We start from the raw sequence: 144,179 nt of genomic DNA, 5'->3' as shown, positions 1-144,179 counted from the left end.
TCTTTTCTACCAGCCAAACTGAAATTTCACCAGCATTTGGCTGGTTGGCTGGTGTTCATTTAGAGTCCTGTTTGTGTCAAAGAGAGGTGGGAAGAATCATATTTATTTCCTACATAATTCAATACGAATCCGAGAGACAATGGGACTTTTGTCTCGGCACAAGGAAGTCTATTGCAGGCCATGGCCATGACACAGAGTCAGGGGCGGTTTAGTGTTTGTTTCCCTAACAAATAGGCCCTTAAGGAAGCTACCAGGCTGGTACTTGATACTCATATGATGCACACACATACACACCACACAGCAGGCGTCATAGTCAACAGGGCTATTAATATGCCAGCTGTGTTTTCAAACAAATGTGAATGTGGTAACTACTTGAATATTTAAGCTGAGAAACACATGCATTACTACAGTTAATGTATTCAAAAGTTCCTGCACAAGGCAGCATGGGTATGGGGTAAACAGTACTGGTGCTTTTGTGGACTTTCTTAGGCGAGAAGCAATTTCGAAGGGTGATAGTTATAGTCACAAAACGATTAGATTTTTAAAAATCAGTGTCCAGTCTGAATTCCAGTTTGACAAAATATTATACTGTACATACTCGGTAACTGAACTTTGGGTTTTATGTGTGATGTTGAGGCTGTGTTTTTGCCACTCTAAAGAGAAAAGAACTGTTTTCTGAAAATGTTTTTTGGCGTTTCTATTTCTTTATTTTTAGGTGATCATTAAGAAGTTTGAGATCCCCTGCCCGCTGACCGCTGACATCCTCAATGCCACCATCAATGCCACTGCTAGCACACTAGCTCAGATCAACACGACTGTCACGGACTATAGCGAGGACACATGCACACCCAAGTACTTTGTCTTCAACTCTCAGGTAAGCACAGACTGCACAGACACACTGTTTTCTTGCATCGATTTCATAGTATCAGTGTCAATGCTGTTGCTGTAACTTGAGACTGAAAGTTGAATAGATTGAAAGAGAACGACGCTAATCGTTGTGTTGAATGTTATTCCTTCACCTTAACAGACTGTGTACGCCGTGCCCATCCTGACTTTCGCTTTCGTCTGCCATCCGGCAATCCTGCCCATGTATGAGGAGCTGAAAGAGTAAGTATTTGAGAGAGAGAGAAAGAGAGAGAGGGAGAGAGAGAGAGAGAGAGAGAGAGAGAAAATGACATACATTTTGGCAGCCATTTTGTTTGTATTCAAAACATTCCACAGCTCTGCTCTCATAGGTTTCTCATAGGTTGTCTCATTTCAGCGTGTACAGTAGCTGTTTATCATTCTTACCATCTCTCTCTCTCTCTCTCTCTCTCTCTCTCTCTTTCTCTCTCTCTCTTGCAGTCGTTCCCGTAAAAGGATGCAGGGTGTGGCCAACGTATCCTTCATGGGAATGTTCATCATGTATTTCCTGGCTGCTCTCTTCGGCTACTTGACCTTTAACGGTGAGTTTATATTCACTTATCCGACACGTGCGCACGTGAGCACACACACACACACACACACACATTCCTGATTCTTGCTGGTGTACTCCCATATGATAGAAATAATTGTAAACTATATGGTTACACTGTTAAATTAGTAAGGACCATCATTTTGTTCTCCTCAAATAACCTTTTTTTCCGTTGGGGACACTTGTATCTCACACGTGTGGCTTTATGTGGTAAACACATACATTCTAAAAGAAAAACGTACACGACAGCAAGTCCTCGGTAAAAGGTCCTTGGACACACAGTTACGTGTTTCACTGATCTGATAATTATAGGGTAGGTGACAAGGAGGGAGGCAAGAGGGAACCCTTTCCCAGCCCTCCCCCAAACAAACAAAAAGCCAATACACGGAGGAGGGCTGGTGGAAAACCAGTGACGTAGTCCCAGGGAGAGAGAGAGAGAGAGAGAGAGCTGCTCTAGAGTAACACCAGTCGCCCAGACACTCTTTCAAGCCCTCACCTGGGCCGGTCTCCAAGCCGTTTCCCCTCTCTCTCTCTTACATAAGCGCTTGGGAAGAACAGGGCCAGTACACATCTGTCCCCGCTGGGTCAATAACGGACGCTGTGTGTGCATGCCAAGGACATAACACGGTGTGTTTTTCGGATGTTCTCTGATTCACTGGCGGGGAGGACAAATTTAAAGAGGCATTATTATGCAAGCCAGGAAAGGCTTTCCCGTAGTTGGTGGAAACACTGTGTTTATCAACGTGGTTTTTTATGCGTATTTGAACTCCTAAAATTACTTGGAGGTGCTTTAAAGGTCACGAATAGCAAACATGAAGTGCATTACCAAACACACACTGACCATAGCATTTTGCAGACATTCAAGTGCTTTGGGACCGATACAAATTTCGCAAACCAGATCTATTTATGTATCGATCAAAGGGCTTCGTCAGCCTAGAGTGCTTGGAATGTTTTGATGTCAGTAAATATAGAATGCCTTTTAATATCACTATGATGCACATACAAACGCACAGTGCACACACACACACACACACACACACACACACAAATAATACGCTTACATAACATAAAACACAATATACAGTATATGTACAATGTGAACTACAGTCTATGGACAGTGTACATACAAAACTCACTGTATGTATGTATGTATGTACTGTACAGTCGAAATTAAGATCTGCTGCGTCCTCAGATGTCCCTGGCCCAGTGTTGTAACACTCTGCTATCTGTCCTCTCTCTCTCTTTAGCCCACGTGGAGCCTGAGCTGCTGCATACCTACTCCAAGGTCTACAAGTTCGACGTGGTGCTGCTCATCGTGCGACTGGCTGTCCTGACCGCCGTCACTCTCACCGTCCCCGTTGTGCTCTTCCCCGTAAGTCCCACTGCAGAGCTTAGACCACCTTATGGCTATTTATGGTAACACAGACACACACGCAGACAGGACATTGTTTTACCCCATACACTGGTGGACAGACAGAATTGTGTCAGCCTAGCTTGCCTTACGCCGTATTACACTTTTTGACTATTTAAAAAAAAAAAAATCAATGCCCAAACGTTCTACTTTGTTCCCAGTCTATTTCCACATTGCACATTGTTGGTAAATCATGTGGCCACTCCACAGCTATGGAGCTGCACATACATAGGCAGCTATGGAGTGCTGTTGAGGTTGTTGTGGACTGCATAACTAAAGGTCCCCCTCCTGTCACCTCTCTTCACAGATCCGCACCTCTATCAATGCTCTGCTGGGCTTCTCCAAGGAGAACTTCAGCTGGGTTCGCCACATCATCATCACCATGGGACTGCTGGCCGGAACCAACATCCTGGTCATCTTCGTCCCCACCATCCGTGACATCTTTGGATTCATTGGTGAGTTTGGGGGCAAGAGAGACCTTCACTGTATATAATATAATATAATATAATATAATATAATATAATATAATATAATATAATGTAAAAGCAGATTTTTAAAAAAAATCAAATTTGAACCGATGTCTATTTTCTGTGTGTTTTCAGGGGGAGATACGTTATGGGTGGCTGCCTGGGCTGCATTTCTGGAAAGCGTAGTAGCTACTTTGTTGGTTGCAATGCAATTTCCCATTGGCAACTACCGAAGTTGCTAACTGCTAACAACTACACTTTCCAGAAATGCACCCTGAATGGCTAACTCCAAAGCTCTGGGCAACAGAGCAATTGTGGGCATTTTGTAGATGGTCGTATGGAGCTCCAAGTCCACCCGTGTCTGACCTAGATGTTCTTCTATATCTTCTTCTTCCTCCTCAGGTGCCTCTGCGGCTGCCATGCTGATCTTCATCCTGCCCTCTGCTTTCTACCTGAAACTGGTCAAGAAGGAGCCTCTGAAGTCCATGCAGAAGATCGGGGTAAGAAAACACCACCAGTCCACTTCTGTACTCCACACAGCCATATTTCACTATAGAATATTCCCACCACTACTGTATACTTCAAGCCTTTTCCAACATGTTGACTGTGTTGGAAGCCATGGATGTCAGATCTTGGATATTCTCCACCACAACTGTATATTCCATGGATGTCAGATCTTGGATATTCTCCACCACAACTGTATATTCCATGGATGTCAGATCTTGAATATTCTGCATCACTACTCTACATTCCATGCTGCCATATTTCAAATCTATATTTCACCTTATTTTTTCAACTACTACTACTATATTGCATATCTTTTCCCAACTTTTGACTGTGTTAGAAGACATGAATGCAGCATCTGGGATCTTCTGTGGGTGACTAATGTCCTGTATGCTCTCCCTTCTCCTCAGGCCTCCATATTCCTGGTCAGCGGCTTCATCGTGATGATCGGCTGCATGACCCTCATCATCGTCGACTGGATCCACACGGCCGGCATGGAGCCCGAGGCACACGATAACGGCCACCACTAGGGGGTGCTTTTCTGCAGAAGGGTTGAATGAAAGCACCTGGAGAAATACCACCACCCTGCTTTTGGTAGCAAGAGGCCTGCAGTGCCTCTTCACCCAGCTTCCCTTCAGATGAAACGAATGATGATTATGAAACGAAAAACGATCCGAACCGCTTTACAAACTGCTAGCAAAGATGCTGGAGGAGGAGGAGGAGGAGGAGGAGGAAGTGATGAAGATTTAGTGTTGTTGCTCTTGTATGACAGCACAGAGCAGAAAAACTTTACCATTCTGAGAGAATGTCCTGGACTTTGTACAGTATGCTGTTAGGCCACAAAGTTGGTATTGATGTTTTTTCTTACATATATGTGCTTTGTTTTGTTACTCTTTTATTTTTTTGTTTCATCGTTTTTTTGTGTTTGACTTATTTTTTTGTTTGTTTGTTTTGGCTTTGTTTATTTTTTGTAAAAATAGTTCTGGTACGGTTTTATCTTCTGATGGTGCCTCACTCAAAGATTGTAGTCAACTTTTTTAAGACATTTACAGCTCGCATTCGGGTGATTATCTGGATGCGGGCGTTTTGTTTTTGTCTTTTTCGTCAGTGTTCTGGGTTGGCTAAGAGTCGGGTAACGTTAACCCAAAGCCAGGTGTGAGCCGGACACTCAGTCAAGGCAACAGCAGCATTTGAATGCAGACTGCACACTCTCTAACTATACTCAAGGCAAAACAAGTGAATTGTTGTCATCATAATTTTTTTTACGGTTGCCAAAAAATATTTCTTACTGGTGTTTGTACCTGTAAAAGCACTTAGTATTCAGCACACGTGAACGTTTTTTTTGTCGGCGCACATGGTTGCTAGACAAGAAGACGAACTGTATTTAAATGACAAGGTTGGCCTTTCCCCCCCCTTGTTGACCGACTCGATCTGTAAATTACTCCAATGATGAAGTGAACAAAAAACCTGCTTATTCATAGTCGCTCACTGTAAGCTGGGGTGAGAAAACCAGTGATTTTTTTCTTTGATTAATAACTGTATCTCACTATATAACCTTATTCATGAATTAGGCAGAAAAAAAAATATGTTGAGGAAAAAAAACTTAGTCGCTCAAAAATGTTAGGACTGGACATGTTTGTTGCTGTCAGAACTCCCACCAAGTGTGGAGCACTACTATTGTTTTTCTTTAAAAAGAAAACTGTCTCTTTAAAGAAAAAATATACATTTTTTTATTGTTAAAACCACATATCGTGGTTGTAATGTTACCTGTATAACTTGCAAAGAAAAGAAAAAAAGAAGAAACTCTTTCTTAACTGTAAAAAAAACGCACATAACCAAAAAAGAGGGTATGCTATTGCTGGCCTCCATGCAGCTTCATTGACTGTATAAATGAGCCTTCATCCGCAAGTTTGTCACCATTGCAGTGTTAACTGTTGGCAGCTGCTCATTTTGGTAAAAAGAAAAAAACACGAACAGAAAGAGAGAGGGAAAAAAAGGAGCTTAATGAAACAACACGTCATGTCTGCTTGTCACTTTGTTGTCTGCCGTTCGTGCCCTGAAATGTCATTTTGTTTGCAGGCACATTGGGGGTGACATTTCACTGTGCTTCCAGTCGCTAACCTCAAACGAAGAAAAAAAAAGAAGAAATGTCATCCAAAAGTTTTATTGTCCAGGATTATTTATGAAAGAACATCATTGTAATTTAATCTATTTTACTATATTTATATACTGTACATATGTGTATATATGCTTCATTTTATGTTTTGAGCTTGTTTTTTTCCCTTTTTTTGTTTTTCGTTTTTAGTGGCAGTCTCTCAAGCCTTTTGAGAGACTGTCAGCCAGATCATGTCACTGTAGAGTTTTGTTTCTAAGAAGTCCTCTTTTACTGGTACAAAACCATCGCTAAGGCTGCCCTTCACCCACTCTCTCTCGCACCAGCTTCACACCGCTAGCTAATTGTGCTACTGTAACTCCACACTGAATCCTACCTACAAACAAAATCTTAAAAACATCACAAAAAATTATAGAGGAAATGGTTTACATGATCGGACAGCTGGCCGATATTGTCAGCGCCCTTCTAATGGAGTTGGGTTGGGCCGGCACACACTTTATTCACCCGTTGAAAATGCTGTACGACTCCCTTACGGGCCCTGGGAGAGGGGAGAGGGCATCCCTATAAGTGCTACACTCTTGTTTCAATGAAACACTATGTATATCCTGTAAGAATTGTCAAAAATTAAAAAATCCAAGATAACCAAAAAAAGTATCTGTGTGTGTTTGTTTAATTTGTGTTTGTCGAGTTTGATAAGAAAGGAAATAGCGGAACTGGGTTTGTGTATAAAAGGTGTTAGATAGTTGGTAGTATTTACTTAAAGTTGTGTTTGCAGCGCTTACACACCTGGCCCGGGCTCAGGAATTAAATATTTGCACAGCAAATTAAGGTGTGGATTTGTGGTGCCTGACTTCAGGATAAAATAAGACCTACAGTAGATATCTAGGGGCTCATTACTGGGAATTCATCACACTACAATGTGGTTTCAGTGTCATGTTCAATGAGACACTGCATAAAAAGCAATATTATGAAGGACGTGGGGATAAAAGTAGGCAGTTCTGTGTGTAACACTGACAATTTATTATAAAACACTGTGTTGTCCATTCACAAAATTATCATTTGTCTTCATTACACTAAACAAATACACATGTACTAAATCAATACACATTTACTGTATTTCCAAGCATTATTGGGATAAAATGTTACGTTACAAAAGGGGAGGGGGTGGTTAAGGGTGGGGGTCCTCCTACATAGTACTTAATTGGCCCTCTTCATGAATACAGTATTTATCCACACCATACTATCAGTAAATATACTATTATTATTATTATTATTATCATTGGTATATAGTATTACTGGTATTGTTGGTAAATGTTACATTTGAAAGTACATAGGCTATACAGTGTATACAATACCTAGGTGCATGCACATTAGGTTACACGGTTCTGAATTCATCTATTGCCTTGAGCATGAAAGTGTGCGTTTACAATAGTAATGGGCATTGTGTTGAAGGGAGGGGAAATATTACACAATAGATTGTTTAGAAACAAAATGAATTCTACGATTTAACCAAGTCCTATCTGATTGTCAATGAAAATGCGGTATATGATAGACATCATTTAATCTGAGAGCTGTAGAAGTCCTGCACCCTGACTAGATGCCTGTCTACTGTAAATTTTATTACATGGCTATTGTGAAGGAGAAAAGAACAAATTGTTCTGAAAGCTTTGAGCTAGATTGTTGAAGGTTGCTTTCTTAAAATAGGACTGCAGCGCACCCTACTGGTGAATGGAGCACATTACTGCACAAAACACCTCTACAGCACGCCCCTAGTTGACCTCCCTGTTTGCATCAGTTTCAAAATAAAAAACGTTGATTGTCATCTCTAAAGCTATTTAACAATGTAGAGACCAGGGACAGTTGCAGGTTTTCTCCCATCAGATACAAGGCATAGTGATTATACTCACACTGTACAAAGATCCAACTAAGCATTTAGTATTATCACTCCATTTAGTATTACCACTCCAGCTATCTGATAGGCGGAAAAATATACACTACCGTATAATTTGGGTGACAAACCACACTTTTCCAACTACAAGACCCTTACGAAAATCGACCATGGTAAACCATGATTTCATGTTTGTTTGTTTTTTTTAGCATGATTCGGCATGGTTTTTGGTTTGACTATTATATTGTTTAACTACAAAATGAACCATGCTTTTACTCTGGAAACCATCCATGGTTTTACCACAGCTTATAAATATTGTTTAAATTACACTTAGCTTCCGTTTTTAATCAAATGCACATGTAGCAGTAGACAATCTCTGCCAGCTGTATTTCGCTGTGCTACTCTCAGATGACTCTCCTAACAAGATGGGCGGAGCAGTTTGTACAATTAACCTATTTGGCCTTTGGTGGCAGCTTTTAAAAATCCCCTGGACTGACCGCGTAGGCTTGCTGCTGGTATGCTTGTAGAGTGGGCACACGCCTGTGAGGCCACTTTGGCCACACATGTCTGTGCCACAGGCTAAGCTTTGGCCTTGACGTAGCCATGGCCGTACCTTCAGGTATCATGGCCTTTCCATTGCTGCTACCACTGGAGTATGTTGTGCTGCTGTCTTGTCTTACCGTTTGTTTCCTTTTGTTTGTTTGTTTTGTTTGTCTTGTCTTGTAGTTAAGTTATCCTGTATTTTATTTTAACTAAGTTCAAGTGGTCTGTGAGCTTTGTGTGGCAGGAAAATGGAACTACTGTAAAAGGATGGCTAGTCACTATTAGTGTGGTGCAACTGCACATTTTTGCTGTGAAATTCAAAGGGTTTGCAATGGACACTTTCAGTCATGGATTGCTGTGTGTTTTTGTGCACTCTTTGTTAGGATGCCTCCTTAACTCAGTCCTGACCTAGCCAATGTAAACACTGCCTGCATTTTCAGAAAAATCAACCAAAAAGAATAAATATCTTGAACCATTGTTTTGTTTCTTAGGCCTATGTTTAATAAAACTGCCATGGTGTCTGGAATTCATGTCTTCCTCATGTCTATCGGAACATGTGTTGCCTGGTTTTAGGTATGGTAATTTCCTGGGTGTTAAACTAGCAAAATAACTTCCCAGGATGGTGTAGTCGTTGCACCTTAAATTTCTAGTCTTGTAACTTGGCACATATTGGTGACAGTCCTTGGAGCAATGTGGGGTTAGGTGCCTTGCTCAAGGGCACGTCAGTCATGGATGGAGGTGTAGGGAGAGGTAAGGGTGGGATTCGAACCTGCAACTCTGTGATCTTCAGTTCAACTCCCTAACCTTTAGGGGCCTACACCATGGCTGCGAACAAGTTTTCATGTTTTTTGGGGGGGTGACCATGAAACCCACAATTAACCATGTTTTTTTGAGCATGGTTTGTGACTATGGTTAAACCATAGACACAAACCATGCTGAAAAAAACATGAAAACCATGAATAACCATGATCCATGGTTAGTCAGGAACCACGGTTTTCATGGTTACCCAAAAAAACATGGATAAGCCATAGTAATACTATGGTTGGTTCAGAGTACTTAGAGAAACCATGGTTACTACAGTAAAACCATGGTTACTACAGTAAAACAATTTCAGGTCTGGTTTACAATCAATTTATTGTGTCATTGCTCTCTGAAATGAATGCATACAACAAATAAGCTATTTGACATTGTAAAAAATATTGTGTATGCCTAATTAATGTATAGACCATACTTTACAATAAATTACATTCAGCATTATTCAAAACTATTCAAAGAATATACTACAATGTATCCTTATCTTTTTTCTTGTGACTACAGTAATCAAAGTGATTCTCCCACCACCCGTAATGAACTATGAATCCCATACACGCAAAAGTGGATGTCTGCTTCTGTCGAACCATACATTGCTAGATGTTATACATCTCATTTGAAAGAGGACACCTAAGCTTTCCAACATGGAACTTGCTTAGACAATGAATTGAGAATTCATAATAATGGGTCCAATTAGGTTCCTTCTGATGGCAAGAAGTTCATTCAACTGCTTTGACTTAAATTTGACTTGAATTTTCATACACTTACCATTGGAAAAGGCAGAAACAGAGCTTCATGGTTCGACGCATTCTGTAATGAAACAGAGATGTCGGAAAAATGTATTTAAACACGTATTGCCTATGTAATAAATGTGAGAAACAGGTCGGTTATATCACTCTTCTGTCCAGTTGAACTAATTTGATGGGTAATCTTTTTTTTCACCTTGGCTGTTTAGCACTAACTGTATCTTTGCACCATTTCAATCAATAGATTAAACTTCAATTGCAAAAAAATAACTGAAAAAATTATATGGTGACCCAATTTTTTTTCAATGGTATTGCAATGATCCCCTGTTGCGACATTCCCCGGTCTCCACTACAAACTTTGAATGTCACAGGTTTGAGTTTATTGGATTTCTTTAATCAAAATAACAGGCACCCTCTGGTTTATGAAATTTTTGTGAACATAACTACAGGATTTGGCTAGAAAGCTGAAAAATTCCATGATTGCGGAATGCCATGACAGTTCAAGGAAATGTGAGTAAAAACAACTGGCCAACTGTAATTTTTATTAATTATTTTTTAATTAAAGTGTAACTTTAATATTCTCAGTCAGGAAAGCCGAAAGGGTAGGAGAAATGGTCAGTTCTCCTCTCCCTGGTCCAGGAAGAGAAGAGGTCAATAAATTGGGCCCCCATTGCATGAATTGACTGGGGGGCCTTCCAGATCACTTTGTCCCAGGCCCGGCTAATGCCGTCAGTGCCTGTTCTCAGTCACAATTTGGCTTACGTGACAATTGAAGCAGGTTTGTTAGCTGGTGTCACAAGGCAAACCTAGTGTGTCTCACTGTGGTTGTGCCACAGAGCCAGATATGGTGATGTATTCTAAGCATGGGACACACTATTTACATTAGCTGGCTGGCTTTGGTGTTGTATGCTGAATATGAATACACTATTTACTTAACAGACTTGACATTTTCCTTTGAAGACGTAGGGAGCAGAGTTTGAAAGGAACGAGCTAATAAAAGCTTGTGAAAATACAGGAACAAATTCACAAGACCAGTGGCAGATGACGAAGGCTTTGTAGCTCATTAAAGTCATACACATTATTTTTCATGATGTTTTGTTTGTTTTGTTTCGAAAGCCAGCACACACACAAAGCTAAGTATGACTGGTGTGACGCCATTTTAAAAAATAATTAATGTAAAACGGAACAACCAAAAAATGCCGGTTTGCCGCATGCATCCCAACTTGTATAATAATATAATAATAAATGTTTGATTACCTTGAAATACATCTTATTCCTCTTCTACACAGGAACGGACTGGTAATCTGGCATACAGTGCATTTTCCCGGTGGACCGACAGTCATCAGGGGCCCATGCTTTTGTTTTTGTTTTTTTTGGGTGTTTTAATTTTTCAGTCAAAGACCAACCCACAATTAAGATTGAGTGACTCATCGTTGCATCTTTAACCCTCTGAGGTCTAAGGCCTTTCAGAGGCTTTTAGGCTGCTTGCACCACCCTGACATTTTCAAGTATTTTCATTTTCGTTTCGTTTCAATGACAAAAACTCACAGAGTTACAGATTTGTTTTTGGAGACAAGTTGCCCTCTGAAGGGCACTCGGACCTCAGAGGGTTAATATATAGACAGTAGAATGGGGTGGGGATGAGGGGCTGGTCTGCGCCAAAAATGCCCAGACCCGGTTGTGATGCCAGTCCAACCCTGCTTCTACGTCATAATGCTATATCATAGATGTATCCGTCAACACTCATTTCTGGTCATGTTGATCTTGTCTACCTCAACTCACAGAGTATGTTTTTTATTTTGCACATTTGTCTACACCAACTCACAGAATATGTTTTTGCACAATTGTCTTTTTATTTTTTCTTTAGTTTTTATTTTTTCCCCTCCCTGACATATTACCTGTGTTATATGTGTCTTGAAATGTCCAATTGTCCATGTGTGCATTATGTGTATTTATGTAAACTACTTGACACCTGAATTCCCCCCCGGGATCACTAAAATTACTCTACTCAACTCTACTCTACTCTATATAGTCCAGGGGCCGCATCTGAGCGCCCAATTTCAGTGTGACTATCTATGACTTATGCTAGACCCAGCCACTATGGACCTTACGCATCTAAGAATCCTGGTCCTAACCTACGTTGACCTTATGACTCTACAATCTCTTTCTATCTCTTCTTCCTCTGCCTTCCTGCTATCTCTGCCTCTCCTCTCTTCCTCTCCTTTTAAATCCATCTCTAACAATTATGTTTTTTTTCTCATTTCTTAAGCACTTTGAGTTGCATCCCTTGTATGATACGGTGCTATACAAATACAATTATTATTATTATTATTATTATAGTCCATCTGAAAAAAATAATCCTTGTGACACATGATATTTGTTCAAGGTTGGTTGGACACTTATGAGGCATATCATATTTGTATCTGAGGACAGAGGAAATAATACTAGCTTAAGGAATTGATTTGCACATACAATACGGGGTATTCCAAAAATGCATAGGCCTACACACTTTAAATTAGTTTGATCTTTATGATTGTTCCTATAACTTACATTGTGTAATGGATTTAAAGGTGCACTGTGTAATATTTTTAGTAGTTCATTTCCAGAATCCATGCTGCCCATTCACAAATGTTACCTTTTCAACAAATACTTACCACCACCATCAAATTCTAAGTATTCAATATGACTGGGAAAATTGCACTTGTAATACATGAAAAGGGGGATCTTCATGGTTCGCCATTTTGAATGTCCAGAAATATACTTTTTTTTAGCTGCAAAACGTACTTGTACTGTGGTCATACTAGTAAATACTAGTTTATTACTTCATAAGTATTCATGAAAAGATCAAATTTGGCAATAAACAGCACAATGTCAATGAGAAGCATAGTTGCAATACCTATTCTGGCCACAATCTTACACAGTGCAACTTTATTATACAAAATGTTATTGTTTTGTCAGTGCATATTGTCAAACTGATTTCTAAAGTCAACTATATAAGATCTGCAATAGTCACTGAATGTAAACACAGCCACTGAAAGTGTATGCAGAAAAAACACCAAGATAATTCTGTGATTGGTGTTGTCAGCAATGTATACACGGGTTTTACATTTTTGTTTCCCCCTGACTGCGAGAAACTAGCTGCGCACAACTCATCCTCTGACTGCTGAAAACCGTTGTCGGTCAAAAAATTTGCTCACGTGGTTGGCTGCCAGTGTCTTGCCCCTCCTCATAACATCGTGTTTACAAACACAGCGAACCCATGTATAGACAAGCCTGGGAAATCCCATGCTGCTTTGCTCAATCGTTCGAACTAGGCAATGACTAGACCAGAAAAGATGCCAGTATAAGAACATGGTGACAAAACAATAAAATGATGTCTGTAAATCTTGTAAGACTTTGAAGGTTATACGAATGTTATTAAACATTATTTACAATGCTTATATACACATATTTTTGGACACCCTGTATTGACCCGTTCAGAATCAATGTCTTCACTGAATGCGTGCACATCGTTGACTCAAACACACCAGAGAGTTTTTAAGGGTATTACGAGAGATTCCACTCTTCCGGGTGGTACTGCACTCTCGGGGCACCAACGGAGGAGTGCATACTCCATTCAGAATGAATGGGCTGCGCTCTGTCGACAGCGGCCGATAGGGGAACTGCAGGCATTAGTAAAATTGGGAGTGGGGAGGCTGTATGTAAAACTGGCTGTGAACACACACACACGGAACAGACAATGCAGACCCTAAAGAGAAGACCTGCTGTCCTGAAGCATGTACGTTGGTTAAAAAAATAAAGATTCTGAAAAGTATACTTGTTATGCTATTTTGAGAGGGAAGAGGATGTTCCAAAAGCTTATGAGATGCGTGTTGTTACAAGAGATTAAACTGACTGGACTGAGGACATCATCAGGAATGCCCTTGTCTGTGGTACCCACTGCATATCTGAAGTTACCGTGACCATCCATTTTCTTATTCCGGAAAAAAACACCTGGCTAGTTTCTGTACAAATGAACGGTGCATGGAAGATTCTGCTCCAATGATGCGCACGCAGCCAAATTACATCATATCTGTTTACAAATACTAAATGGGTCAATATGAAACTCTACATTCATTGCCCTGTCATATCTCAGGAGTAAGGGAGACCGAAAAATACTTTCTTCTGTCCAAATTGGCATTTCTGTTATAAGAGGCAGGTTTTAGAAAGCCCACATACTGGTTTACATGCAAACAGCTTATTTGCATGGGGAATAGGAAGAATAGAAACACATCCAAGGTCTCTTTTTTCACACAAGTTGTTAAAGTGGGTGGCACAACATCTAACCCCCTTACCATCAGTAGGCTACCGGCTCACCTCAAGGATGTGTGTTGAGCTCCCTACTCTACAATATCAGTCATACATCCATCATCAAGTTTGCTGACAACACTGTGGTGGTGGGCCTGATCTGTAACATCCGTTCCATCTGCAAACAACCTGTTGAGAGGGTAGAAAGCTTTTAATTAGGGCTGGGACATTAATGCATTAATTTTGATTAATTAATCACACAAAAACTAATGTGATTTAAAAAATTAACTTTTTTAAATCGCACAATAATATATCTATGATAGTTCTGGATTAGACTAGAGGATGGCAATATTATGCCTGATGGTAACGGAGAAGAATTCTCTCTTCTTTTAAAAATAAACAACATTTTTAGATTAAGCTTATTTGTTGTCATTATTCAAAATCCATGTGAAAAAATAATACTTTTTACTGTTCTCAAGTCAGATATTTAATTGTGATTAATTCATTTCAAAGCATAGCTTAATTCGATTAAACATTTTAATCGAGTCCCAGCCCTACTTTTAATACATTGGGGTACACATCTCAAATGATTTAGCATGGACAGAAAACAGTAACACACAATACATTATAATGAAATCCAGGCAGCGACTATACTTTTTGCGCCTGTGAGTTTCACCACCTATCCTTATAAATTTATTTATTTATTTTTTGATATTTTTAGGGGCTTTTGTTAGGCTACGCGAAAGCCACTTTGGGTGGAGTACATAGGATGGCGTTGCCAGGCTAGGCTTTTGTGCCTTTATTGATAGGAGGGTGGAGATTATGACAGGGAGTGATTATGGGGAGAGACATGGGGAAGCATCTGCAAATGACCCAGGCTGGAATCGAACCCAGGTCGCCGGCGTAGTAACCCAGTGCTCTACCGTTAGGCCATGGCAGGGCCTTCGCCTATCCTAAGGGCATTCTATTCTTCAGAGGTGGAGAGCATCTTGACAGGGTCCATCATCACCTGGTAGTAGCCTACGAAAAACACCCCAGTGCATGAAGACAATTAACACTACAAAGAGTGCGTTCTACTGAGCCCTATATTCATCATGCACCTTTGGCTGTAGGGAAGGTCATCCGTGCAAAGAGAGTAAAATCTAGGACCCAGAAAAATCTCAAAGACCAATCACACCCACGATATGGAATCTTCAGAAAATTTCAATCGGGCAGTGACCATGCTGTCATAGGGCAAGACCAGAGAGACTAAGGAGTTTCTTTTCCCAAGTCATTAAACTTATTAAAGTCCTCCTATGTGACACGAAAGTGTCTCTGATGAACAAACATCGTTGTATCTTTCAGGCCAGCCAAACATGTTACTGACGGTCTCTGTATGCCAATTTGTGGCCCAACACACAAAATCCACGCTTATGAAACTAAAAAGTGCATCACTTTGTGGCCCATGGCCCAGGACCTGCTTGTCATCCCCTGTTCCAGGCTACGGACTTTTGGTGACAAAGCCTTCTGTGTTGCTGCCCCCACCCTTTGGAACAGTCTACTTCTCCATATCCGCCAAGGAGCCCCCATACTTGCTAAGTTCAAAAAGCACCTAAAATCACATTTATTCACTGAGGCCTACTATGGCCCTGCCCCCCCAACCCCACTTCTCTCTTCTCCCTCTATTCCCCTGCCCATCTGCTTTTGCAAAGTGACCTTGGGTTACTTGAAAGAAGCTATATAAAACCAAGTTATTATTTTTATTATTATTACTTGAATAGAATTAAGAGATGAAAGACCATTTTGGAGGTCAAGTTCCTACAGCTAGACCTAGGCCTTCTCTTCAGGACAGGCAGAAAACATTATGAAACTTACCACAACCACACTCAATCACTAACAGCTCCAAGGACCAAGAACAATAAATACATATAGTTACAACTCAAAAACAGATGTCAGTCCCCTTCCCAGCAACACAGTGCGCTTAAACGGGACAGCTCAGGCAGTGAGCATCGGCAACCAATCTCGGCCCAAACTGTAGCTCATCCGACGCACTTCCGTCATCCAATACCCAGCAGCAGCTAGCTCTAATGTTGAACTTACAGCAGCGACACCGAGCGGCGCTGCTCACCCCTACATGAGCTGTAGTAAGCAGGCTCTGGAGCCGACATGTGGCCAGGATACTTTCTTATTCAGGCCGATTATACATTGAATCACACCTGGATACATCTAGTTCCAATTTTCGCAAAGTAGAGGAATATGCCTATTGGGATACATTGAAGGTTTGGATTCGGAACAACTCGCTGGCTCGTAAGCTGGCATTTCCCTAAATAGGTAAGTCTGGAAATCAGTTCAGTTAGCTGGCTAGCTGGTGGCATACAAGCCGCGTTTTGTCATTAAAACAACTTTTAAACTTAGCAGGATGGCTAGCTCTACTTTCAAGCAGTCGCAATAACCTGCCGACGTAGAGCTAACTAGCTCGCTAGCTTCGATAAGCAAACGAAACGGCTCCTAGCTGCAAACAGTTGTTTCCCTTGTTTAGTTTAAACATTGGCGCTACATTTAAGTTACTACTCCTGACCACCACAAAAGCACGGCAATGATACTGCCACTGTTAGTTTTGAAAACTGTGAATGACCCATGAATTTTAACTTCGAATCGAGTTTTATAACAAGTAACAGTATGCTAATGGATTTAGCAAGCTAGTCGATGCTACTTCGGCCTGTGGAACGGAGTTGAAAGGTCACGTTAGTTTACATGTGGCATAATGTTGCTACCAAGCTAGTTCATGGAATATATACGATATCACAGTTAGTCTGACATTGCAATCTTTTTATCCAAGTAATCAAAAGAGGAAATGCATTTTGCATTCAATTAATAAAGCAAATTGTATACGTAGTCAAACTGGACTAGCAGTTGGCTTGAACAAGCTAACTTACTGACAAGTAGCAGTTGTTAGCATAACAAATGTTTCAGCAACTGTTGACTACATATCAGGTTCACGTCAACACTTAATAAACGTTGGCGAGAATGATCTATGTCAATCTTGGTTGTTGGCGGACTAGTAAAACACCATACAAAATTATCTTATCGTAGAAAAATATGCTAATCGCAATCGCCTTGTGTCGGTCTGTGCTTTCTCGCCAGCTCACGGCAACACCAACGTCACGAAGGTTGTCTAAATATCACTGAAGTAGCAAGCTCTGCAATAAAGCAGACGCATTCACATGAATGGTTATAGATGAGTTTAAGTGTAGCAACTAACGGTATAGCACCAAGTCGTCAACAATATCTAAACGACCAATCTTACAAATAACTGGCTAAGCTATGTGCAGAACAGCTTAGAGAAGCAGATGGGAGCTCAAAATGTTGCCGCAATTGTTAAAGTAGCAGTCAAAGGAATTGTCTGTCTTCAAGCAGTGATTTTGCCTCTCAGAATCTGAAAACATTAGCGAGATGAGGTTGTTGTCCTCTTCAACTTGACTTTGGACTCTGGTTCCAGCAGCCAAATATGTTTGTGGATGTGACGTTAATTGGAAGGTCGATCTGATTAGGAACATCTGCAGCTGGGGTCTTAATGGCTGCTTAATTGATTACTTGTTGAAGTGTTCAGATGCTCTCAGTTTTTGAAGATGCAAAGGAAGTTCGCCGTTCATTGCCTTTTTTTAGCTTGCACATGTCCAAACATCACTGAGTGTAGGCTAGAACTAAGCTTACATGCCATATTGCCACGTTGTTCCACATGCGTGGCAAGTTAATTCTAACACCTAAAAGAGATGCACCAGCAGTATGCCTACCCTATAAGCTGGAGACTTTTTATTAACTCAAAATCTGGGGCAAATCTGTCAGTCTTTGGTGTGACTTTGTTTCCTCTCTTTACTCTGTAATGAATGTCAACGTTTGATCATGACTAAAAGAAAGTAGATTCACTTCATAATTTCATTAACACCAGCCAGCATACTTAATGTGTGAATGTTTTTTTTGTCCTCACAGAGAGCCACTACACGGCAAAAGGAAGGCCCATATCCAAGATGACTGGTGTGTACGGCATTATAATTTCCACATTCTTATCAATGTCATTGTCATGGCCTTCTTGTCATGAAAAGTTGCAATGGGGCCTAGTGAGTCTGAGAGTTTGCATAACTTGCTATCCACTGGCATAATGACTTGTATGGTTCCTTCCTTCCTACATTTATACTGTTGTTTAAGTTCCAAATGAACTAAGGCTTTTTGAAGATGGGATTATGGGAAAAAAAATACATTGTGATTATTTGCATCAAAATTTTGTGCAGAATGTTGTTGTAGTGAAATGAAATATAACCAAGAATGTGTTGTATGTATTGTATTGTACAAAAATGAAACTGAATTGTAAGAATTATGTAAAAGGCATTAGCATGAACCTTGGGCGGGCCTACAGACAAGTTCTCAAGAAACTCAGGGAAAGTGGTCCCCAATCATGACTGAACGTTTTAAAACTGTGCTCACTTGTACTGGAATGAGTGACTATTCAAGGCTACAATTTTGTGCCAATATTTTTTTGGATTAATACATAAAAACTGATAGTTCTACTCCAGTGTTATGTCATGTGAACTTTAATCTGCAATGCCCCTAATTTAAACCTTCGTCTATCAACAACTGCTGTTTTTGACAATTTCTGTAATCTGTTTTTTTTTTTTTTACACGTTTCAGTACGAATAATTTCACTGTTTTCTTCCAGCCATGTCTGTGTGTCGAGTCCCTAGTTTGTGGATATAACCCTGTCAACCATTAACCGTGTTGCTGTGAAATGTGTGTCATCATCATGCATTATTGTGCACTGCAGGTGGGCAGAGTCCAGAGGAGCGTGCCCGGGGAGATCGGGACCCGGAGCCAGGCCAGCGCTGCCCCATCTGCCTGCATCCTCTGGGTCAGTCGGAGGTGGGCATCCCCGAGGGCTGCGGCCACGTCTTCTGCCTCGGCTGCATCATGCGTTGGGCCCAGGTGAGAGTCGTGCTATGGGAACCCATATAATGTTGAGCTGTAGAGGCCCCATTGAGAAACGCTGCATTGTATGAATACTAATTGCTGTGTTTAGCTTTTTGTTGTTGCCCAACCCTGGATGCCACCGTTTTGGTCCAGTATCCTATGTTTTTCATAGTCATGAGACACTATAGACCTATTCGGAGGTTGGCAGGACTGTGATTTAATCTCAAAATGCCAGTAATAGAAATGGTGGATTCAGACTGTATTGAAATATCTCAGTAAATGAACAGAAAGTGGGAGGGATAAATCTTCACGCACTGTGGTGACTGTCTTGTCGGCACGTGCATGCCATCGCCACAATTTATTATTGATTTTTGACAATATTATTGTGAATCCATGGAGGCGCTTGGTCCCGTTGAGCAATTGTAATAATTACCAGTTGGTTTTCTAAACCATCAGAATCCACAGCCTGATCTCCAAAAATTCAGTGCTCCTGGACACGGATGTTAAGGACACGAAATCCGTGTCCGGGAGCACGGATTTTGCCAAAATTCCGTGCTCCTGGACACGGAATTGTTTTCCATGCTCCTGGACACGGAATTGTTTTCCATGCTCCTGGACACGGAATTGTTTTCCGTGCTCCTGGACACGGAATTGTTTTCCGTGCTCCTGGACACGGAATTGTTTTCCATGCTCCTGGACACGGAATTGTTTTCCATGCTCCTGGACACGGAATTGTTTTCCGTGCTCCTGGACACGGAATTGTTTTCCGTGATGGGCACACGGAAGTGTTTTCTATAGGCTATTACCACAGCACTGTGTAACTCTATAATTAGAAAATACATACCAAATGCTAATCCTAAACAAAATAATGCTACAGCAATTTAGGTTGTGCCCTGACCAAAACATTCCCTAACCTTAACCTGTCATTAAAGACATATTTTTGAGAAATACCTTTTCCAGTAACTGTTGTAAAAGTTGGTTGCTAGGCTATCAAATTCATATAATGAATGAAAGAAAAGTAGATGTGCCCAGACCAAAACAATCCCTAACCCTAAACTGTCAGTAGGAAATGTTTTTTTTTTTGAGAAAAAATATTTGAAATTAGAAAAATTCTGAGAAAATACAAGACTGTGGAAACATAGAGATGTGTCCATCACGGAAAAAAATTCCGTATCCAGGAGCACAGAATTTTGGCAAAATCCGTGCTCCTGGACACGGATTTTGTGCCCTTAACATGCGTGTCCAGGAGTACGGAATTTTTGGAGATCATGTTGCAATCCAATGTATGCGTCTGAATGCCTGTCCTTGCATTTGAAGAGTGTGTTTCACCTGGCTTCCTGATTTTGGCCACGAATCAGTTTGGAACTCCCTAATACATGGGTTCTAAATTTTGTTTATAGCCTGACTGCGTGAACCTAGCTGCGCACAACTCAACCTTTGATTGTTGGAAACCGCTGTCGGTCAAAAAATTAGCTCACGTGGTTGGCTGCCAGTGTCTTGCCCCTCCTCATAACATCGTGTTGATAAACACTGAGAACCCATGTATAGTCTGGAGGGAAAATCGTGCACTTCTTGACAAGTTTCTGATTTTTGGCCGGGTGTGAGGTATGGATCTAAGGTTTAAAAAAAATAAATGGACGGTAGCCAGAGAACTCAATTTTGCCTTATTCTCTCCCTTTTTAAGTCTGAAATTGATTTTTTTTTTTCTCATTTCATTTACCGGTAATTAAGTTGTTGTGTCAATACCATATTACTATTTGAAAGTCATTCTCATGTCAAGTGTGTGGTCATGGTCATTTTTTTCTTGGAAAATCTTATATATCTACAGTACTTTACTGTAATGTTTAAACTGCAGAACCACACTGTACAGTGAATTACTGTATACGAATATGAATACTCTATTGTACACAATGTGGAAATTTGTCTTCAGTTTCACCACAAACATATAAACAATAATAGAAAGCAGAGGCTGGAGCACACTGCAGCTTAGTTTTCAAGACTTTATTTTGTGCACACACCTGAAGAAGGTGTAGCAACACCGAAATGTTAGTCGGTTGTGTGCACAAAAATAAGTCTTGAAAGCTAAGCTGCAGTGTGCTCCAGCCTCTCCTTTCCAGTGATGTCCGTCCCACTGTGATGCACCTGCAAGCTGAGTTGAGGGATAATGCGTAGAGTCCCAATTCTATACACAAATCAAGCATTCAAGCACTGCATTTCTATAAAGTAGAAGAGGAGAACACACATTATAATAATAAAAATGCATTTAGAATACTAAGTTAATATAAAGTACGTTCGCACTCTAGTGGAGTGTTTAAAAGAATAAAATAGCAGTAATGCATACATATGATGACTACAATAATACAATAATACATGGATAAGTAATTAGACTAATACTATGATTATTGTAAAAGTAAAAAGTTTACTGCACACTTGTTTGACTTTATGCTCTTTTATTCAGAGCGAACAACACGTTTTGACTGTGCGTCATGACGCATAGAGGTGAAGCGTGTTGTGCGAAATGCGTGCGTTACCGGCATCTACAGAATAGTGTGTGTGTATCGTGTCACAGATTGATGGCAGCGGTATACTGGCTTAACATGACTGTGATCTGACTTGAGCCATTTGTTTGAGTACAGGGGAGTGGTCAACGTGGCATTTAGTGTTCATATATGATGGGGAGTCATGCTTACATGGCTGTCTGAGGACTATCGTGGTTGTTGGCAGTAGTGAGTTTGTGTGTTGGCGTGCTGAACTGACTGGTTTCTCATATAGCAGTTAGGGGTATAAATAATTGATTTGTATCGATGCATCGATCCTACAACCGGTGATTAAATTAATCGATTCGTCCACAAGAGAATCAATAAATCAATTTTGTTATTACTTCACTGATTTTGTGAGGCATTCTATTTTGCTCATGCAGTAATAATAATACTGACTGTAATAATGATGTTCCTCAAATGAAATTCATGCAGATATTTTAGATTTTGTTAATTCATTGAACATTTCACACATGAGCCAAGCCTGTAAAGTAAAAAAAAATGAACCATTGATCTGAATCGAGGAGCATTCTTAAGTATCGAAAATAATCGAATCGCTGGCCTAAGAACTCGTGTACACACACACAGTTGCCATCTTTCACTGTACTTGTGTACATTATGCTTGATAGAGGTGAAGCTAATCTTGCCTGATGTTCCCAATGATTGTAGGTGGTGTGCTCTTGCCCAGTTGACAGAAGACCTTTCAATGCCATCTATACATGGAATTCCCAGCAAGGTTTAGTTAAAGTAAGTATTGTTTTCTGATCTGATAACTCTAACCGTATTTATGTTGTTGAACAGCAGATGTGTAGGAAATGCTACATGCTACATTCCCTTTTTCACGAATAAACCAAATGGATGACATGGTTTGGCTCTCTAACAAACCCCTTTTCTTTTTCTTAATAGATATCCGTCAAGTCGCCAGTGCAGATAGAAATCAGTGGTGACTGTAGTGAAGTCGTAAAATGGGAAGAGTAAGTATCCAACTAATTACCGTGTTCAGTAATATTTTGCACGTTTTATCAAATGCACCTTTTTATAACAAGATTTCCCATTGGCTCCCTCCACAGGAAAGAAAAGAAAGGGAGAACAGACAACGCCAAAGTGAAATGCCTCATCAGAAAGGGTATGTTTCTCATAACTTTATTAAAAACAAAAATCAAGTACTATACATGCTGAATACTGACGGCTGATGTGTTTACCTCTTAGCGGAGACTGACAGGACTCCTGCTGTGAGACAGAAAAAGGTTTGTGCTCTTAATGCATTCCAGTTTATGTATGATGTGTTCAGTTTGTGGCCACACAGCATCCCATCGTTTCTAGTGCATGGAGAACATGGATTATGGTTGTGTTTAGGGCTGCACAATATATTGAAAATGTATCGAAGTGGCAATCTGCGTATCGCGAAAATGACTTGATTATCGCTAACAAGTAAATCATTTCTGTGTAGTCCAATCACTTGCTGAATATCACCAAATATGCAAGAAGCCTGCCATGACCGAAGCCACGACCCCACACAGACCGACAAATTAGTGACAAGAAAAAACATTGCTATATTTTTCTAAATATCGTTGAAATATTGCATTCATTGCATGCTGTTATTGTGCATCATATTTGTTTCTGATATCGTGCAGCCCTAGTTGTGTTTGTACCGTCCGGAATAAATGTAACACTGACCTAATTATTCACTGAGCACTTTATGAAGGCATTGAGCTGTTGGTTTGTACTCAGCTGCTGCAACCAGACTGGAGCCCAGGAACACAGTTGATTGATGTTGCCAGCCTTTAGTTCTCAAAGTTATTTGGATCAGGGACCCCCTAATAAAGCAGAGCATTTTGCAAGCACCTCCTCATACATAATCGCACAACAACAAAATCATATACAGTTGTTTTAATTAGTCATGTTGTTGCAAATAATTCAATTAAACTACTAAATTGTTCTGGTTGTAGCGTTTACAGCTATCGACCTCTGTGGGGAGAGCCAGTGATGTGACAGATCTTTAATGTAAGCCAACAGTTTCGTGGCTAATATTAAAGTCTTAGAACATTTTACAGGGACCCCCTGACAACATGCTGCAGAGTGCAGACCCCAAGGGGTCCCCGGACCGCACTTTGAGAACCACTGCTCTAGGCAGACAGCGGAGAGAGGGAGCGAGAGCGAGAGACAGAGAGAGTACATGACCAGAGTTTGAGGTGGCTGGCTACGTAAGAGGGGTCACTTGAGGTCAGGATCAGTCAGACTGACCCAGCCAAGGACACATACTCCCAGGTACACCATTATGCTAGCACCCCAAAAAGCGCAGGAGTTAATTTTAGGTGGGATATCTGTTAGTCATTTTTAAGTGAAGTCTCTTGGATTATTAAAATTGGAATATTTTTTTATAGGTCAGGCAAGAATTCTGCTGCTCCCGGACAATTTCCACCCACCCCTCCTCTTCCTCCCCTTCACCCTCCCAGACAGGGACCTCCATCGCTGCACTATCCCCTGTAATGTGAGTATCTCGCCTATGGTTCCACATTTTAAAAATGCATTCACTACAATATTTAATTTGTTTGTTGGCAGATTAGTATGAATATTGACAGATTGTTTTTTTGCTAAGCTTTCAGTCAAAGACCCTCCTCAGGGCACAGATTAAAAGAAAACAGAACTAAAAATAGGGACCTTCAGCTATGAACGATTACATTTCATTAGTTTTTAACATCTTTGCCCTTGTCAGTGCTGGAAATTTTGTGGTGTCTGAAGAGGAATCTATTGAGGAGGTTCCAGAACTTTGTCAGATGGATATTCTAGAGTCTCCGTGGCTGTCTACCTCTGTACCCATTGCCTCCAAAGGACTTTTGCGGTAAGGATTTCACAAGATTTCAGTCTTTTGAAGCAGTAAGATACCTTTTTTGAGAATTATCAAATTATATGATTTTTGTTAAATTATATTTATGGGTGGTACTAACTCCACAGGCATTGTCCTCATCCCCAAATGTGGAGTGGGAAGTTGTTCTCTGAGCGGTCTGTCTCTGTGATGTCTACCTCTCACGTACCTCTGGCTTCAGGACAGTTGGGTAAGACGCTAGTGTTGAAAAGTTTCAGAAAATAAAAAAAAATGAAACTTGAAACTTTTTTTTTGACATTTCTTGTCAATGATGTTTTATGGCTAGTGTAACAAATAAAGTGGAACATTTCCAAAATGATGTACACTTTTAAAAATGTACCCGGAAAACAAGTTCCTCTAGTTGAAGAATCACCCATTTGGTATGATGAGTCATATGTAGAGGTGCTCCGATCACCATTTTTTGGCCCGATCACCGATAACGATCACCAAAAATCTTTATCTGCCGATCACCGATCATTGCCGATCACAGAAATTATTTCCTATTTTTTTAATAGCCTATTAATTATCCTTATTGAATATTTCTGCCCATAAACCAATCAATCTTAATTTGCACATGTCGCTTTCACAATGTAGGCCTATTATTAGGCTATTACTATTATGATTATTATTATTATTGTTATTATTATTATTATTATTATTATTATTATTATTATTATTATTATTATTAGGCTATTATTATTATTATTATCTTTCAGCTCTTTCAGACTAGTGTTGGTAATATAGCCTACAAGTAAGTCTACAGTATTAATCAATTTATAAGTTATTGCATATAATTACTAAACTATTTAAGATTGAATTGAAACTGAAACATTACATCAATTTATAAGTTATTGCATATAATTACTTAACTATTTGAGATTGAATTGAAGCTCAGACACCTGGATCTCAGTCTCTCGTCTTCTGCATACGAGAAAAAACCCTGTCGCTTTAAATGAGCAGCCTCGTGAGGAGAGCCCCTCCCCTCTCTGTCACTCACTGTCCACAGCTGCAGTGCTCCGCGACCGTTCTGCTCTCTCCCTCTCACTTCTGTCGCCGTTTGGCGTTTCAGCGACTATCAAACTAATCGACTGACTGTCAATTACAACTTTGAAAACAATAACGTTGGCATGCTTGTGCGGACAACGTGAACTTGTCGCGTGCTGACCGAGGCAACTACACAGGTTATAACGTAAAATGGCTAACGGGCGAGAAGTAGTCTATCGCAAATTACATTGTGACTGAAACACTTGAGATTCTACATACACAAAACAAGAAAAAAAAACTTCACTTGAAAAAACAGGGAACACGCACAACACAGCGTGTCTGCGAGGAAAGCTCTTTCTCTGTAACACTGTCATAGAATGTAGAATTCCCTGCACAGACTCATTGAGTTTCACCGTCCATTCTCCCTAGTTGCTGTTTGGTGTTGCAGCGACTACAAAACTAATGACCTGGCTGTCCATTAGGCTACAACTTTAAAAACAATACAGTTGATGATTGTTTTGGAAACGTTTAGTTGTTGCGTGCTGACAGGCTGTAACTCAAAATAGTGAACATGGCGAGACTGACACGTCATTCACAAATTACAAGCGTCATGTAAACTGCGCATGGATCGGAAAATCAGATCATTGTTGATGCAGATATGATTATAAATGGTGAAAATGAAGGAGGGAATTCCAAAAAGTTAAAGACAAGTGAAGATGCCTTATTTTGGTGCAGCAGCTGTGCAGAGCCAGCACCTAGGCTACATGCAGGCAGCGCCAGGTGTAAAGGCGAAATGGTTGCGTGAGGAATTTAATATCTCTGGATCGGTTTTTTGATCGGCATGTTTTTCCGATCACCGATCAGGCTATTTTTGGCCATTATCGGCCGAGCATGATCGGCTGCCGAGCAATCGGAGCACCTCTAGTCATATGACTACCCATCACAATAATATTAAGTATTTGGACTACAAGGAGAAGTTGTGAAGTTTTAGCAGATGCCAATGAACCTTTCCCTTTGCTGTGCAGTGTTTCAGGGAAGAGAGTGTGCAGTGACTTGTGCGAGAGGCGAGGACAGGAAAGGCGGCAAGGCTGCTCCCAAAGCCACGGCAAGAAAGCAGCAGGCCAGGAGATCCACACGTGGCAGCAAGACGGAGGATTCTTCGGAAGCCTCTCAGGCAACACAGTCCGATTCAGGGGCCTCCTCCCCGGAAGACGGCTCGGGAAAGCCCGGGAAAATTTCTGGGTCGAGCGAGACGCCCCCTGCGACGAGCAAGTCAAAAAAGGCCGCCAAACAAAAGCCTCGATCGAAGCGGAAAGGAGCAGAAGGAGGAGGTCGGGGGAGGGGTAGAGGGAGGGGAAGAGGGCGTCGGCAAGTGGTAGAGAGTGAAGAGTCAGATGAGGAAGAGGAGCAGCAGAAGGATGAAGAACCGATAGCAGGTCCTTCAGATGCAGAGGATGCATCCGAGTCAGAGCAGAAGCCGGATGCACCTAGTCCATGTCCGAGTCCAACTCGGGACTCGAGTGATCACGTCGCTTCTGATCAAGATGAGAATGACCGCGTTGCTTCCGATCACGACTCAAATGATCACGCTGCCTCTGACCACGCAGAATCGGAGACTGAGGAAAAAGAAGTAGATCACTGTCCCAGTCCTGGAGGAGACGGTGAGGGATCACCAGACGCCAAGCGAAGCCCAGAGGCGGATATGGAGGAATCGGCTAACGAGTCAGACGTTGAGGCTGTCCCCTCTCCCCAGTCACCCCCGGTCTCTGCAAACCAGAGCCCGAGTGTGACCAGCCACCATAGTGACGCATCCAGCCACCATAGTGACGCATCCAGCCACCATAGTGACGCATCTGACGGAGAAGGAGAAGGAGAAGGCGTGGGTTCACACAAGGAGACTGACAAGATGGTGGAAGGCCTGGCTTCACCCAGTTCTGTTGAAGGAGCTTCAGGAATGGCAGAGAAGGCAGAGGCCCAAACCACGGATGAGTCTCAAGATGATGCAGATATGGCTGACGAAGAACAGCAGAAGACTGACGGCAAAGCAGAGGCTGCTTCTCCTGAAGCCGTTCCTTCTGAGGAGAAAATGGAGACAAGTCCAAAAGCTGACGCCACTTGTGGAAACAGTAGTGCCCCAGATACGGAGAAGTCGGAGAAGGACAAAGAGCAGTCGAAAACTGAGGCCTCCAAGGAAGACTTCCACCAGGACAACACTGACGCCGTACCCATGGACTGTGATTCGTCCCGATCAGACTTTGGTGACACCGTGACTGAGGACAAGAAGGCTGACGATGAACCCAACTCTTCTTCGTCTGCCCCCGAGAAAGAAGAGACGACAGCGTCCAGCCAAGTTAAGAAATCTCCCACGAAGGATCGTCAGAAGAGCCCAGAGAAGTCTGGGCAGGACAGCCGGCAACGCAGATCCCGGTTTCATTCACCTACCACCACCTGGTCTCCTAAAAGAGAATCCCGACGGGATTCGTCTCGGAGGTCACGTTCAAGGGATCGCCAGCGCGGCACCGGCTCCCCTTCGAGGAATCGTAGTCGCGAGCGGGACGGCGATCGCGGCAGCTCCAGGCGGCGTCGTAGCCAGGAACGCAGCAAGGACCGCAGCCGAGACAGGAGCAGGGAGCGAAGCAGGGAGCGGAGTCGTGACAGAGGCAGGAGAGGAAGGCGTAGCAGAAGTCGCTCAAGAAGCCGATCGAGGTCGAGATCCAGAACTAGGCGTGGTGGTGGCGGTCACAGGGGTTCTCCGGAACGTTCCGAGCAGGGTGGACAATCCCCGAAGAAGAGGGAGCAAAGGGACAGTTGGCGAGGCGGACGAGACTTTCGAGAAAACAGCTGGAGGGGTGGTGGATCGGACAGAGGGAGCCATTTCCCCGGTCGGGACAACAACGCCTCAGACAACGGCAACTTTCCAGAGGGGTCGCCAGGCAGGGGTCGGTCGGAGAACCCAGACTGGGTGAAGGAACGGATGAGGCCAGAACCCGAGCCCAGAGGTCGCTGGGAAGACCAGGGAGGGGATTCAGCCTCGAACAGCTGGGCCCAGGGTGATCGGAATCAAGGCGGCAGTTGGCATTCAGATCGAAACAGCGGTGGCGGTGGCGGCGGTGGTGGTGGTGGTATGGGTCGTGGAAATTTCTGGTCCCAAAACCAGCAAGGCGGCGGCGACGCGTCTGACAACCGAAGACCACCCCGGAGTTTTCCAGGACCGGCTAACAACAACTCAGGGAACGACGCGTACAGCCGCTTCAACGAGAACCGATTAGGCGGAGGAGGTCGGAGGAAAATGGAGTCCGATTCCGGTGACCAACTCGACCGCTCCGGATGGTCCTCCGCCTCCAACTGGGCGGTGCGCAGGACGCTGCCAGCTGACGTGCAGAACTACTACTCGAGGAAGGAGCGCGGGCCAGCCAATGCCAGCGTGTGGGGCAGACAGGACGAGGACCAGCCAGCTGCAGGTACGTCTGGAAATGATTACTACTTTAAGCATTTTTGGGGGAGTATTCCAGGAACATGGTTACGTGATGATGAACCTGGTTATGTTAACGTTGGAAACATGGTTTATTGATAGCCCACAGCTGTGATCTCTAGTTAAGAATATGAGGACTCCAGGCTCTCCTATCAAGTCATTTACCTGTACCTCAGGCTTAATTTAGCTTGGTCAACTACTGAGCCAGATTCTTGGAATTAGTCCTTGGAATAAGTTTTGCATGCGGATCACATATGGAATACTTTGCCTAATGTACGTACCTCCTTTTTTGTTTAATCTCATAACCAATATCCATGGAATTTTATCTTGACAAAAATTCAAACTGAGATTTGTGATTTTGACCCAGGTTTGCATTGGTTTTGGTGATAGGGTTTTTTTTTTCATAAATACAGCTGTAGCTCATTTGATGACTTGTTTTCAGGCTGTATTCGAAACTGAGATGCAGTGTCCAACTTAATTTTCCTGTATTCCAGATCCCCCGAAGAGTGAGCCAGCGGCCCAGCCTCCCCCCGAGGCCCCCTCTGCCCCTGCCCCTCTTCTACCTACTCCCCAGCTCAACGCCATGGGCTACCCACCGCGCTATCCAGTCGGCCAGATGCCTCCGCGCGGCCCCCCGGTCAGCCTCCAGCCCCACCCTCCCTTCGGTGTGCCGGGCCACGTCCCCGTGCACATGCACCCCGCTGGGCCCGGACTGCTCCAGGTGCCTGCCATGGCTGTGCAGGGTCTACCCCCTCCTCCGCCACCTCCTCCCCCTGTCCAGCAGGCCAGCCTGACGGGGATGCAGATGGACAAAATGCAGCCGCAGGTATGTGAACCGATCACTACAGTGCCTTTGTGGTAGAAGTTGGGGTGTAAATATTATTAATAGAGTAACTGTATGTTTGAAATGTAAAAGGAATTGTCAGTAAGTACACATCTTAAGTACAAGTTTTAAATACATTGCAGCTTGTTTTTGTTTGTTTTGCCAAGTCTCATTTATTATAGTACAACTTCGATAAGCTTTCATTAATACAGGTGGTTAAAAAGAAGAGCTTTTGATTCTTAGGCCAGATCCACACTAGAGCGTGGCGGGACGACAGCGAGAAGACGGCAGTCTTTCAGCCGAGTATCGGTCGGTGTGTTGTGTTCAACTCGGCCTTTCACACCGACGGCGTTGGCGTGCGCGGCCAATCCTGTTCAAAATCCTCCCGCAGCCAACGCTAGTTTGCTACTTTGCCATTCATTACAACGGGACACCGCCGGCCGCTGCCGTCCAAATTCCACTCAAGTTCTATTTTCCAAATGCAGCGCGGAGTGAAGCCGTCTCCCCTGCCGCCCGACTACCGTATTTTTGCCATGTTTTTTTGCCACTGCCGGTAAAAATCGCTTCCGTCCCGCCCCGCTTTCCCGCTCTGGTCCGAAATAGTCCTGATGGTGGTAAAACCCCAACACGCCTGTGTCCTGTTCCATTTCCCCCAATGCCAGGCCATAAGTATGATGCCAGGAGCTGCTAAGGTCCCCTTTCCTTTCGGCCCCACCAAGGTGGCGGGTGTCGCAGGGCAGCCCCTGGGCCAGGCAGTACACAGCATGGCCCAGCCCTCATCCACCACCCAGCCCTTCTCACACAGCAAGGCCCAGCCCGACAGCTCCAAGAAGGAGAAGGCAAGAGCACGTTTTCAGTCTCGATTTGATCATTGGTGTGAATGAGTGATTTTCGGATTCAGGAGTGCGTTTCTCGAAAGCGTCGTTGCTAAACTAAGTTAACAACTTACTTGGTTGCAATGCAATTTTCCATTGGCAACTTCCTGAGTTGCGAACTGGTTAGCAACGATGCTTTTGAGAAATGGGTCCCTACGTTAGACCCTGTTTACACGTAGCCTGGCAACGCCATCCTATGTACTCCACACCTAGTCTGGCGAAACCCTCTTAGCTCGGTTCGCTCACTGTTCAGCCAATCAGTAAACGGTTGAGAGTGGTGACTCAGAACTCACCCACGAAGTCCGTTACTGATTGGTGGTGAAGGTAACACTATTCACACTTCTGTTTTGTTGTATGCTTTTGCGACACTATATCCTAACAGTCATGCTAATAAAGCACAATAAGGGTTTAATTTGAATTCGGAACTCCAATGTATGTAAATGGCAGAGTAAGATCAGACCATCTCCCACCCTCCATGGAGATGGATTCTACTTAGCTTTCGCCAGATTGTTCAACAGTCTGCTTTCGCCCAGGCTAGTTTACACGTGGATGGTTTGAAAAAAACATTTGTTTTGTTTTAGTGCCCTAAAACTGATGCTTGGTAGGCTATTTTGTCTTTTTAAAAATTGGTCAATAATGCCGACCATCAGCACAAAAGGCACTTTCATTGACAACTCTTTCCTTGGCCAAGGACTGAGTCACTTTACATGACATACTTGCTTCGTCAATTTCCGTTTATCTAGCCTACTTGTAAAAACTGGCTGTAGAAAAGCCATGGTGATTTTTAGTGTGTAGATGAGGAATTTAAAATGATTGCGTATGACGGCTAATCAGTTACAGGGAGGGCGACAACATGTCACAGTTAGAACTAGGATTTGCACGCTAGGAACCATGTCTGAGGCAGTTCCAAGAATCGTCCCTGTTGGAACTGAAAAGGGGCGGAGCAAAGCAACAAAAAAAAGTGGAGCCACGCCTCGATGAACGTCTGACCGTTCCTCCCGTTCTAGTATCAACAGAGAGAGTAGAGCAAGAGGATTCAAGCCAGTGCATTTCCTGGATCCATGTGATGTCATGTGAGCCCCTTTAGGAGACCTGCGGTTAGGAGACCTTTTGGAGGCTGAAGGAAGTTCCCTTGGCACTGAGAGTTCTGGGAAGCAGTTCTTGACTGTGGCCCAATTCGAAACGGGAGGTAGTGACTCGATGACTCTCCTCCTACATAAACATGTCACTGATCAGATAGGTCAAGTTAGCTGATGAGGCAGCCGTTACGAACGGCACTAACGAGTGCGCCGCCTTGCGCATTTGATGTTACGGCGATTCTATGGCGGGAGTTACGTTCATCACGTTAGCGCTTAGCTTACGCATGCTATTTGAACGGTGAATGATCGTCAGACGGCGGAATCGTAAAATAGGCTATAAATAGATCTAGCGACAGCATATTTAGATAGTACAATGTTGATTTATCCATTCGATTTTCAATATCTACATACATAAGTGTCAGAATAAAGAGTATGATAAGGTAGTAGCTTGGGTAGTAGCCATGTTTGTTTTTCAGGTTTCCGGTTGAGAGGGAGGTGGCGCACAGCATGTTGGGTACCAAGGCAGTGAAGTCAGCATCTGATGTATCCTCGAAATATCCTCGTTACGCCCATAAATGCAGTCAACTGCCGAGAGAGGAAATAAAGCAATTTTTCGTTTCGATCCACACTTCATGACTCGATGTCCAGTTAGCTCACTGGAAGGACAGCTGCCTTCCCTGTTTCGAATTGGGCCTGTGTGTGCCCGGTCCTTGACCTGTACTCGAGGTGTTAAGAGTTCGGGGAAGCAGTTCTTCACTGTGTGTGTCCGTCTCCATTTTCAGAAGCTTCAGATACAGGAACGAGCCGTAAACGAGGTGAAGGCGGCGATCAAGCCATACTACCAGAAGAAGGACATCACCAAGGAAGAGTACAAAGAGATTGTGCGCAAAGCTGTTGAAAAGGTAGGCTTGCTTGCTTGCTCGCTCTCTTTTTGGCATGGGGTTCGTAAGTAATTAAGTATAGTAGTTAGCCTAGTTTGGCGGTCCCAGGGGTACAGAGCCCAAGGCTGTGTTATTCCCCTCTTTTTTTTTATCCCGCTAGATGGGTCTGTCTAGTTCACCAGGTTATCATGTAGTTGTTGACTTGAGTGAATTATCACTACGGTTGTGCTGACTGACCACAAATGATGTGTGTACAGAAAATGAAATTCACCCTCCTGTTTCTGTCTCTCTGTCTGTGTCTGCTCAGGTCTGCCATAGTAAGAGCGGAGAGGTGAACGCCGACAAAGTGGCCAATCTGGTCAAGGCCTACGTGGACAAATACAAGCACAGCCGCAGCAAAACAGACAAATGATGAATAAAAAAGACAGAGAGGGGGAGGGGTCGGTTCCTCCACCACCACCACCACCATCCCCACTCTGGGCTGCAAAGTGCAGTTTTTTTTCCGTCTCCCAGCAAAAAGGCCTCCTCTCTCACCATCTCCTCTCTTCAAGCCCAGTCAACTGGATATCCTGTTTTTTTGCCTCTCTCTCTCTCTCTCTCTCTCGCTCTATCTCTGAATGAATTGAGAATTTTTTTCTATAGATTGAAATATTTTTGTTTAAAAAAGAAAAAAAAAGTGGATTTGATATAGCGCTGAAGCCCTTTATTTGAAATAAGACGCAATGGGGTGTTGTCTACTACTGTATGTCCATTTGCCGTAACAAAACAAACAAAAAGTCTTGTCCCGTGGGGGAAGTTGGGGGGTGGGATGGGGGTGTATCTGGAGAAGGGAATAGTGTTGGATGTGGAGGTCGGGTGGGGAAGGTTGGGGTGGGGAAGACTGTTTTCCACGCCAAGGTCTCGTATGGAGCGGAGGAGAACAGCGGCTTCAACAAGACTCCAAGAGAAACTGTAACGCCCCCTCCTCCATCGCGTCCCCCCTCCCAAGCTGCAGTTGACTGGTACGAGTTGGCCTTACCTAACAGCCGTGGCCCAAGGACCTTTATCAAACAAAAAAAACAAGTAACAAAAACAAAAAACTCTGCGGCTCGACTCTTTATTTTTGTTTTTCTTTTTATATATAAATATATATTAATTAATTAATAATTTTGACGAAAATCCTAAAGAAAAAAAACAAACAACAAATGTGCATTGCCTTTATTCTGTGACCGTAGCTGCAGAGCAGTGTGCTGGTTATCATGTCTTAGTGCAGCTGTGTCTGGGGCTGTGATCACTTTTTGATTGGTTGCCATGTCAGTGGGTATTATTGGGGGCCTGATTAGTCGCCTGGGGTGCGTTTTCTGAAAGCGTAGTTGTTCGCCAGTCAGCAACTTGGGTAGTTGTCAATGGGAAATTGCATTGCGAACAACAAAGTAGCTAACGTAGTTAGCAAATATGGTTTTGAGAAATGCACCCCCAGGTTTGGACGGTATATCAGGTAACCACACCAGCTGATAGATCTGTATGAGGAGGGAGGGGGGAGGCGGGTCAGGATTAGCTAAGGTGGTTGCCTTGGCCTTGTTGTCGACTGTGCTGTAATGACCACTGTTCATGTGTCACCCCTCCCCTCTCCCCCACCCACCCAAAACAAAAAAAGCAATGGAATAAATTGGCTGCTTCTATGATGTCAATCGACTTTTGGTGTGTTTCTCTCTTTTTTCCCCCCTTTTCCTGTCTTCTGTATATCTTTCCTTTGAAGTGGCAGATTGATGAAGGCCTCCAGCTCTTCTCCCTATCTATCTCATTTGCTGTTCGGTGAGGAGGGGAGACCTTCTGGTGCTCAGTGACTGGTTTTGATAGTCGCAAAATAATGATCATACTGGTGGAAACAGTCAGTGTGCCCAGTCCTTGACATTACGTTATGCAGGCTTATTTAGCCTGCCAAAGTGCTTAGGGGGGAGGAAGTTCGATGAGACTGGAGAGAATTGAGTATTACGTCTGACAGAGAGTACACTATGATACTTTCTCTTTTTTCTGCTTTAAAAATGGTCTGAACCAATGTTCTTGTTCTGCACAGCGGTGCATATACAAAGCATGGCAAGAAAGTGCTGTCACGCTATTGTGTTGTTGGACCATCTTCAGCTTTGATTACACTGCACGTTTGGTGCTGAATGGTTTCAATAAAGTTCTGCAATGTCTGGATTTATTTCCTTCCAGGGTTGCATTAAGTTTTCACCAAGATGTTGCATTGATGATGGTAGTCTGAACACTGTGTGAATCCTTGTCCCACATATCCCACAGATCCTCGCTGTAGAGCTCATTGGGCTCAAATTTTAAAGGCATGGTTGGTTCAGGTAGCGAGACTGACATCGGTTGTTTTACACATGTACTGGGCACCACAGAGTCCAGACATCAACTTCATTGTGCAATGCCTTCTCGAGCATATCGCAAAGATTCTCAAAAGTTCAATCTACTACCACCAATTCAAGATCTTGGTGAAAGCGTAATGCAATGCCAGGTGTAAATAAATCCAGACATTGCAGAAGTTTATTCACACAATGCACACCCACATGTGCGCTGTAATCAAAGCTAAAGGCGGTCCAACAACATATTAGTCTGTGAGTGCGTTTTAATATGCGACCTTGCCTCCTCCACTTGCCTCCTCCACTTGCTTCTCGTCATGATGACATCACTGACAACAGCATTATATTTCAATATCTTGCAAAAGCTCAATTGTAAACTCTTTTTCTCATTTGCAATTGGGATGGTGAATGAAAAACAGTCCCTCAAAAGTTGTTGTGGCGAGGCTGACAGCTGGGAAACTTTATCGTTTTCTCCACGGAGGGGCCAGGAGGCGGGACGAGGAGACAAGCACAAGTGGAGGAGGCAAGGTCACATATTGGGATGCACCCTGTGTGACTATTTTTTTGGTGGCAACTTTTTTTTTTTGTCCAGACTGCGTTTTGTCAGACCAGACGCTCCAAGCCCCGTGTGAGTAATATGCAATGCCGCTGACAACTTTGGCTAGGCCTGGGACAAAGTAATCTTAAAGGCCCCCGACTCATGTAATGTAATGCAATTATTCTGGGTCCCCTTTAACCCCGGGACTGGGACAACGTACCTCTGTCTACTCTACCCCAGTCGACTAACCTGCTGATGTGAAATATGGTCTGCCAGAGTGCCATAGACGGAGTATGATTACATGTTGGGCCCCTGGGCCAGACAAGACGGGTCCCCTCTCCGTGGAATTGTGAGTTTCGAAGATTTGGGCACTTACTGATGTTAGAGAGCTGTAGTTTTTGCGGGTTCAGGGGTTTCTCTCCTGATAACATTTTAAAATACAGTAGTTAAAACTGGTTTTAACACATTATGCGGACATAACTACAGAACAATAATGAAGTGTTTTTTTTGTAGCGCGGAGGTTTGGGCTTCAGGGCCCCCTTGGCTCTTGGGCCCCTGGGCCTCGGCCTGGTAGTACCGTGCAGTAATCCGTCCATGCAGATAGAAACTTTTTGTTCAAACAGAAATCCCTTTTCTCATGTTCTCCCCCCTGCCTGTCAGTCGCAGGAGTTGTGCAAGTGGGTCACTGTAACGGCGGACAGCAGGCAAGAGTCTTTGAAACCTGCCAAGAATTTTTCGTACATATTAAGTGACCCACATCTGTAGAGAGAGTGTTTCCATCTTTCTCAACTGAGAGATGTATTTTTGGATGACCCTTCCATGCACTGCAGAGAAAAGTGCTCGTACCTTTTTTGCTGCAGGTTTTGATAATCCGTCTGGCTCTGGGGACATTGTAGTCAGGCCCCCAAAGTCAATTCAACTGCATTGTGCCAAACACCTGAGGGGATTCTCAGTCACCCAGAACCATAAAACAACTAAACAAACCTCACCAGAGTGTGAATTAGCATGATGGTCTGGTATTAGTTGTTTTGGGATCCTACTTTTTAAAATGTCACAAGAAAATGCATGCATTACATTCAACAACTTTTATCTGAAGTGACTTTCATTATTTAGGCATAGGTTGATGGTAACCATTAATGAGATCATAAGACTGCACTGATTATTTTGTATTTATTTCTGCACTATTTTAATGGCTTTTGTTAGGTGGAGTGACTAGTCAGTAGGCCTATCTGAAAATTATGTTGTAATACAATAATAAATACTGATAATAATAGGTGTATTGTGTGGATTGACCTTATTAGGTTAGAAGCATTATAACTAACTACAGTTTTGATTGTGTCCTTCAGAAGAACTGATAGAGGGCCCAAATTTAGAATTGTTGATGTAGGCTGTGAACATTCAATGCCCCTCGACACTCGCAGATCATACACATAGGCAACTCTTTTTTTGTGTGTGTGTGTGAAAACACAGGATAAATTATGTTACAATAAGTAATACATAGGATGTCTATTAAATGTTCAATCCTATTTTCCTTTTTGTTATCAGATAGAGGGTTAGACCCATTTATTGTGTTCTAATGTACACTCAATGGGTAGACCCCATTGCCTATGGGCCGGTGTGCTTCATGACTTCACTCCTGGTTTTACTCAAGTGCTGTCCAAAACAAGGTTTAAAAAAAATGACCATTCAGAATTGAGTTTGCACAAGGATGCTCTAGTTTTCCTGGTTCCATCACTATCATCAGCCGTAAAACTCTGACGTCACTGAACCAACCGTCTGCTGCTGGTCACGGTAGAATAACTGGTTATACGACTCATCTGCACTGATCAGATTTCCAGACAGTTTATCCACTCAAATCCCTCCCATCTCCCATATAGAGCACACAAATGCAACACAACACTAATTTGGCAATGATGGGTTGGCAGCTAAGGAAATTGCCCTGTGAGGGTTGAAGCACCACACTTATCATTCACTGAGATACCTTGAGTGTTATACTTTGCTCAGACATCTTCCCATTAAGACACAAGAGTTCAGCTAAATACACAATAAGTTATGACTACCATAGTCAAAATGATTTATCATGCATGGTCTCAGAGAACTTAAAATGTCCGCCTGTGTTGCAACCTCATTGAGATGTTCTCTAGTTTTATGCATCTAGTAGTAGCAGTAGAACCAGACGGTTTAATACATTCAAAAAGGGTATTTTGTAGTTACCATGACTGAAGGAAAAGACCATCAATCCACTGACTTTCATTGAAAAGAAAATCTGAATCTCTGCCTAGGTCAGGGGTGGGGAACCAGTTTCATTCAAGGGGCCACTTCAAATTCCTCCAAGGGCGGTAAAAGTCCTCCAAGGGCCGCACTATGAACACAAACCAGGATTTCCCCCTGCACTTCAGGGCCTACATTACATTGAGGGCAGCCACATTTACAAAAGACCCCACCTTCACAAGGTTCCCTGAAATATAACTTAATTGTATTGCAAATGTAATTTCTAAGATTCCTTTACCAAACATGTCATATTTCATGTGAATATGCATAAAATTAAAATCATTTCGACGAATAACACAGCCTCAAGGTTTCCCACCCCTGGCCTAGATGAACGGACGATTTGATGTTAAGTGATGTGTTTTGTTTAACTATTTTCCAACACAAACTTAATATATAAAAAAATGATAATTGATAATTTCCCATTTGTAATTTTCAGACATTTTGGAGGAATGAATCCAGACTGATTGGATTAAGGCTTTACTCAACAATTGCTGTTCTAAAATGAGAGAAACCAAAGCTGGTATGAAGATATGACGTGCTATGCTGTGCCATGGTCCATCAGCAAATATGCTTTTATACCAAATAAATGAATAAATAACCAAAAAAGTTATTTTGGCTGAACTTACAGAGTGTGAAACAAGAGATGCCGTGCAGGAGTTCTGCACCATGAATATGCAGAAGACAAGCTTTATTAATGCTATGAACACAAACAAATCAAGTTAGAAAAAAAAGAAAAAGAAAATCCACAAATAATAATAATAATAATAATAATCATAAAAAAATGTTTATGCACCAATGGCACAGTGCAGCACAGGAAGAAATCTGGTGATGCAAGAAATGTAACGATAAACAGTAGTTCCATGAGAAACACACAAACGAGAAACAGAAAAAAGAAAAAAAAGGGGGAGAAAGAATTAAAGGGAGTGGAAACAAACCAAGCGAGCCCCTGAAGAAAAAAGCACCAAAAATGTTCAGTCTTTTATTTAAAAACTATAAACAGTCACCAAAGTAAATAAAGCCAATCTATAACAGACTGTTAGGTATATGTAATATTTTGCACACCCTACGGGACTGACACTGCAGAAATGGAGGTGATGATGGTAGTGGATGTGGAGGTGGTGGTGGGAATTCCCCTGCCGAGGGGGTGGGGTAGGGTGGGGGGGATAACACAACAGGCCGTTTATAAATGTTACACGACACACCGCAGAGAGAGAGGGGGGGGAGGAAGAAGACAGTCTGAGAAGGAAGCTGGGAAGAAGCCGGAATGTGGCAATGGTAGTTAATAATAATGAAAAAATAGTACAATAAAACTCCACACTATATTAAGATAGAAAAAAGTAGTGAAGAAAATATCATACCTGCACATAAAGCAAATAACACAGGAGGAAAACCTGTATAAAACTCCATGTATTTAAACCAATTTACAAATACAAAAAGAATTTGGTACGGGCCCCTTGTGAGCTCGTACTATGACAAAAAACGTTTACAGTGGATACATGTTAAGGGGGGGCAGGAGGAAGAAAAAAAAACCTTCAATAGTATTTTTTTGTTTGTCTTTTTCTTCTCTTCTACAAAAATGACATGTGATATATTATTCCATACTCTTTCAGCCAGCAAAATGAGTTCTACAAGGTTTTTTTATAATACAAAAAAAGGAAAGGAAAAAAAATATCACAGTTCCACAAAAAACTGTCCCTTCCCACCCTCCCCCATTTACAGCATCAGTACCTTTGCAGAAATATTTACAGGGTTTACATACATTCATCCACTGCTGAGTACAGAATCACATTTCATACAAGTAACCAGGGATCTTAAAAAAACAAATCAAACAAAATGAAAAACGAAAATAACTCCCCTATGTGAACCTACCAAAGTAATGCTATTCCTTCCACAGAGTGACTTTCTCCAGTGGCTGCAGCGGTATGAGAATTTTATCTTCTTTTTTTATACTTATTCACAAGTATTTACAAGATTTTTTTTAACTCATTTCATCATATTGGTATTTATTTCAATAATAAATAAGTGAAAATATAATCGGCTCAAGTAAGAAAAAAAAAACAAGCTATCAAGTTCTAAAAGAAAAAAAAACAATCTAGCCAGTCGTCCATCCTATGACCCCACCCTTTCACCCTTCCCGTACCCCTTTTTTTTGCCCACCCACAAACCCTGCGTTTCTCCAATAGTCCCTCCAACACCAGAGCCCAACCCACCCAACTGTACCCCATCTCACCTTCCCCCGTCCGTCTGTCCATGTTGGTTCGGGGAACCAGGAACTGTCTTGAGTGTGTTGCCACTCATCCAGGATTTAGAAAAAATGTGCTCGTATCTGGAAAGGGGGGGGAGGAGTTTTGTGGGGGAGTACAAAGTTAGCGAGAGATTGCAGAGAGAGGGTGGAGAAGAAAGAAGAGCAGGTGGCTGGTTTTCTCAGTGGCTGGTGGAAGACCCCATGGCAGTTTGTGGTTTCTAACCCCCTCCTCCTCCTCCTCCTCCTCATTTCGTCCGTTTGTCTTACATCCTTTTTTGTTTGCTTTACTCCTTGTCAGTTTGTTTTGTGAAGGAGAGAAGGAGACTGGGAGAGGAGATCAGGAGGAGGAGAGGAGGAGGAGGAGCAGGAGGAGATGGGGAGGTGAGGGGTGATTGTAGGCGGTCCAAGCATACTGAGAAAAGAACTGGGAAAGGGGGATGATGGAGGAGTGGGGCGGAAAGAGGTGGGAGGAGAGGGGAAGGACCCATTTTTTTGAGTGGGGGGAGAGAGCGGTTTCCTTCTCCCTCCTGTGTTTTGCCACCACAGCAGAATAGACTTGTTCGCCAGCCAGCACAACGGGAAGCCAAGCATGGTGGTGGTGGTGGTGTTCCTCTCGTGGCTTTTATTATTTTTCTATTTCTCTGTATTTTTTTCTTCTTTTTTGGGGGGACAATTCAGCTTGGCTCAAGCCTGTAGAGTGTGGGTGAGTTCGTAAAGGCATTTGGCAAGCGTCGTGGAGACCTCCATGTTGCTGAGCGCCATGACCGACAGGTGGTTCTCGTGCCGTTTCACCAACCTACAGGACACAAGGGACAAGATGCTCAGAATGGTTGTCCAACGGGTTACTTTACACACGGCAATGCTTCAACATATCTGAAGTCTTAGCTAGTTGACATGGTTTAAGTTAGAGTCTAGTAAAACCAAGACGGTTAAAGTGGTTGTCCATCACCAAGTACGAAAAATCTGCCCGGTAAATCGTTGTCATTTATAGGGGAGTTTCGGCATAAGCCATTTTCAGCATCTTACCATAACCAACGCATGTTACACACAGTAATGCTTGAAGATATTACAGGTCTTCGCTGGTTGGTATGAACTACCAGGCCTTGTAGAACCAAGACTGTCAAGAATGAGTGTCTATTATGGACTCCATAAATACACAGCAATTCCGACAGTCTTAGTTCTACAAGACACAGCCATGCTTCAACATAGGGGTGGAAATAATATTCGAGTTGCATCGATCCAACAGCCAGTGATTCAATTAATCAATTCATCCACAAGAGAATCGATTAATCGTTATTAATCGATTTTTGTTATCGTTACTGCATGAGAAAAATAAAAAACTCAGAATATGGGTGCAATAATAATACTGACTGTAACAATGTTCCTCAAATCAAATACAACACATGCAGATATTTCAGCTTTTGTAAATTTATGCAACATTTCACACATAAGCTAAGCCTGTGAGGTGGAGCATTCTTAGGTATCGAAAATAATCGAATTGTTGGCCCAAGACATCGATATCGAATCGAAATGAGGGCTCTGATTTACACCCCTACTTCAACACATCTGAAGTCTTTGCTGTTGGTATAAACAGTTAGGTATAAACTCTGTTCATCTACAGGTGTTGTCTTACCTTCGCCCATCGTCCGAATACTTGGCGACGTTCTTTAACGTTAAGGCAGCAGTTAGTCGTATGTGTTTGGTCATTGGTCCCTCTTTGTCATCCTGAGCAGAGACAAAACGAGACGGCATACATTACACACAATCAAACACACTGATTGATTTAGAGACGGGACAGGACACAGCCACAAACAAGCATGTAAACAACAAAATAATTCACAATGATCTACATAGAAAGGTAGCCAACCGCCGGTTATTACAAATGAGCATTCACCTCAGTCAATGATAAGATAATTCTATTGCAGAGGGAGATAAGGCAATAACCCAATAAGACAGTGTAGTAGCAGACGGACACGTACGGTAAAGTCCCTGAAGACCAGGTTCCGTGACCCCCTGCGCAGCGCCATGAGGGCAGCACTGGGGTGATTGACGATAGCTTTCTGTGGTCGCGGCGTCGGACTGCTGGCAGCCACTGGCGGAGACCTGAGGATGGAGGAGAAGGGAGAAGAAGCAAGAGAGGTGGAGGAAGAGGAGAAAGTGATGGAGGAAGAGGAGGAGAAAGTGGAGGCAGAGGAGGAGGAGAAAGTGGAGGCGGAGGAGGAGGAGAAAGTGATGGCAGAGGAAGAGGTGGTGGAGGAGGAGGAAGATGACAAAGAGGAGGACAGGGAAGAACAGAAACAATACTGGTCAGTCCACACAATCATTTCAATGGTGAAGTGTGTGTGGGCAGTGCAAGTGAATGCAACTTTGTGTTAGCCTGTGTTAGCCTGGAGTAAATAGAGGAGATGCATGAAAATTACAAAGAAGCTGATACACACAGGCCATCAAGACACAACATGTGATGTCATTTATGATGGTACGGAAGTGGGTACATACTTGGAAGTATTGGGATTGCCGCTTTGCTTCTGTTCCTCCAGTTTCAGGGCGGCGATTAGTGCGTCCTTCGAGCAGTGCTTGTCCTGTGGTGGGGACCAGCGACACAATAATACTTAGCGGGCAAATATTAAGGTAAGAAATCTGGGTCAGTTAGGCCCTCAGAAGAAAATGTGGCATCAACGCTACATGTAAGGAGACGCTACACGTAAGGAGTTTACGGTAAGTCTTGAGGTCACCAGAGAACCACACAATGTCAAGTTGAACGCATCCCCTAACATTACAGTTCAAATTGTCAAACTACAACAAAACATCATGAATGCAACATCATGCTAATGTTTGATTTTGTGCTTTACTTAAGAGCAGGAAAACATGTTATAACCATTTGTAAAATTAAATGTAGCAGTAGCGCCAGTGCGCGTCTATAAAATGCCAGAGAAGTGGTAAGTGCTCTTGCCTGTAAGTGAGTGATGAAGGATAGTCTCTGCCGAGTGAAGGGTTCACAGCCCTCCCAGAGGCACTGGCCAGGGTAGGCCTCCTTCGCACCGTGCTGTGTGGCAGCGTGGTAGAACACCTGAGATGGCGTCTCGAACCACCTGGTGAGGAGAGAGGGAAAGAAAGAGGAGGGGGAGAGAGAGAGAGAGAGAGAGAGAGAGAGAGAGAGAGAGAGAGAGAGAGAGAGAGAGAGAGAGAGAGAGAGAGAGAGAGAGAGAGGCAGAGTGTGATATGGGCCAAGGTCAAACAAGACAAGAGAACAATCAATCCAACCACATCACATGACATGAGTTGTGTCTGGTGGGAAAAAAAACACACCACCTTGGTCCTATTGCCTCTGAGAACCTTCACATGAATCCATATAAAATTGATGTTTTTATTTGAAATGCTCTAGTTATTATGACCGACCCTTACAATGATTTTTGTATGTAATGAACACCAAATGATCTGACCCAATTTATATTATTAAAGGAGGGGGGGGGCTCAGATACAATGTTATCAGCATTTTCGTTTCTTCATTGCCTTGAGTTACCCCAATTAAACAAAATGTATACGTATATGTTGTATGTGTGTGAGTGTTAAGTTTTTGCTATCCATGTTTATATTGCAGTTATTGGAACATGAAATAAACACATGTAGCCAGTATTTAATAAAGGCTTTTTAAACTTCAGTAAAGAGTGCCTCAAATAGTGTTTTATTATCTTTTCAATGAAATAAACACATTTGGGACAGGGAAAAAAAAAGAAAAAAAAACCACAGGTATGATTTTCAAAAGAAGCCGATCCACCCCTTCTACTCCCTTCGTCATCCAACCCCCGCTCACCGTTTACAGGACTGCCAGAGACACTTGAAGTTGTGTCCGGGCTTGCGAGGCGGCTCCTGTGGCAGGGCGATGGCCTGCGGGCTGTCCAGAGAGGGGCTGGAGCTGGCACTGCTGGCACTGCTGCCCTGCAGGGATAAGGGCAGGGGCTTGGGCACCGCCGCGCCCACGGACATAGCTGCCGACGCAGGCTGCTGCTGCTGAGGACGGATGAGGGGGAACACAAGAGCAAAAAAAAGAAAAGAGAGAGTTTTAGATGCTATTCATCATGGAAATGACACCGGAAATGTTCATTAAGACATGCCATGATTCAGCTTCAGAGTCACCGAGTTTGTGTGTACAGCTTCAGAAGTCTAAGGGGCTTGGACACTGCAAGAAAAAAAGACACAAGAGGAGAGAGCTCGCTAACCAAACTCAAACGTTTTAGTTTAAAGTGCAAACTCAATAAGTTCTCAAGCCCTTCACACTATGTTGCTGCAACACATTCATAATAACACTGTGCAGACTCTGCCAAATGCAATGCAATGTAATGTAATGTAATGAATGGAATAGGCTAGACGCTTTATAACCAAAGCGACTTACAATCAAGGACATAATCACGGGCAACATCACTAGCCGGGCACTTTACAAATAAACAGGGAATGGTGTGTGAAGATGGTATCAAAAAATGACCATATGCCCACTGCTGCCGAGTCGACAGACAAGAACAAGTAGGAGGGCAGCTGTAGGTGGCATTCGGCTTGAGAGTTACAGAGTCAGAGTGTAATGAGCCTGAGTACTGTGAGGAGCTGGTGGCACTGACTTCAAACTAAGCTGCCGACACACACACTGCTGCTGAAGAGGGGGGGCGCAGCATGACACAAGAGGAGAGAGGAGTCTTAGATGTTAACAGTCTGCTAGAGTGTTACAAAGTCGTTCTGTCTTCAGATAGCAGCTTGAGACCTCTGGGAAATTAGGACTCTCAACAGAAAACACCAGACCACAAGACAAGACATAAGGGTTGAGCGTTTTTTTTTTAGTCATAAGAGTCTTGAGTGAGCTTGAGTGCCAAAGAGCAATGCTGTCTTGAGACAGCAGCTTGAGACCTTTGAGAAACGAATACTCTTACTGGTGAACAGATAGCTCAATCTCAAGCTGAACCTGGAAAGGAAAACGTAAACTCCAAACACTGTAAACCTGCAGCATTAATACAAGCCTAACGCCAAGTTTACACATTTTTGCTTGAATAGGAGCACCAGTAACTGCTTGAGCAATCTATTAAAACTGCATAGACCGCCTGCATGTATGTATGCAATTTGCCAACTATTTCAAACTAACGTCTCCAGTCTGCAAACTCAAGTGCATTTACTTCCCAAATAAAGCATCCAGGGGCATACCATCTAGGAAAGTACCACAAATGAACCGTGAGTTGACACCGAGCTGTGATTTCACAGAGGTGCCTGCCTGGAGCAACATGAATGAAACCCTCTCACTTCCTGACGAAGGCTTCATGCATGCCGAAACATATCGAAGAGTTTTAATCATGTTATGCCCAATAAAGGCATTTTAATTACAAAGATGATGAGTGCCTGCCTTGTTATTCTTCAACTTTTAAAATGAATGAAACCCTGTTTAACCAACACAAAAACTACAGGCAGGTCTGTTTCAACATGCCTGGGGGCCCTAGGCAAAGGGGTAAAAGGGAATCCCTTTTTCTCTTCAAACTTTTGATAGCAACAGCATCATTGCACTATTCGGTCATTGTGAGAGGCAAAACCTCACTAAATTCATTGTCATTGCTGTCATTTGAATACAAGTACATAATTAATCATTAGTAGGGGGCCCTTTCGGCTGGGGGCCCTAGGGAATACCCTAGTTTGCTTGCCTGGTTGTGACAGACAGGACAGGAGGCGCCTCCTGTAAGCCCATTCTGGGTTATTCCCTCTGTAGAGCTGGGGGAATTCACACCAGTCTAAGGATTAACCAACTTCACATCAAAGCACAAGGTTTCAGTCCACACACACACTCCACTGAGCTGCTGCATTTCACTGCGCTCACACACACAACCTCATTTCCCTACAACTCGTGCATTTCCACAAGCCAGTTTACAGCATTTGAGCAATAATAAAAATGCATCATGTTGCTTTACTGTATGCTGTATACAAGTGTGCCCCAACCCACAGAAATACAAAGAATTTACAGTATAATCAAAGACTAGCGAATAAGCTTGCGTTTCTGACTTAGTGATGTAGTAACAACAGTAATGCACACTACAACGATTTCAGGCCAAATCAGGACTATACACACACACACACACACACACACACACACACACACACACACACACACACACACACACACACACACACACACACACACACACACACACACACACACAACCACACAACCACACAACCACACAACCACACACACACACACACACACACACACACACACACGTCAAGATCCACATGTAGAGCTGAGGGCAGGTGGAGAGGCAAGGAGAGGAACTAAGAAGAGGAGCGCTTTTTAAATATTCAACAGGCTCAACATGAGCAAAAATAGCCACCTTTCCCCAACCACACGTAAGAAGAAATATTATAGCCCTGCTCCATGTTCCAGAGAAAGAAAGAACCAGAGCAGTAAGAAATGAGTACAAGAGAAAGGGGTGATTCAATTGACAAACGGCTAGCATCTTCATATTCTCACTAAAACCAACCAGGCACTGCACCCCAAATGCACAGAACAGGTTCCTGCAGGACAGCCAAATTGACAAGCCGTAGTAATCATCTGCTGCATGTGTTCCTACCAGACCTCTGCTCCCAGTCCCAGACTTAGTAGTGGAGCTCATGAAGCTGCACAGAACTACAGGTCGGGCAAGAGCCAGGCAAATTATCTGCTGCACGTGTTACAACTTTTTACCCCTGCCTGCATGCATGATGCAGAGAAAGTGAATGTACACCCTTTCCTGTGAGCATGACATGGGAATGGTCAACGTTGAATGTGTCAGAGGCAAAAAGCTGCGTTTGCAAGAGGTTAAGAAAATGTCAGTCTTATGAACTGTGAGCATGACATTGGAATGGTGACTATACAGAAGGATGGTGACTGTACACTCTTGTCCATATTAGAGACATAAAGCTGGCGAATGTGTGTTATTGGCTACGTTTACATGACGTTTTTAATTCAGAATGAATCATTCAGAATTAAATAGTTCTGTCGAGTTTACTTTGATCTTTCATTGAATTCCAAATTATGAAGTGTTTACATGACGTTTTCAAAATGGAATTAACCTACTCAGAATTTAAGTGAGTTAATTCTGAATTAAATGCATCATGTTAACGTAGCCATTGTCAGTGCTTGCAAGATCTGCAACATCTTTACCCAGTCTTACCTGAGGAGCGTTGTCCTGCTGCTGCTGCTGCTGCTGCTGGGCTGAAGGCAAGCAGGGCTTCTGCTGCTGTTGCTGCGCTGCGTTCTCTATTGCTACTTTGGCTACTGTGCTTGGGTCGGCCCCCGCCGGCACGGCCACCATGGTGGCGCTGCGGCCCGCGTTGTTGGGGTCGCTGATGGTGAACATGCGCACGCCCACCTTGCTGGGGATGCCCGACGGATGCCCGTCGTCTGCCGGCCGCTTGGTGGCACCCCGCATCTCACTACCGCTGGCACCGTTCGTGGGCAGTGGTGGCGTATGTTGCTGCTGTTGCTGGGACGGTACCTCGGAGCTGTAAGGGGTCTGATTTCCAGCGTGGTGGGGTGGGGGCTGTGGATGGTGCGGGTTGTGGTGGAGGTGATGGTGAGGGGGCTGCTGTGGCCGTAGGGGGTCACCACTGTACGCCTGGCCCGAGGGACCGTTGGAGAGCTCCGGGCCCCGGATCACCCCGCTCTTGGGCCCGTTGGCCACCCGCTGCTGCTGCTGCTGCTGCTGCTGTTGGAGCTCCGACGGCTCTGCTTTGGCAGTGTCCAGCTGCTGAGGTTGGGGTGAGGTGCCGTCCCCTGCTCTGTGTCCCGTGGGGGCCACCACCTCGCCGTTCCCCAAGTGTTTGGAAGCTTTGTGATTTGGAATGTTCTTGCCGCCGCCGAGGGCGTCCCCTCGGTCAAAGTCGCACACCCCGTTGACCAGGAGCTTTCGGGGGTCCGGGTTTGAGCTGGGGTTGGAGTTGGGGTTCGTCTGCGGCGTCTGGACAGCGGGATTTGTCATTTTCACGTCGCTGCCCTCCCAGACCGAGGGGCCGTTGGCAGCGGTCGCTGTGGCGGACTGACTGCTGTTGTTGATGTTGGTGTTACTGTTGTTCCCTGAGTGGTGCGGAGGTAGACTCGAGTCGACGCACTTCCTCCCGTTCAGCAGCTTGGCTGCGTTGTTGTTGCTGTTGGGGCTGTCGGATGGCGCGTTGTTGTTGCTGCCATTGTTGTTGGGGCCCGTGATGTCCCCGTTGCTGGTTTTGGGCCCGTCGGCACCCACGTTCTCCACCACCTCGATCTTGCGCTCGTGCACGTGCAGCCCCGTGGCGTCTTTGGCCTCCTCCTCCTTTTGGCAGATGATCTTGTCCGCCCGGAACGGCGGCGAGGGCACCGACACGGGCACGGGCACGGGGACGACGGGCGCCACGGGCACCACGGGCGGCGTGGGCACTCTCCCGCCACCCATGCCTGGGTGCTGCTGGAAGGGTAGCTGGGGGGGTGGGGGCGACGTCACCTGCTGCGGGTACACCTGGACCCCCATGGAGGGGTGTTGCGGGGGTTGGGGTACCCCACCGCTGACTGCCAGGTGCCCCGTCATCGTCGTTGTCGTCTGCTGCTGTTGCTGCGAAACAGCCAACTGCGTGGGCACACCCTGGACGATGGCCGTGGTGGTGGCGGCGGCGGTAGGGAAGCCCGTGTTTGGCACTACCGTGAACGTGACCTGGTTGGCGGGCGTACCTGGTACCTGGTGGGGGTGCGGGTGGTGGATGGTGCTGGTGGAGATGAGATGCTGGCCGGGCAGCAGCTGGATGTTGGAGATGGGCACCGTCTGCACGGCGCCCTGGTGGGGGTGGTGAGGGTGGGGGTGGGCGCCTGGCACCAGCTGCACGTTCAGCTGCTGAGGAGGCTGCTGTTGCGTGCTCTGCCCGCCGCCGCTGGTGACCTGGTAGACCACCTGGTGGTGGGGGCTGGGGCTGGGCGCCCGGGGCATGAGACCGCCCCCGCCGCCGCTGCTGCTGACCACCGGGGCCGGGGGAGGCACCTGGGGGGCCGGCAGGATCAGCTTGCCCCCCGGCGTGGAGGGCCCGCGCTTTGGAAGCAGTAACTGTTTGATCAGGCTGGACTCGGTGGAGGTAGGCTGTGGGCCGGGGGGCAGGGGCTGCATCTGGGGGGACAACGACTGCTGAGGGTACGCCTGCTGCGGGTGCTGGGGGTGGCCGAGCGGGAGCTGCTGCTGCTGTTGGCGCTTGACGGAGAGCATCTGGCTGACCGTGGGCGGTGGTCCGGGCTGACCCGGGTGCGAGGGGTTGCCCATGACACCCTGTTGCTGAGGCTGCTGCTGGAGGGGACCGGACGTTGGTGGGGTAGCGCCACCTGTGACGGGAGGCTGCCCAGGTGCCAGCTGGATGGTCTGGCCCGTGGGCATCCCCGAGGGGTTGGCCAGCACGATCTGGTGGATGCCCGGCGTGAACGCTGCCGGGTTCTGCTGGGGGTTCTGACTAACAATGACCAGGTTCTGCTGTTGTGGCTGAGGTTGTTGCTGAGCTTGCTGCTGTTGTGAGAACTGTTGTTGTTGTTGTTGTTGTTGGCCAGCACCTTGGAGCTGTGGCGCGGGCTTGGGCGCGATGTTCTGGAACGTCACCCGGGGCCCCTGGGCGTTGCCTTGCACGCCGGCGGCCACCGTGAACACCTGTCCGCCCGCCGCCACGATGGATGAGGCGGTGGCAAACTGCGGCGCCGAGGTCAGCACCACCTGCTGGGGCTGGGGCTGCGGGGAGGGGGAGGAGGACTCTGGGCCAGCTGTGCCCACGACCACACCACCCGGCTGGGGCAACCGCTGCTGCTGCTGCCCTGGGACACCCTGCACCCGTCCGGCGAAGATGTGGGCTTGCTGAGGTGGAGCCCCCTGCTGGAAGAGCGTGACGGGTGCGTGATGCAGCAACTGCTGCTGCTGCTGTTGCTGGGGAGCATGAGGGTGGAGGGGGAGAGGAGGGGTGCCCTGCTGCTGGGGGGCGACCGCGGTGGCGGGCACCCCACTGTGGTTGGGCATGCCCGGGTTGCCACCCGGTCTCAGTGGCATGGGGGTGACAGTGGTGGGCATGGGGGCCTGCTGGAGAAGGCCGCCGGGGTTGGCTGCGTTGGCCGGGGGGAAGCGGGGAGGTGGGATGGGCATGCCGGGTTGCTGTGGTTGGGGGGGAGGGGTGCGCGCGTGTGGGGGTGCCCCTGCTTGGATGGCGTAGGTCATCTGTGGCGCCCGGATGAGCTGACCAGCCATGCCAGGTGGGAGACCTGTGGGGAGATCCAAACGTAATGCAGAAATACATACATCTTCAGGTCTGATGGAAGAAAAGACTAAGGTATTTTTTTAAAGTAAAAAATTCAGGCTCAAACAACACCTAATGACTATTTTGTCCTTGCAGACATCAAGCACTAAGCCTGAATACTATCAACCCGGCATTTTATTTACCAGTATGTAAGAATATTCAATACAAAAACAAAAATATAATACATACACTCAATGATGACATGCAAAACACACATTTCAAAAGCTAGAGTCAGGAAGAAGCACTACCATGGCACAGCATTTTGTTGCATTTCCAATGTTTGCAATCCCATTCATACAAACCAAGCTTGCTTGATATTTTGGGAATAAACACTATTGAGTGACCGGTTGGCTGTATTTAAAGATACATGAAGCTTCCCCAAGATTATTTTGTATTGGACTTGTACTGCCTTATAACAACCATTACCATAACAAACATAACTTCTCTGGATGAAGTCTAGTTAGATACATAAAATCTGAGTTAGGTGGGTCTGCATGTCACAAAACTGCCGGTCACTTATGTTTAATCCACAGGCCTACTATCACAGACACACAGACTCACAGACATGCGTTAATGAAATACTTGTGAAAGGTAATCCTGTGCAGCTGGTGAAACAGCAAGCCCACGCTCTAATCGGTTGGTTCTTGGCCCAGCCAGTCTGCCACTTTACAAAACAGAATGCAAACAGCATGCCGCCACATTTGCTGAAACATGGAGTTAGATAGAGACTAGGGGTTGGCGATAGTTGAGGGTCTTGCTAACAGCACGGTGTCCCAGCTGTTGGAGACCGGGGACTGTGGGACATACTGGGCAGATGATGACATGATCTCAGTCAGACAGACATACACTTGTGAAATGTACTCCTGTGCAGCTGGCGAAACAGCAAGTCTGAGCTCTAATCGGTTGACTCCTAGCCCAGGTAACATGGCATTATACAGACTGCAAATAGCAGGGTGTTGTGTGGTGTTGGAGAGAGAGAGGGGGTTGTAGTGTGTGGACTGGTCTGTACTGTACCTGTGGGGGGTGCCTGAGGGGTTTCCGAGGGGGGCTCCTGCTTGTGTCCGGGTGGTACGGGGCTGGGCTGCTGCTGTGGTGGCTGCTGCTGGTAGTACAGCTGGATGGGGAGGGGGATGGCTCTCCTCCGGATGCCCACCACGTGGATCTGGGCCTGGGCGTTCGCCTTCGTCTCCTCCATGCGCTTCACCGCGTGATTGGGAAAGATCGTCCTGATGTGGTGGAGAGCACATTTTCTTTTCAGTGTTACTACGTAAAATGAGCTGTGATCATTACTTAGTATTGCTTGAAGTTGGAAACCATGGTTCTGGAGGGAAAAGCCAGTGCATTAAGGATGCTGCGACCATTTTCCAGCATCGAGAACTAATGTTATGTCAAGTCTGATTTTAGACTTGCTTTACAGGCAGCGTTTTGCAGCCATGTTTTACCTCAAGCACTTGTAGAAGATGGAGGAGGTGAGGATGCCGCTGCGGGCCATCTTGCTGCAGGTGGCCAGGTACTCTGAGTACATCTCCGTCCGTGACACCGAGCCCTCATCGTTCGCCTCGAAGTGGGCGTTCAGCCTGCGGAGCAAACAAGCAACAGCAGCAGCCAGAAGCCGGTTATTACATGTATGCAATGCATGATGGGTTTAACACAGACACTGAATTCCATTGTAAGGTAGTTGTTCAGTTATAATAAAGCATTACATTTTTTGGAAGCTTTTGTTCAGTGTTATTTTTTTTATTATTTTTTTAGGGGCTTTTATGCCTTTATTTTACAGGACAGTCGAAGATGGAGACAGGAAGCGAATGGGACAGGGAGACAGGGGAGGATCGGGAAATGACCCCGACGGGACTCGAACCGGGGTCACCGTGGGTGGACATGCAACCCCAAATGTGGGGGGCTTAGAGCGCTGCGCCACAACACCCCCCTATTCAGTGTTATTTTTGATTCATTGCTACATTGATTCTTTTTTTAGGATTCTTATGGTCAGGGCATTGCTGGAAAAGCACAAGCACGTTCCCCTGAATAAAGAATGGTTATGATTATTCGAGGAATACAATTCAGTGGCATGCACTGTTGTGATGTGATGAGTTAATCACAATGACTAACGGGAAAGACTTTTCACTTTTCACTGAAGACTTTTTCCACATATTTCAGCCTGTAGTGCAAGCAGCGGCCACAGCACTTATTATGTGCAGGTGAAATTGGTTAAATGTAGAGGTTGCAGTCCGCCATTGCAGTCCGCCATTGCAGTCAAAGTCATTATCTGACACTGATCATAATGAATAATGGAGATTACTTCACTTTCAATTCGCCAGCAAACGTGGCTCAGTGTTAAAACCTTCCTCCCAACATCTCAAAAGGATGCTCTACTGACTGTACTAAGAGGTTCACTTGTGTCTGACTCCTAATGCTGCAGCTTATCAAGCAGGTTATGGGTCCAAGACTGGGTCTAGGGACCAATCCTGCGTTGAACGACTTTGGCAGTATTTGTAGACCTTTAAACGCAAGATTGCTTCAATCTCTGAAAAACCAATAAAGATCTTCAATATTTTCCAGGGCACACGCAAGTATACGACAAGGAATCACACAAAGGTAAACACTATGCTTTCACAGCATATTGCCCACACCAATGTAGTGATATAGCACATTAGATATCCAATACAATGAAAAAAAAGTACAAAAACTACAAAAATGCTGAAGTGAGGCTTTTTATGTAACTAGCAAAAATGCATAGTTTTCTTTGCCACAGTGTTTGCCCAGTGACCGAGTGTCACTACTTCCTCTAAATGACAACGATGAATCATAAACGCATCCATTTCATAATGATGACTCATAAAAACATCAACACTGGAGTAAGTTAACATTGGCAACGAACCAGGCATGCTCTAAAAATATATTAATATTGCAAGTAAATATATTGGCAATGCATCTGCATGATAAACCACCAAATCATTAAATTCCATTCCATAGCTGGCTCAATGAGCGTATACACATAGATTGGTCTAGAAAATCTTCCATAGACAAGAAGCTCAGAGATGAAATCGACGACCGTTTCTCAAATGCTTATTAAATTAGACTGGATGGAGTCAATATGAAAGCCAATCAGGTCAACGACTCCGGTAACACGTGCATAGCACTTCTTTTTGATTTGCTCCCAATTACTTCAGGAGCAGGAAGAACTTAGCCTGATAAACCAGCCTAAATTTGAGACCGGAGTAATTTAGTCTGGCCCCGATGAACAATACCTCCGAAGATTGTTGATGAGAACAACCTGTTGTTTTTTCAAACCGTGCCGGCACTCTGACCAATCGGTGATCTTTGCCGTTGATGTGCTTTCCCAACGGTGTTGCGAGGTTAGTCGTCATTCCTCAAAACCCAGCCCACTTTGATTCAAAACAAATCTCTGCGTTGTGATTGGTTTTGCCTGACTCAGGGCACAGCGTTCAAACGTTCTCAGATCTGAGGCCAGACCCACTCACTAGCTGAAAAACTTCAGCGTCCAGCAGGCTAGGAAGAACTACGAATAAGCAAGTTGGCCAGACAGACACTTCCATATAAAACTGAATATTGCGTCACATACGCAGAATTGGCTGGCCCATGTAGCCGCACCCCCTGCTGTGTAATAATCACCATCATCGGAAATCGTGACGTTACGCAAGAGCCTTTGTGTCTGCGATGTTGCATTGAATGCAAATGAAATGAACTTACCACTGAAGGGTGAACTTCTCCCCATCCAGCTCCACGATGCCAGGGGGAGGCCCCGCCTGAACAGGGACTCTGGGTGCTGCTGAGAGGGAGAATAAACCAGATGGGAACAAGATTAGAAGATTAGGCAAAAAAAACATGTAACAGTGCAAAATATCTTATGAAATATTCAATAAATGTTCTCCTCCACACCACCCCTGCACAACTGATTAATAAACCAACGTGTGTGCGTTTCCAATTCCCTAACACTGTGATGTTCTGCTGAGCAAGGGAGGAACTAATTTCTGCCAGTGTGGGAGAAAAATGCAATTCCCCCATTTGGCCAGAAGATGGCGGTGTGGAGATAATGATTATGAGGTGATGAGCAGTCAGCTCTCATTCACAGGCATGAGACAGCCAGTGATGACATAAGAGGTACATGGCTGCCTCCATGACTTATGACCTGTGTGTGTGTGTGCGTGTGCGTGTGTGCGTGTGTGTGTGTGTATACACGTCTGTACCAGTGTGCATGTGCCAGTGTGCGTGTGCATCTGCATCTGCATGCGGATGCATCTGCATGCGGGTGCATCTGCATGCGGGTGCATCCATTTCTAGGTTTGTTTTGATGACACCATAGCCCTATGAATGTACTATCCCCGTCTTCAGCACTGGGGATGTGTTTACTTATGATTATGTGCGTGTTTTCATGTGTAAGAGCCACTATTTTAACTTTCTGTTTCATTGCGTGTGTCCTTGGGCATCTTGTGAAGCATCATATGGATTTTTTTAAATTATTATTAAAAATATTTTTTAGGGCCTTTTTTGCCTTCATTTTGATAGGACAGTATGAGAGGTGACAGAAAGCGAGTGTGAGAGAGAGATGGGGGAGGATCGCCAAATGACCCAGGGCCGGAATCGAACCCGGGTCGCCGGCGTAGTAACCCAGTGCCCCAGCGTTAGGCCACGGCAGGGCCATATGGATTATTACTAAGAGACAAGTGGAGTTGCTCACCTTGTCCAGGTGGGCCCGCCTGCATGGGCGGGGGCACGTGCTCGATCATCTGGGGCCGCACCTCCGTCACCTGGCTGGCTGCCGCCTGGTGCTCGATCAGCTTGACGGCAGTCAGGGCGTCGGGACCAAATGTGTGCAGGTCAATGGACACCAGCCTCACCAGCAAGTCTACGGCACAGGAGGATAACATGCATTTAGACTCATTCAGACATGAACACGCACACCAAACTCATCATCAAGTCTACAGCATAGGAGGATCACAGGCATTAGGACTCATACAGACATGAACACGCACACCAACCTCACCAGCAAGGTTGGGAGGAGATACACCAGTCTTACCATCAAGTCTATGACATAATAGCAAGACAACATGCATTTAGACTCATTCAGACATGGACACGCACACATGTATGAACGTTGCACACCACACACATACATGTGTGCACAACGTACACATCATGTACATGCCTGCACACATGCATACACACGCGCGCTTGATTATTCAGTCTGCACCAGGTAATAGTATTTCTAGCAGGTATGGACACACACACAGAAATAATGTACACACAACACTTCCAATATTAGCTGCTGCTAACAGATTCCATTTTTAAATCCCTAATTATGCGAAACAGTAAGCAGCCTGGGAACAGGACAGATTGTTCAGGGCATTGTTTTTGTTTTACAGTTAAAAACGACTATATGCAATCATAACTTCTAACAACACCAAAGGACAAATTCACGCTTCCAATTTCCATTCCTGGCTGAATAAAAAAGCGAAACATCATGAATTATGCAAAGCGCAAATACGTTAAAAATGATCAGCGGACAATGTTGTTTTTTCCTTCAGTACGGTGCTGAAACAGAGAAAGCTGTAAATGGTCCAGCGAACAACCTGGGCCCCGTCGCTCACTAGGGACGCTGCAGTGAGGTGGCTCTAATTTATTATGTCTGACCAGGCGCGCCTTAGAAACGGAGGTCGGGAGTAATTGATTCCCCAAAGACAAGCGGAAAGGTGGAAAGAGAGAAACGGCGCACAGAGAGAGACAGAGAGGGGAAGAGAGGAAGAGAGAAAGCAATAGCAAGAGGGGGGACAGAGAGTCAAGTCAATTAGGCCATCAGCTTCAAGCAGCCGTAAGGTGCATTAAAAACAAGGAGCTGCTGCCTGAGCTGGACATTCACTCAACTCCACAGAGGAGTAAACAGCCGTCAGAAACTCTATGTAGAAGGGAAAGTGTTCAGGTGAGGATGTACTGAGGTGTCCATACCAAATAAATAACAACACTTATGCCTTGTCCACACCAAGAAAGAGCGACCTACGCTGTTTGGTAGCAGAAGAATTTTCGCCTTGAATTTGCTGTATTCGCTCTGGACCTGACATTGACATGTTTGATTTAGCTAATCACATAACAGCTCTGGTTTGATAGCCTGGGACATTCAGAGTTATGAACATTCCAATCAGTTTTAGCCAAACCGCATCATAGCTCAGTACCATAATATTAGCTGACTATTTATCGTTAAAATTTGCTCTGGTCGCGTGCCCTCCAAAGAGAAATAATGACTTCTGTCGCTCAGTTATACATAGGTCACTCTTGGAGTGAGAAAGGCATTGGTGTTTTCTTTTTCCTCTTTCTCCCATCTCACGTACACTTCCATACTAGATGGAGGTTTTCAAGGCCCTTTTATCATGTGTACTACTACAGAGCTGAGGGTCCTCCACTGCCATAAGTATGTGTGTGAGAGCTACTTGAAAGGGCGCGTGGGTGCGTTGTGTAGCAAACATCTTTTATGTCCATAAGGTTATATCGGGGGAAAAGTGAGTGCTTGTATAGCATTACTGCTCTCGACGGGGTAGACCTTGGAGCAGATAACCTCCCTGCCCTTAGCTACCTGGAATTGTGTGTGTGTGTGTGTGTGTGTGTGTGTGTGTGTGTGTGTGTGTGTGTGTGTGTGTGTGTGTGTGTGTGTGTGTGTGTGTGTGTGTGTGTGTGTGTGTGTGTGTGTGTGTGTGTGTGTGTGTGTATTCCTGCACTCCAAGACTGTACGTGTGTGTTTATCTGCTGTCTATGACACCGTACCTATTACTCCTCTCGACAGAGGAGGTCTTGGAGCACGTGACCAAGGGCCTATACTACAAACCTGGTTCAGGAGTAAACCAGGTTAAGTTAAGAGGTAAGTAACCTAATAGAAGAGCCTGGAGTCCTCAGTTTCTTAAGATGTTAAAAGTGTCTGAGTGTGCCTCCGTCAAGAGGAATATAGGTACACGTATGTGGCTACAGAGCAGAAAAGAAGAATTGCCAAGGTCAGTGAGCTGGTAGATACTGTATGCGTCATGTATTAACGTCAAGTATTTGTCTGTGTGTGTGTCTGTGTGTGTGTCTGTGTGTGTGTGTGTGTGTGTGTGTGTGTGTGTGTGTGTGTGTGTGTGTGTGTGTGTGTGTGTGTGTGTGTGTGTGTGTGTGTGTGTATTTTGTGTGCATGTTTCTGCTGTCTGTATGCAGATCACCTCCCCTAGTTCAGAGAGCTGGTGTGTGTGTGTGTGTGTGTGTGTGTGTGTGTGTGTGTGTGTGTGTGTGTGTGTGTGTGTGTGTGTGTGTGTGTGTGTGTGTGTGTGTCTTTACCTATACTCCTCTCGACGGAGGAGATCTTGGAGCAGGTGACCTCCCCGAGCTCGGTGAGCTGGTAGAGCACCTCCAGGGAGGAGATGAGCAGCATGACGTCGGGCAGCGTCAGCAGGCTGATCACCTCGCGGTACGAGTCCTGGTCCACGTACTCGCAGATCAGCACGCCGTTGTCTTCCGCCTTGCTCAGGTTGCCCAGGATCTCCATCGCTGAAGGAAGAGGAGGACGAGAGAGAGAAGGGGAGGAAAAAAGAAGAAGAAGAGAGAGAGAGAAAGCGAAGAGGGGATAACGGAAGAGTTTTTTTAAGTTAACTGTGCATCCACGTCCAGCACATATTCAACTCAACATAAGTAAATCTGGGAAAAGTCAAGCTAACAAATCTGTCACTAGGACTGTTGGACAATGGTATTGAAAGAAAAATAAAACTGCCATGCTGAGTCCCAAGGTACAGTTGGTCTTTGTTAATAAATAAAAAAACAGTAGAGCAATTTTGCAGTTTTGCTTGTTTTCACAAAACACTGAGAAAATGGATGAGACCATCCCTGAGCAAGGTGAAAAGAGGGTTTACATAAAACCACACTATTCATCTCATCACACATCACAACTTTCACCAGGCTCTCGTTCACACATTTCAGGTTTGTATTTTGCGTGTAGTATGGATAATGGATGCGTGCAGGGCTCTAAATTAACTTTTTTTTCATCACCAGCAAAAATGCCTAATAGACGTTAACCTTACCAGCCAAACGCTCCCTTACCGCAGAGATACACCAGCGGCGACGCGATTCAAGCGAGTGTAGCAGCAAGCGATACGAGAGATTGAGGAGACTAGAGGATGTCCGTACAGGCAGAAGGCAAAGCATTCAAGCATTCCCATTGGCTGTGGTCACTGACCTCTATACAGTCATTGGCTGTCGCGGCTTGTCGCCGAACCGCGTCATAGAAAGTTGAAAAGATTTCAACTTCAAATTGTCGCGCTCGTCGCGCAAATCGCTCTGGTCTCCAGAATCGCTTTTGTCTCTCGACTCAATACGAAGTCAATTACTTTCGTCGCTCGACTCGCTCAGATCGCCGCTGGTGTATCTCTGCGGTAATGGGTGAACGTGGCTAGTAAGTAATTTTCTACCAGCCAAACTCAAATTCCACCAGCATTTGGCCGGTGTTAATTTAAAGCCCTGGATGTGTGTAGAGAAGAACCCTCACCTCTCATTTTGAGGAAGCGGTCCCTGGACATCAAGCATTTGGTGATGGTGTGGAACATCAGGTGGGTCGTCCGGAAGTCCACCGGGTCTAGCTGCAGCTGAAGGGGACGCACACAACAACAACAAGAGTGTTCAGAAATATAATCAGGGGCTACATGTATGATGTTCATTATGTCTAAGAGTTATATCAATTCTTAAAGCCTCTTTTCTTTCAGACATGTTAAATGTTTTCATCTTTGAACTGCCATGTTTCGTCTGAAACAAAATAAACTCTAAGAATTGGGCATTCAGGGGCTGGTAAAAAAAAAATACGACAGTACAAGAAAACAGACAAAAAAAACAGACTTGTTTCTCTCTCTCACACACACACACTTGTACACAACCCGCATCTTTTCAAAATGTACACCTTTGCTACCACTGACAAATGAAATTTTTTTGAATGTGTATATCTGTGTGTGTGTGGGTGGACAGGCGCTCCCTTTAAAAGGCCCAAGGTTGTGTGAGCCAGGAGAGTAGTAGAGAGTACAAGCATTCAGATATTTTAGGTGGGGAAAAATGCAACAGAACCGACATTTATACTCAAACGCACACACAGGTAATGCGTGCACGCACACGCGCACACGAACGCACGCGCACACATGCACAGAAGAGAACCTCTGAGGAGCAGAGACACACTCCCGTTGCAGCATCAGAGTCCTAGAGTATTAATCAAACAGCCCTGGCTGCAGCTACTGAAGATCTGTCTGAAGATCACCATGCCCTGGAGTCAGAGTGGAGACTCAGGTCGACATATGAGGAGGAGAGGACACCGCAACGAGGTGCAGTAGGAGGGGTGGGAGTGCCCAACCACTCATAGACGGGGAGGAACGGTAGCCTACCATGCACCCCCCCCACAACAAAACGCCACATGACTTTTTTTAATCTTCAAGATGTCCTGAATAAGAATTTGAGTGGTAACAGTAATATAACTCACTCCCACTATACTTTTTCACATCATATTGTATATGACCCCTGAGTGCTCAATGCATTCTAGTAGTACACTGCCAAGACATCTAGAGCCATGATTCAGTTGGTTATCATAGCTTATGATATACGATATGAAAGCTTGGAGTCTGTAGTATACATATATTATACTGTATTTGGTGTACCTTTTGCATAGGCAAAGCATCTTCCTTAGCAACCACCATCAGTGATACAGTTCCTCTGCGATTACATTGTGCTATGATGTCTGGATCTAGACTATTTTTCCAAGGTTCAACATGACTTGTTTGAACCTCCAAGATGTCCCTAATAAGAATTTGAGTGGTAACAGTAATATAACTCATTCCTACTATACTCTTGTACATCGTATTGTACATGACCCCAGTATGCTCTATACGTTTTAGTTCTATGTAGTAGTAAGCTGCCAAGGCCTCTACAGCCATTTTACAGTTGGTTATCATAGCTTGTTATATACCATATGAAAGCTTGGAGTGTGTAGTTTATGAATATTACCATATTTGTTATTATAGTGTATCTATGACATTTGGGAAGATATACTTGGTTTAGTGATATGATGTCTGACAGCTCTGATTTTTCGATTCTTTAAATGGCTCCCTTCTACAATGTTAGCCAATTATGATGTATTAGAATATTATAGTTTTTTAATTATTTAAAGGGTTTTCAGAATTAATTAGCGCATCATAATCAGGAATGGGATTTATCCGCCCTCCAAAACTGCTTTGAAATGACGGACTGGGATATTTTTAAACAAGTTGCCACCAACAACAACCAAATAAACATTGAGGAGTATAAAGATACAGTCACATCCTACATCACCAAATGCATAGACGACGTCACAGACACAAAAACAATAATCACTCGAGCCAACCAGAAGCCATGGCTGACGGGGGACGTCCACAGACTGCTGAGGGTAAGAGACAAAGCCTTCAGAGCTGGGGATGAAGTGGGCCTGAAAACAGCTAGGGCCAACTTGTCACAAGGCATTAGAAAGGCAAAACAAGAATACACACAAGCAAAGATGCACGGAGCCTATGGAAGGACATCCAAGCTATCACTAACTACAAGCCATCACCTCGGAGCTGCAAAAACAACACATCCCTGCTGAACGACCTCAACAGCTTTTTCACACGCTTCGAGGAACAACCCGCACAAAACAACAGGCCCACACAACATCCCTGGACTGGTGCTGAAAGACTGTGCTGAGGAACTAAAGCATGTCTCCACTGACATCTTCAACACCTCACTACAACAAGCCATTGTCCCCTCCTGCTTCAAAGCCGCCACCATCATATCGGTACCAAAGAAGTCATCTGCATCCTGCTTCAACGATTACCGTCCCATAGCACTGACACCCATCATCATGAAGTGCTTCGAACAGCTGGTCATGGCACACATCAAATCCATCCTCAACCTCCTACTGAATGTCAGCAAGACAAAGGAGATTGTTGTCAACTTCCAGAAAGGTCACCACCAACTCCTGCCACTGACCATCGATGGTGCTGCTATGGAGAGGGTGAGCAGCACAAAATTCCTTGGAGTGCACATCAGCGAGGACCTCTCCTGGACCACCAACACTGCATCACTGGCCAAGAAAGCCCAGTAACGCCTCTACTTCCTGCGCAAACTGAGGCATGTCAGTGCCCCACCAGCCATCATGACCACCTTCTACAGAGGAGCCATTGAGAGCATCATCACCAGCTGTATCACTGTGTCACTGTAAAGTCCACTGTGATGGTAGCAGTGAGAGTGAAATTGAAAGTGATTGGTCAAGCACAGACAGTGGCAGTAGCAGTAAATGAACTTTCCGCCTTGGACTATACCTTTCCCCAAATGTTCAATAAACTTTATTTATGATTCAACTGGTTTCCTTCTATTGGGGTCTTGTGGTCTTCTTATGCACCAACTTGCACGGACTGTGACAGTGACACAGACAGTGCAGATCGCAACATTGTCAATATTTGCAGTAGTGAGTGCACTACTTATAAACATCACATTAGGGTTTGGACTTGTTAATATATTTCCTTTTAAGTTCTTTATATATGTAAGAATTAGTCATTTAAAGAATCGAGGAAAAAAACAGAGCTCTCAGACATCATACCACTAAACCAAGTATATTTTCACAAATGTTATAGGTACACCAAGAATATGACAATATTCATAAACTGCACACTCCAAGGTTTCATATTGTATATAACAAACTATGATAACCAACTGCAAAATGGCTGTAGTGGCCTTGGCAGTTTACTACGACATAGAACTAAAACGTATAGAGCATACTGGGGTCATGTACAATATGATGTACAAGAGTATAGTAGGAATGAGTTATATTACTGTTACCACTCAAATTCTTATTAGGGACATCTTGGAGGTTCAAACAAGTCATGTTGAACCTTGGAAAAATAGTCTAGATCCAGACATCATAGCACAATGTAATCGCAGAGGAACTGTATCACTGATGGTGGTTGCTAAGGAAGATGCTTTGCCTAGCAACCGTTGCTATGCAAAATGTACACCAAATACCATATAATATATGTATACTACAGACTCCAAGCTTTCATATGGTATATCATAAGCTATGATAACCAATTGCATCATGGCTCTAGAGGTCTTGGCAGTGTACTACTAGAATGCATTGAGCATTCTGGGGTCATATACAATATGATGTGAAAAATTATAGTGGGAGTGAGTTATATTACTGTTACCACTCAAATTCTTATTCAGGACATCTTGAAGATTAAAAAAAGTCATATGGCGTTTTGTTGTGGGGGGGGTGCATGGTAAGCTACCGTTCCTCCCCGACTATCATGAAAAAACAAAAAATGAAGAAAAGATTCTTCCCCCTCTGCACTGTAAAGGGGCTGACAGATCAGCACGTACGCACACACACACACGTACGTATGCATGCACACACGCAAACAGATAATATTACATGGAAAGTAGCCTCCCCTTCCCCTTTTTTCTTCTCAGCTCCTCTTTTTGGCCCCTCTCTTCTCTGTTCCTTCAGTTTTGAAAATATGACCCGTTATTGCCCTTGGAGAGCTGTGTAATTGGAGCCAGCCAGGGAGTGTCAGTCAATTGAAAGCAAGCCACCTTAAGAGCAGGTGCCTCAGCCATCTCTGTGGGTGGTCCTGTTGTGGAAAATGACAATGCCTACGGACACCTGGACCCAAAATGTGGAATTACGATTTTGGTGGTGGTGCTGCATGCCTTTCCTTACACCTCACAATATCCAGCTACTCCCTTCTCCCATCACAAGAGACATTTGTAAGGACATTTTGTGAGTAAAATGGAGCTTAGGACTGCAAATCGACTTTGCAACACTCAATGTGCCAGCATCTAAGCATATTGCATACCACACACTCCCTAAATATCTAAATCAGGGCTCTGCCATGCGAGTCGTCCTCCTGCAAGGAGCCATCTGGCCGTAGACACCCATTTAGACTACACATTCAGTTTGAACTGTAAAACAAAAAAGAGACTTTTTCCGAGCCTCACCTCGCCGGCGACATTCCCGAGGGTGTCGAGGCCGAGCTGGCGCAGCGAGACGAAGGTGCAGTGTGCGCAGAGCAGCAGGAAGCGCAGGCAGGTACGGTTGGTGGCCAGCAGCCTCACGTTGGCCTCCTCGAAGGACAAGTTGCGCAGGATCAGGGCCACCTGCAGCACGCGCTGGCCCTCCACGTCGCCCAGACCGGGCTCCCGCGCCGGGTGGAACAGTAGCGACGAGGAGCGCCGGTGGGGGTCTGTCGTCGTCTGCACGGTCTGCTCGACGTCTGGTGGAGGAGGAGAGGAGATGTTGTTAAGAGGAGGAATAAAAGAGGAGAGGAGGTGAAGACAACAAGGCGAGGAAAGATGAGGAAAGGAATGAGGAAGTAGAGCAGGATTAGGAGAGTAGAGGAGGACAGAGTAGAGGAGGAGAGGAGAAGAAGTGCAAGGGCATGTGTCAAAAAAGGAGGAGGATTAAAGAAGAATGAAAGGGAAGAAAGAGTAAGAAGGTGTGTGTATGTAGATGGAGGCCAGGGGAACAGGATGAGTGGGAGGGAGGTAGAGCGGAGGTAAGAGGGGATGGAGAGAACCAGAAGAGGAAGAAAAGTGGAGAGGTGGATGGCAGAGTAAGAAGGCAAAAGACGAAGACAGGAGAGAGGAATACAGGAGGAGAAGAGGTAGATGAGAGGGAGGACGAGCAGAACGACTGAAGATGAGGACGGGGTAAGATGGGGGTGTAAATAATAATCGAAATGTATCGATGCATCAATCCTACGGCCAATGATTTAATTGAACTGCATCGCATCGTGGGGAATTCTTAAGTATCAAAAATAATCAAATCCCTGCTTTAGGAAATCGATACCGTATCGTATCGTCATGGAGGCTGTGATTTACACCCCTAAGGTTAGATAAGGACAGATGAAGAGGAAGAAGAGGATGAGAGCAATACCATAGTTGGTCATGTATGTCTGAGCAGCAAGATAAACAAGCTTTTATTCTTCCAAGATGCAGTCCTGTGATTGTAAGGGCCAACAGCTCAATAGCCTATCAAATTACACCGTTCGTTCCATAAACCTGAAGCAACAGGTTGGCAACGGTATGTTGATGTTTGCATCCCCAATTATACAGTGCAAAGAGACTATGCACCAACGTGGCACACACTGAATAAACAGCGTGAATAAACAGTGAGAGCCCTGTGAGATGTAGATCTGACAGAATGATTGATGGATCAGACTAAATACATGCTAGATTATACATGGGCAAAGTGCCTTTAAATTCCAACGTCGATGGAGTTGGCAATTCTTAAAAGTACTTCAGAGCATTTTCTTAGTTTAGATATCCCCTTTTTTGGTTTGCACTCCAGTGTAAACTCTTTTTTTTTTGGGAGAAACAATTTTTCCAGCATTTTTGGTTACGACCCAGATGTGTATTGAAGCTTTTTGAGAAACAGAATAACAATATATTATTCTTTTTTCCGTTACCTGGTGATGCAGCAGTTCTGCTGTCTAGGATAAGATCTCGCACTTCTGTGTCCTCGATGACATCCTTCCAGAACTGTGGGAGACAGAAATGGGCAGAGGGAGTTCCATTAGAACTTTTTACTCGAGGGAGAGATCGATAGAGTGAGAGAGAGAAGGGAGAGAGAGGAGATGTCTTAAAAAATAACCCCTCGACAATATGGGTTTTCTCATGCACAAAAGAAAAAGCAGTGGGTGCGCATGAAAAATGTATAAACTATGTTTTTTTTGTTTTTTTTTTCAACTGCCAGCGGCTGATTTCTGTCTCCTTTACCTGGTTGAAGTCCCGAGATGTCTTCTCCTTCCAATCCAGCCCAAACACGGCAGAAAAGCTTCCCAACGCTGTGGAAGAAAGCAGACAAACACACATGCACAAAATTTAGCCACAGAAGGATGTAGAGAATGTGCTAGACAAAACAATTCCACCGCCATAATGAAATCGCCAATTAAGAAAATGGGCATAGCTCTGGGACTCCCAAAGTAGAAGCCACGGTACTCATTCCTCACTTCAGATCTGTAGTTTTGTAAACACCTCTGCAACATCCCTTGTGCCAGACAAGTATTCATTTCTGCATCAAATAACCAATGCTCTGTCCCTCCAGTCTACGATGTAGATTCAAAAATGTAAACAAAGTCCAGAAACACTATCTCCGATGACGTTTTCTGACGGGGAAGCTCTGGCCAGTTGGCCAAACGGTCTTGAAGCCGTACTGTAACGGAGTTAAAGGCAGTACGGGCAGGAGGCAGGTTCCGAGCTACCTGTCCCATCTCTTCTACATCTTTCTCGAAACAAACACAGACAACCACAATAGAAAACACCAACAGAAAGTCACAAGAGGTTGTGTTCACTAATGGTTAGAAGGACCAGTAATGGTCCCAGGAGAAATGCCGCCAAGACACTGAGCACATTGCACAGCTTTCTGGGGTTCTCTTTCTTTCCCTATCTCACCCCGTCTCGCTCATGAACGAACAAATGAACCACCAGAGCTGATGAATAGTCAGCTGGGCGGTGGAGAGTGAAGCTCAGCCTGTGGGTAATTCCGTGAATGTGGCCTACCTGTCTGCCAACTGACAGGCACTCAAGGGCCTAAGCAAGCCGATTGGAAGGGTGGATAGAGGGAGAGAGAAAATGGAAGAGAAACAGATGCATTTACAGAGAGAGAGAGAGAGAGAGAAAGAAAGAAAGAAAGAAAGAAAGAAAGAAAGAAAGAAAGAAAGAAAGAGAGAGAGAGAGAGAGAGAGAGAGAGAGAGAGAGAGAGAGAAAGAAAGAAAGAAAGAAAGAAAGAAAGAAAGAAAGAAAGAAAGAAAGAAAGAAAGAAAGAAAGAAAGAAAGAGAGAGAGAGAGAGAGAGAGAGAGAGAGAGAGAGAGAGAGAGAGAGAGAGAGAGAGAGAGAAAGAGAATGATAGAAAGTGTGCTGTTCTCCATCAATCATGCAGGGCAAGTGTAAGTTAGTTGAAGGAGAGTGCAGTTGAGGGAGGCGTGACCGGGTAAACAGGGGTGCGAGTGTGAGATGGCCTTCCGTTTCCAACTTTTTGTTGTTTAATTAAACATGTGTGGCGAAGGAGTACAGATGCCCTGCCCTTCCCTGCCCACGCTACTCTCTGGAAGGTCAACCGCCTCTCTGCCTCTCCTTCTTAGTTGCCGTTTTAAGTGCCCTATATTCCGCTGGATAGAAATAACATCACTTAAACTAAACAGAGATGCACAGAGACACAGACAGACACAGGTAAACAGATTTAAAAACAGACTAAACACAGCTACAAATAACAGATCCACTAAACAGACACAACACAGTTACATAGACAATGTGTGTGTGTACATGCCACAGTCACAGCACCGATGACCAGAGTGAGACGGAGGGGGATCCCATTCAGACAACGCATTATGGATTCTCACGCCTGACTGCTTAGCCATTCAGCGGCGTCGGCTCTGGCACAACGCAGCGCAGCGCGGCTTGGCTCAGCAAAGCAAAACAAATAAACACGGCCAGAAACACTCGCCGCTGAAGACCCTTAACATCACACACGCCGGCAGTCAGGCAAGCAGACCTTCCTACCTAGAGACAATGAGTGTGGCATCCATAGCCATGTAGCTCATACATACTAGTAAATATAACACTGACATTGCACTGCTCACTGCTGTTGACTAAACCGGTGTTAGTGCTACATTGAAAGTGACATCTGGTGGTCTCAACAGAGGTGGGCAATGAATTGAAGTGTATAATGCGGACTTGGAAATATCCAAGACATGACTTTATCCAAGTGGACTTGGAAATATCCAAGACATGAGTTTACTTGAGGTCACTTTTTACAGTCATGACAAAAGTGCAATGCAGTAACACGTGAGGCTATTGTTGTGGCTAGAGTGTGTCATGTTATCTGTGTTTTCAGAAACAGGTTTTTAATCAACTCAATATACTGTCAAAATGACAGTATTGTTGGAAAATCGTCATCTTGGAAATATTTTGAATGAACCAATATGTCCTGCCATGTCGCCCAGCCCAAGGGTTCTGTGCCGTCACATATTTTGGACATCATGTCACTTGTGCCGTTTCAATGCCCTGGCAACTCAGATCCTGATAACTGTTTTTCATCTCTTGCCTCAGGGTAGAGGTCTTGTCATGCTTCACCAGGAGTCCCTGGTGGTGGTGAGACACGTTTTACTCAATGCGGACTACTTGCTGGCATGTCTTGGAGCTGAGCCAACCACATGAATTTAGTGGGAGGGCACATCGATAGCTAGCGTGAAAGTGTTGCCACAATGACACGCCGGAATGCAAGCCCGTAAGGATAAACCTGGGCGAAAAAAAACAGAGCTGTGAGTCAGTAAAGAAGGAGGATCACTGAAGCAACTCAGACGTGGACATTTTTATTCATAAAGGTGCAAGACTAACATTTCAACATGGCGTTTTCATCAAGTCTCTACTCTAAAGCTTTAATAAAAACTGAACATCCACATCTGCGTTGCTCCCGTGATGCTGACGCTGCTTTTTCTACAGTGCTATGCGCACTCAACTCACAAGACAATATAGACTCGAGCTCAGTCCAGTCGGAAACAACAAACTAGTGAAAAGAGGCCGTCGTATTTAAGTGAGACGCTTGAGTCTCTGATTACAACCAGTGATGTTTGGTGGTCTGAAACATTATGCCATTTGTGGCAAGATAAGATACGAGTGCATCGATACACACAGCAAACAAGAAACCCCTTTGGCATTAGAAGAAGCCTAGAGTGCGTGTGTGTGTGTGTGTGTGTGTGTGTGTGTGTGTGTGTGTGTGTGTGTGTGTGTGTGTGTGTGTGTGTGTGTGTGTGTGTGTGTGTGTGTGTGTGTCTTGTCTCAGCTTCTAGCCTATTGCACAGGTGTGCAGGAAACTGGCTTTTCCTTTGACAGGAACACAACACAGCACGGAACGGAACGCCCAGGCACCGCCACTACTACCACGTGTCAAGAGTGCCGGGAGGATCAAAACACAACAGCAGCAACTGGAGCAGCAGCAGCAGCAGCAGCAGCAGCAGCAGCAGCAGGCAGACACCAGCACCTGTTGAACACCCCACACACACGCAAACACTCACACACAATCCCCACCAACAAGAGAGCACACACGTGAGGGGCACTGAGTCAGACTCCCTCGCTTTCACACACAGACACACACCACTATACACATGAAACGACTCACACAAAGGTATTGACAAACACACACACACTACGCCCCAACACACGAAACAACAACACACACACTAACAGAAACACACAGCCCTGGCCCACAGCTAACAGGAGCAGAGAGAGACAGAGAGAAAGAGAGAGACAGAGAGAAAGAGAGAGGCAGAGAGAGGCAGAGAGAGACAAGAGAGAGACAAGAGAGAGACAAGAGAGAGACAGAGAGAGACAGAGAGAGACAGAGAGAGACAGAGAGAGACAGAGAGAGCAAGAGAGAGCAAGAGAGAGCAAGAGAGAGCAAGAGAGTCCCTCCCTCGGGGTAACCAGACTCTTGGAGGCGCGGCGGTCGGCACCAACAGCCCAGCCTTTCAGGAGTACTTAAGCAGAGCACAGCGGGAGGGTGGGGGCACCGAATACACAGCAGCCGGCACGGTGCTGAAAGAAAAGAGCACCCGCAATATTTTCACTGGGAGAACAAGAACAAGAAGGGGAGGAGGAGGAGGACGCCGAAGAAAAAGCTAGAGAGAGAGAGAGAGAGAGAGAGAGAGAGAGAGAGAGAGAGAGAGAGAGAGAGAGAGAGAACAAGGGGTGAAGGAGTGGCGGGGTGTGTGTTGTGTTGAGGGGGAGCCTATTTGCTGCTGCGCAGTCGGGGGTATTGAGCATATGGCCAGGGTTACTACAACACAAGAGGCTAAAAGATCAGTGTGAAAAGAAAAAGAAAACGAAGGAGGGGGAAAAAAGCACAGTGCAAATGGATCAGTATTGAATTACACTGCTCATATAGCCAACACGTGGAGTGGCGGAGGTTTTAGCGCGCATTTACGCGCTCCACGCAATACACTTCCAGAGGTTACGCTGCAGGTTTTCAAAAAAGAAAGAAAAAAAACACTCGTCATATGTTTGACATTGCTGTGTTAATATATGTGGGCTCATTTCTATCAGGTGGGTCAGCAAATAGATTCATCACAAACGGAAAATGTTGAGGGGCAGTCATGGGTGAGCGGTTAGGGCGTCAGACTTGCATCCCAGAGGTTGCCGGTTCGACTCCCGACCCGCCAGGTTGGTGGTGGGAGTAATCAACCAGTGCTCTCCCCCATCCTCCCCCATGACTGAGGTACCCTGAGCATGGTACCGTCCCACCGCACTGCTCCCCATGGGGCGCCACTGAGGGCTGCCCCCTTGCACGGGTGAGGCATAAATGCAATTTCGTTGTGCACTTGTGTGCTGTGGAGTGCTGTGTCACAATGACAATGGGAGTTGGAGTTTCCCAATGGGCTTTCACTTTTCACTTTAAGCCAGTATTCCTACCTGCCACAAATAAATATCCTTATTTATCTGATCACTAGCCTATAGGGTACACACATCTATGTTAGACAAACAGGCAGATAAATTAGCCATGCCAATTAGTGAATCAGCGTAAGGAAAGGATGAACCACACACCAACTAGCTCCCTTTAAGTCCATATTTATTCATTAAATGGAGTAAAAGGGAGCTCATCGGGGTGCGCTTCATCCTTGCCTTAAATGGAATTTAAAGTGTATGTGAGATTTGACTGCAATTAGTGAAATCAGGCAATGAGACTAACATGGCAGGGGTTCTACCTCTCTCAAGCCAAAATCTCCTCCCTCTGTTCCATTTCACACCGCCTTGGGCCAATAAAACCAAACCGAGCGTTTAAACCAGCTATTCATAACCGTCAAACTAGTCCTTCTTCCGTCGTTACCATGGGCAACATGAAGACAAGCAACGGAAGCACCTCATTGGAAAATTCTTCTGCTCACCAATGCTTATCTAACTGATGTGATGTGATGTTTAGTAAAAACTATTACTGAATGACGTGCCAACTTCACGGACCAATTTCCACATTATGGATGGTTTAAAAACAAGTGAATTTTTAACACTGTTGGTACATGGGGTTGGAACTACCACCACCAATACAGTTGTGGGGTGAGTAAGTGCAAGCCGGCCTGGTGAGTAATAAGTAGCACCTGCTCCCATTCAGACTGGGGATTACCGGCTAAAGCCTACCTGGGAGGGAGGCAGGGCAGGACACTACTTTATATGAATATAAATGAAGAGCTCTTTTCCAAAACGCTGTATCCACCATTTTTGACTTTTTGCATTTTAATATTGGAATTCACTGTTAAGATATCCTATCATCTATATGTGAATTCTTGCAATTTAAATGTTTTGAGTACATGCTTTTTAAACCTCTATAAAATGCCTTTTGTAATGCAATTCAATGGAATGCCCAATACAAAAATGACAATTTCCCAACATTCTATTAAATGGATATATCTCATTTTGGAAAAGAGCTCTTCAAATATTCATACAAATGGACGCCAGTTTCCTCCATACATGTAAACTGACTAAAGAAGCTGGCTAATGCCACATAGAAAAGTAATATCAGTAGACACTGGAAGAAACCCATTTTTTTTTAAAACTTTCCACAAATTGTACTACTGATATTTGATGTTTTCGATCTGTATCAACATATAGCTAAATCAAGTTTTATAAAAACCATCTGTCTTTGAAGATTTGATTGTACCAAACGCCACTGTTGGGGGTGAGCATTCAGTAGTCAGTAGCACCTGCTCTGCTCCCATTCAGACTGGGGGATAACAGACTACAGCCTACCTTGAGGGGGAGCAGGACAACCCCCCACCGTCTCCATGGAAACTAGCCAGGGCTTCCAGTAACAAAACCACAACACCCAGCTCAGCAGACAGACCAGGGAGGGCATACAGGAAGATTTGCATAAACACACTCTATACACACACTGTACACACACACTTCTCACACTATACACACGCTTGTGAACCAGCAATCACCTTTGTTACTGTACTACTGGGTTTTCCACAACATCTTTTGAGGCACAATAAAAACAAGCCTGTGCGCAAAGTCAGAGTGGTGTGGGGTGAGTCTATGCAAATCCAGGCATATCTGCTTGACACGCATACACTGTTTAAAAAAAATGAAATAAAATACAGTTGGCTAAGACCATGACAAGTCTGACGAGTTCAAATCTCCGTCACTGTACAGTAGAATGCTACTGCACACGCACAGCAATATCCATTATATTGCATACGCTGTGCTTTTCTTCCGTTGATCCCGTGTTCCTTTCTTCCCCTCTCCTAGTTCCTTTCTTCCAGGCTATGGAGACTGTTCCTCTTTTGCATATGGAAATGAAGGCTTCTAGTTTTTCTTTCCCCTGGTTTAATAGGTCTGGCAAACCAAGATCAGTAAACCCCTATGCAGCTAGTTCCTATGACTGTTATGAGTCATGTGTTCAAACACATGCTAGTGAGCGAGAATTGTACCTTTATGAGGTAACTGGCAAACTGTGGTCTTGTGGCGTGTGGTGCGTGCATCCGTTATTTAGGATCCTTGCTATGTCTGCATTCTTATAATAACGGAAAGGTAAATCTACAGAGCATGTCTGGTACGGCATAGAAGGGCAGGAGTATGATGTGCAATGCATCAAACGACGGCAGCGTGCACAATCTCATTGGCTTACAGCTCTCCATCTCAATGCTCTTTCAGTCCCTTTTCCTCAAAGCGCTTTGTACATGTATATAAAGTGTGCATGGCACATGTGCATTGTTACAATAAAAGGCAGTGTTCGAGTCTATACGTGTTGTTGATGTGTTTGCTGCATGTGCCACTGTGTGCGAGTGCCTGTGTGTGTGTGTGTGTGTGTGTGTGTGTGTGTGCGTGTGTGTGTGTGCGTGTGTCTTTGTGCGTGTGTCTGTGTGTATGTGTGTGCGTGCGTGTGTGTGTGTGTGTGCGTGTGTGCGCGTGTGTGTGTGTGCGTGCTTCTGTGTCTGTGTGTGTGCGTGTGTGTGTGTGTGCGTGCGTCTGTGTCTGTGTGTGCGTGTGTGCGTGTGTGTGTGTGTGTGTGCGTCTGTGTGTGTGCGTGCGTCTGTGTGTGTGCGTGCGTCCGTGTGTGTGCGTGTGTCCGTGTGTGTGTCTGTGTCCGTGTGTGTGCGTGCGTCTGTGTGTGTGCGTGCGTCTGTGTGTGTGCGTGCGTCTGTGTGTGTGCGTGCGTCTGTGTGTGTGCGTGCGTCTGTGTGTGTGCGTGCGTCTGTGTGTGTGCGTGCGTGTGTGTGTGTGCGTCTGTGTGTGTGCGTGCGTCTGTGTGCGTGCGTCTGTGTGTGTGCGTCTGTGTGCGTGCGTCTGTGTGCGTGCGTCTGTGTGCGTGCGTCTGCGTGCGTCTGTGTGCGTGCGTCCGTGTGCGTGCGTCCGTGTCTGTGTGCGTGCGTCCGTGTCTGTGTGCGTGCGTCTGTGTCTGTGTGCGTGCGTCTGTGTGCGTGCGTCTGTGTCTGTGTGCGTGCGTCTGTGTGCGTGCGTCTGTGTGTGTGCGTGTGTCTGTGTGTCTCGTGTGTGTGTGTGTGCGTCTGTGTCTGTGTGTGTGTGCGTAGGTGGGTGCGTCTCTGTGTGCGCGTCTGTGTGTTTGCTTGCCTGTGTGTATGCGTGTGTGTGTGTGTGTGTGTCTGTGTCTGTGTGTGCGCGTCTGTGTGTGTGCGTCTGTGTGTGTGCGTCTGTGTGTGCGTGTGCGTCTGTGTGTCTGTGTGCGTCTGTGTGCGTCTGTCTGTCTGTGTGCGTGTGTGCGTCTGTGTCTGTGTGTGCGTGTGCGTGTGCGCGCGTCTGTCTGTCTGTCTGTGTGTGTGTGTGTGTGTGTGTGTGTGTGTGTGTGTGTGCGTGTGTGTGTGTGCGTGTGTATAGACGTACAGTCATCGAAGACTCCCGCGTGGGCCAGCAGCAGGCTGACCAGCTTGGGCTCCTTCTCCAGCTGCATGCTGTGCTTGCTCTCGTTGGACAGCAGCGTGCAGACGTTGATGGCAAAGTCCACCTCGTTGGGCAGGCCCGACAGCAGCGACAGCACCAGCTTGTTGTAGTCCGACGCCGCCACAAAGTCCGAGGACAGCCCATAGCTTTGGCGGAGATAGTCTGCAGGGAAGGTAGAGAAAAGTGTACTTATTTACCCGTCAATGAAGGTGTCTAGCAACACATAATGTAATGCACATCATTACAAAGCAGATGAAACATGGGGGGGGGGGAGAGAGAGAGCGAGAGCGCGCGCGCGAGAGAGAGAGAGAGAGAGAGAGAGAGACAGAGAGAGAGAGAGAGAGAGAGAGAAAGAGAGAGAGAGAGAGAGAGCGAGAGCGAGAGAGAGCGAGAGAGAGCGAGAGCGAGAGCACAAAAGGTGACTTGAGGTGATTTGTCAGAGAGATGGAAACCAATATGAGGCAAGAAACTAAAAGGATCGAGACCTTTTAGGGGAAAGAATTTCAGGTTTTTAAACTAATGGCAATAGTCTGCAGGGATGGCAGGTAGAAATGAGTTTAACAGGCCAAGCAAAATTAGAAAATACAAAGACATTTGACTGCCAAGACTCTCCACAGAATACAACTAACATCGAACATGTACAATATACAGCACAATAACGCAATTAAGATCCAATTAATAATGCAATTGTTGTGTGCGTGTGCGTAGGTAATTTGCCCACAAGAAGGAAGGAATCAGAAACGTGATAGGAGGCAACAAGGAGTGAGACATGAAATTGATTGGGGACGATATTTAAGGTTTTCATTGATTTAGTTGTGAAGATGGTGTGCAAGTATTATTAAAGGAAAGACTCGTGTCTCTCTAGGGTGTGAGTGTGAGTGTGTGTGTGTGTGTGTGTGTGTGTGTGTGTGTGTGTGTGTGTGTGTGTGTGTGTGTGTGTGTGTGTGTGTGTGTGTGTGAGAGAGAGAGAGAGAGAGAGAGAGAGAGAGAGAGAGAGAGAGAGAGAGAGAGAGAGAGAGAGAGAGAGAGAGTGTGTGTGTGTGTCCAATTGTCAAGAAGAGCAATACAATGAACACACTTAGGAAATACTGATATTGCCGTGTGCCATGCATGCTACACCAGTGAGTAGCGTAGCCAAGGTGTCAGAATGACTCCTTTACGCTTGAAGTGTTATAAGCCAGAGTTTAAGCTTGAAGATGAATTCCTGGCTGGTCTACATGCTGTGAAGTGCAGATGTAAAAGGGTATTGATGTGTGTGCTACTGTATGTCAGTGTAGTGTACCATAGCCAAAGTGTTAAGAAAGAACCCCTTTAAACCTGAGGTGTCAGAACCACTTTAAACTTGAGGATATTGAAAATCTAGCTGGTGAACATACCATGAAGTGCAGGTGTAATTTAATGTCGATTTGTAATATTCGTCAGTGAATAGAATTAGAGTACAATATGATGTACTGTAGATGTGTAGTATTTAGAGGTGCTCCGATTGCTCGGCTGCCGATCATGACCGGCCGATAATGGCCAAAAATAGCCTGATCGGTGATCGGAAAAACATGCCGATCAAAAAACCGATCGAGAGATATTAAATTCCTCACGCAACCATTTGCCTTTACACCTGGCGCTGCATGTAGGCGCTGGCTCTGCACAGCTGCAACTGCACCAAAAGAAGGCATCTTTGCTTGTCTATAACTTTTCGCCATTCCCCCCTTCATTTCCACCATTCATAACCATATCTGCATCAACAATGATCTGATTTTCCGATCCATGCGCCGTTTACCTGACAATGTAATTTGCGATTGAGTACTCGCCAGTGAGCCATTTTACGTTATAACCTGTGTAGTTGCCTCGGTCAGCACGCGACAACTTCACGTTGTCAGCACAAACATGTCAATTATTGTTTTCAAAGTTGTAATTGACAGTCAGTCGATTAGTTTGATAGTCGCTGAAACGCCAAACGGCAACAGATGTGGTTAAAACTTGAGAGAGAGATTCAGAACGCACTGCAACTGGACGGTGACAGAGAGGGGAGGGGCTGTCCTTACGAGGCTGCTCATTTAAAGCGACAGGTTGTTTTTTTCTCGTATGTGGAAGACTATTTGATGTAATGTTTCAGTTTCAATTCAATCTTAAATAGTTTAGTTATTCTATGCAATAACTTATACATTGATTAATACTGTAGTGTAGACTGTATTACCAACAGTAGTCTGAAAGATAATAATAATAATAATAATAATAATAAAATAATAATAATAATAATATAGCCTAATAATAGACATGTGCAAATTAAGATTGATTGGTTTATGGGCAGAAATGGTATTCAATAAGGATAATTAATAGGCTATTAAAAAAATAGGAAATCATTTTTGTGATCGGCAATGATCGGTGATCGGTAGATAAAGATTTTTGGTGATCGGATTCGGTGATCGGGCCAAAAAATGGTGATCGGAGCACCTCTAGTAGTATTAGTCAGTGCAGTGTGCAGTGGCCAAGGTGTTAGAGGAAACCCCTTTAAGCTTGAGGTGCCAGAATGAACCCATTTGAGCTTGAGAATGAGTACCTGGCAGGTGTATAGACTAATGTGTAAGTGCTACGGCTGTAATGTAGATTGAGCATCAAAGTGTGTTGTGTGTGAGAGGAGGAGCATGACTAGTAGCGAGCATGACTAGGTCACGGGGGCCGTGTATTGTGGCCGGTATGCCAAGTCTGTCAGGCTCGGCGCCCCTTGTCCCTCGAGTGGGATGGTGTTGTGTAATATTACGCTCCCCTTCCCCTGCTGCTACGCTAGGCTGGCAGCCCCAATGTGTCAGTCAGGGAGGGAGAGGGAGAGAGAGGTAGTCGACTATGACTACAACTACAACGTAAACAGCAGAGGGAGAAAGGAACACAGGATAAGGGAGGGATATGAGGAGGCAGAAAGAAAGTGTAAAAGAGAGATGGTCAGCTACTAAAATACATGTTTAGTTTAGTTTATTTAGTTTAGTTCAACAGGGACCATGCACAATACACATTGATAACAGAAGTAAAAAGATGGTTTGTGCCAGATTATAGCTATATAGCTAATTTCCATCTGCAGTCCTAAAACAGCATAAACAGCAGAGGGAGAGAGATATAGGTAGGGGAGACATAAGAAAGAGATAGAGAGCGAGGCAGCATGCGTACATGACGTTAGATACAGGCGCCGCTTCTGTAGTCGCCAAAAGTTTCCGGGTTTAGCATATGGACGCAACATCGTATTTATGTCGAAGTTTGACACAAAATGATCAACCATGTCATACCTACAGCCTATTTTTAACACCCTCGACAGCTTGCGGGGGTTCGCTAAGCGCGTGCTTGCACTCGGAGCTTATTTGAAACTGGCCCCTATTCATTCCCAATGGGAGGCCGGAAGCCGATACGAACCAGGATGTCCTTAAATGCTAACATGAAAGACTACAGTCTACTACATGCTTCCGCGTTACTGAAGAGCTCTATATGCAGCAGAGGAAGAGGGGAGGGTGAGAAAGACAAAAGGTGGAAAAAGCAGAGTAACGGGGAGAGCGATAGAGAGAGAGAGAGAGAGAGAGAGAGAGAGAGAGAGAGAGAGGGGGGCAGTGAGACGCAAGAGTGCAAGAGAGGGGGAAAAGGAGATCCAGAGAGAGAGAGAGAGACAGAGAGAGACAGAGAGGGAGGTTGAGAGATGAAGGGGGAAACGAGCAAAGTAAGCCAAGCCGTGGGAGAGAGCAGTAAGCAACTAGCAACTGGTCTGAGGACAGCTTCAGAAACTTCTGTGAGAGTGTAAGAGGGATGGGGTGGGGTGGGGTGGAGTGTGGGGAGACACTGAGTGCAGCATTGGGGCAAGCTTTTGGCAAGCAGGCTCTGTAGGGCTCTAAATTAACACCAGCCAACCGGGTGAACTCTCAGTTTGATTGGTAGAAAGACCAACTTACTAGCTACTTTGACCCATTAGCGAGTGTGTGTTTGGATAGTCCGATTTACATCTACTAGCCATTTTGACTGGTGGTGAAAAAAGTTAATTTAGGGCCCTGAGACTTTGGTGTTCGGCACGCGGTGCTGTAGGTGGACCAAGTCAACACTAAACAGACAATCACATGGAGAAAGCTACAAGAAACGTGCCCTTTTGATGGACAGTTTTCACCACCAAAAACGGCAAACAAATGTTTTCAAAATGTTTCAAAAGAACAAGCAACTCAAGTTGCATGCAGAGCTGAGACACCCTCTCGTTTCCTCAGTCTCTCACTTTCCCCTTCTCTCTTTCTTTCCATCTGCCTCTCGCTCACACACACACACACACACACACACACACACACACACACACACACACACACACACACACACACACACACACACACACACACACACACACACACACACACACACACACACACACACACACACACACGTGACTGGAGCCTTCCCCGCGTCGCCCCCGCACTCTCAGTGGTGGTGGCAGCGAGTGTAAGTGCACTGGCCTGACTCCAAACCCACCCTGACCCAACACTGAGCCACGGTTACGCGCTATTACACATGTTGTGGTGGTGAGTCACTCACTGCACTACACACACACACTAACACACACACTAACACACACACTAACACACACACTAACACACACACTAACACACACACTAACACACTTCTCACTATGGAGCTGGGGAAACATCTTTGGCTTGAGGGAGGGAGAGCGCGTGCACGTACACACACACACTAATTGTATTATTTAAACACACAACGAGCAACTTTCGAAAGCACAATTCAAAATTTCACATCCCTCTAATGATGTTATTCTACACATTCCCCGACGTTCCAAGTCCAGCCTACCGTACTGTATTTAGTTGGGGTGCAATAATGGCTTGAGCAGTGGGAAGTGTGTACTGCATGTGTGTTTCAAGCAAAAGCAGAGGAAGAGAACTGGGAAAGGGGAAATAAGGCTCCCCCAGTACCCTGCTTCTGTTAAGTTTGACTACATACATTTACCCCAACTCTTCAGCAAGGCACAGGACACAAATATCCAATAATACAGGCGACAGTCGACACAAGTACATTCAACATCTATTTATATAAATATGTCTCTACCTATTTTTAGTACAAAGGAGTTCACATTGCACACATCATTCTCACATTTGCAGGTGGCTATGCTTAAAAATAAAATAAAATCACACCAGCTGACAGGCCTCACATAACTGGGGACTAAAGGTGCAGTTGACAATATGATCCTCATATGAGACTTCTTCCTGCCATCCTACATGCCTGATGAAGTTGCACGGTTGGTCAAATGAAGCTTATTTTTGACGCATAAGTGCAGTGTGTGCAAGACCAACATTTTAACACAGTCCCACAATCTCATGAAACCTAATCGAACTGCTAACCACCACCTCTCCCCTGGGCTGGCCAACTAGAGTCTGCGTGTTCACACACGGGTCTTGGCCCGATAAAAGTAGGAAGCGGACCAAGCGCCTTGGGACTGAACCGTAAACACTGTCTGGGCTAATCAGTGCGTGGCTTTCCAAGTATGTAGAGGAGAAAAACATGTTTTTATTGGCTGTTGAGCACATCAATCAATAAAAAAAATTCTACATAATGAAGCTGTAACTCTAATAAAAAAAACATTATGACCAAGTATATAAAGTATGGTTAATGCGGTTATGGAATTCAAAACCGCATTTACCTAAGAGGTGCATTGTGTAGGATGGTGGCCAGAGTAGGTATTGCAACTATGCTGCTCATTGAAACTGTGCTGCCTATAGCCAAATTTAATCTTTTCATGAATATTTACAACATAATAAGCTAATATTTACTAGTATGACCAAAATATAACAAGTTTTGCAGCTGAAATTCTGAAAATTGGAAATTCAAAATGGCGGACCATGGAGAAGATCCCCCTCTTCATGTATGAAAAGTGCAATTTCTTTTAGTCATAATGAATAAACTTACCGTTTTGATGGTGATGGTAAGTATTTGTGGAAAAGGTAATATTTCTGAATGGGCAGCATGAATACTGGAAATAAATTACTAAAAATGCTTCACAGTGCACCTTTAAAGGGACACTGTGCAGGAAATGGTCAAAAAAGGTACTGCAACTATGCTGCTCATTGAAACCGGGCTGCCTATTGCCAAATTTGATCTTTACATGAAAGTTTACTGAGTAATAAACAAATATTTTTTAGTATGGTCCAAGTAGTCATTTTTGCAGCTAAAAATGGCTATTTTTGGAAATTCAAAATGGCGGACCATGGAGAGGATTCCCCTTTTCATGTATGAAAAATTCAATTTTTCCAGTAATAATGAATACTTAGAATTTAATGCTGGTGGTAAGTATTCATGGAAAAGGTAACGTTAGTGAATGGGCAGCATGAATTCTGGAAATAAACAACTAAAAATCTCAGTGTCCCTTTAAGAAAAATGGGCAACTTCTCCGAAACCCTGAACATTTGGGTTTTTTTAGATTTATTTTCTGTCCTAAATTACAAAGCCCTGATACTGTGTCAAAAGAGCTGTTCTCCTGGCAACACCAGATAATTCCACATTCAATTACTAACACCAGGAGAGGGCGCCATTTAGCCTATGTGAACCATGTTGACTCCAGTCAACATCCTAGACACTGGTAGGCTTGAGAATCCGACTTTGATCTCTATTTTTGGTAAATAAATAAATAAGTCCAATACATCTCCTTAATAACATTGGAGATGCTAAGTGTGATATCCCATCTGATGCCCTGATGACGATAAGCGGTGAGGGCATTGTGTTTGCCTGAAAGAGAGAAGGCTTATAATGATCCAAGCATGTGGCCCTCTGTCTCCACTTTACCCCCATTACATCTGTGCGAACTTGAGCATGTTAAACAATAATGTAGTAGAAAAACAGTTAACCTTCACTGATTGTACAGCCCCAGTATTAATGAGGAAAATCGGACACCTTTATTGATCACGCACTGAATGGACTAAAAACTATTTCAACATGGCACCTGCTTCAATGCAACGCTAAAGGCATATGTAGTAAGTTATGTTCACTGGCAAACACAGGCCTTTGCATATTTCTGAATACAATCTAGCAGAACATTTGAGGAAGGTGCATTTGCAGCGCGGCTTTCAAAGGATTTTGACGGTTTGACTCAGCTTTAGTCAGCAGAGCAGCAAGAGAGAAAAAGGCTTCCCCCACGGAGCCAGACACCTCCTCTTCCTGCACTGATCTCAGACAAATTGTGGCCACAGGCAGAGCGAATGCAAGTGGATGCATGAGCCTACACCTCTGATCCTACAGTACTTGGAACATGAGCTAGTAGCTACACAGACATGGACACAAAATAAGACTAAGGTCTGAATGCATTCTAAGGACAAGACGATTGATTATAATGGCACGGTCATGCTATTTGTTCTAGAAATAATCATGATTATATAATGCAACAAGATTGCTTGCATATGTACACACACACACGCACTGAAAACTGGCCAATTCTGAAACTAGTCCAATTGCGTTGCCTAAGAATGCTGTGGTGATGATGTTAGGAGGCTTTTACCATTAATTACTTTGTCATTTAACGTTTCAGTGACTAATTGCAAAAATAGTCAAAAATAGTCAAAAAAGTGTCGTCATCTCTACTAGGGGTGTTGCGGTTCTGTCCATATCACGGTATGAAGGTCACGGTTTTCGGTTCTGTACAGTTCTCGTTTTTTTGTGTTGTATTTTTTATTCATAATATATGATGCACTGGGAATATTACACCATATTTATACAATTGCATTTATAAAGTGATGATGCGTAAGTTGAATTTTACCTTTTGCTTATGTCTGAGAACCGCCTCTTGTGCTAACCTTAACCCTAATGTGCGCTNTCTGAGCGTTCCAAATGCCCTCTCTTACATACAGTATTTGTATGTGCAGTACATGAACTGCGGTTTGCCACGGATTGCACGGTTCGGTTCGGTATGTGTGTGAATTGTACGGTTTCGGTTTTCGGTGCGGTTTGTGCCATCCCTAATCTCTACATTACAAACAATTGGTGAGGCCATACATACGCAGCAATCACTGGACAGTGTTGGAGCAGGTCAAACTGTGCTGCATGTTCCACAATGGTGTACAAGTGCAAACCAGGTAACCCAAGTGCCCAGGGTTGACTTGGCTGACTGACTGCTTGTTGCGATTCCTTCATGGTGTGAGATTTCGGCTTTTGTCGGGGGCAGAGCTTTAGCCAAGAGATTAAACCCCTGCCACAGTGCCGTTTTATTTTTTCCTTTTCTCCCCGCCTTGGCAAAAAAAAAAAAATCCTGACTTTTTAGAGGAAAACACGGGGCCAGTCGGTGGGTTCAAACTAGGTCAAACAGAAGTCTTTTAAACGCAGTCGCGCATCTAGCAGCAGCTCTCTGCTCCACACAAAACTGAGAAACAACAACTTTTAAAAAAAGTCAACACCCAAGCTTCCTCTGCTAGCCCCTTTAAATTGTTACTGGTATTAATATTTGATACAGTTGAAAGGGTTCATGCAGCAGCCGTGGGGGAAGCCTGCTTCTGGCGGGCCGGGCGGCGTGTGGGTTACCAGACAATATCATTAGCCTCTCCATGCCTGTGTTTACCCTCTACGTGCTACAGTGCCAACGGGCCTCACACAGGGACATGAATGCACCCCAGTAGGCTACCGGGGCAACACAGATGGACCCCAACACAGGAAGAACACAGACATATCTAGACAGAGGCCCACAGACTCAGCACAGAAAGAACCATACAGAGGAGCAGGCACAGACACAACAAGACAGAGGCACAGACACAACAAGACAGAGGCACAGACAAACACAACAAGACAGCGTAACAGACAAACACGAGGCACAGGCACACAGACGGACACAACAAGACACAGAGGTACAGACATATCCCAGTAGAAGGACACACAGGCAGAGGCACAGACACAGACAATCAGAAGGCGCAATTCTACTTTTGTCAAGCCTTAATCTCCATCCTTCAATTTATGTCTATACTTCAATTAAAAATGTTCGCTACCTACCTATCCCTATCTAACGTGTACATCAATTAAGGGGGAGAATGTCATACGAGATCTTCCATCACTTGTAAGGAATTAGCAAAAAAAAATCTCATCCAGCAGCAAGCCTCGAAGCGGTCCTTGCCCTTTCCAGAGAATTCTTCTTCTTCTCCGCTCTGTGGTCCCTAACATCCATCCTCTATGAAATCATTCTGGTACCGCACAAATATTAGCTGATGGAAAAATGTTCAGAAATGTATATCTAATATCGGCACACTATACCGGCCTCTCTCTCTCTCTCTCTCTCTCAGGCAGCCCAATTCCATTTAGTTGAGTTTATGACTATTTACCCAGCTCCAGCTCCTGGCCAGGGGGTAAAACTCATGCATTAAGGGCCGTACACACACGTCGCTGCTATTTACTCGCTACTTGCTCACTCGCCTACTTGCCACTCGCTCTGGGTGATTTTGTTTACTGGTTGTCATGGTCCCCGCTGTCCGCGCCAATAACGTCCGTACGAAACAAAATGTAGGCCTACGCTGTTAAACGTTGATCGTGCTGTGCACAACCATGCATATGAGCCTTTGATGGTGTACACTGTATGTATTTTCCTCAACACTTTTAACCAAAGTGTGTTGGCGTGCAGAAGTTGGGTGGTCAGAACACCACAGGGGCAACGTCACCTGTCAATAATCTGTATTCTGCATTCCAATTGGTTACTCGCTTAACTCGTGTCGCTCGAAGATAAAATAAGTTTATCTCGGAACCCGCCCACATCGCATCGCTTGTACTCTCCTCGCCGCCAGCGAGACTCGCTGGAACACGTAGACATTCTATTGACTTCATCCGCTGAGCGAGTAACTAGCAGCGACGTGTGTGTACGGCCCTTTAGGGAACTGCTACAGCTACTAGGGGTCTAAATCACAGCCTCCATGACGATTCAATATCGATATCTTATCATTCGATGCGATGCGATTATTTTCGATACTTAAGAATGCCCCACGATAGGATACAATATACAATAGTTAGATCCGGTCAATTTATTTTGCGATGCCTGATTGGACGAGACGCGTTCTACTGGCATTCTACGCGTCGGTAAGGAGGATGATGTCTAGGTGGACATCATCCCCGGAGACTCATCACACCTAATAATCACTCCGCCGTGGATAGAATGTAACCAGGGCCGCGCATTTTGAACTCGCCATCATTCTATCTCATAGTCTACTGCGGAGAAAGTGAATGTAACCAGGGCCGCGTATTTTGAACTCACCATCATTCCATCCCATTGTTCAATGCTGGACTAAGTTGGGCGCACGCACGCCCGCATGACAGAGACGCGTAGCCTATCCCCGTTGGTATTTGGATTCTGGCAGAGAGGAAAGAAGTGATCTGATTCTAGTGCAGTTGTCTGGGAAGTTGGCACACCTCTGCGACCTCTATTTCGTAGTCTTTTGAAGGCAATCTAACACATGTAGCCTACGTTAAATATCTGTTCATACACGGAAGATAGTTTCAAACGGGAGATATGCGGGACTTTTTTGACACTTTTTTGACACAGCTACAGAAAGGCTATGTCAGTCTCCTGCAGTGTATGAGAACCGCTATAATCGGATCTCATTTGCGCTGCGGGAGAGGGAATGACGAGGAAGAGATGGCTTAAAAATACAGCCTAGGCTATCAGCAAAGCTTGCCATCCACCACGTGTAAATCAATTAATAGTAGGCCTAGCCTACAAAGTGGGCATCTGGAAGCAAGATACCGTGGGCCATGCAATTTAAAATGATGGCCGCTTGGAACTGGAATGAGTTGCCTTTTAGTTTATTGGGAGGGAAAACGCGAACCCATCTCGGGTTCGCACCCACATCAGACGTTTGCCTATGAAAGTGTTTCAGCAGCAAAGTTGTAGCCTGCAGTAGCCTAAAGCAGACATCGGGATATCATAGGCCTACAAGGGATTGATTTGTGTGGTTGTGCGTGTGAGAACAGCGCTCGGATCTCATGCGGCACTGGAGAGGGAAAGACGAGGTGTGTCTTTACGCAGCTATCAGCAAGTTTTGTGGTCCACAAAAACGTGAAAATCAATGTCGGCCAAAAGGCTTATAAAAGTAGGCATCTACTAAAATGTTGAAGTTGCACAGTGTTTTCATTTATCATGCATCATTTTAGTAGGCTAAGCGAAGCCCATTCGCAGTCCACACAGAAATGCACTTCACAGCGTTTCATGGAACTTTACGCGCTGGCGCTGTCAGCTCGTCATTGCATAGCAACCATAATCATAGGGCTGGGCGATTCACCCTGAAAAAAAAATCTAGATTTTTTCATTACCAAACTCGATTCACGATTCACGATTCGATTCAATACACCCCCCCCCCCCCCCCCCCCCCCCCCCCCCCCCTCCCCCAAAAAAAAAAAAACCTTGTTGAGCTCTCTAGGCCCCAACGTGGTGTGGGTGTGTGTGTGTGTGTGTGTGTGTGTGAGAGAGAGAGAGAGAGAGAGAGAGAGATTGACAGAGAGATTGACAGAGAGATTGACAAGTAGGCTCTGTTTGTGTGGCGGTGCCTCTGGTGTGTGTGAAGCCTACTCGGACTGGACCAGTTTATATGGACATGGGGTAGCCTATAGCAGGGGTTTTCAAAGTGGGGCCTGGGGACGCCTGGGAGGGGCGTGACAGGATGCCAGGAGGGCCGTGGAAGATTGGCAGGGAAAATAGCAAAATTAATTGAATGACCTAAGAAGCCAAAATAAACTAAAAATAGGCTTAAATCCCAAAGGAATATTTTTTTTCTTTACAATATTTATGTATTGTGCTTTCTGTAGTGCCTGAATGGTCTTAGGAATACACAAACTTTATCAAGGTGTGAGACTGGGTGCACAGAACAAAATAGTGTGGCACGTCCCATGTCAGGGGGGGGGGCTTGGCTGTATCTACCTGTATGTGGAGGGCTCATAGTAAAGTTTGGGAACTCCAGGCCAAAATAGCCTAATGTAATTTGTCTCAGAACATTGCTAATAGAAATGACCAATTGGGATTACATTGAAACATCTCAGAGAAAGAACAAAAATGTGAGGTGGTAGGGTAAACCCTCAGGCACTGTTGAGATTTGTCGTCACGTGCCATCCATCCCCACAATATATTAATGATGCATTATAGTACAGATGTATGTATGTATGGAGGCTCTTGTCCCAGATGAACAAATGTAGCAATTGCCTGCTTTTTTCCCATCAGAGCCCATAGTAATGCGTCTGAATACATGTCGATGCATCTGAACACTGCTGCGTTAACACAGCGAAAACATTTTGGAGCAACACCCTAAAACAATGCTTACTTCAAGACGGTAACGTTTGCAAGCCTGAGTAGATTAGATATCGCGTTTCATGCATTTAATCAGACATCAGCGCATTCGCACAGGATCAGAACTAGGCCTAGTTTTACAGCTGGTAATTTCTCCAGACTGCAACAGGTGGTAAAACTGTCGGCGAAGTTTACCGATATCGCCGCTATCTTTACTGACATGGCGCGTTCAGACGCGGTTACTTTACCACAAGTCTCCTAACTAGTCCCGTCCGAGTAGGGCTTTAGAGAGAGGGGGAGAGAGAGCGCGCGAGAGTGCTCCGGTTGCTTGGGTGTGTGTGTGTGTGTGTGTGTGAGCGAGAGAGGGAGGGAGAGAGATTCCTTTCAACTCACATATGTTGGTTAAGATCATACAGCTGAGGAAGCAGCGCATCCAAAACTTTAAGCATATGTTGAAAACCTCTCTTCTCTGCCGAATAAATTGGAAGCATATCGTAGTAGGCAGTTCTAGGCTAATTGCATCCGTGATTGCTTTCCACCTTGCGTCACTCTTGTGGTAGGGGTAGAGTAGTTTGTTTAGCATTTTCTCCGCGAGATGTTTTCGTTTCAAATATTGAAACATGCCTGTAGTCCGGCTGCTACGACGTACAGCTTATGACAACACTGTCATTCACAATTTACAAAGTGGTAGGTTGTTTAATTCATCATTGGCAAAACGATTTGAGGTAGTGTCACCTTATTTGAACAGGAGCCCGTATTCCTCACCCGTTTCACTATATTTCTGTCAAACCATTTCACTCACAACGTTTGTTTGTGCATGTAATGGGGGAGGAGACACAGAGAATGCACTAGGTAGGCTAGACCTACGTCTTCGCCAAGTGGCGAACGTAATGCAATGCGCTGTGCGCTTGGGTACATAAACTGACAGATGATTTTTAAAAAAAAAATCGTATAACGCGATTTCTCAAAAAACAAATCGATTTGACGTTCAAACTCGATTTTAAAATCACATCGATTTTTTGCCCAGGCCTACATAATCAATTCGGAACTACTTTGCTTAGCGGAGCAGGTAAACAAAGTATGATGAAGGTAACTAATAAACATCAATTCGAACATTTTATTCTGGTATTTTGTTGGCAATTGAACTATTGTATAAAAGCAATATGACCCTTGTGGTCGGGATGATGTTTAACGCATATCATCCCTGGTGTGATTGCCGACGGAACTCAGCCTTCGGCTTCGTGCCTATGGCCGAACCACACCAGGGATGATATCCGTCAACATCATCCCTCCCACTCGGGTCATATTGCTTAAATACGATTCAACTTTTTTCCAATTACATTTCCACTTCTATTATGTTATGGAGCTAGAGCATTGGGCAGGGGCCAGCGATTCAATTATTTTCGATATTTAAGAATGCCCACGATACGATACGATTCGATTCAATCGTCAGATTATACCGCGATATATCGATACCTTTCGATTACTATTTACACTTCTCACTGCCACCACGGCTGCTACTGCTGCTGGTAGTGGTGGTGACATGGTGCTTGGTCAGAAAAAAAGAAATCCCACGCAGTCAAACCACAAGCGTTTCATTTCACGTCTGGCAGCAGGGGGGGGGTAACACGAGGAGCGCAGAGTGCGGCTCACATCACAACACAGGCGCTACATGGCTAACCATTTAACAGCCAAAGGGGACGGAACATGGAACTCCACAGCCTACAATAATGGACTACTCAGTCTAAACTGTGGACATTTTCAACTGTAAAGCGCAACTGTAACTGTAAAAAAGCAGAGATGATCAGTCAAGAGAGAGGACAAGCAACTCCACAACCTACGATAATGGACTACTCAGTCTAAACTGTGGACATTTTCAACTGCAAGTGAGACCCTGACAGAGTTGTACTGCATCCGTGGAAAAAAGCAGAGATGATCAGTCAAGATTCAAGAAGAGAGAGGACGAGCAACTCCACAACCTATGATAATGTAGTCTCTCTTAACTGTGGACATTTTCAACTTTACGAGAGACACTGACACAGAGTTGTACGTCAGAAAAAAGTTAAGATGGTAAATCAACAATGGAGGGGGCAAGCCTTGGCCTATGATAATTTACTCACTCAGCAGCACCATGGACATTGACGCTGCCTGCACAACAAAAAATAAGCTAGGCTGGCATGTTCAGTCTACAACACAACTGACACCATTTAGCAACCCAAAGGAGAGCTCACAAAAGTTACTGGAGCGCCATTCTACTGTAATAGAGAGACCTGTGATCCATCCCAACATAGCTAACACTATTTGGCAGTGTTACAGTAACAGCGATACTCTGACACTCAGTTATTATCCTAACCATTCATACAGTATGGGTTGTATATGAGACAGTGGGAAAGAGAGAAAGAGAGCGGGGGAGGGGGGGGGGGGGGGAGAACACATGCTCTGGACACGTCTCCCAGGCTTTGGCATCTGTCGCCGTATGGAGTGGCTACCATTATCTCATCATGACATCACTCTCGTGTGTGTGTGTGTGTGTGTGTGTGTGTGTGTGTGTGTGTGTGTGTGTGTGTGTGTGTGTGTGTGTGTGTGTGTGTGTGTGTGTGTGTGTGTATTGTATGTCTGGCTGCGAATGTGTGTGCGTGTGTGTGCGTGCGTGTGTGTGTGTGTGTGTGTGTGTGTGTGTGTGTGTGTGTGTGTGTGTGTGTGTGTAAGCATACATGTGTGTGCGAGATAAAGAGAATAGTGGACATATGCAAGCATAGAGGCGGGACAGAGGGAAGGGACAAGCTTACCTGATACAGAGTGTTGCTGGTAGTTGTAAGAGCAGGGTATTGCACCAATTGGAAGTAATGGTTTGGGGTTGCCCGGCTGGACCTCTTCATCATCCTCACCAAAGTGGTGGACTTTCTCATACTTTTCTAAATAGCTGTAGAAGAAGGGGGAGAGAGAGGGAGAGAAGGAAATGTTAAGGTCAGCCATATAAAAGAGCTAAGACAAAAGAGTGAGTAACACCTGCTGTGACGATTTAGTTTTCATAGTTTTTAGGCCTACTGCATATTTGCAAAAGGGCGAGAAGGATGACGAGAGACAGGCAAAGTGACAAAGACAGGAAAGTCTGTGATAAAAAAAGTTAAATATTAACATTTCATTCACACCAAAACATTAAGTTCAAGGAGCAAATCCTGTTTGTGCCCATTACATAGCACTACGATTACATCATGCACACCAAAAGCGGTGTTCACAACTGATGGGAGTGGATGAATCACACCGTATTACAGCCTGCTAAACAAGAAGAAGAAATCAAAGTCTATGTTGATTTCTGAGCAGGGGCAATGTGCAAGTGTTTTCAGTCAAAATTTTACCAAAAAGGTACAGCACAACCGCTTGTTTCATGCCAACATATTGATCTCATATATAGCGATACGGGCCTCAAAAGCATTCTGATTGTGTGCAAAAATATGACCACCTATAAATGCATGCAACAAATGCTCTAAAACTGTCAATATTGACACATTTGGACTGTTAGAAATGACATCTCATGGCAGCATAACCACATACATGACATTTACCACCCAGGTGCTACACTACTACAGGTGCTCAAGTTTAAAGCACCGTGAGTGAGGCCTTAGTCACACAGTAACCAGAGATGACAGGAGTCGAAGAATGATCGAGACATTTGTCAAAGTGGTGAACTCCCTGAACCTTAACCCTCTGCGCATCCAGTCAGAGGAGGGAAAAACAACCTTCTAGTAAGATCACACAACGGGGAAAAAACACTACACTGTGCTATGGGAGGCTGTGATGGAGCAATATTATCACCCACAGCACGCCACGGTCCTTAGATGACACCCAGAGAGACTGATCACCGCGTGGAAGGATGCTAGCAGGCATTCAGCAGACGCGGCGGCAGGCAGAGAGCGCGAGCGAGGGGGCCAAGGCAGGCAGGCAGCGGGACAAGTGCAGAGCGGAGCAGGCGAAACAGAGCGCTTAGCACAGTGACCTACATTAGTGCTGCTGCTATGCTGCTCCTACTACTACTACCACCACTTCCACAAGCAGCACCGCCACCACTACTGCCACTGCCGCCACCACGGGAGGAGAAACACAGCACTTCAACAACCCAAGGCATGCAGTTCCATCCCCTTGGAAAGAGGAGGGTAATTTAAACCCCAAGACTTTAACAGACGAGAGAACTATGGATCAGTGGCAGATGGAAACAAGTAGGCCAGCCAACTTACAACAATATTGTGCAATATTGTGAGGATGTTAAGCTTACCCAGTGGCTAAATTGGCTTTGGAATGAATGGAGGAAGACCTTCTTTAATCACAGATGTCAACAGGGCTCGAAATTAACACCAGCCAACCATCCAAATGCTGGTATAATTTCAGTTTGGCTGGTAGAAAAGACCAACTTACAAGCCACTTTGATCCATTAGTGAGTGTGCGTTGGGCTAGTAAGATTAGCATCTACTTAGCTATTTTGGCTGGTGATGAAAAAAGTTCATTTAGAGCACTGGATGTCAGTATATATTGCATTAGCATACAGGTACTATAAATAGCATGGCTATAGTGCTGAAGTAAGGAGGGGACACTGAGCTCCAGTAAAATGGTCAGTAATATTTGGGATAGAAATTAATCACGAGACTTCAAGTTGACGGTGAAAGAAAATATCTGGTCTTAACCGTCTGAAAGCAAAGGCCCTTTGACAAGACCATGCATTTTGTAGCAGAATAGTAAACAGTTAGTCTGAGAATGCTGGATCTGGCACCCTGACCCCCCAAAAAAGAAATCGCAGCTCACTACTTCTTTACTGCCCTCAGCTACAGCCATTTCCATTTCCATACAAGTGAAGAGCAAAAAAAAGTGACACCGCTTCTGAACCGTTTTCTTTTTATGGAAGGTGAACAAGACCTGCAGGTTGCAGAGTCAGAGAGTACACACAAAGCAACAGCGGCACAAAAAGTCGACTTCTTGTTCGTTCGCTTCCTTGACATTTCACTGTGAACTTTTGCAAACAGAGAGGATGAGCGAGAGAGAGAGAGAGAGAGAGAGAGAGAGAGAGAGAGAGAGAGCGAGAGAGCGAGAGAGCGAGAGAGCGAGAGAGAGAGAGAGAGAGAGAGAGAGAGAGAGAGAGAGCGCACTCTCCAGTCTCCAGCTCTGGCCAAGTCTGCCTAGAAACACCCCCACCCCCATTTCCCCTTCCTTTCGAGGATTAACGACAGCGACAAGGAATCGCTACATCAGCAGATGTGCAGATTAACTGCAATTAGCAAAATGAGTTCCTCACATCACAGCGCTATGTGAACCCCCTTACATATGGTAAAACAGTAATACATCACAGATTCATCATCAGCTTTATGGATTTGACGGAGCAAACATTTAACTTTTTCACAGAGATCTAGACGAAATTGTTAACACAAACAATAATTTATAGCAGTGTGATGATGGACCGTATGACCATTCAAGTATGGCAGACCCTTGCACGGCACTATGTGGAGGCCTCGTACATATGGTAAAACTATACATAAAATATTCATCATCAGGATCCATGGATCGATGGAACAAATGTTTAACTTTTTCACAGAGATCTAGACGAGATTGTCAACACAAACAATTTATAGTAGTGTGATTGACCATATGATTAGCCATTCAAGTATGACAGACCCTTGCACAGTGCTATGAGAAACCCTTGTACATATGGTATAACACTAATACATGAAATATTCATCATCAGGATTCATGGATTGACAGAACAAATGTTTAACTTTTTCAGAGAGATCTTGACAAGATCTTCAACAAGCTGACTTACAGCAGTGTGTTGTGGATCACCTGACCACATGGTGATATGATGGTGGACCCTTGCAGAGCGCTGTGTGATTCCCCCGACATATAATAATACGCTATTCCACTCTATGGATAGACTAGACGTGACAAATGTTACAACTTTTACTTAGGGATGCAGGATGTATCGGCCAGACGTATCGGTATCGCCCGATATTCAACACATCGGACATCGGTCTGATGGGTAAAACTGGGCCGATGTTAACGCCGATGTTTTTTTTTATATGTTACGGTTCTAAAAGAATGGACTGGACGATGACTTTCACTGTTTGTCTTCTATTTTGTCTCTATTTTTTATCTAATTATCAGAGGGAGTTAAAAACTGTTTTTGGAAACAAGACGACATTCAAAAATTCTGTTTGTTTGCATCATTGTCATCTCTTTTTTTTTTAAAAGAAAGAAAAACATTGGTATCGGTTAATATCGGTCATCGGCCAAAACCGCAATATCATAATCGGATATCGGTATCGGCCGAAATTTTTGACATCGTGCATCCCTACTTTTACTCTGAGATCTTGACAAGATCTTATAACACAATAAGCTATCAGCAGTGTGATGGACCACAGGACCAAACTATTATGGCAGAAAAATGGACGAGAGCTCAGGGTAAAACCTTCCCTGCTAATAGTTCCTCTCCATTTCCTCACCTTGTAGGAAAATGACAGGCTCTTTTTCATACACAAGCTGCTACTACTATCATTACTCAATCTCTTCCTATGCTTGACCTCTCTCTCTCCCTCTAAGAAAAACACCCACGCCTCGTATAAACAAAGTGTCTGCCACTAGCCTGCACTCCCACGATCCTAAAAGCACTGACAAAAAAAATCCCACAGTGGCTGCTCATGGGCTCCTGGACGGTCGAAACGGCTACACACACACACACCAGGGACTGGGGGATGCCATCCCAGGCTTGCAGCAGCGTCAGGGTCTATTTTTAGAAAGGTCCCGTCACAACTCTCAGTGAGCGCCGTGGTAATGAACTGGTCAGGACAGGACCTCCGTCACAACGCCTGGGGACACGACGGGGACACTTGTTCTCGCTTTGGCTTACTGCTACTGCTGTTCTGGGTGACGGACATGTACTGTGCATATGTGTTTGACGTGTGATGCATGCATGTATCCACCACCTGAGCCACCACTGTGTGCGTGTGTGTTTGTGTGTGTGTGTGTGCGTGCATGTGTACAACCACAACAGTGTGAGATGTGTGCGTTTGATGTGTGATGCATGTGTGCACGCATGTATGGCATGTTATGTGTGCCTATAGTGTTACGTACGTACGTGTCTGTGTGTGTTTGACTGTGACTGCATGTCCATGCAAATGATGTGTAAGGTACAGAGGAGCCGTTGCTCTAGACTGGCGCTGGCTATTAAAACGAGGAGTGCAGCAGCGGCTTCAATTTACATTCTGCCGGTATAACCTGAAGGAGCCGGAGCCGGAGCCAGAGCCAAGTAAAGGTCAGTCACTGCAGCCTGTACTGCGGCCGCATTTCACCAACTACCATAGTTGGCTACAGCCAAGGGAGAAAAACCAAAGACATATTTCAGCTCTTATTCCAATCACTGTCTTTCTCTCTCGCTCTCTCTTTTTGGGGGTAGTGGTTGAGATTATAGCTTTTGCCATCTTGTTCTAATGCAGAGAGACAGTGCACACAGCACTGGCATTTTTTTTTGTTCCAGTGAGACCAGCATTGGGCGCTTTGAGTTTTTGAGAGCAATCAGTTTGCCTTCAGGACTTAAACCAAATCTCAGCTTCAAAGCGATGGGTCCAGACTGCACCAAAGAAAGACTGGCAAAAGAAAACTGTACACAGGGGAAGGGGAAAATAAGAATAAACATTGTTGCACAATAGTACTTGGCCTAACTGCACCTGCAAGAGACCATCAACCAGGCAGTGATCGTCAGACCGTGAAAGTCTCCCACCAGAATCACATGTCTGATGTCCGCTTCCAATCCCAAGTGCTTAACTGAGTGTCACATGACATCTACTAACAATGAAAACACAGCCATCATTTGAAATACTGGCACAAGCTAGCCAGTCTACTACTAGCCTTCATTCTATAATCAAACCTCACTCCCAGTAAATTGTACATGGTCAGTAGCCTGATAAACCAGACTAAATGTGGATGTCTAATTTAGTCTGGCCTCGATGCATAATACATCCGAAGATTGTTGATGAGAACAACCTTCCCTCAAAACCCTGCCTGCTTTGATTCAAAACACATATTTGCGTTGTAATTGGTTTGCCAGATTCATGGCATTCTGGCTTCATTGAATCATTATGCGAGGCCAGACCCACCCGTAGACAAAACATTTTGCCGTCCAGCGGGTGGCGCTGGTTCACCAGGCTACATGGTCAGGCCATAATGCAGGAAACCATTCTATACAATAAATCTATGCACTAAAATCAAAGACTACCTACTGGTAAGTGTTAAATGATGCCTACTGTGCTCGAGATCTTTCAGACTTGCACATGGTTAAAGGAATTGCAAAAAAGGACTCTTAGGATGTAAATCTGTAATCTATGAAAGACTATCCACTGCTGAATGTTGTTAAATGCAGACTGACCCACACCAAATTTTAAACAGTATGTGTCAGAATCACATTTGAGTTTTTCTTTTACTTCAGACATGTACAAGTTTTATCTTTTACCCGACATGTTTCGACGGTATGACTTCCGTCTTCATCAGAGGGTCACTGGGATGTTGATGTGACGTGCTTTCAAATCAGCTGATGTTGTGGAGGTGTGACAGGTTGGTCACACCTCCTGCTGTTAGAGTTACAGTTGAAGCACGTCACACAACATCCCAGTGACCCTCTGATGAAGACGGAAGTCATACCGTCGAAACATGTCGGGTAAAAGATAAAACTTTTACATATCCAACTGTATGATCACATTTGAGTTTTTCCTTTTACTTCAGACATAATGAACGTTATACATAAACTCAGATCTCAGATCTTTCACCCTTGCACACAGTTGCTCCAGTCTACCACATCAACTGCAACTAAAGTGACAAATCACAAGTCGCACGTCAGTTACAGGCGCACAGTGGGGACATGAGATAAAAAAGATGACAACAAATGACAGAGGAGCTCCGAGTCTCTGAGCAGCACAGGCCCACACAGTCAATTAGGCTACTCAACAGAGACGAGCTTGTTCAGCCATCAGTTGCGTTCACAATGATATATAGGCCTACTATAAGCACATGCCAAGGCCTCATTTATTCGGCTCCTCACGCCAAGAAGTCAAGCAACAATGAATGTTGTCAAAAGAAAAAAAAACATGCAACCAAGGAGCAGGCTTTCCTTCCTCCAAACTGGCTCCACCAACAAGCAACAACATCCTTTAGGGAAAGAAAAAAACACAAAAAAAGAGACTGAATATGGGGAAGCATCTTACCAGTAACACCACAGAAACCTCTATGTTTGTGTGTGTGTGTGTACTGCGTATGAGTGTGTCTGTGCGGCGTGCATGCGGCGTGCGTGCGGCGTGCATGCGGCGTGCGTGCGGCGTGCGTACCGCGTGCGTGTGTGCGCGCGTCCTCACTTGTATGTGTATGTGGTAGCAGCGCAAGCGAGCGAGCAAGTGACACGAGTACGAGTGGCAGAGCGAGCCCCCTTTTTTCTGCTGAGTGTGGTCCCTCCGGCTGGCTGGCGGGCTGGTGAGTGGTGGAGTGCGTTTGGGCCGAGGAGGTAATCCCTCATTCACTGGCGGCACGCTACGCTGCGTGCTGAGCACTATAAATACACTCTGCACCCAGAGCAGAGCAGAGCGGGGAAGAGACACGAGAGAGAGAGGCGTCATCACAGAGCCGTCTGGCTACGGGGGAGGCAGCTGCCATTCCCTGCGCGTGCTCTAGTGTGTGTGTGTGTGTGTACTGACACACATACATGCGTCCTTGTATATGTTGCTGGTGACTGTGTGTGTGTGTGTGTGTGTGCGCGTGTGTGCACATGTAGACAGTCACGTATGCATGTGTCGTTGTGTGTGTTGCTGGTGCCTGTGCACGTGTCCATGTCCCAGTCTTCTGTGCATCTCTTTCTGTGTGTGCGCGCATGTGTGTTTTCAGACATGTGTTCTTGGCTGGCAAAAAGGCATGCCTCACCAGGACTCCAGCACTCTCAGTGTGTCTCTCTCTCTCCCTCTCTCTCTCTCTCTCTCTCTCTCTCTCTCTATCTCTCTCTCTCTCTCTCTCTCTCTCTCTCTCTCTCTCTCTCTCTCTCTCTCTCTCTCTCTCTCTCTCTCTCTCTCTCTCTCTCTCTCTCTCTCTCTCTCTCTCTCTCTCTCTCTCTCTCTCTCTCTCTCTCTCTCTCTCTCTCTCTCTCTCTCTCTCTCTCTCTCTCTCTCTCTCTCTCTCTCTCTCTCTCTCTCTCTCTCTCTCTCTCTCTACTAACTCGTACTAACATGGGCAACAATGAGTGAATGCAAGCCTGCTCCCTGATCAAATCTGTGCTTCCAGTGAACCCAGCTTGAGGCTAAACACATGAGTGCTGTAGCATCCCAGCAACAGCTCATCCCCACCAGGGCCCACGGTGAAGGAGAGCGGGCAGAGAGAGAGAGAGAGAGAGAGAGAGAGAGAGAGAGAGAGAGAGAAAGAGAAAGAGAGAAAGAGAAAGAGAGAGAAAGAGAGAGAAAGAGAGAGAAAGAGAGGAGAGAGGTTTTATGAAAAATATGGTGGGGCTACACATGGAAATGAGAAACTTGGTAAATATAGTAAAGCAGCTGCTTTCTTTTCTTTTCTTTCTTTCTTTCTTTCCTTCTTTCCTTTTGTGATGTACTTCTCTTGTGCATCACAGGCCCTGTCAGCAATCAGCAAAATAAATTAAAAGAGGATATTACAACAATGATCATTTCCAAGAAACAAACATTTTAACTTAACATTTGAAGGGCTGCTCTGCAAAATGGAACTTGGGGATAGGCCTTCTGAAGAGCAGCATGTGCAAAGAGCTCGAGAAGCCATATAGATTTCACTGTCCTGGTAAAATTAGTTTTTGCACAGTATTTTTTATAAATGACAAAATACAAAATGTGCAGTCATACACAGTCAGCCAAAATTGCATTACTCAACTATGTAAATCTGCTTGCACAATTCATCATGTTTGTAGGATTTTGGGCCATGAACAACACCATACACATTTGTGTGTAAAAATCCATAATCTTTGGATTCGGGTCTGCGTGACTAAACCATCACCGTAAACATTTGTGCCTCCCTGTATTCATGCTGTAGACAGCTAGTTATCGTAGAGTTTTGGCCACAGTTCTCTCAGCCTATCCACTTGGAAGTCCAATATGGTCTGTGAGGATTTGACAAATGGAAGGGTTGTTCTCCACAATGACGGGTCGCGCTATAAAAGATAGGCAACACCATGAATCTAAGTTACAGCAGCATGGTGTGCCGAGTTGTCAAGTACATTCTCCCAAGATGGGTTCCACTTGGAGCGGACCTCGACAGGGTCAATCAAAGGAGATGGAGTCGTTCTTCATCTTCACATTCCCTCCCGGTGTCAGATTCAGCAGTATCTTTGAGACAGACACAATGCATGAGAGATGAAGAAATGGGATGCGGCTGTAGTGGTTGCACAAGGTCAGTGTGCCATTGCTCAAGTTATGCACTTCAGCCTTGTGATTACTCTGGTCATCATGTACCCAGGGGGCAGGCCCTCTTGTGGAACTTGTTCAGAGGAGAGCCTGTAACATGTTAGCTTAAGTTGACGTGCAGGACAACAACAAAAAAAGCATGACCCATCATTGAAATCATATCTTGTGGTCTGATCAGAGACAGATACCACTAGTTTTTGGCTCAGTTGCATCATGTGGGTGACTCACGTGCTCATGGTATAGTTAAATCACTTTAGTAGCCCGTTTGTTGGACTTGCAGATATGAGTATATCTCCATTCACGTGTTCTGTACAACTCTCAAATACAAATTCATTCATGTAGTTATACTCCTCAAAATGTCATTCATGTTGGTTTTTTTTCTCCCTGTAACGCAAGAAGCCTCATCTCGTGTTTTGCGTGAAGCCAAAGTGGGCATCTAGGGAATCGAAAAGGAACCATCACAAAGAAACTGTTAGGCTGAAAAAATGTACAAATGAACATCTCATGTACACAGTGAAAGCAATAAATTTCTGGTCTTTGCTGGCTTGTGGTGCCGCTCCGGTTTTCCAATTATGTTGCTAAATCAAAGTCATGTTGTTCCAGCACAGTCCTGCTGTTCAAGTACAGTCAAGTTCAAAAAGCCTTCTCTAATTCAACAACTTGTCAGACTTTTTTTTTTTTAGAGAGAGAGACTTAAGAGAGCGAGTGAGCAAGCCACTCACTGCAGTCAATTTTAGCACCGGTTCTACCACACATTTCCCCATTTTCACAGCCAAAGAGACTGAGAATATAGGTTGGGTTTCGGCTAAAATTAAGATGCGGGACATGCTTTTAATATTCTCTGCTGGTGCTGCTGCTCAACAGCCCCTCACATCTTCTCGCCCTCAACTCAAGCGCACTTTGTAAAGTGTCTCTGACAAACGTGCAGATGGAATATGTCCATCATTTGCGGCTCACATACATCAACACAAGCTCCAGATGTCTGGAGGTGTACTCGGGCTTGAAACAACAGGACAGACTGCCCTCTGCTGGACACAGGCCCATATGTACACACACACACACACACACACACACACACACACACACACACACACACACACACACACACACACACACACACACACACACACACACACACACACACACACACACACACACCTGCTGCTACACAAACCTATCAACACAAGGCTACAGTTGTGTATAACACACACTGAGGGCTACAGGCAGCGGAACATGCACTGACTGTACTGTAAACGGCACGCCTGATCGAAACATTGCTACCCCATCTCCATCCCTACACAAACACACAGATCCAAGACTTGTCTAAATTTAGCGTACCCTTTAGATCGCACCAGCCACTAGGGTCAATTAAATCACTGATGTGAAAGCATTATTAAAGTAGCACACACACTTGATGTTGCAAACGTCCAAGTACGGGCATCTGACATCTAGCTCCAGTCCTGATGCAGCCAAACCAGTCAGGCAGTCACACCGTAGTGTGCATCTTGAGAGCGCTCCCAAATTTACCTCATGAAAACAGATTTGAATCAGATGTCCTAAAGTTGGATGCAGCCGCCCGTAGCAGAACATGCATTATTCGTTATTCTTAAATCATTACAGCCTGGACATTCCTAAAATGAGTATATTCTATTACTAAACATGGCATGTATGGCAAGAGAGAAAATAATAGCTTTTTCATCAAATATTTTCCATCGCAAGCATTTAAAAATGTCAAGTCTTTCCCCATACAAAAAATGACCAACACAACGTCATGTGGAAAAGGATTGTTGATAGTTGCCATTCCTGGGTCAGTTGAGTCTCCTATGGTGCCTAGCCTGGCGTGGCTTGGCCTCATCTGCCCCCATCCAACCTTCCTGCTACTGCTACTACTACAGGTCAGGCACAGGCATGACGGTTACTCTGAACAGGTAGCCATCAAACAAACTGCCAACAACCATTAGGAGGAATTGTACATACATGTTTTACTCGCTATTCACAATAGTTATTGACTTCACTACAACAATACTGTCATTGGTGCATCAATGGCATGGCAAACAGAGAAAGGAATCACGTTTTCATCACATATTAGTTGTTTAAATCCTTCCTCATTTTAAAAAAGCATATAAACCGTCTTGCAGAAAAGGATTGTTGATAGTTAGCATTCCCACGTCAGTCAAGTCTCCTCCAGTGCCTCTTCTGGCTTGGCCTCATCTGCCCTCACCCAAACTACCTAGTATAGTACTATAGGCGAGGTGTAAGGGAGGGTTGCTCAGCTGCAATGCATCCAACATTTGGAAGAATTATATTTCAAGTCACTTATGCCAAGGGCAGACAGAATTGTTTGGTGAAGGTGATTCATTTCTCTAACAATTTCAAGTTGCTTAAATTCTTCCCCACACAAAAAGCCAATAAAATATCTTGTGGAAAGGGGACTGTTACTGATGTTTAGCATTCCTGGGTCCCTCAGGTCTCCTGGCGTGGCTTGGCCTCATCTGGCCCCGTCCACCCTCCTGCCTGATACTACTACCGAGCAATACAGGTCAGGTGTATGGGCAGCTTGCTCCTGACAAATAACAGGTGTGTGTGATGTGGCTCCAACAACCCCTGCTCGGCACGCCGAGACATTTCGTACTAGGGGGGGTTGTTGTTGTAGCAGCACAGCACAGGTGTCTTTACTACGGTACTTGGGTAACCGTTTCTACCTCCTTCCTCGCATGCTTTGCAGGGAACAGGCATTAGTATTCTGGTTCAGTGTGTGACAAGGCAGAATCAGGGGAATTTATCATAAAATATTATGGCTGTCAGTAAACACAAGACACACCAGCCGTGTGGAGAGAGATTGATTTACAAACTGAAAACTGCCTTTTATGCAGCCCGTCATGGCAGGCATGTAGTAATACACTACACACAAGGCATACGACTAGTGCTGCTCAGCGCAATGTGTTAGGATAGGATATGAAGGAAGGATGCATTTTCCATTTAATTGCATGGGAGACGGTCTTTCATGTTTCTGGCATGATCAGATTGCACGATCAAAGTATTAACACAGCACTCATAATTAGGGTGCGTGGTGTGGTGTGGAACACATTTTTTGCATTTTTCTTTTAACCAGCCAACTCCATTTCCATTACCATTTCCCCCCTCGTGAAAAAAACAACCAATAAAAGAAACGGAATCTTCACGTACTACTGCCCGTCAGTTATTAAATATCGAAAAATGGTCGGTTGGAGCGCACTCGCTCTTATCAGCTTCATTTAGCCAGAGGAGTGAGGATGCAGAAGCCTCCTCAAATGAAAGGCTCTCTCTACTGGCCTGACTGGCATTCCGCAGATGAGACCGCCCGTCTGTGCTGACAGTGAGAGTCAAACGGTTTGGAGTGACTACATAAGCCAGTAGGCTAGTAGTTGTGACTCCCTCGCCACCATGCCCATGTTGAAACTGTAATCATGCTCTTCAGCTCACTCACACCAACAGGCGTGCACACGCAGTCGCACGCGAATGTGCCTTTGCACACACACAACGCACACACACTGACGCACACACCTTATCGTTGCATTGTGTTACATGCAAGCACACACACACACTGATGTATTGAAGTTAATGCTCTACTGTTGTATTCCATTTCTCCTTTGCATTCATAACTCTCCTTTAAGTTTACCAGTTACCATTTCATATCCTTTAGCGTGTGTACTTGTCATTGTTTTATCTTTGTGTTATCTAGTTTTTAATGTTATCTAACATGCACCTGTTCCAAGTCAAATCCCCTCTGTTATACAGACTTGGTAATCATTCTAAAGAGCTCTTCAGCATAGGCCTAACTAGGGGAGCTGTTCAGGGGGAGATTCCAGTGATGGGATGTGCTTCTCAGTGTGTGTGTGTGTTTTTACGTTCAAGAGTGCCCCGCTGCTGAACCATTCATGGAACAGACTAGGTTCTGCTCACCTCACTGAGTTGAGTTCAATCTGACAACTTGACACTATGCAACCGATGAGCCCTCAGCCCTCACACACACTCTACTCACATTGTCTGTCTGTGAAATAAGATGCTTCACAGTGCCGCTGCCGACAGCCCCGCAAATCGCACTTCACACACACACACACACGAACGCGCGCACACACACACACACACACACACAACCCCACGGGCAACAGCACTTGACAAATGTCTCCTGGGAATACCCAACAGTCCGTCTGACTGAAACAGACTGATCCTTAGTACTCCACTAATGGTCAGTCAACCCTGTCATTGCCTGTTAGTGCCTAAATGCAGTATGACTAACAGCATGTCCCAAACTGCCCGCTGATGCTGCTACTACTACTATATCAAGACCCAACCATTCAACCAGCCGACCATCAACCAAAAGCCCAGCTTGTGAAACAAGACTTCTAGGAGGTGCAGCAGCGGAGGAGACCTTGACGATTCCAAAGACAGTCCATCTCAAGTGAGTGACCTTTCCCGTTTCGCCCCCTGATCGGCAGCACTGACTGCACCGCTTAGATCGCTATTAAACGCTGCCAAGAGAAAAACAATGAGGATTTAACAGGGCAGCTTGCACACGATCAATTTGAATTTCGCACATAAAGGAATGGGGGGGGGATGGACTTGCAGTTGTGCAAGGCAAAAAAAGAGGAGAAAAAGGAGAGAAAAAAAACTTTTCGATGGAAGATCTCAGTAGCATGCCCGAGTGCCATCCCATCAAAGGAGAGCCATTCTCAACCCCCTTACCCCCCTCTACCATCCACCTTCCCCGGAGGCAGTGATCAAAGCGGGTAATAACACACAGCAGAGCAGAAAGCCTGTGCCAGTGCCTCTTCTCTTCTCCTCTCTTCTCTTGCCTACGCTAGTACTCAGTGGTACCACAGCGGCAGCTGCACAGCAGTCCACCCTACAAACCCAACCACCCACCCACCACGACAGCCACCAACCAACCAGGGGTGTGTTAATTAACAGCGTCGTCGGAAACTTGGTTACAAAGCAATGTCCCATAGTCAACCTACTAAAGAGCTAACTGGTTAGCAATGGTGCTTTCGGCATCCAGTATTATAAAACCACACGACAAAAGCACTCAAACTTAACCCGCCTCAGCTTTCCTCTCTTCTCGGCGCAGCCAGGAGGCGTGGAAATCAAAAACTTCCCCTTTGCCATTCAGAGTTGTGCCATCATGGCTGATGGCAGATGCAGTATGACCCTCTGCCCCGGTTTCACATGTGACCTCCCCTTAACCTGCTGTGCGTGCGCCACTTCCAGCACTTTGCCGTACCTTTAATGAAATTCAGGCCAATTTGTTTTAAATAACAAAGACATTTTCGTGCAGAATCAGACACACACAGAAAACTATATGAAGGATGGTAAATTGGTTTGGTTGAAAAGTTTAGTTGTAGACAGTGTGGGAAACTGCTATGCCAGCTTGCCTGATCCACTTAGCAAGTGGATGAAGGAAGTTGATTGGCTCATATGGTCACTAAAAACATTACATTTTGCGGTCATTTTTTACCAGAATTCTTGGGCAGAAGAGACACTCGGCCTGGGTTATCAATGACCGCTTTCCTGGTTAAAATAAAGCTTCATTGGAAAACGTCTCCAAAAACACCAAAGCACCATCGTTCTCTGTCCATGAACAGATGAAAAGAAGGCTGGGAGTCTGGCAGAGACAAATTCTGTGCAATTATGCAACATGAGCAGAGCAGAGGGGGGAAAGCAGAGATGAGTCTAAATCATCAGTCCAGTCCAGTCCTTCTCCCGGTATCCTCCTGCCTGCCTGCCTGCCTGCTCTGTCCACTCTGCTCAATGAGGAATCCCTCTGCCCTGCTGCACCTAATGGCTCCAATACTCCACAACCTGTTAATTTAATCCACACACATCTGCCACACGCTGCGAGAACAGACGGGCCCTTTCCTTCAAACTAAAAAGGGAAAGAAAAAACAGAGCAAGGAGAGAGAGAGAGAGAGAGAGAGAGAGAGAGAGAGAGAGAGAGAGAGAGAGAGAGAGAGAGAGAGAGAGAGACCGTAGAGTCCAAGAAATTATGACATTACTGTGGCAGAGGCTTTCTATAAAGACAACATAAGGTAGTGGATAGCAGTAGTGCCACGGGCCTGTTACTTGAACAGACTCAGAGCTAGTTCAGAGATCTTCTTCTAACCATTCATAGGGTTTGTCATGTAGATTGCCACTAGTGTCCATAGAATACTCATGGCAAGCAGTCTTTTTTCCATTCATAAGGTTTAGCAATCTCCCACACAGTGTTCATACAACAGACCAATAGCAAACTGATCTTTCTATCCAACACATTGTAAAAGTTTTGTTTTAATCATTCATAACGTCTGCAATCTCCTACACCAGTGCCATAGTGAACAGTCTTCTTTTCCCAATTCATAAGCTGTGCAGGCAGCCTCCCACTCTACGCTCCTACAACAGAGCCAGAGTATTGTTCTCTTTCCTCGGAGTGCAGCCTCCCGCTCTACCTCTCCCTGCAACTCCTTATCAAACTTTTCTTTCTGCACCATTCATATGGCTTGCAAGCTCCCATCCTACGAACCTTACTCCACAGCAAACTGTTCTCTTTTTTACCATTCATATGGCTTGCAAGCTCCCATCCTACGAGCCTTACTCCACAGCAAACGGTGTTCTTTTTTACCATTCATCTGGTTTGCAACCTCTCTAGAATAAACCCCATGGCAAAACTTGCTTCCTTTTTGTGCCATTCACATTGTTTATAGCCTCCCTTCTTACACCCCCTACTCCACAGCAAACTGAGGTCTTTTTTTACTATTCATATGACTTACAACACTCCCTTCTCCGCATCTAACTTGTTTCGCTTTTTTATCAACAAGTTAGCTTACAACCAACCTCCCTTTCTATTCATATGGCTTACTACAGTCCCTTCTCCGCATCAAACTTGTTTTACTTTTTTATCACTCAGTTGGCTTACAATACAACCTCCCGTTCCACAATCTTTGGCCCATACCTAACAGTTTTCTTTTTTCTACCATTCACATGGCTTATAGTGGTCCGTACTCCATATCAAACACGTGTTCTTCTTTACCATTCACACAGCTAACAACTCTCCTACCTACGGTCGGTCCCTACTCTACAGCAAACCGTTTTCTTTTTTCTACCATTCACATGGCTTAGAGTGGTCCCTACTCTATAGCAAACTGTTTTCTTTATAGCAAACTGTTTTCTTTTTTTACCATTCATATGGCTTACATGCAGCCTCCCTCCCTTCCTTTCCCTTCCTCTACTTGCTGTGTAACTGAGCCGGTCTTTTCCCACCGTCATCATCTGTCAAGGCATGAACGCCACGAGCAGGCAGGGACACACACACAGGTTGAGGAGCTCTGAGCGCCACCGCGGAGGAGGAGGCGGCGGCATGTTATTTAAGGACCTCTGTTCGCTCCGGCAGCATGGTGGAGAGTGGAGGGACTAGAGGCGAGAGCCAAGAGTTCGAGAGCAGAGCGGAGCGGAGAGCGGAGAGAGAAGAGCTCATCTACTCTGCCAACCAAGCCCAGCAGCATGCCTTTTTTCCTGCTCGCCTGCCTGGGATTGCTCAGTTAGCCTGCAAGAGCTTGCAAGTGGCCCATGCCTGCCAGACATCGCTCCACTTCCTTGGGAACACCTCACCTAACTAACCTCCGTACAGCCTTACCAGTGTTGGATGTGAAGGAGATTTAAGACTGCATCTGCACATGTGTCTTTCACACTGGTGAAAAGGGAGCAAATTTACTCTGGAAGTCCAACAATGCAGTCATAAAGAACTCTTCTGCCTTATGGAAGAAGCAACTATAAAAAGAAGGGAGTGTAACAGAAATGATAATCTGGAATTAAGTCCATCCAGCTTGCGACTTCAGCACCGACAGACCACCACCGTGAGGACTGTCAAACTGGCAGATACAGACAGTTAAGGTAATGGAACAAAGATGTGCCCCTGTCGAAACCAAAACTAGCTCTGAAGTCTTATTTTGCATCAAAACCCTCATCCTGAACATCCAAGGGGAGTCAATTATTAAAACCCTTTGCCATTACACTTAATGATCAGAATGGGATGAAGTGATGGAGTGGAGAGAGAGAGAGAGAGAGCAATGATATTCTGCATCCTGAATACTTTCTGACTGACTAAAAGTAGGCCATCAGCCCAACGGAGATATCCAAACCATGTCAGCAATACCAACTGCTCTTTTCCATCTTTTAAACCAGAGTATCAAGAGCTTATAATACAAATTGGAGAAGGAAACCCCAATATTAATCACTGGAAACTGGAAGTTATTACACCATACCAACAGAGGAGTTGATGTCAGTTTACTACTAACTGGTAGTCACACATTCTTGACAAGCTTTGACACAAGCCAGAGGGAACAGTCATGCTGGGGAAACAGCTCCACTATAACAGGTGAGGCTGAATCATATTGGAGGGAAAACATGCTTGTTGTTGGTGACCATGTGAGTCCATGGGCTACTTGGAGGACAGCTCTCAGCCTTGCCCCATGAGTCCACTACTTCCCAAAGGCCAACAAAGACCTACAAATCTCTAACTATAAAATAAAGCTTGGCTGTTCCTGGTTGAAACTGTATGCTGGTTAGCACCACACATCTGCTCAAACTACACACCACTAACAATTGGAAATTGTATTAAGTTGGACGAGAGAAACATCTACTGGAGTGGGTAAAAAAAGAGAATTTGTTTAACATTTGTGTCTGTTCTCTTGGCATTGGAGTGACATTGATCTGATGACGACATGTGTTATAAAAGCCCAACATATGGAAGTGAATATTAACAAGCTTTGGGATGAGAAAAATGACAACAAACCAAACAAATGAACTGACAAGTGCTTCCCTACGCACCCAAGGCTACATGCTTACCACATGCTCATTTCCTACAAGCGGCATCGGCTACTTTGTAAACATTTGCCACATGTGCGGAGTTGCTGTACAAGTAGAGTGGAAGGGACTTACCGAAGGTAGTACTGTTTTAAAACAAAAGCAGCGTTGGAGCAACTCCTAGGAAAATTGAACTCTTCGCCAAGTTCAGACCACTGGTTTTTATCAGACACCTAAAAAAAGAAATAGATAATGTGAGTTATAAATATATTTATTAAATGGGCCACTGTGTGGAATGGGAGCCACAGGCAAGTTCACTACAAAATACTCTACTAGTGTTTTCATGTGTGCATGCTTGCTACGCAGGCTATAAGTGTTTGAATTGGGCAGCTAGCTAACTAAAGCTAGCACTCTTGCTAACATTACTTTAGGGCTCAACTGGCAAGAGAGTTCATCTGTAACCGAAGCTCCATATTACGAATAAGCTGTCCAAAAACACGAGGCAATCAATATCTTAGGGCCCGGCTTGCCTCGTTGGGGTCGTTTTGAGTGTTTGCCTGTATTCAATACATAGGCCTGTGCGAGGCCTACATTTACTCTTCAGCCATGTAGCCAAAGATGGCTATGGCGAATTACTAACGTTAGCTTTCCAGAGTTATCGCCAAATCTCCGAAAAAGCCACCATCCGCGGCGAGGAGCATTTCCTAGCCCATGCTCTGTGCCGATAATCGATGTTAAACGTGCCCGCTAATTTTGAGTTGCTCAAACTGCACTCAGACTCCGAGTAGTGCCCTGCCGCTAACGTCCGGACTTTCAATTCAAACCGCACTCAACACCAGCTACCACATTGCACTGAGATGGCAAGCGAACACAAGGCCATCCTCATTCCTACAACATACGATGAAGATTTGTAAATAGCCAGGGCACATCAAAATGTACAGCTTTCTCCAAGTGCAGACGAGGCAACACAGCGTCCTAGAGTGCGAAAATGCACTTTTGGTTCCACTCACCTTAGCAAATCCACCTAACGAAACGACTCTGATATAGAGAGCATTAAGATCCAGCTCTTTGCCACCCACAATTGGGATCTTCTTGAACGGCGATCTAAAAAGTAAAACACATAAATAAATGTAACAATGTCTTCCTGACACTCTACATTTACTTACATGTTAATATGACCGTGGTTAAAAGTTATATTTAAGGTATAAATCCACCCCTCTCTTACCCTCTGCTTTGGTGAAATTGCCGCAGCTCGTCCAGGAAAGCCAGTCCTTTCCTTCGCTGATCAGGTAGATTTTTTCCCGTCGAATTTGCCATCATTTAGATCCTTAAAAACGGTTAAAACCCCTCTCAGTCGCTTCCTAAGACACCAAGGATCCCATACTCCGCCGGCGCTCAGTCATTCGCGAGGCTGAGTGTTTAAAAAAGTTAAAGAAATAGCTAATAGAAAGAAGAGCGCCAGCTCGCTAATAAAGACTGATACGGCTACACAGAAAACAAGCCGATTCACCCTGTTCTAAGTTCAAATAAACAATTACAATATCGATCGATCACACCGACTAACAAAAAATGCCATGGTACTAGATGGTAAATAAATTGTATTGGCTGCAATTGTGTTCGTTTGGAGTGGTTTGACAGTGTGATACAGACGCGGCTCCAAGCAATCGCACACACTGTAAAGCGGCAGCGGGATCCAGTTCTCAGACAAAAAGATCCGAGGCCGTGAGCCCCTCTATGCTGCACAGCGCCCTCTACTAGAAACAACGGTATTGCACTGTCCAAAGCGGTTTATTGGAACAATAGACAGTGTTTTCTTTTTTAGGGCTCATCTGAAACTTCCTAGACCCATTGAACAAAGTAATGAAGGTTGATGGGGGAGGGGAACCCCCAAGACATGAGTTCACAAAAAACCGTTGAACGAATTTGTGTCAGTCCAGATGTAAGCTTGGTTTGGGGGTCTCTTCTTCAGTTCTCGCCTAATGTGATTACTCAGCCATGTGCCATCAATTAAAATCATGCAAGACACAACAATGATGTTACCATAGTATGTGCTCTAAACCAGGATATTCCGAATCAAGTTATTCAATAAATTGTAGAAGCTAAGGGCAAATTAAATCTACAGACAATTTAGGAAAATTAATAATTGTAAATGCAATGCCATCACAAAATATAAATAAACAATGAGATCATCATGTGTTTGGCAATATTAAAAGCTCAAAGCTGATTTACGTGCAAATGTTCACTTTAAACAATGAAAAAGCAAAATTGTCTAAACAGTCATGCTTTAATATTTCCCACACAAGAGGTGGATGTAAATTAAACCATTCATTTGTGGCAAACAGGATTCATAACTACTTCTACTGCGCTTATCCTGTCCTGCTGAGAGTAAAGACGCATGTTTATTTTGTTTTTCCTTTTCTTTTTTTTATGCTGCATTGCCTCTGAACACTCTTCACAAGTAGTTTGACTCATCCTCTGACCTGTTACAGAGCTGAGAAGTAACGTGTGTTTGGGAGGATTAATTGAAATTGCCCATGGTCCCTTTTTTATAACTGCCAGGCGGATATCTAGCTACTTGACGGGGTTACTACATTCAACCATTACACGTACCCCCTTTGAGCGCCACAGACTGTCACAAAATGGCGGAGCGTAACGCTTTAAGACCCCATTTTGTGGAATTGACACCGCAGATATGATTATAGATTTGTTTTTTTGAGCCATCATTAGAAAGGCCACGATGCGCTTTCTAAAAAATTGACGCATTACGCGAGCGAATATGTTTTCGATTTTGCAAACAGTGTTGCATTCGCCGCCACCCTCCTCGTGAGACCGGTCATCAGTCTGTCTGCTAACGTTAGCTAGTTAGCGACCTTGGACGCATTTACCAAACCAATATTGTGTTAAATTTCGCTTGTTCACTCTATGCAGTGGGTGTCTTTAGTGGAGAGCTCTTGAACAGTGTCTCGAGACCATTTAGTGTAAATGAATTGCATTCATGGCACGCTGTTTAGGACATTGCTTCCCTGACAGGATTCGACGTCAGGATTAAAGTTGTTGTAACGTTACTGGTCTAGCAACTAAGCTAGCAAACATTAGCCTAGTTCAGTGCGTTTTTGTGTTGTGCACGAGCTGAATTAGTTAGCTATGTGCTAATCGGTAATCGCACGAACATATCCATCCATTCAGTCCGTTTCAAAGGAAAAGTTGGTTCAAACGAAAAGGGGGTTAGTGAGGATGGTCATAAAACGTAAATGTTCCACTTCAAATGAGATATCGTCCAACATCTACCGGCCCAGCCAATTGTATCCTAGTTAGCTAAGGTCATGTTTACGTTATGTACACAACTAGCGCCATCTATTATGACACTCGTTGTGGGACTAATGCATTTTTGATGTTGCGAAATACATGATGTTCAACATACACCAACTGACTGGTTTGTTTACCTTCATTCACTAGCTACCTGATGTTTCTCGTCCTTGTCATTCAACTAGCTCTGACATCCTCACCACTGAAAATACAATAGAACCTTGATTTTGCCTTGCAGATCACTAGGATAAATGGAATTTGACAGCTTCGTGTATCAAACAATTCTGGAATGGTGACGTAGTCCAACGATATCGACCTGAATATCAACATTGGACTACCTGGTCTGAGGTGTGTTGTACACATTGAGAGTAAATAGAATGGAGGCCAAAATTCTATTTCATTGTTGAAGCCAAGTTGGAGCCAAGGTTGGACCCAAAAAGACCAAAAAATGGCCAAATCCCATTCATTCCTATGAGAGACATAAAACCCTGTATCTCCCTTAAATGCCACTCCAGGGGGATCATTTTTCGCTCAACTAGTAGGTCCCCTTGCTCTCCAACTTACCAGGGTGGTGATTTTTTGTGGTGATGTTTTATTTTAGAGAGATATTAAAAAGTTAAATTGACCAATGAGCATCAGAACATGGTTTGATTGACCGTTAGAAGTCTTGTTGTTGTCCAATCAGCACCTGCGTTTGGCGTTGCTAAGGTGGAATGTAAGTTGGGAATGTTCCCAAATCTGGCTTCAAAGCGTTGAATGGCAAATAGCGTTGATTTGGCGTCCATTCTATTTACTGTCAATGGTTGTACATCAACATTGACATCTGTACCAGTTACTTGAAAATCAGCCTTCAGAAACCATATTTTGACACGTAGCACCCTCTAGTGGTACGACACAGCATGTCCCGAATTATTCACACCAAATGTGGATGTTATAAAAGTTAGGGCCCACCTGGGAAACCTACGATTGACATTGTGATATACAGCACACCATGCTCACTGCACACCACGAATTTGTATTTATGCCTCCCGTGCAAGGGGGCAGCGCAGTGGGACGGTAGGTACCATGCTCAGGGTACCTTAGTCATGGGGGAGAGCACAGGTTAATTACTCCCCTAACCTGGCGGGTCGGGAGTCAAACTAGCAACCTTTTGGATATGCATACAAGTCTGATGCAAAGCCCCGCTTACGTCTGAGTACCCAACTACTTAACCATGATAGATGTAGTTTTAACACAGATTAATAGATCTGTGCAGTGTGCATCTTATTTAGATGCATCTCAAATTAGATGTAGGCCTAGATACCTGACCTCGAGAGAATTTATGAGTGATCAATACGTTTATATAGATCAAAACTGGCAGAAAGAGATTTGGAGGATCTCAAAAGTCTCGGAAAACAAATTACATTGGAAACGGTCTTTAAAGAAAAGAAAAGTAAAGAAAAACCCTAATTGAAATGGGCTACATGATTACATTAAAAGTGGTACAAATTATCCTGAAACCACCATGCAACATGAATCCCACATCGACCTACACATTATTATATTGGCAAAGAAAAGAAACGGCTGGTAGAAATATGACACATTGGGCTACCATTACCCCATGACACACTACGTATTCATGGTCATTGATTACAGCCAAAGAGAAATAAGCCTATGTAAATAGGCTACTGTATTGCTGGGCATGTCAAACACTTCAAATTTACAGTAGACACACAATTCAAATAGAAAAAAACGACCTACCGGTACTCACCCAGCCACGTGTCATACCATACATCATCACAAAAAAAAAAAACAATTTTCTGAAGCTTATCAAGTTTCTAATAGTCCCACCACTATGTACTGGTGCGAGGGAAATACGGTTACCCAGTTAGGCCCACAGTGAAAGGTGCACTGTGTAAGAGTAGATATTGAAACTGTGCCTATTGCCAAATTTGATCTTTTCGTGAATATTTACTATACAATAAACTAATATTTACTACCCACAGTACAAGTTTTGCAGCTAAAAATGTCTATTTCTGGAAATTCAAAGTGGCGGACATGGAGAAGATACCCCTTTTCACATATGAAAAGTGCAATTTTCCCAGTCATAATAATGAACACTTAGAACTTGGTAATGGTGGTAAGCATTTGTGAAAAAGGTATCATTTGTGAATGGGCTGCATGGATTCTGGAAATAAACTACTACAAATAGTACACAGTGGACTTTTAACAAAAACATTTTGTAATGGATGCCAACTAGCAGAGTTTGGCGTAGAGCGTTATACTTCCGAAGCAGTATCGGTAGCTCTGACATATCCGTCTGGACCAGGCGTCACCATGTGGTGCCCACGGGCGCCAAGTAGGCCTAGCCCTCCAGGAGCTTCTGATGTGCCCACCAAGGATGTTAGTAAACAGTGATGACTACAAGATTTTAGTCGCAGTTAATGTTTTTCTTAATTTAAATATGAGATTATTTCTTTATAACCTATAAGCAAATTATCATTAAATTATAGTGTGATTAGGAAGGATGTCAAGACATCAGTAGAGGATTTTTAACAAACAAGTAGCCCTCGGGTAGCTCTCGAGTAGACCTTGGTAGGCCCATACCCAGGTAGCAAAAACCGTTAAGAACAGTCGGCCTGATCTTGGCGGAATGTCGGCACAGTCGGCTGAGTGTCGGCTCGGCTGGAACACTGGTTACCGTGACTCAGCCAACACTTCATAGAACACTGAAAATAACTGTCACTTCATGCAGTAACCGAGCCAACACTCAGCCGACACAGAAAATAACGGTCAGTCTCATGCAGTAACTGAGCCAACACTGAGCCGACACTGTCGGCATACGGTAATAGGACCATTATTGGGCCGCGGACAAAGCCAGAATCGGACCGACTGTTTTCACTCGCGAAAAAAGGATCGGACCAACAATGAGCCAGATAAACTTTGCTACCTAGGTAGTAGCCCTCAGACCCAGAAAGGTTGGGGACCCCTGGCTCTGGACCTTTAGCTCAGCAGTATCGTGCTGTGCTTCCCCTGCACGAACTACAGGGGTTGGACAATGAAACTAAAACACCTGTCATTTTAGTGTGGAAAGTTTCAAGGATAAATTGGGCCACCCTGGTGGCCAGTCTTCATCAATTGCACATTGCACCAGTAAGAGTAGAGTGTGAATGTTCAACTAACAGGGTAACAGGTAGTTTGCTCAAACTATTGCCCTGCACACAACATTATGGGTGACATATCAGAGTTAAAAAAAAGACCAAGACAGCAAGTCTTTGTGATGTATCAAGAGCCACAATATCCAAGGTAATGTCTGCATACCACCAAGAAGGATGAACCACATCCAACAGGATTAACTGTGGACACAAGTGGATGCTGTCTGAAAGGGATGTTTGGGTGACCGCCGGCCATGTATATTGACCCTGTGGAGCTCCCGATGGACCGTTCTAGTAGAAACAGGAGAGTTGAGGTGCACATTTTACTCTACCGGGATTTGGACAGTTGGGGTACGTGGTTGCTAGGGTGGCAACGGTACTGAGTTAAGTTGGGTGTTTAGATGCTGTTGAGCTGTTTGGCATTTGTTTGCTGCTGTCTTTATCCTCTTCCAAGCAGCTATGCTGGGGTGTGTTGTTTGCTGGGGCGGCAACGGTACTGTGAAGGATGTTTGGTGTGCGAGGCAGTTAAGGCAATGACTTAATTGAGGATTTGTTGGCTACTGGCAACTTTATGCCCTTCCAAGCAGTGCCCTTCCAAGCAATGCTAGGTATGTGTTGGTTGCTGGGGCAGCAACTGTCTGAAGGGTGTTGAGTGTGCCAGTCCATTGAGCAAGAGCCTTGTTTGATGAGCTGTTGGTGGACTTGAGGGAGAATGAATTTACGGGTATGCAGTAGTGTACCTTTGGGTCATGGGGTGTTTTGGCATTTAACACTATACATCATCTCCAGAGGCGGCCAGCTGCAGGGTAATCAGTCCTGAGCTTGCATCTCAAGCCCAATCAACCCTGAAAATCACCTTGTTGGTAGACATCTCAGGGGACTGTGCATCTAGTTCCCTGAGTCAGGCCTAGGCTGGCTGACTGCATTCCTCCTGCTGCAGTACTTGGAGGCCCAACTTGGGTCGTTCCTCTTCAGGCAAAGCCACTGGCTGCTCCTTTTGGCTGCCTTTGATGCGGCTTTGACAGTTGTGCGCAAGCTCTGGCCCCTAAGTTCCAAGTCCCTCAGAGGCTTTGTGGCAGATTTTACCACAAAGCCTCTGCACCCAACCTCCACTGGGTGATCTTCAGTATTCCAGTGTTGATGTCGAGCTTCTGCAACCGCGGGTGTTTCCACTTGTATGCCTCCTCCATGGATTGCTCCCAGGGTACAGTGAGCTCGACTCGTATATATACCTTCGTTAGGGAGGGTGACCAAAGCACCAGGTCAGGCCTCAAGGTAGTAGTGGCGATCTCTGAGGGGAAGACCTGTTTGCCAACATCTGCCAGCATCTTACAGTTGCGTGCTGGGCACAGCTGGCTCCTCTCTGATGGTTTGAAGTTACTCCTGGCAGCTGTGGCCCCTTCACAGACAAATACAGTTCCCTATTAGGTTTTAGATTTTGGCAGCGGTAGGGAGTTGATGCTGAATCGTTTCTCCTCCAGTGTGGAAGCAAGGCTCTTCAAAACTTGGTTGTGCTGCCAAGTGTGCAGTCCCTGGGTGAGGCTGGTTTTGCACCCTGTGAGTATGTGTCAGAGGAAAGACTGACTTGGCGCACAGGAGACAGGACACAGGTAGGGTCTTCACCAAACCATGATGGAGATGGAGATTAGTTGGAGTTGGAAGGACATCGTAGGTGATGTATCTGATGGTGTAGCTCAAGCTCATCGCATCCATGGCCCATACATCCACCCAGCTGAACCTCCTCCTTTCGACTCCTTCCCACGGCGTCCACCGACAGTTCTTGCAAAGGGCGACTGCTTTGGCCCATCTTGCCCCCTCCTCCTGACGCCGCACTTTCTCCACCACCATCTTTCTCCATGTTGGTGCGACAGCACTTCTCTAGGCTGGACGGCTAGTTGTTAGTTTAAGGCCTCCTCTTCCTTGCTGAACATTCTCCACAATGTCAGCATGTCTGAGAGCTGCTGTTGCCTCTTTCACTGCTTTTGCTGATGTCAACTTGCGCCCTGTGGCCAAGGTTGGTGCTTTTTCCGTAGCCTCATAATACCCGCTGTACCATCTGAGGCACGCTGTCATAGTCATTGATAGGTTAATTACCATAGTACTACTCTACTATGACACAACACAGGGCCTTTAGTAATGCACTACGACTCAGGCATTGCCATTCTGATAACAACAAATTTATTTCGCTGTGTTTTAACGGGTTAGCCACCAAATCTTTGGATTCGTTCAAGGTCATCTGCAGTTGTGTTTTGGCACACTTGAACTCCTCTGTGAGACTGGTAAGGGGCAACTTGAGGACACCATCTCCGTAGAGGCCTATGGTGGTGAGGCAACGCGGAACTCCAAGCCAGTTCTCGATATAGACCTCTCGTCAAAAAGCTGATTGGCCGCATTTCTGATGCCGCATTGCTGCGCAGACTGCGTGAAGAATTCTGGTTAGAAATGTTGTCTACTACGTGGCTTATACAGGGGTTGGACAAAATTACTGAGACACCTGTCATTTTAGTATGGGAAGCTTCCTCTTGCGTCCACAGTTAATCCTGTTGGATGTGGTTCATTCCTCTTGGTGGTATGCAGACATTATCTTGGATATCGTGGGTCTTGATACATCACAAAGACTTACTGTCTCAGTCAAAGATGCAACAGTTACACGCACACCAAGAATTTCTACTTTCTACAGAGCCAAAAGGTCCCTTTCTCCGCCTCCTCCGCCAGTTCCTTTGTTGCCTTCCTTAGCCTTCCTCCGGTGACTCCCATGTCCTTCAGGAGGTGTATGGTCGACAACCCTGTGAAGCCTCGGCATCCGGTCTCCACTGGGTAGATGGTAGTCTTCCAGCCCGCCTCACGGCACTCAGCAGCCAGCTCGGAGTACTTGGCCTTCTTTCGCTCAAAGGCAGCCTCAATCCCTTCCTCCATTGGCACAGTGAGCTCTATGAGGGCTACCGTTCTAGCCTTTACAGACCACTCCACAATGTCTGGTCGGAGAGATGTGGTGGTAATTTCTGTGGGAAACTGAAACTTCTTGTCCAGGTCAACCTTCTGCTCCACTCCTCCACTCCTAGCCAGGAGTAAGGGCCTTGCGGTTTCTCTTTGCCTGATGCTTCTGATCCTTCCTTCCTTGACAAAGATGGTGGGTTGCTCTGCCGGCGATGGTGTTCTGCTTCCCTGTCTGCACTCCTTCAGCACTTCGGCTAGCTTTCTCAAGACATGGTCATGGCGGCATCTATAGCGGCCCTGTGAGAGGGCGACTTTGCAGCCTGACAAGATGTTCTGGAGGCATTGCAGAGTGCACAACATTCCTCATTTCCAAACTACTGGTGGAGGTTCCGAGGACAGGGAAGTGTGTCGTAGGTTGAGCGGATGAGGAAGCTGAGTCTTGCCTGTGGGATCTTCCACACGTCTGACCAGCTGATGTTCCTGTTTGAGATTCCCTGCCATGTTGTCCAGCTTCCTTGCCGTCCCTGAGACACAGCCTTGATCTTACTACGTGGCATATGCACGTACGTAGGAATGACTTCGGTGAGTTTTCAAATTCTAACCAGAATGCATCAAACTAGCAAAGTGTGCATGCGCGCTGTCCAGCTGTCACTGCTTCATCACAAACAAACCCCATGACTTCAGCTGAGCAGTGGTGCAGTTACTTTACCCTGGCTGCGATGGCATGGGACCTCCTCCATGTTGTCAGTAATCTGCTCTGATTGGCATTCATCTAGCTGACGTGAATTGTGTGTGCAGTCCATATGTTTGTGATGCAATTCACTTGCTGCTTCAAGCAGACAGAAGCGTTTTTTATCTTTGGTACAGGGCTTGACAGTGGCACCTGCCAACCAGCCAAATGCTGGTGAAACTTGGCTGTGGCTGGTAACAATTTCAGACCTATGTATATCTCTGCATGGGAAAGTAAAAAACATAATTATAATTCTTTGTATGACCAGCGCATGTAAAGAAAGTGACAATAAAGCCGACTTGACTTGATAAGTGCGACAATAAGCCATAGAGAAGCATAACAAGAATCCCATTGGTCCGACACCCCATTAGTCAGAGAGATGTGCGCGATGCTCAGGCTACATGGGTAGGCTATGTGGGCACGTCTTTTTAGACAAAAAATACACATGTAAAAACATGCCTTTACTGACGGGTTAGGAATTGTTTTGGTTTGGGCATAGGTTTAACTTTTCAATTAACTTAAAAGTGAATATTTACAACATTTTAACACTGACAGAACATGCCTTTAGGGTTAGGAATTGTTTTGGTTTGGGTTTTAGCATGTGTGGTTGGACTAATGGGAGATCAGACTAATGTGGACAGTGGTCAATTGTCCGACAAATGGGATGTCTGAATAATGTGTCAGACCATTGACATGAAACCTTCAAAACTGCATAGATCCCCATTTTGGCATCCACACACTCAGAGACCAGAAAGTAATCGCCTCTAATTACGTCTTTGAAGACTGGTACTTTATTTCAAAAGTTATGATGACCCATTCTGTATTTGTATCTGCATTCTGTGCATTAAAGGGTTAAAAATGAAGCCCATGGGACATTATTTCAGCTTGGTACTTGTCGGATTTTAGGAGTAGTCACTTTAAAGCTACAAAAAACAGGTGCCATTAAAAAGCCGGGGTGCACGTGGACCCCCTTTCCAACCCTACAACTTGGGGGTGGGTAGGGCATAAGTTTGAAGATAGAGAGTTGTGAGTTCAAATCCCACCCCGTCGAAAACCTGCCTCACAATAACTATAGGTTTTTTTCCCAGTTAATTGATTTTCCAAATGTCTTTTAACGCCTAGTGAAGGACATGGACTTCAAGTTCATCAGTGTGGAGCAATGGTTTCTCTTTTGGAGTTGGCCACATGAGACAGAGTCTCATGGCACCCAGAGATGGTTATTATAAAACCACAAACATGTATACATGTAGATGTCTATGGATACCAGAAAAGTTTTCAAGATAACACTTGGGTGGTTCTAATCTAATAGACGCCCTCGAGAGCGTGTGATCTGCACTGCCCTCTATAGGCCTTGATTGGTTATGAACAAGAAGGAAACCAGGGGCACGGGGAAAAGCTATAAACCAAGGCAGTGAAATTTGGGCTACTGCAGGCTTTTTTTATTGCGCCCAATGCTCAGATTTTTTTTATTTGAGTATTTTGTTGTCTCAGAATATTCCTGAATTGCATACGCCTGTAGGCTGTCTTTGAAAGGATAGGTGGAGTATTGGTCCACATTTGTGTTGAAATATTTAATTGTTTAAAATATTATCTTAACTCTTCTCCTTTGTAGAGAGCCATGTCTTCAATATTTTACAAACTTGGATTATAGATTCATGGCCCAGTTTTGTAGTCCAATCATTCAATTCTTTATTTTTACATATTTTGGTCTTCCAGCTCAAAAAAAAACATGAATTGGGGAATTCGCATCATTAGAATATTGTAATAAAATCACATTTTTCTTCAGCAAAATTCGGGTCACATTAAATCAGTTGAAATTTGGTACTTTCTACATAACATGCAATGTTCAATACTTGGTTAGGACTCTCTCTGTCTTAATAACGGCCATGATGTGTTTAACATTGAAGTCAATTTCAGAAACAGTGCATGGGAGTTATGGAAGCCCAGATATCCTTGATGCTTTGCTGTCAGCTGTTCTTGTTTGTTGACCTGGTGTCCCATACTTCACTCCTCAATAGATTTCCATACCACGTTTTGGCGCTAACTCACCAGTTTAATTCTAAATCACCAGAAATGAAACCCCATTGAAAATGTGTGTTGAACAAGATGTTTTTTTCAGGCTCTAAGCCTTTCCCTGAACAATGAATATATGATAAGTTAGCCGAACAGAAATAAATATCTTGTCCCATAAACAGGCTCTTTTGGTGGGGCAAATATTTTCTGTGTTCACAAACAGTATTATCAGTGTTGCGTAATTTCACTGGCCTATGGTACTATGTGGTGCAGATCCCGGGAGCGATGGAAATGTCTTTCAATTTCTACTTGCCCCCAACCCTCACCAAATAAATACACCATAACCTATTTGAACAATTATATTTTTAGAATTTTGATGACTATTTATTTATTTGTTAGACTATTTATTTAGTTATTTGATAAGCTGCCCCCTCATGGCTGAGGCATGAATGCAATTTCAATGTGTGCATTATCTGCTTTGGTGTACCGTGTCACAATGGGCTTTCCCAGTGGGGATTCTTCCACAGTTCCATGTAGAGGTCAGAAGAGGGAGCTAAATACTTATAAGTGGCCCCAGCAATGTATGCAGAACAAGGCCCTGTTTTCTTCCTCATGAGCAGTAAACTCAGCTCTCCAAGGGTGCATTTCTCGAAACCCAAGTTCCAAACTACATTAGCTACTCTGTTGTTTGCAATGCAATTTTCAATTGCCAACTACGCAAGTTGCTAACTGGCTAACAACTACGCTTTCGAGAAACTAACCCCCCCCAGACTTGGCACAGTCTCCCAACAGCCAGCTGCCACTCAGGGCCTGTGTGAAAGGAGTTTACCAAGGAGGCCTGCCAATGATTAGGAGTGTAAATAAGAGTGACCGTGGCCAGGGCTGCTGACAGCTTTGGCTGAACCGTCTGTGGGACAAAGTCATTTGAAAGGACCCCTCACCTATTACATAGGCCTATACTAGACTATGTGTAAGCATTAAGGGCACAGTTGTGGGCGCCCCTCTCTTCCTGGGCCCGGGACAACTGATCCGTTTGTACCTTCCTGCCGACTTCCCTGACCATGGCCAAAGAGTTCCTCTTGTTTCCTGTGAATGTCTTTCTCCCTGCTCAGTGGACTGTTCATCCTCCTCATCTACACCCTCTTCTATAGGCTATTGATATTATACGGTATGATGTCAATGGTACTTAAACACAATAGGATGCTTGGACACAGTGGATCTTGGGTCATATAGTTTATCCAACAGTTTTATTATTTTTGAACCGTGTACTTTAGTGTGTGTGTTTGTGTTGCTGTGGAATTTGGGGTAGAGACAATTCCTTTCACTTACAGCTCTATCTGTCCTGACACTGCTCTTATCACTGTGATAGTCTAGTAAGATGGGGGAGGAGGTTTGCAAGGCAAGGAGAGTCATACAATGGCACTGGGACGTTGTTGACGTCATTGCTGGGTTCATTGTCAGACTCTTATTGAGAGGGTGACTGATAAATGTTGTTAAATAAATAACATCATTGTTTAGAGTCTCTGCCTAGCAGTTGATTTGTTGTTAAGTAGGCTAGCCTATGTGGATCTACTGCTGGGTGGTCATTATTACAGCTGGGTGAATTCAATCTATATTCCAAAACTTAAACTTCATGCTTAGTCTATACACTGTGTGCAGAATTATTAGGCAAACAAGTTTTTTTGACAATATCGTCCATTTTATGCATATTGTCCGCCACCACCCTTTATGGACATGAACACCTATTGGATTTAAGCATTCCAGGTCATTCGTATTTGTATAATAAGAGATGGTGTGATCAAAGGAGCTCAATACCCTATATCAGGGCAAAATTAGTGCGCATAATTATTAGGCAACTTTGTTTTCCTCTGGCAAAATGAGCCACAAAAGAGATCTAACAAACTTTGTTAAGACTATAAACAATTTTGAAGTCTTCTAGAGGGATGTGGCTGTCTTGAAATATTGGTCACATCCATCTAATGCACCGTTACAAGCCATCAGTGTCACATGACATGTGCTCACAAAGTAACTGCCAGATTGAGAAGAATTGAAGATGAAACTACCACAAAACTATTACCCTGCAGTGCTGGTATATTCCAGAACTGAAACCTACATCGACTGTCCACAAGAACATTGTATTCAGCACTCAGAGACATGGCCAAGTTAAAACAGGCTGAAACCTGAAGACCACTCAACAAGTAACTTAAGTCAAGACTGGGTCAAGAAATGTCTTTAGACAGTTTTTTCAATGGTTTTATGAACTAGTGAAAGTGACTGTTAATGGACCAGGTTGATGAGCCTATGGCTAGATCAGTAATGTGCACACTCAGATCAGTTGCTGAGTTCCACTCAAATACCAGCAGATTACTGCATAAATACCATTGTCTTCGTAAAAGATGCAATTTTCTTCCTCTAAAAGATACAGCCATGGTTTCATCCACCCTGTCTGTCAAGAGTCGCTTTCCCAAGTCCATAAAACCTTTGAAAATTTTGTCCCCAGGTATTTTTGCCCCCGTTTTGACTTAATTAACTTGTTGAATGGTTGTCTGGTGTCATCCCTTCTTACCTTGGCCATGTCTCTGAGCGCTCAATACCCTGTTTTTCTGGACACTCTGTGTTGGTTTCTGTTCTGGAATATGATAGGACTGCAGGGTAATCATTTTTTTGTAGTTTCACGTTAAATTCTTCTCAATGTTTGGCAGTGACATTTCTTAAGAGACTGATGACTTTGTAACGGTGCATCTGATAGTTCTGTGCGAACGTGACCAACATCTTGCAAATTTCAAGACAGCCACATCCCTCTAGAACACTTCAAAATTGTTTATAGACATTTCAGAGTTTGTTAGATCTATTTTGTGGCCCATTTTCCCAGAAGAAAACAAAGTTGCCTAATAATTATGCACACCTGATATAAGGTGTTGGACACCTTCGACCACACCCCCATCTTATTATACAAATACGCATGACCTGGAATGCTTAAATCAAATAGGTTTTCATGTTCATATAGATTGCTGTTGGAAAATATGCATAAAAAATACAAAATGGTCAAAAAACATGTTTGCCTAATAATTCTGCACACAGTGTATAATGAAATGTTCAGTTCAGTCCAGCTTGGAACAAATTGTCTACTTTGAAGTAGCACACATTCATATTCTTCCAACAACCAGTCAAAGATAATGTATAAACAAATAACTAAATAATGTTGCCTCGTTTTCCAATGAAGTCATCTATTTTAATTCTATTTCATAGTATCAGTAATACATTGGCAGAACACCTGCACTACATGGCCACACCCCCACAGTTAGGTGATGCATCTGGTGATGCTACAGAGATGGAACGCCCACTGGTTGTCGCGAGCAGTCTCGCGGTCAGAAATTCAGCACTGCGGGTGGTGATTTTAGCGCTGCCTCTCGCTCTGTCAGAATAAGGAAATACCTCCGAGAAACCAGCTGCAAGCACTGACAAGTTACCACATTATGCTGATACACGTTACCTTCCGTGCCTCCGACGTAAGTGGACAGTTCAAGACGGCATCACAACACGAAGAAGCATTTGTCTGTAGTTAACTGGACTAAAAGGAGTTGCAGCCTGGCTTTTCAAAACTTTTCAAAACATGGCTAAAAGGAGAAGAGGACAGAATGATGAGTTCAGCTTTGTCAGTCCCGTGGTGAAATACGTCCTTTTCTTTTTCAACTTATTATTTTGGGTAAGAAAAAAAATCTATTTCTGTTACATTGTATAATTGTATCAATTCAGATAGCCTACTGTTTGACAAACTACTGTCAGACAATTACCTTATAGTGAGCAGGGTAGGCCTAGGCTATAGGCTCAGGGTAGCCTACTTATTGTCTATTTTCAGAGAAAGAATGTCAGTGTTGAATGGTAGATAGGCTAGAATTCTAGCCAAGATGTTGAAACACAGGAAACTTTTGCAGTCTGTCACAGATAACCCTAGGCTACTCATGACAAGTAGACCAGTCATCTGCATTTCCTGTGAGATCATGATAATCACATAGCCTACAATGTGTCATGTGGCCTACAACAAAAATGTTGGTTGACTGGTGTTGGTCCTGCATATCCTGATAGCCTGTGTTGCTGCATTCACAAAGTTAGGCTGATGAACACACATTGCCCCCTTGTTTCTTTTTGTAAAAAGATGGAGGCATTCGTTTTATTTGATATAATGGTGAATGTATGCCTGTTGGCACATTGTTTATGGTCATTTATTTGGGTTTTTGGGACTGTTGCTAAGCACTGAGTTTCATTTATTCATATGCTGATAGTGTAACAGGGATTTGTGAGGAGTGGGGCCCCATGCTCTCCTCTTCCCTCTGTCTTGGCTGCTTTCACACGCATGCACACACACAGCAACAGAAAGACAGGCATACATAGAGGGAGACAAACAGACAGATGGAGGGAGACATACAGAAACAGAGAGACAGATAAAATGAGAAATATGTGAATGTTATCACTCAGTGTTTTATTTAGTATTACAGTAGGCCTAAGTGTTAAGTCAGCAAATTGTGGCTGACCCTGATTGTCTGAGCCAATGACTGTAAAATGCAAGACCTGAGCACACACGATGACAGCAGGAATAGTTTTCAACTATTTTTTATATGTGGTCCTTGTCTTGGTTTTTGGCAGGCTGACTGCAGTGAATACGTTCCTCATTGTTATCAGAATCGGACAACATTTAGGCTAATGCAAAAGCAGGGCCCAGTCTGTGAAAGCCTGAGTTTGGTGGAGTTGATGATTAACTTAACTTTCCTTTAAACACAGACACCAATGTTATATTAGGCTACTAATTAAAGACAGACCTTCCTGTTTTTCTCTGAGCCATTTGCCTTTTTGTCTTCGTCTCCCATCTTTTGTAACCAGTTTATAGACACTTCATTGACACACTTTTTTGAAGACGGCAATGCAGACTCAAATCAAATTGGCAATGTTCAGTTCACTTTGGATGTTTTTCAATGGATAGATCCCCGTTGGAATGTGCTGAATACTCCGTAAACTTCCTGGTGCTCTGTTGGGCTGTAGTTCAAAATCCTCTTATACGATGAAGTGGGTTTTCATGTCAAAAGCTCTGGACTGACTGATAGTGTTTGCCCAAATCTGTGTTGAAAACATACACTGATTTTGAACATTGTGGCAATGCTAACGTGCAAGCTGCTAGACACGTCAAGTTTTAAAGCTATCTGACAGGTGTGAGTTACTACTTGTTGTGGTTTTCCTGTTTGCTGGCCTAAATGTTTGCAGAGTTGCCCGTGAGTCATGACACATATTTCAAACGCCAAGATTGACCTCAAACTAAAACAAACCATTTAAAATGTTGCCAAATATGGCAGCTCTTTGGTTTTAGCCATTCAGGAGAGGCTGTGGGTAAGTGAGAGGAACTTTAATGTTTACCCACGACCTCACAGGATGGTTAAATGTCAACTCAAATACCAAATCCAGAAAGGGTATTAGCTCGTTCATCACATTGCAAGGCGGCATTGGCGGATGGTCCGCTGAGCAGAATCAAGTTGTTGAGCCAATTGTTTCCATAAAGATTGACAACTTATAACCAGAGGTGGAATGTAACTAAGTATTTTTACTTCGTTACTGTACTTAAGTAGTTTTTTCTGGAATTTGTACATACTTGAGTAAAAATAAAAATGCAGACTTTTAATTTTACTTAGTTACATTTTTTGACAATTACTTGTACTTTCTACTCCTTACATTTCTAGAAGAAGACTTTACTAGTTACATTTATCCTAGGTTTTCCTGTTGTGTTTTGTGGATATTTGAGTAACCTCCACTGTGGGCAGGGAGGCGGGACCAATCCCCTCTTTCAAACTGACACCCAGACAGAAAAGATAAAAAAAAACATTAACAGGACTCCATAGTCCATAAACCGTTGCAGAAACTTTTTCCTATTGGATCAAGTAGGCAGACATACAGTACTTGTACTTTTGTACTCAAAAAGTACATTTAAAAGTTAGTACTTATGACTTTTACTTAAGTAAGTTCTTAGATTTTTGGTTTAAGTTAGTACTTTTACTTTCACTTGAGTAAATTTTTCGCAGGGTACTTCTACTTTTACTTAAGTACACAACTTCAGTACTTCTTCCACCTCTGCTTATAACAAGTTGTATAACAAGTTATTGGTGTTATGTTGTAGTGTTTTATGAAGCAAAACATAGAGAAGTTCTCTGTTGAATGCTTCTTGGACTTGAACCACTGAAGAAAGGACACTTAAGTCATGAGAACAACAATTATATTTGTACTGAATAATGTGCATCATGCAGATCAAAGCGCATCAGCAGTTTGGTGGGAACAAAGTTGTGTTAGCTTAGTTGTGGTAGTTGTGTGCGGTATACAGAGTTTGCAAGATGACATTGTGTATCTGTAGCCTCTTCCTGAAATGCACACTATTCTACCTGTAGAATGTGTCACTGATGAAAAAAATAAACTACTGTACATCACATTACTGACATTCAATACAAATATATTACAACAACAGTACATTGCCATTCTGGCCAAACTCATAGGTTACAGGAAACCAGTTAAATAATGCAAAAACAAGGCGGTCATGCTTCCAGTGTAAGTTAGTTGCATTCTCTGACGTTTGTTTTTTGTCATTTGTAACCAACTTCCGCAGTTCAGTAGCCCCAAGCAAGACTTGGATTAATGGCTCAAAATTCCAGGTTCAAACATGACACTAATTCACACACACTGCTAATATTCACTGGAATTCCTGCTTTTTCTGTCACGCAGACAGAAGGTGGGGCTTGCCTCGATATAATACAATGCAATGCATATTGGGTTTTTTTAGTATTATGTTGAGTTGAGCAAGCTTTTGGTCTTATTTTTTATCATGCTATTTACAGCATTCGGATTGTGAACGTGTGTATTAAAACGTAGAGAGCACAGATATTTCATAGAAGAAACGACTGACACACAATAATTTCATACACATGCATGAAATCAAAACATACCACTTGCAAATACACAGCCTCAAACATGTAGTGTAATGTACAATATCGCACTCTATGTTTACACACTTACTGGTTTATGGGAAAATGTTAGAGGAGTTTGTTCTCCACCTTCTCAACCTTTTTTGAATAAGCGCCCCCTGGACCTCATTATAAGCCAACGCCCCCTTGAACCCATCATGACTTTGCCAACGCCCACCTTAGTATTCAGCTATACTTGGAAACTGAGCACCACCCCTTCTCAGTTGTATCCTTCTAAACACCCACCAAGGGTATCCTAACCCCCTGGGGGTCTGTAGAGCCCCCATTGAGAAAGACTATTTTAGGGCATGGGTATCTGAAGGCTGAAAGCCTTAAAAACGGCATACTGCACAACAGTGCACTAATGCAATTAATTTATTTAACCCATTTTAGCCCGATGCTGCATATGCATTGTTTGACCTTTGGCGCCTGGAGCGACATACTGTATGCTGCATTGAAGCTCTTGAGATTTGAGTATTTTTTATTAAAAATGTGGGCATGTTAGAGCTGACTGAACACATTCTAATGAGGGTCCTAATTTTTGAAGAACTTATTTCATGTTCTTATGTGCTTCGGAGACAGAGATAGGTTTTTATAGACAGAGGGCACCTTTTCTCAAAAAGGGCTTAGGCATTCAGCAGGCGTTTTTTGCAGGTGCCTTGGGCTAAATTGTGTTAAAGAAGTGCATACCATACAGCCCATCCACCTGCTTATCCATTTGATACTGATATACCTGTAGGTCTGCAGGGCAGGAACCTGGCCAGTCGACTTCATCCACCGCGATTCACTTATTCACCTGACTCGCTTGTTCACCCACACATTAACTCACTCACTCACTCACTCACTACATATTTACACACACAGTCACTCACTTGCTCACTCACTCACACACACATAGGCCTACCACACAGTAGGGTTGCCACATTTCAGTGGTAAAAAATCGGGACACATTGATGCGCGAGCACAAATCATTAATGATATGTGTTTATTTCAATGGGGTAATATGAAGCCGTGCATTATAAAAAACCGGGACAGTCCAGGAATTTACCTGGACAGACCATAAAAACCGGGACAATCCAGGAAAAACCTGGACATGTGGCAACACTACCACACAGACATTCATACACTCACTTGCTCACTCATTCACTCACACACATTCACTAACACATTAAATCACTTGCTCAGTCACACACACACACACTTTCACTCACACATTCATTCACTTGCTTATTCGCTCAAATGCTCGCTCGGCTCGTTCATTCACTTGCTCGCAATCTGTCATTGAGCTAGCCACAGATTCTGTTTGCCCTTTGTGTGGCAGTCGGTGCTTCATGGTAACCTGAGAGCCCTTTGAGGCGACTCACAGAGGATTTGTAGGTCGCCTCGTATTGTGTTGGACCTGAATGTGCCCTGAGAGAGAGGACAGGGTAGGATGCGAAACCTCCTGAGAGAGAGGAACCTCACAATATCATTGACTACTGTATAGGATAGACCTACAGTACCTTACCCAGCAACTTTTTTCTGTCTCCCTCAAGCTGAATTGGTTTCAATCATCAAAACTACTGCCACATAAACACAGCAGCACACAGTAGAAATGTATTATGGCATTTTTGTAATGCGCCTTTCTGTTGACTCACTGTTTGACTGATTCTTTAAAACTGTTGCAAGATAAATAACTTTGCAAGTTTTGCACTGATAAGATCAGCAGCATCCTGCAACTCATTTTTTGTTGCGACATGCTGCAAATGCAGTCCATCGTAAACAAATACCCCACCACATTTTTTTTTGACAATTTAGCCTTCAATCACCTTTTTAGCGGTCTAAATACTTCCCTTTACTACACTGATACAGTGCATGTGCATGCTACATGTGTCTATTTTTCCATGTGCTATTGAAGTGGCTGGTAAATGTTGGATGCAATACAGAGATTTTGTTGAGTGGCGACTGATTCATCATGTGTAGGCCTAGTGTATTATAAGTGTTCATGTTGTCAAAGTTGATAAGTGAAGATGATAGATGCTAAGATGATACAGTAGCAGTCCAGCCCATTGTACTGTATCTATTGGGCATAGGCTTGCAGTTAAGGAATTGCGATCTGAGGGTGACAGATTCAAATTCGTACACTGGCAATTGGGTTTAAGCCAGTAGTTCCCAACCTTTTATTTACGAGACCCATATCTTTACCATTGTTAACTTTAGTGACCACCCACCCCCACACAAAAAACATTCATGTCACAAACGCTCTGGTCCTTGTAATAACTAAATACATTGTTTGTTGATCTATTTAAATCGATGTGTAGGCCTATGTGGACGTTGAATTTAGTTGTTTTGTCACAAAATGTTTTGAAATAAATGCTTTCTCGTTTATTTAACATATAAATTACAGTAAAATGATTAAACCCTTTAAAATCACAAGGGCTTTGTGAGCCCCTGTTGATGCTTGGCAACTCCCTTTGAGGGACCCAGCCAATGTTGCCAGATGGAAAATGTTGAGCTATCGTACCGAAACCTCTACATTTTGATGATTTTTTTTTTTGGGTGGGGGTGCTTTTTGGGAGAAAATTATCTTACCAAAGACCGAAAATGCATCTAAAATAATGAACTGAATGACAACTCTGAAATGTACATCATGGTTTTTTTTATCATACAGAGGACAAAATTAACAAAATTATGGTACAATGTCATTATCGTACATCTGGCAACACTGGACCTAGCCCCCAGGTTCAGATACCAGTGGTTTAGACAGTAACTGAAGAGTGTTCTCCTCCACCCTTGTTCCCTTGTTACTGTTGCCATGAGAATGGTACTGTTCCCCAGGCAGTGTTGTCATGGATAACCCTCGCTCATGAGGGATTGGTTAACCCTTTCGTGCAAAGCCCCATAGTATAAACTTGTTACCACAATGACAATCACCATTTCCCAATGTCAAGTGTTCTAGCCTTGGTAGTGCGTGAAATGTCTAGTGATTGGATACTCTTTTATCTAGTGATTTTTACCAAAGAGTATCCAATCACTGGGCGTTTCACGCACTAGCAAGGCTAGAACACTTGACATTGGGAAGTAGTGAGTGTCTCTTAATCTTAATCTGTTTCTTACGACCTTCTATAGCCTAATGTCATGGCAATGTTGCTTGGATGTAGTTGAGTTTTCTGTCAGCACAAAGTGAGTCGCATCGCCAGCGATCTCATGTGCACCAAAAGACAGACAGTGCGTGCAGACAGAGCTTCAACTTCCTTGGTTGTACTGTGTGCTCTGACGTACCGTGTAATGTCAAAGACCAATCGGTCTCACTTCCACTTCCACTCATAATACTTGTTTTTGTGTCTGCCCTGTAACATAGTGCTCTCTGCATGTCTTTTGCCTCTATTCCACTGCCGGTTTTCTGGTAGGCCCACAGCTCGACACAGCGCAACTCGGCCGCCACTTTTTGCTTTTCGAATAGACAAGACACAGTTCAATCGTAAAGCAAAAAGTGGCGTCCGAGTCGCACTGTGTTGAGCTGTAGGCCTACAATACAAAACCATCAGTGGAAAAGAGGCACAAGTCTCACTGACAGAGAGGTATCAAAACTCCAGCGCTTAGCCTCTTAACGCTGTGATTGGCCTCATGGGAACAGCGGGGGACATTGGCCATGGGCCATGGTCCAGGGCAGGCTTGTGCCCACCCACTTAATCAGACTCACATCCAATCCAAAGGCCCTTTTTGTTTGATTGACTGTTTAACAACCCATTCATTCATAGCTTCCATTATAGGGTTGTTTTTACCCAAATGTAATGCCCGAGCCTTAATCTGTTTACTGAATGAATGATGTCATATCAATGTTGTTGAGGTTTTGTTTTTCATAAAATAGTGGTCACCACCAGTCCCATCAAAAAGACTATATAGCCTAACTATAATAATAACCTATGACTTTGGGACTAGGCCCTATTGTTGGGGTACACCCCATTTTATGATTTCGGTGTCCCTGATATCCTGTACATTGTATCTCAAGTAGAGTCTCTTGCGGTTCATTCACACTTGGTGCATGTTGAATGGACTGCCAAAGCGAGGCTGGTAACACTTTACTTTACGGATCGCTAATAAGGTGTTAGTTTCATAGTAATTTCTCTGTAATTTCAGTGTATTTTTTTATGGTAATAACTGTTTGTTATTAGTAACAACAGCAAAATAACAATATGGTTTTCAGTGCAATTACACTATAATTTCTCATTAATAACAGCAAAAATAACCATACAGTTTCCAGTGCAATTATGCTGTAGTTTCTAGTTAATAGTAGGCTAATGGAAACAGCTACTGTGTCATCATAATAGTTAGGTGGTAGGTATGCCAGTAACTAAACGGTATCAGCCGAAGTAGTTTCATACTAATTAGGCTACATCAGGGCCATAATGTGCAATATTTCCTCTTCCTATGTTATTGCATAGAAACGACCACCCAAGCATCCTTGTATTATTTCTGCTTAATTACCTTGTAAACAATTGAGAAGTTATATAGAAATAAGATAGAATCAGGGCCGTAAAATGCATTATCACCTATTCCACTCAATTTTATGAAAATTACATATTTTCATGGTCTTCAAATGTCTTATTTCTTATGTCCACTCAATTACTTAGTTATTATCATTTTTAATACAATATAGACTAGCCTACTATGAAGTGATTCAAGTACACAGACAAACACATTGTGTGCAAAACTTTATTTATTTTTCCAATCAGTTATGTCATGTTCACTGATGTGAGGTTGTCAATCTGCCACCATCCAGAGGAAGTCCTGTGGACACAAACAAACAAACAGAGAAGTCAACTGCAAGACCGGTTTCACCACGTTTATTTTTTTATGTTATCAATTCACCATCGCTAAATTTGCTTCTGAAATGCAGTACCATGTTAAATGCACGTTGTAAATCTTCCTCAGGCTGACAACGTTGCTGATTTACAAAGGCAAACTCTAGCTAGCACCTAGCTTCAGTCATTGAAAACATGGTGGGCAGAGCTAGCTAGAACTAGTGGTTTCCATTGTAAATGTACCTCTGTAGGCTATGCCATTTCAGCACAAACACGGCTGATAAGACGTGTTTGCAATGTATACAGTTAAAATCCTTCAATGCTCAGAGACAAAATGAAAGCAGGTTAAAGCTAGAACTACATTAAAAGTTCGTTGTCAGGAAGCTTACCTTGCCTGGCTCTGCTGCACTGAAGTTGAACTAGCTCGCGGTGGCGGCGAGTCCTGTTGTTGCTAGGCAACGAAAGTTTGGTTACTGCCATTGAGAGTAACTGTCAATGGTTACTGCAGAACAGAAGCGTCTCAATCAGTATACTTCTGTACTTCAAGCACACTCGTTCTAGTTGTACGCTGCCCGCTCTGCTTGCAGTAATGGCTCAGAGACGCTGACGTTGTTTAATTGAGTACACTGACACACAAGGGTGGAGTTTGAGACGTACAACAGAGTGCTTTCGCACGCAGGCAGTAACCAGGGTAACTTTCAAGGTGAGCTAAAATGGTCTTGATGTTGATTTCATCCACCTTCAATCGTCGAATTACTTTAGCCTTATTTACGAATTACTTTAGCCATGTTTTATGAGAGTTAGTGTTAGGTTTATGTTTGTTCTGGAAACGAAACGGCATACAGAAGTACCTTTACAATGGAAACCACTAGCTAGCTCTGCCCACCATGTTTTCAATGACTGAAGCTAGGTGCTAGCTAGAGTTTGCCTTTGTAAATCAGCAACGATGTCAGCCTGAGGAAGATTTACAACGTGCATTTAACATGGTAATACTACTGCATTTCAGAAGCAAATTTAGCGATGGTGAATTGATAGCATAATAAAATAAACGTGGTGAAACCGGTCTTGCAGTTGACTTCTCTGTTTGTTTGTGTTCACAGGACTTCCTCTGGATGGTGGCAGATTGACAACCTCACATCAGTGAACATGAATCTCATAACTGATTGGAAAAATAAATAAAGTTTTGCACACAATGTGTTTGTCTGTGTACTTGAATCACTTCATAGTAGGCTAGTCTATATTGTATTAAAAATGGAGTGGAAATAAGAAATAAGACATTTTAAAACCATGAAAATATGGAATTTCCATAAAATTGAGTGGAATAGGTGATAATGCATTTTACGGCCCTGATTATATCTTATTTCCATATAACTACTCAATTGTTTACAAGGTAATTAAGCATAAATAATACAAGGATGCTTGGGTGGTCGTTTCTATGCAATAACATAGGAAGAGGAAATATTGCACATTACGGCCCTGATGTAGCCTAATTAGTATGAAACTACTTCGGCTGATACCGTTTAGTTACTGGCATACCTACCACCTAACTACTATGATGACACAGTAGCTGTTTCCATTAGCCTACTATTAACTAGAAACTACAGCATAATTGCACTGGAAACTGTATGGTTATTTTTGCTGTTATTAATAAGAAATTATAGTGTAATTGCACTGGAAACCATATGGTTATTTTGCTGTTATTACTAATAACAAGCAGTTATTACCATAAAATTAGACTGAAATTACTGAGAAATTACTATGAAATTAACACCTTATTAGCGATCCGTAAAGTAAAGTGTTACCGCGAGGCTACTATAAAACCTCAGGCTATGTTACATTTATTTAGTACTCTTATATACTGATTAGGAATTTCGTTTCAGTACTTAAACAGTTTGTGGGGGGAAAACGTATGGTGTTTGGTAATAATGTATTGATAATGAGCTTTTAAGCAAATTTGAGGCACTGTAATAGACAAATGTTACAACTTCACACTTCATTAACTTTTTTGTCTCTTCTCTTCACAGGTGATTGCACTGCTTCTGGTGTCCATTGGTGTTTATGCTCGAGTGACCAAACATGGCGGTGAGTAACACCTCAACAAATCCAAGCATTCTGCATTCAACATAGAAGACTGTTATAGAAGGGCAAAAAAAACAACAGCAGTGTGATCTGACACAAACAGATAATTGGCATCCTTCTGAGTCTTCACCTTTTTCCTTGGTGCTCATCAGTGTAGGGGCTCTGAAGTTAAGTCCAGGAAGAGAAGTTCTGAGGCACTCAAGGTTGTGAGTTTTTAAATACTTTTTATTTGGCTACAATGCCTACGCGTTTCGGTCTTAATGGCCCTCTTCAGGCTGTATCAAGAGTAGTGCGATCTGAGTGGAAAAACGCATTGCCACGTTGTTCTTAAAGGAAAACAAAAAGGCAAAATGGTGATGCATAATTCTGTTCCAACACGCTCCGAAAGGTGCGGTTTTAATTTTGATAGGTAGGACTCCCCGTCAACAGCAGCACGGTGTAGCTGTCTGTGTCATAAGTATAGCCAGAGGGGAGGAATTATTGCAAGGAATTTCAGTCTTGCAGAATAGTTGAGGCAAAACAGGACAGCAGGTCAAACAGACCAGTTTTTTTACCTCTGAAATAATTGAGGAGAGGAGTCAGACCTTTTTGCTCCCTGTTTGTAGATTACAGTATATTTTATGGAAATTTCAATGAAACACTACTGGCAAATTGAAATTCAACTTGGTCAGAAGATAAGCAATGGCCTGTAGAGATCACTTGATTAATTTTGGATTCAAAGGTGAAACTCCGGGCTCCTAGTGGTTAGAGAGTTGGTCTTTCAATCTAGGGGTTGCAGGTTCAAATCCCCCCTGACCCCTCCCTACATCTCCATCCATGGCTGAAGGCACCTAACCACACATTGCCCCAGGGCCTGTAACCAATACCCTGAAAAATCATAACTGTAAGTCGCTTTGAATAAATGAAAGCGTCAGCTAAGTGCAATGTAATGTAATGTGAAATTCCGGGCTCCTGAGACATTGTTTTTGAAAGGGTGAGGTTTGTTTAGCCTGGTACCACTTGTTTTTTTTTTAAATATTTGTCCATTTGTCTGGCTAACTTCCTCCATTTCCCATCTTTCTCTGACTCTCACCCTTTTGCATCACCCTCTTGCTCGTCAGTCTGTTATCTCCTCTTACTGGCAGCACTGTACTGAACTCTGTCTGCCCTTCCTCTCTTACATCCTGCGCTTACTGAGTTCTTCCCTTTGTACAACCTTTGTTTCTTCTTTTGTGCTCCTCTATGTAAGCCACAGTTTGCAAATGGAATGAGCAGCACTTTCACTGAACCTGTCCATAAGACAAACACATCCATTAAGGCAGATATTACATTCATAGAGTAATTGCTGTAGGCTGTTTTTAAGCTTCAAGTGACACAGTACGTTGGCGTTTTTTTTGTTTTTGCGTTGTATCACGCCATAGAGATGCAGTGTTAATTCAACACTTAAGGGGTACTCTCTGGGACCAAATACACTACAGATAGAAGGTGTTAAATTGACCGTTTTTTTTTTTTGGTGTTTTTTTTACTGTGCTGACCGACGGTTACTGTATCATTGCGACGGACTGACATGCTAATGTAGTGTTTCTCAACGGGGGCGCTACAGCCACCTCAGGGGGCGTTGGGGAGCCCTAGGGGGGTGAGGGCGTTGAGAAGGATACAGCTGAGTGGGGGTGGGGTTTAATTCACATTGTGGTGCATTAGTCTCTTTTGTTTTTCGATACTAAGGGCTCATGATTGGCAGGCTCATGAGGTTAAGGGGGCGTTGGGAGGCTTATGATGACGTCAATGGGGCGTTAGTTCAAAAAAGATTGAGAACCACTGTGCTAATGCAATGTAATGCTAATGCTTCTGTCCTCTCCTTCTAGAGGCTGTCACAGCCTGCCTGACAGTGGACCCGTCCGTCCTGCTGGTGGTGGTGGGAGTGCTCATGTTCCTCATCACCTTCTGTGGCTGCGTGGGATCCCTCAGGGAAAACATCTGCCTTCTGCAAACAGTAGGCCGCCATGCCACTCCCTTTCATTCATTCTCCACAGCCTCCGGCTCACAGAGCCAGCAACAGCTGAGCCGTGTCATCGCAGAATTAGGATGACTGAATAAGAGCACGGACAATGTTTTTGTTACTGCACTTAAGTCCTTAATTTAAAGTGCATAAGTGCTTTGTGTTGTGTTTATGACGATAACAGATTGGTCGACGATGTGATCTGTTGTATTTATTTTTCGACTATTCTGCTAAGTAGATAATATGACAATGGTGTTAGAATTTACATTTTTGAATTTGCCTTCTGTATACACTAAATATTTGTGGATGATTTTACAGCATTGCTGTAAAACTTGTATACATATTTATATACAGCTTTCGCAGACAAGTGGGGATGTATTCCAGAAAGCACTTTTCGTGCACAGAAGTGAGAAATATAGTATAAAGACCCATTTTTTCTTATTTTTTAATAAACAGAATAAACCCGTTCAATAATTAGTGGAGTTAGTATTTAGTAGATTAGAGTTAGCTCTTATCAGGCTTAATTTAGCTGGGTTAGGCACTAAACCACCTTTTTGCAATGCCAAACAGCAGATCAAAAATGTCTAATTGCACACACAATTGCCATCAGTCTGTTCCCGTGTCATGTCCTCATTTGTCCTTCTCATTTCCTCTTTCTGTCCTCATCGTAGTTCTGCGTCTGTCTGAATATCATCTTCCTGCTGCAACTGGCGGCCGGCATTTTGGGCTTCGTCTTCTCTGATAAGGTATAGTACTACCAGTACAGAGCTTTCAAGTTTTACCAGCATTTGACTAGTTGGTAGGTGCCAATGTCAAGCCCTGTACCAGTGTATAAATCTGGTGCACATGTGTAAAACTCCTCTTCCTGTTTATGTATAAGCCTTTTCTGTCCATTTTCAATGTTACACATGCTCATAACTTTCATCATGGCTACTATGTTTGTCTCATGTTGACCAAATGAGGGTAGGTGAATGGTTTCTGACATGGCCACAGGAGACACATGCCATCTGGTGGTCATTTCTCGCAATTACAGAACAAAGAAATTCTGAAGCGTCATAAAAATGTGGAATTTCACAGGTTTGAGGCTTTAATTTTAGATTACTGTTAAATAATTGGGTATGTTATTCCTTTTCAATTCCACAGGCACGTCACAAAGTGAATGAAGTTATAAACAAAGCCATCATCCATTACAGGGAAGACCTGGATTTACAAAATCTGCTGGATTTTGGTCAGAGAGAGGTGAGAACAGCAGAAGTTAACACATTACTTAATGTGGTGGAAGATACTTTGGCGAACCACTGTAAAACATTTGAATGTATTCATTAATATAAGTATGAGGTGAAATTGAGCTGTAAGATATAGCAAAAATACATCCATATGCTTTATGTGTACGAATGTTTATGTACGGTAGGCCTAAATGTTTATGTAGAAGTCTCTGAAGTCTCTCAATCTCTTAACCCATTTTAGCCTAAGCCCTTTTTGGGAAACATACCCACATTTTTAATAAAAGAGCTCAAATCTCAAGAACCTGAATGCAGCGTATATGTCGCTCCAGGACACAATGGGTTAAACAAAAGTGATGTTGTGGTATAGGTGAAAGTGGCTTCTGAAATACCCTACAAGGTGATAAAAGATGTCTTGAAGATTACTGCCCTACAGCCAACATTTCTGACCTACCATCATGTAATCCATAGTGTTTTGAGATTTGACAGATGAATGGATCACATGTTAAATCAAAGACTGTATCCTCTTGGCTCTAATTCCTGATATTCAATATTTCCAGTTTGGCTGCTGTGGAGCTGTGTCCTACAAGGACTGGTCCATGAACATGTACTTCAACTGCAGTCAAACTCGCAGCCAGGAGGGCTGTGGAGTGCCCTACTCCTGTTGCCTCATCTCCAAAAACGAGGTAAGCAGAGAGAGAGGGAGGTAGTGATGGAGGAATAGATGCTTTTCTTTGGGATGGATAAAAAAAGCAGAATAGACAGGCTGACATTATCACTTATTAAGTGTTGTGTGTTGTAAGCTTCTAATGTTGTAAGCTTCTACTTTTTACCTATAAACAAATCTACCTTCGGGCATCAATAAAGTTACCTTACCTTAGACCCTCAACATTGAACTGGTTGCTTTATCCCACATAAAGTAGAGGAATCGAAGAAGTAAAGGACAAGCGCTCTCAGACTTATTCAATTCGTAATGCCAATAAGAATTATATGATTTCTTTCGACCTGGACCTTTTCCCACCTTTTCAGACCGTTATCAACACCATGTGTGGTTACGGGATGCAGAACCACGATCACGAGGAGGCAGGGCTGTACATCTACACCAGCGGCTGCCTGGACAAGCTGGTCAACTGGATCCACAGCAACCTCTTCATCCTGGGGGCCGTAGCACTGGGCTTGGCCATCCCTCAGGTAAGAGCTTCTGGGAATCGAAAGTTGAGAGTATACATGGGTTTCCCGTTTCTAAACAATCCCCGGCTGTACGCCCCTGGCTGTGCACTCTTCAACCTCTGATTGTCTGCAACTGTTGTCACTCAAAAAAAGTGCTCAAGTGGTTGGTTGCTTAGCATCTTGCCCCTCCTCACAGTGTGAATGTTTGTAAACGGGAAGCCTATGTAGGCCTACTATACACACATCCAACACCTTGCAGGTGTAACTGAGATAATCTGCGCTAGACCACCACAACACTGCTGAGCTAAAGGGTCAGACAGATAGCACAGCGCTTCTGATACTGTATGAGGCTTGGGGAGGGAGGTTTTATTTTTGTCTTTTTCGACTGAATTCAACAGGACAGTGTGAGAGGTGGACAGGAAGCGAATGGGGAGAGAGACGGGGAGGGGTCGGCAAAGGACCCGGGCCGTGAATCGAACCCGGGTCAGCCGCATGGTAGACGAGTGCCCTACCGGTTGGCCACGGCAGGGCCTTGGGAGAGGGGTTTACTAACATTCTGTGCCAAACTCCGCTAATAGGTATCGATTCCACAGGGTAAAAAAGTTCCACAGATAATAAAGTAAGAAATGACCTACACATTGCCTCTGCTGTCAGTGATTGGAGCAACAACTGTATGCGGATAATTTCTTACTGCATTAAGAGCTTCTGTGAAGCCACCCGGAAACATCTCACAGGGGTGCTGTGCTGTGTTGCAGTGGATAGAGCACTCAAGCAAAGCAGGAATAGCCTTTGCAGGGAATAGACAAGAGCTTTTTTGGGAGGTCCACATGTTTCCAAACTAAATATCCAAACAGTGGACATTGGAGATAGTTAGAATTTGAGATTCCCTGCTTAGAGGGAGAGGAATACGTAGTAGGGCTGGGCAACGTTAACGCATTAACGTGCGTTAACTATTGTGGCCGGTATCGCCAGACAATTTTGTGTTTCTTTTAGCCTTTTATGACCGTCATTCGTGACTTTAATTTTGAAAGCGTCTTCTGTTACTGCTTCCAGTGACTGCTGACAGAGAAAAAGATGGAGTCTAGAAAAGTAGGCAAAACAAAATAGGCATAGCCTACACAAGGACATCAACTTCTGAATGGACATTTTCGGTACAAAGTTCTACAGCCCTCATTGCGCAGCTCTCGAGCAGCATGTGGCTCGCCTTTGCAGCTTGCAAGGTTAATATCGTACAGTCAGCATAACAAGGTTATGCTGACCGTGTCTCAGCTGTCAATAACGCCACGCGGACTGACAGTGTGCATAGCTGATAACTAAAGCCCTGATCAAAAAGCCTCACGCAACGTTTTGGTTTCTACATCTGGCGCTGTGCGTGCAGACTAGCTGAAAACGCTGGCTCAGGGCACAGTTGAAAAGGCAACGGTTTAAGACTGCATCTTTAGTCGAAGTCTACTTGCTTTTAATTTCTGCGCATCACAAAGTTTTATTCACCATTCATATCTGCATCAACATGGTATGATTTTGCGGAGCCCCTAAATTTACCTGACATCGGTGTGGGTGTGGGTGGGTGGGAGTGATTATTGTCAATATCTTATTATATGTTTAGTTTAACTGCGCATTGGAGACTGGTCAAATGCAATTTCAAACTTCTGTGCTAACCCTGTGACATAGATTTTTCTGCAATAAAGTACACTTGACTGACTTGAATTCTTTGATGTTCTGTTCAACAGCTCGTAGGCATCTTCCTGTCCCAGCAGCTGATCAACCAGATCAAGGACCAGATCAAACTCCAGCAGTATAACGTGCAGCACCGCTCTGATCCCTGGAACTGATCTGACACCTGGTTCCAAGTTACTGATCTGACACCTGGTTCCAAGTTACTGATCTGACACCTGGTTCCAAGTTACTGATCTGACACCTGGTTCCAAGTCACTGATCTTGTTCCAAATTCCACCGCTCCCATCCCTGGTGCTGACCCAACACCTGGATCCAAGTTTCTGATTTGATACCTGGTTCCAAGTTCCACTACATCGCAACGATGTTGTTGAGAAACGTACCCCAGGTTCCAACGTCCACTACTCCGATTCCTGGCAGGGAGCCGATTCCAGGTTCTGCCGATCCAATCCGACAGTGATTCCGTTTTGGGTTTCACCACTCCGATGTCTGACAATGGTCCAGTTCCAGGTTCCACCACACTCCGATCTCTGGCAGTAATGAACAAGTTCCTCCGCTTCACCTTATGGTGCTGCTAAGCTGTCTGAGACTACTGTGGGACAAAGGCCCTGGTGAAAAATAAACTCACATTCTCAAATAACGTTTTTACAGTTTTATTACACTGAAAAGATGTCCGAGATGGACACAACTTCGACAATAAGACAAAGCACATGGCACGCTAGCCAATCAAAGCTGGAGTCTTCATAGTCCTGATGACAATGAGATATTGCACAATGAATTTTAAAAGCTTCTCAATACTGAAGACTCTCTATCACAGCTAATGGGGTTATGCTCACTACTGAAACAGTGATGCCACGGATGATATGCTACCATGTTATGCTGGCTACACATGGACAATTCTCAGTGTGTGTGTGCACATGTCTATGTGTTATTTTGTCTTATTATTTTGTTCTGGGTTTTTCCATGCAGGACGAATCTCTTGTTACAACATTTGTTTTTTTTACAGCTGAAAAAAAAGAACGTTAAAAGGCGGCATGTGGAGTGGACTGATGATTTTAATGAGCTGCTTTGTCTTAATGTGGTTTGCGAGCACCAGACTGGGTGAAACTCCATGGAGCCCAAAGATCAGATGAATCAGATGATAAATGATGTGCCAGTGTCTTAGTAGTGCAATTTAAAATGACCCCTTAATGCAAAAATAATGAGCACTTTTCATGATTTCTTCTGAGGTCTGGAAACAGGCACAGTTTATCAATTATCAAGGATGTTTATGTATGCACTGTACTAGTGTACATATGCAATGTTGTATTCATATGAAATGTAATGTAGACCTTACAGTTTGTAGACCTTGTTTCTATTTGTATGTTGAGTCTTTGTGCTAAAGAGATGCATTGTTACACAAATTGCCACGTTTATGATTTTAAGATATGTAATATGTAAGATATATTTTTACCCATTAATATTAATTTCTTCTGTATTTTACATTTGACCACATAGTTTGTGGTTGTACTGTATGAGCTACATATGTAGTTGTTTTATTCATCATAAACATGTTTTATTTTATTCATCATGTTCATTACGTTCATATTCACCATTCAACGTGTTTTTAAAACTTATATGATATTTTGCTGTTGTTAAATAAATGTTTTGTACTTAATTGCCCAATATCTTGTTAATGAAATTGTAATTTAATTCTTCAGGAAAAAAACGGTAGAATACCTTGCACTTACATACATGGACCAGTGTGCCAGTCAATCTTTGTCTTCCCATCCTTTCCTGTGGCCTCTGTGTCACCCCCGTCTGCATGGAGGAAACTACAGTACACAGTTCCCACACTATCAATCAGTGCAGAGCAACATTTTGGGGGGCTTCCCCCATTCAACATCCCCGATTGCAAATGAAAGAATGTGACCTTGTGAATTGGTGAATTTGACATTTGTTTTTGCATGATATTGAATAAAAACTCGTCATGGATGGCATCAAGACACACATCACAAAGCCATATGCCATAGGAAAAGGATGGGAGCACAAAGGTGGACTTGCACACAGTATGACCAGCTGTTGCTGCAGAAGTGAAACCTTGAGATCTAGCAGAGGATGCACTTGCACTCGATTCAGCTCAACCACAGCAGAGCAGACATGAATGTGTCACCTCTGCACCTCCTACGTCATCTTGACGGCTATTGACATCCTGTCACAACATCACATGAAACCATTGTCTACAGATAATTGGGACTAGAAGGTGACAGAGAGACACTTGTAGTAAGGTCGCCTGGGTTTTTAAAACTTTCTTTAAACATGAGTAGCAGCTATGTCAACCCCTGGGTGAAATACACCCTCTTTTGTTTCAACTTCTTAGGCTGGGTAAGGACATTACTCTTGCATCATGAACTGTTCAATGCTCTACTGTAGTTACATTATCCATGGTGGATGACGTAAATTCATGTTTTCTCATAACAGCTGCACTTGTCTTTTTAAAAACGTTCAAATTCAGGCATGTTTGACTTCTCCATTTACATACGTACAGTATGTGGCTTGGCTTTTACTATGACTGTTGCTAAGCACCAAGTTTCATTTCTTCTTGATAATGATCATTGTGTAACTGGTTTTGACGGTGTGCGCTCCGTTCTCTCTTTGTTCTATCTTTTACACAGATGGCACTTAAAAGAGAGACGTTAGATTACTTTTTTGAGTGCATTTCGTGTTAACTTGATTTTCAAGTCATCACATTGTTAGTCTGCCCGTGACTGTGTCAGCACATATGAGATGACAGGAAGTTTTTGTTTTTTGTTTACCAATACTTACATAGGCCTATGAGTTTTGGTCTGGGCCCTCTTGATATTTCTTCTCTTTTTGAAATATTTGGTTTATGGATGGAATCACTACTGAAAATATAGCTGCAAGCAGCAATGCGGGGCCAAGCAGTAAACTTGCCAAAGTCGCCACGGCAACAGAAGGAACTGCAGCGCCCCCTTTGGTCCAAATCCCGCCAATGTTGGTGTGCATCAATTTGAGGGGAGTGTGATCACGTAAAACAAGTTTAGTTTGAATCCGTTGAAGAGCTGCCGAGATATGAGCTCACTTCCTGTTACCTGTTGGTGGCGCTAGAGAGTTTGAGCTTGGGGTCAGGATTTTTTTTGGGAGGTCATGGGATGGACTAGAATGTGTGCAAAAAATCCTAACAGAAATTGACTAACGGTTGCTGAGATATGACCCTACTTCCTGTTTTGCCACCTTTATGACAATTTTGATTGCTTGTCACCGGCAAACGATAAGAGGTGTCAAAAATTCTTTGAATACCCTAAAGCAAATCAGTCCCAAGATTATGTGTACCCTTTTGCAAGGCATTCTGACCAAAATTGTGGGACAAGTAGCATCTTTATTGAATTTCACAAAATTCAAAATGGCAGATTTTTTTCTTCCGATTGACATGAAGTCATATAGTGCGTTGGATTCGGTTTGGCCCAAGGATTCTAGTTATAGTATTTTTTTTTAAATTAGGCATATAGCTTGAAAGCTACAGGCAAAAATGTAGCTAAAATGTTGACCTGTTGGTGGCGCTACAGAGTTTGAGTTGGGTATCTGATTTTTTTTGTGGTAGGTCATGGGATAGACTACTATGTGTGTACAAAATCCCAGCCTAATTCGACAAACGGTTGCTGAGATATGACCTCACTTCCTGTTTTGCCACTTTTACGACAATTTTGATTGGCTGTCACGGCTAAACGATAAAATATATCCAATATTCCTTGAGACCCCATGTGTAGCTCAGTCCAGAGATACTATATACCAAGTTTCGGGTGAATTGGCCAAAAATTGCGGAAAAAATTCAAAATGGCGGGAAAACTATCCTGGCGGAAAATGACGTCATATAATGCGTTGGATTCGTCTTGGCCCAAGGATTCCAGGGATACCAAGTTTATGAAAATTGGCCCAGCGGTTCAAAAGTTACAAGTAGAAATGTACCTGCAACTTTGACCTGCTGGTGGCGCTAGAGCGTTGTGACTGGGGACCTATAAATTGCTGTGGGTAATGCTGAGACTGGCCCGAATGTGTGTGCCGATTTACAGCATTTTCCTACCTACGGTTCTATGGGCTGCCATAGACTTGCTAAGGAGAGGAAAGATGTCTACGTAATAATAATAAGAATACCAGTTAACACTATAGGGGCCTTCGCCAGCTTCGCTGCTTGGCCCCTAATAACAACCCTATGCACTTTGAAGCATTTTTAACTTCATGTGTGCACAAGACTGGTAACACTGCACTGGTAAGATCTTCAAAGTCAAAATCTTTGCCTTTGCTCTTTGACAGGTGCTTGCTGTAATATTGGTGTGCATCGCTGTTTATGCTCAGGTGGAGAAACAGAATGGTAGGTGGACAAAATTCAGATCAGGTGGTACATAATTCTGCTTTAATGTGCACTGTGTATTATTTTTAACAGTTTCTTTTCAGAATTAATGATTCCCATTCACAAACGTTACCTTTTCCATGAATACCACCACCATCAAATTGTCAGTATTCATTATGATTTTTTCATACATGAAAACGTAGATCTTCTCCATGTTCACCATTTTGAATGTCCAAAAATAGACATTTTTAGCTGCAAAACTTATTGTACTTTGGTCATGCTAGTAAATATTAGTTCATTATTAAGTAAATATTCATGAAAAGATCAAATTTGGCAGTAGACAGCGCAGTTTCAATGAGCAGCAGAGTTGCGATAGGCCTACCTACTCTGGCCACCATCCTACACAGTGCTACTTGGGTCAAAATGTTCTCAAGTAAAAGTACACATTTTAAAAACTACTTAATCCCTTAAGACACGCCTTTATAAATCAACTGTTACCAGCATGGCAATGACCAAGTCATAATGTATTACTAAAGTCCCTGTGCACTGTCATAGTAGTGTAGTGCTATAGTAGTTAACTTTCAATGTCTATTACAGCGTGCCACAGAAGGTACGGCGTGCATTAAGGGGCTACGATGCCTATATGTAATTAGTTACTCTCTACCCCTGCCATCACCCATTCCATGACCTTTACATGATGAGTTCATTGTGAACATGACTGTTCAGTGACAGCAGAAACAAATCATTTTTTTAACTCATTAAGTCATGGCCCCTGTTATAAATCCTGTTAAATGGTCGTAATGCGTTGATGCCACTGTATAATGTCATTGTAGTGTAGTACTATGGTAGTAAAAACTCTTACAGTGTTCCACTGGTCGTATGGTGTGCATTATGGGATCTACGGTAGTTTGGGTCTTTTCTGATTTTATTGATAGGATAGTGGATAGGAAAGTAGGCCTAGAGAGGGAGATATATGGGGGAGGATCAGGACACAACCTCAAGTTCCGTAGAGAGTAATGTAATGATGTAATGTAGTGATATGACTCCCTATCCCACTGAGCCGCGGCACCCCCATAACAAATGTTTCAACTCATTCTTGACACTTAAGAAATGGCTTTTCTCTTTTGGTCATCATCTGACTCCTCAATATTTCGAAACGTAGTCAATTGTTTTGCTCTTCATTTTCTCGTTCTCCCTCATTGTAGTTCGGCCCTTTTAGTGTAGCCCTTTCGTACATGCGTAACAACACTCACCACCAATACAACAATATTGTGAGGCAAGAAAATGACTTTTTTCAACATCCTTGCATGTTCTGTGCGTTTGCATGTCTGAATGACTTGGCCCATTTCCCTTTCTGAAAGACTTTCAGTCTCTCACGATCACTGTCTGTCCCCGTTGATGTGGCCTCCAACTGCACTTCCTGTTCTACATCCTGTGCTTACTGGTTTCTCATTTGCATAACAGTAGCTAGCTTGTTATGTAGCCTTTGAGGGTCACTTTGGATAAAGTGTCTGCGGGTGTAATATCTAACACTCTTGGTAAAGGGTAACTGATAGCTATTCCTATCATAAAGCAAACTACCTCTTTAGAAGTCATAGCACTCTCCACTGCGAAATCTGACCTTTGTTACGAGTATACTGTCAGGAATCAATCAGTAGCTTAATTAAGAACTATTATACGCCCAACTATTTTCCTAATTCTGTAAGGTAATCTAATGATATGCATTGGTTCTGTGATATATTTCTATAGAGCATGAATACCGGTATATGTATGGTGTGAATATTCTATATGTGCAATGTTGTGTGTAATGTCTTTGTGTCTTCTTCTGTATAATTATGTATGTATGTATGTATGCTACTTGACATCTTAATTTTCCTCGGGATCAATAAATGATACTATACTCTACTATAGAGCCTACGATGGCTAGTTTGACGGTGGACCCTGTCATCCTGCTCATGGTGGTGGGAGTGCTC

The 144,179-nt window shown here is 44.1% G+C and overlaps 4 protein-coding genes across 6 annotated transcripts in view; 3 read left to right on the top strand and 1 right to left on the bottom strand.

Moving 5' to 3' along the window:
- The window catches only part of slc38a2 (solute carrier family 38 member 2), a 14,692-nt gene extending 8,097 nt beyond the window's left edge, over window positions 1–6,595 (top strand). For both annotated transcript variants that reach the window (XM_063217324.1, XM_063217323.1), the window contains exons 10-16: window positions 716–874; window positions 1,028–1,107; window positions 1,345–1,445; window positions 2,701–2,825; window positions 3,172–3,319; window positions 3,734–3,831; window positions 4,246–6,595. In XM_063217324.1, the coding sequence (XP_063073394.1) occupies window positions 716–874; window positions 1,028–1,107; window positions 1,345–1,445; window positions 2,701–2,825; window positions 3,172–3,319; window positions 3,734–3,831; window positions 4,246–4,365 (831 nt within the window). In that variant the 3' untranslated portion in view covers window positions 4,366–6,595. The remainder of the gene's footprint in view (window positions 1–715; window positions 875–1,027; window positions 1,108–1,344; window positions 1,446–2,700; window positions 2,826–3,171; window positions 3,320–3,733; window positions 3,832–4,245) is intronic.
- Window positions 6,596–16,317: 9,722 nt separating this feature from the next.
- scaf11 (SR-related CTD-associated factor 11) lies at window positions 16,318–34,354 on the top strand. Of its 2 annotated transcripts, XM_063217321.1 has the most exons (15): window positions 16,318–16,532; window positions 18,192–18,236; window positions 19,021–19,178; window positions 22,370–22,447; window positions 22,607–22,674; window positions 22,771–22,826; window positions 22,910–22,947; window positions 24,085–24,191; window positions 24,417–24,542; window positions 24,656–24,756; window positions 26,576–29,011; window positions 29,517–29,848; window positions 30,508–30,684; window positions 32,582–32,701; window positions 32,988–34,354. In XM_063217321.1, exons 2-15 carry the CDS (start codon window positions 18,230–18,232, stop codon window positions 33,090–33,092), a joined length of 3,909 nt encoding a protein of 1,302 aa, XP_063073391.1. In that variant the 5' UTR covers window positions 16,318–16,532; window positions 18,192–18,229; the 3' UTR covers window positions 33,093–34,354. The 2 variants fall into 2 exon arrangements, with proteins under 2 accessions (XP_063073391.1, XP_063073392.1); XM_063217322.1 differs by lacking the exon at window positions 30,508–30,684.
- Window positions 34,355–38,480: 4,126 nt separating this feature from the next.
- arid2 (AT-rich interactive domain 2) lies at window positions 38,481–107,972 on the bottom strand. Its single transcript, XM_063217327.1, has 21 exons — window positions 107,061–107,972; window positions 106,846–106,939; window positions 105,971–106,068; window positions 88,376–88,509; window positions 73,274–73,492; window positions 65,160–65,227; window positions 64,850–64,922; window positions 63,381–63,655; window positions 58,885–58,981; window positions 57,684–57,893; window positions 55,066–55,233; window positions 54,078–54,156; window positions 51,809–51,943; window positions 51,381–51,592; window positions 47,255–50,331; window positions 43,888–44,084; window positions 43,027–43,165; window positions 42,573–42,655; window positions 42,056–42,179; window positions 41,710–41,801; window positions 38,481–40,872 (listed from the first exon to the last, which is right to left on the bottom strand). The coding sequence occupies exons 1-21, from the start codon at window positions 107,150–107,152 to the stop codon at window positions 40,761–40,763; spliced, it is 5,778 nt and encodes a 1,925-aa protein (XP_063073397.1). The 5' UTR covers window positions 107,153–107,972; the 3' UTR covers window positions 38,481–40,760.
- Window positions 107,973–121,328: 13,356 nt separating this feature from the next.
- LOC134463947 (tetraspanin-33-like) lies at window positions 121,329–140,743 on the top strand. The gene is made up of 8 exons (XM_063217325.1): window positions 121,329–121,661; window positions 131,759–131,816; window positions 133,658–133,785; window positions 134,463–134,537; window positions 134,935–135,030; window positions 135,575–135,700; window positions 136,044–136,205; window positions 137,915–140,743. The coding sequence occupies exons 1-8, from the start codon at window positions 121,569–121,571 to the stop codon at window positions 138,014–138,016; spliced, it is 840 nt and encodes a 279-aa protein (XP_063073395.1). The 5' UTR covers window positions 121,329–121,568; the 3' UTR covers window positions 138,017–140,743.
- The last annotated feature ends 3,436 nt before the right edge of the window (window positions 140,744–144,179 follow it).

This window comes from Engraulis encrasicolus, chromosome 15 (assembly GCF_034702125.1).
Source record: "Engraulis encrasicolus isolate BLACKSEA-1 chromosome 15, IST_EnEncr_1.0, whole genome shotgun sequence".
Taxonomy (NCBI): Eukaryota; Metazoa; Chordata; class Actinopteri; order Clupeiformes; family Engraulidae; genus Engraulis; species Engraulis encrasicolus.
The sequence above is the reverse complement of the archived record's forward strand: the minus strand, read 5'-3'. Positions and strand labels throughout refer to the sequence as shown.

What these genes read in the sequence shown, in the direction of transcription:
- scaf11 (XM_063217321.1), top strand. An exon ending in GAAATGCCTCATCAGAAAGG is followed by an intron (nt 22,827 to 22,909) that starts GTATGTTTCTCA and finishes TTTACCTCTTAG; the next exon opens with CGGAGACTGACAGGACTCCT. An exon ending in TGCGCAAAGCTGTTGAAAAG is followed by an intron (nt 32,702 to 32,987) that starts GTAGGCTTGCTT and finishes GTGTCTGCTCAG; the next exon opens with GTCTGCCATAGTAAGAGCGG.
- arid2 (XM_063217327.1), bottom strand. Translation starts at nt 107,152, where the DNA reads ATGGCAAATTCGACGGGAAAAAATCTACCTGATCAGCGAAGGAAAGGA. An exon ending in TCGGGAATGTCGCCGGCGAG is followed by an intron (nt 58,982 to 63,380) that starts GTGAGGCTCGGA and finishes CGTCCCCTTCAG; the next exon opens with CTGCAGCTAGACCCGGTGGA. An exon ending in GAGAAGTTCACCCTTCAGTG is followed by an intron (nt 51,944 to 54,077) that starts GTAAGTTCATTT and finishes TTTGCTCCGCAG; the next exon opens with GCTGAACGCCCACTTCGAGG.
- LOC134463947 (XM_063217325.1), top strand. Translation starts at nt 121,569, where the DNA reads ATGGCTAAAAGGAGAAGAGGACAGAATGATGAGTTCAGCTTTGTCAGT. An exon ending in GCCTCATCTCCAAAAACGAG is followed by an intron (nt 135,701 to 136,043) that starts GTAAGCAGAGAG and finishes CCACCTTTTCAG; the next exon opens with ACCGTTATCAACACCATGTG. An exon ending in TGGGCTTGGCCATCCCTCAG is followed by an intron (nt 136,206 to 137,914) that starts GTAAGAGCTTCT and finishes TCTGTTCAACAG; the next exon opens with CTCGTAGGCATCTTCCTGTC.